Source organism: Rana temporaria, chromosome 9, assembly GCF_905171775.1.
Source record: "Rana temporaria chromosome 9, aRanTem1.1, whole genome shotgun sequence".
Classification (NCBI taxonomy): Eukaryota; Metazoa; Chordata; class Amphibia; order Anura; family Ranidae; genus Rana; species Rana temporaria.
Window position 1 is genome coordinate 14,944,316 of NC_053497.1, and position 127,544 is coordinate 15,071,859.

The 127,544-nt window shown below is 46.9% G+C and overlaps 1 protein-coding gene across 1 annotated transcript; it reads left to right on the plus strand.

Annotated features, from left to right (window-relative positions):
• The first annotated feature begins 11,320 nt into the window (after positions 1-11,320).
• LOC120913122 (moesin) lies at positions 11,321-102,268 on the plus strand. Its single transcript, XM_040322841.1, has 13 exons — positions 11,321-11,501; positions 69,192-69,275; positions 76,207-76,302; positions 78,456-78,730; positions 84,617-84,700; positions 87,596-87,742; positions 90,844-90,940; positions 92,079-92,242; positions 92,732-92,862; positions 94,819-94,979; positions 99,938-100,030; positions 100,277-100,510; positions 101,902-102,268. The coding sequence occupies exons 1-13, from the start codon at positions 11,490-11,492 to the stop codon at positions 102,064-102,066; spliced, it is 1,743 nt and encodes a 580-aa protein (XP_040178775.1). The 5' UTR covers positions 11,321-11,489; the 3' UTR covers positions 102,067-102,268.
• The last annotated feature ends 25,276 nt before the right edge of the window (positions 102,269-127,544 follow it).

The window sequence follows — 127,544 nt, forward strand, 5'->3', positions numbered from 1 at the left end:
AAAAAAAATGTTTTTTTATATCTTTTTGGGGGATATTTATTATAGCAAAAAGCAAAAAATATATATATATTTTTTTTCAAAAATTGTCGCTCTATTTTTGTTTATAGCGCAAAAAATAAAAACCGCAGAGGTGATCAAATACCACCAAAAGAAAGCTCTATTTGTGGGGGGAAAAAAAGGACGCCAATTTTGTTTGAGATGCCACGTCGCACGACCGCGCAATTGTCAGTTAAAAGCGACGCAGTGCCGAATCGCAAAAACTGGCCAGGTCCTTTACCTGCATAATGGTCCGGGGCTTAAGTGGTTAAAGTAGCGCAGTGCAAGTCATGAAAGGGGGAGGGGGGTGGGAAACCTTCCGGAGCTGAAGTGATTAAGAGTCAGCAGCTAAAAATGCGTCTCAAACCGTGCGGTTTTAACGCTCCCCAACCGCACGTGTAAACTTGTCACACAAGACTCTACTGCTGCTTTATATGTAATTGTTACATTGGACAAGATGTAACAATGTAACCTGCTAGCTGTGTGTTGGTTTCCCTCTGCTCGCTCCTCCCCCTCCTTGCGGTCACATCATCTCCTCTCAGCCCCCCTTACTGGCAGCAGGAAGTGAGAGCGAGTCGTGCGATCTTCTGCGGTTACTCATTCTGTGTGAACTGCTGACAACATCATAAAGCCTCCAGCTAGCATTGTGCTTCTGTCTGGGAAGTAGGAAGTAGCACTGGGCGGGCTCCACCAATGATCTGCAGCCGTACAGCATGAGCAGTCAGTGTATACTCAAAGATCTGATGACCAGCCGCGGCCAAGCGTTTGGAGAATCACACAAATATTCATTGGCACAAAGTCTTTCTGCCTCTGTGTTTTTAGATCTTTTTGTCAGATGTCACCATGGTGGGATACTGAAGTATGATCACGAGAATTCCAGAAGTGTCAAAGGCAGTGGCGGCTGGTGCTCAAAATTTTTGGGGGGGCGCAAACGGAAAAAAAAATTGCAGCCTCACTGTTCCCATCAAATGCAGCCACTGTGCCATTAATTGTCACCACTGTGCCATTAATTGTCACCACTGTGCCATGCCATCAAACACAGCCACTGTGCCATCAATTGTCACCACTGTGCCATGCCATCAAACGCAGCCACTGTGCCATCAATTGTCACCACTGTGCCATGCCATCAAACGCAGCCACTGTGCCATCAATTGTCACCACTGTGCCATGCCATCAAACGCAGCCACTGTGCCATCAATTGTCACCACTGTGCCATGCCTTTAAACGCAGCCACTGTGCCATCAATTGTCACCACTGTGCCATGCCATCAAACGCAGCCACTGTGCCATCAATTGTCACCACTGTGCCATGCCATCAAACGCAGCCACTGTGCCATCAATTGTCACCACTGTTCAATGCCATCAAACACAGCCACTGTGCCATGCCATCAAACACAGCCACTGTGCCATGCCATCAAACGCAGCCACTGTGCCATCAATTGTCACCACTGTGCCATGCCATCAAACGCAGCCACTGTGCCATCAATTGTCACCACTGTGCCATGCCATCAAACACAGCCACTGTGCCATCAATTGTCGCCACTGTGCCATGCCATCAAACGCAGCCACTGTGCCATCAATTCGCACCACTGTGCCATGCCATCAAACACAGCCACTGTGCCATCAATTGTCGCCACTGTGCCAATTGTCACCACTGTGCCCTTTAATTGTCCCCACTGAGCCTATTGTCGCCACTGTGCCCATTGATGTCACTGTGCCCTTTAATTGTCGCCACTGTGCCCATTCATGCCGCTGTGCCAATTGTCCCCACTGTGCCCATTGTCCCCACTGTGCCTATTGTCCCCACTGTGCCTATTGTCGCCACTGTGCCCTTTAATTGTCGCCACTGTGCCCCTTCATGCCTCTGTGCCAATTGTCCCCATTTTCCCCACTGTGCCTATTGTCGCCACTGTGCCCATTGATGTCACTGTGCCCTTCGTTGCCGATGTGCCCTGTAAAATGCCCCCCCCCCCCCCCCGCCCGGCACGTACCTTCTCCCGCCCTCGATGACGCTTCAGCCAATCAGGTTACCGGTAGCCAGAACCGGCCAACTTGATTGGCTGAGACGCCTGTCAATCTTATCCAAGGAACGCACCCCCCTGTGCGTTCTGAGGATAAGCTTCCGGGCACCCGAAGGCTGTACTCGGAAAGTCTCTCAGAGCCGCTGGCACTTCCGTACAGCCAACCAGCTGCCGTTATTCAGATGGTCGGCACTCAATGTCCGTCCATCTGAATAGAACAGCGGCAGCGGCGACAATAACATAGATTCGTGCAATGCATGAATGTATGTTATTAGACTCAGTGGCGGTGAGAGCCAGCGCCCTCTATGGACGAACCGCCACTGGTCAAAGGTTCTCATTGACAAGTACAAGAAGTTCATGCAAGGAGTCAATACTTTAATGTGACATGTCATCTTTGGCAGTCCCCCCCCCCCCCCCCCCATGACATGTAATTTTGCTTAGGGCCCCAGGGAGGTCAGGATCGGCACTGAGTGTAGCATATCAGTGCAGCCCATCAGTGCCCATCAGTGCAGCATATCACTGTCTCCTCATCAGTGTAGCCTCAACAGTGCCCATCAGTGCAGCCTTTAAGTGCCCATCAGTGCAGCACATCAGTGCCTCCTCATCAGTGTAGCCTCATCAGCAGGAAGGGTGATTGATGGGCAGGGTGCTGAAGTCGGAGTTGGGTTTTTAGGCTGTATTAAGTCTTGCTATTAGAAGAAGCTGTTTAAGAACTGAGGGCCAGGCAGCCGGTATTTTCACAAGAAGGTCAGCAGATGTTATATTGAGTATTGAAGCACTACACTCTTCTGCCTGGACTGACGGTATTCCGTATGACTTCACCGAGTTGCCTGCTACCTCCAGAGCCTCCACCCGCTACCGAAGACTTGATTTGATTAGCACCAGACCACGTTCCTGGAGCAGACCACATTTTTTCTAGAAAGCCCTTCGGAACGCACAGCCAGGCAGTAGCAGTGAGGGGGAGCGGGTCATTCCAGGCCAGGGCAGTCCCAGAACATATGTGCGGCGGGAAGCCATGACACGGGATCCAGCTTCTGTGCAAGTGGTGAGGGGGCCAGAATTTCATCCTGGAAAAAACGACAAGACGCCATAAAAATTAAACTATTGTTTCTACAATACGGCTATGGTGCACCACTAGTAATGGCTCCCTAAATCTTAATCTGATTATATTTTGAAGATGAAGCGCCCTTCCCTGACCCCACAGGGTGCAAGACTCCTGACGGGGGCAAGGCATGCTCAAGTCCACCTAGCCAAAGGACCTGGCGACCCGACTCCTCGTGGTCAGCCGAAGCCTACATGTACAAGACGAGGTGTTCTCCTAAAGACAGGTCCCCCAAGGCAGGGGAGGTATGACATGGTTTCACCAGTTTGGTGTGGAGGAATTTGAGTGTCCTGCAAAAAATCTTGACCTCAACCCTACTGAACACCTTTGGGATGGGGGTCTTCTGATCCAACATCAGTACCTGATCTCAACCCTACAGAACACCTCTGGGATGGGGGTCTTCTGATCCAACATTAGTACCTGATCTTAACCCTACAGAACACCTCTGGGATGGGGGTCTTCTGATCCAACATCAGTACCTGACCTCAACCCTACTGAACACCTTTGGGATGGGGGTCTTCTGATCCAACATTAGTACCTGATCTCAACCCTACAGAACACCTCTGGGATGGGGGTCTTCTGATCCAACATCAGTACCTGATCTCAACCCTACAGAACACCTCTGGGATGGGGGTCTTCTGATCCAACATTAGTACCTGATCTCAACCCTACAGAACACCTCTGGGATGGGGGTCTTCTGATCCAACATCAGTACCTGACCTCAACCCTACTGAACACCTTTGGGGTGGGGGTCTTCTGATCCAACATTAGTACCTGATCTCAACCCTACAGAACACCTCTGGGATGGGGGTCTTCTGATCCAACATTAGTACCTGATCTCAACCCTACAGAACACCTCTGGGATGGGGGTCTTCTGATCCAACATTAGTACCTGATCTCAACCCTACAGAACACCTCTGGGGTGGGGGTCTTCTGATCCAACATCAGTACCTGACCTCAACCCTACTGAACACCTTTGGGATGGGGATCTTCTGATCCAACATTAGTACCTGATCTCAACCCTACTGAACACCTCTGGGATGGGGGTCTTCTGATCCAACATCAGTACCTAACCTCAACCCTACTGAACACCTTTGGGATGGGGGTCTTCTGATCCAACATCAGTACCTGACCTCAACCCTACTGAACACCTTTGGGATGGGGGGTCTTCTGATCCAACATCAGTACCTGACCTCAACCCTACTGAACACCTTTGGGATGGGGATCTTCTGATCCAACATTAGTACCTGATCTCAACCCTACTGAACACCTCTGGGATGGGGGTCTTCTGATCCAACATTAGTACCCGATCTCAACCCTACTGAACACCTTTGGGATGGGGATCTTCTGATCCAACATCAGTACCTGATCTCAACCCTACAGAACACCTCTGGGATCAGGTCATCTCAGCCAGGCCGGTGCAAGGATTTTTGCCAACTCAGGCGAAGGTGCATTTTGACGCCCCCCAGGAAACGCACGCACGCGCGCACACACACACCAGAGATTGCCCTGATTACGGAAGCGGATCGGAGTGCGGGGAGAAGTGTGAGTACCGAGGCCGGCCTGGAGTGAACAGATTTTAAATGCTGGCGCGCCTGGCGGGATGTGCTAATCACATGACTCGCCTCACCAGTACAGCCTGTGAGATCCGCCCACCCCCACCGGACGAATACAGGATCTGCTGTAGAAAAATGTAAAAAAAAAAAACACATCGATTACAGCCTCACTGTGCCCATCAAACTCAGCCGCTGTGCCCATCAAATGCAGCCGCTGTGCCCATCAAATTCAGCCGCAGTGCCCATCAAACGCAGCCGCTGTGCCCATCAAACGCAGCCACTGTGCCAATCGAACGCGGCCGATGTACCTATCAAATGCAGCCACATTGCACTCAAAGCAGCCACTGTGCCCATCAAACGCAGCCACTGTGCCCGACTGAACACCTTTGATTTGAAATGAAACACCAATGGTGAGCCAGGTCTTCTTATCTAATATCAGTATCTGACCTCAACCCTACAGAACACCTTTGGGTAGAGATGGGCAAACTGTTTGGGCTGAGCATCGGCAGGCTCCCTGCCAACTGCCTGCTCAGCCATCTGCCAGTTCTTAAATAGGTTAGGGTCAGAGCCACCAGATGACATCACCTGGTGGCACCACCCCATGTGACATCACCGACCGGTGCTTGCTGGGTTGGTGACATACCATGCCTGGTATGCATAATGCTATGCAATGTTTTTTAATATTTTTTTTTTTTATTGCTGACATTTTTTTTTTACATTCAGCTGTCAGTGGGGTAACTAGCTGACAGCTGATCAGTCATCGGTTATTAACCGGTTAACGCCCGCCGCATGTATATATACGTCCACAGAATAACACGTACAGGCAGATGGGCGTACATGTACGTCCCCGCCTTTCTGCGGGTCTTTCCCCCCCCCCCCCGCTACATGCCGCGGTCGGAAACCCGCGGGACGAGGGCGCGGCTATTCGTTTCTAGCCGCCCCCTCGCGATCGCTCCCCAGAGCTGAAGAACGGGGAGAGCCGTATGTAAACACGGCTTCCCCGTGCTTCACTGTGGCGGCTGCATCGATCGTGTCATCCCTTTTATAGGGAGACTCAATCGGTGACGTCAGACCTACAGCCACACCCCCCTACAGTTGTAAACGCACACTAGGTGAACCCTAACTCCTACAGCGCCCCCTGTGGTTAACTCCCAAACTGCGACTGTCATTTTCACAATAAACAATGCAATTTAAATGCATTTTTTGCTGTGAAAATGACAATGGTCCCAAAAATGTGTCAAAATTGTCCGAAGTGTCCGCCATAATGTCGCAGTCACGAAAAAATTCGCTGATCGCCGCCATTAGTAGTAAAAAAAATAAAAAAAAAATAAAACTATCCCCTATTTTGTAAACGCTATAAATTTTGCGCAAACCAATCGATAAACGCTTATTGCGATTTTTTTTACCAAAAATAGGTAGAAGAATACGTATCGGCCTAAACTGATTTAAAAAAAAAAAATTATATATGTTTTTGGGGGATATTTATTATAGCAAAAAGTAAAAGATATTGCATTTTTTTCAAAATTGTAGCTCTTTTTTTGTTTATAGCGCAAAAAATAAAAACCGCAGAGGTGATCAAATACCACCAAAAGAAAGCTTTATTTGTGGGGAAAAAAGGACGTCAATTTTGTTTGGGAGCCACGTCGCACGACCGCGCAATTGTCTGTTAAAGTGACGCAGTGCCGAATCGCAAAACCTGGCATGGGCGTTTAGCTGCCTAAAGGTCCGGGGCTTAAGTGGTAACAACCAGAGGAATAAGAATTGGTGGATCAATTTTCCACCAATTCGAATTCCAATCATTCTGAAAATTTGGAATATGTTAGAAAATAATGTATATTTTTTTTATATATATGTCAGATTTACTGCAGCGGCTTCTATACACGGTACAGATGCGCCACTTTACAGGCAGACTAAGGGGACCCCCAAGCACTATATTTAAAGAAGATGTTTCGCTTTTATTGTTTCACTTTAAGCATCATTAAAATCACTGCTCCTTTAATCCCTTGGTGTCGGCTGCTGCCAGCCCTTTAAGGGGTTTGCTATGCCAGGAGGCGGGGCGGGGCTTATGGCCACGTGACCGCCGTGACAGCCAATCACATTATTGGAAACGTCTCAATCGCAAAAGGCGATCAATAACTTTCCGCAAGCCGCCGGTCACTGTGCTGGGAGAGCACACGGCAAGGCACGTGCTCTCGGCACAGCACTGTCGGCGCCAATATACGCAAATATGCGGCCGCTCTGTGGCAAGGCCCGGGCGCTGAGAGGTCGCATATTTGCGTGCGCTCAGCACCAAGAGATTAAAAACAACATTTATTTATTTTTTGCATTGATACTTGTCCCCCAGGGCAGTGCCTAGGCCCCCCATATACTTTTTATGGCCAATAACTTACATATAAGCCTTAAAAATTGGGACTTTTTCCAGTTCGGGTCCTCAAGACTTTAATAGGGTTCTGGGCTCAGGTCCAAACGCTTTCCATGTTTGGGAGTTCTGGTGTCAAACCCAACCCAGGGGTGTGTGGCCCATCACTACCTTTGGGATCAGGGCATCTCATCCAACATCAGTCCTAATTGGGGACATTCAACAAGCCTATACTGTATATGGACGGTGAAGATGTATTTTAATACGTTTGATAAAGGAGGAACTTGAGTGTCCTGCACACAGTCCTGACCTCAGAACTACTGAACATCACTTGAGATGAATCGGAAAGCACATGGCAAGACAAGTAATTCATCCAACATCAGTACCTGACTTCACAAATGTGTCCCCACCATCCCATGTCCCATCCTTGTCCCCACCATCCCATGTCCCATCCTTGTCCCAAGCATCCCATGCCCCATCCTGGTCCTCAGCGTCCCATCCTTGTCCCCAGCATCCCATCCTTGTCCCCACCATCCCATGTCCCATCCTTGTCCCCACCATCCCATCCTTGTCCCCAGCATCCCATCCTTGTCCCCACCATCCCATCCTTGTCCCCAGCATCCCATCCTTGTCCTCACAATCCCATGTCCCATCCTTGTCCCCACCATCCCATGTCCCATCCTTGTCCCCACCATCCCATGTCCCATCCTTGTCCCAAGCATCCCATGCCCCATCCTGGTCCTCAGCGTCCCATCCTTGTCCCCAGCATCCCATCCTTGTCCCCACCATCCCATGTCCCATCCTTGTCCCCACCATCCCATCCTTGTCCCCAGCATCCCATCCTTGTCCCCACCATCCCATCCTTGTCCCCAGCATCCCATCCTTGTCCCCACCATCCCATGTCCCATCCTTGTCCCCACCATCCCATGTCCCATCCTTGTCCCCACCATCCTATCCTTGTCCCAAGCATCCCATGCCCCATCATTGTCCTCACCATCCCATGTACCATCCTTGTCTCTAGTATCCCATGTCCCATCCTTGTCTCCACCATTCCATGTCCCATCCTTGTCCCCACCATCCCATGTCCCATCCTTGTCCCCACCATCCCATGTCCCATCCTTGTCCCCAGCATCCCATCCATGTCCCCACCATCCCATGTCCCATACTTATCCCCACCATCCCATGTCCCATCCTTGTCCCCACCATCCCATGTCCCATCCTTGTCCCCAGCATCCCATCCTTGTCCCCACCATCCCATGTCCCATCCTTGTCCCCACCATCCCATGTCCCATCCTTGTCCCCACCATCCCATCCTTGTCCCCACCATCCCATGTCCCATCCTTGTCCCCACCATCCCATGTCCCATCCTTGTCCCCAGCATCCCATCCTTGTCCCCACCATCCCATGTCTTATCCTTGTCCCCACCATCCCATCCTTGTCCCCACCATCCCATGTCCCATACTTATCCCCACCATCCCATGTTCCATACTTATCCCCACCATCCCATGTCCCATCCTTGTCCCCACCATCCCATGTCCCATCCTTGTCCCCACCATCCCATTCTTGTCCCCACCATCCCATGTCCCATACTTATCCCCACCATCCCATGTCCCATACTTATCCCCACCATCCCATGTCCCATCCTTGTCCCCACCATCCCATGTCCCATACTTATCCCCACCATCCTATGTCCCATCCTTGTCCCCACCATCCCATCCTTGTCCCCACCATCCCATGTCCCATCCTTGTCCCCACCATCCCATGTCCCATCCTTGACCCCACCATTCCATGTCCCATCCTTGTCCCCAGCATCCCATCCTTGTCCCCACCATCCCATGTCCCATCCTTGTCCCCAGCATCCCATCCTTGTCCCCACCATCCCATGTCCCATCCTTGTCCCCACCATCCCATCCTTGTCCCCACCATCCCATGTCCCATCCTTGTCCCCACCATCCCATGTCACATCCTTGTCCCCAGCATCCCATCCTTGTCCCCACCATCCCATCCTTGTCCCCACCATCCCATGTCCCATCCTTGTCCCCACCATCCCATCCTTGTCCCCACCATCCCATGTCCCATCCTTGTCCCCAGCATCCCATCCTTGTCCCCACCATCCCATGTCCCATCCTTGTCCCCAGCATCCCATCCTTGTCCCCACCATCCCATGTCTTATCCTTGTCCCCACCATCCCATCCTTGTCCCCACCATCCCATGTCCCATCCTTGTCCCCACCATCCCATCCTTGTCCCCAGCATCCCATCCTTGTCCCCACCATCCCATTCTTGTCCCCACCATCCCATTCTTGTCCCCACCATCCCATGTCCCATACTTATCCCCACCATCCCATGTTCCATACTTATCCCCACCATCCCATGTCCCATCCTTGTCCCCACCATCCCATGTCCCATCCTTGTCCCCAGCATCCCATCCTTGTCCCCACCATCCTATGTCCCATCCTTGTCCCCAGCATCCCATCCTTGTCCCCACCATCCCATCCTTGTCCCCACCATCCCATGTCCCATCCTTGTCCCCACCATCCCATGTCCCATACTTATCCCCACCATCCCATGTCCCATACTTATCCCCACAATCCCATGTCCCATCCTTGTCCCCACCATCCCATGTCCCATACTTATCCCCACCATCCCATGTCCCATACTTATACCCACCATCCCATGTCCCATCCTTGTCCCCACCATCCCATGTCCCATACTTATCCCTACCATCCCCTGCCCCATACTTATCCCCACCATCCTATGTCCCATCCTTGTCCCCACCATCCCATCCTTGTCCCCACCATCCCATGTCCCATCCTTGTCCCCACCATCCCATGTCCCATCCTTGACCCCACCATTCCATGTCCCATCCTTGTCCCCAGCATCCCATCCTTGTCCCCACCATCCCATGTCCCATCCTTGTCCCCAGCATCCCATCCTTGTCCCCACCATCCCATGTCCCATCCTTGTCCCCACCATCCCATCCTTGTCCCCACCATCCCATCCTTGTCCCCACCATCCCATCCTTGTCCCCACCATCCCATGTCACATCCTTGTCCCCAGCATCCCATCCTTGTCCCCACCATCCCATCCTTGTCCCCACCATCCCATGTCCCATCCTTGTCCCCACCATCCCATCCTTGTCCCCACCATCCCATGTCCCATCCTTGTCCCCAGCATCCCATCCTTGTCCCCACCATCCCATGTCCCATCCTTGTCCCCAGCATCCCATCCTTGTCCCCACCATCCCATGTCTTATCCTTGTCCCCACCATCCCATCCTTGTCCCCACCATCCCATGTCCCATCCTTGTCCCCACCATCCCATCCTTGTCCCCAGCATCCCATCCTTGTCCCCACCATCCCATTCTTGTCCCCACCATCCCATTCTTGTCCCCACCATCCCATGTCCCATACTTATCCCCACCATCCCATGTTCCATACTTATCCCCACCATCCCATGTCCCATCCTTGTCCCCACCATCCCATGTCCCATCCTTGTCCCCAGCATCCCATCCTTGTCCCCACCATCCTATGTCCCATCCTTGTCCCCAGCATCCCATCCTTGTCCCCACCATCCCATCCTTGTCCCCACCATCCCATGTCCCATCCTTGTCCCCACCATCCCATTCTTGTCCCCACCATCCCATGTCCCATACTTATCCCCACCATCCCATGTCCCATACTTATCCCCACAATCTCATGTCCCATCCTTGTCCCCACCATCCCATGTCCCATACTTATCCCCACCATCCCATGTCCCATACTTATACCCACCATCCCATGTCCCATCCTTGTCCCCACCATCGCATGTCCCATACTTATCCCCACCATCCCCTGTCCCATACTTATCCCCACTATCCCATACTTATCCCCACCATCCCATGTCCCATTCTTGTCCCCACCATCCCTTGTCCCATTCTTGTCCCCACCATCCCTTGTCCCATTCTTGGCCCCACCATCCCATCCTTGTCCCCAGCATCCCATGCCCCATCCTGGTCCTCAGCGTCCCATCCTTGTCCCCACCATCCCATGTCCCATCCGTGTCTCCAGCATCCCATCCTTGTCCCCACCATCCCATGTCTCATCCATAGCTGAGCCCCCTCCCTCCCTCCCCTCTGATTTCCTCAGGCCCCGCCCCCTCTTCCTCTTAGTGTTACTTTGTAACTCTTCCACTCTCAGCTCGCGCCGCGTCCCGCCCACCCTTCCTGGGGCTTGGGGGGCGGACCGGAGTGGGCGGAGCCGGGCGCCCATTCTTTGCCATGTCTTCATTTCCCTGGGTGTGGTCAGCGCTCAGAGTGTTCCGTTAGCGGAGGAATCCCACCAGTGATCGCCGATCCCGGCACCGAGTTTCCTCATCCCGCCTTCCTCTGTACGGAGAGGAGCCCATAGACTCTGCAAGGACTTACCGCACCCGACAACATGCCTAAAACGGTAAGTTACCGATCTTTATCTCCATCTCTGCTAAACTTTCCATCTGCGGGCCGGGAGGGAGGGGTGGGTGCCATGAGGCCCCATTCTCATCACATGGGGGGGGGGGGGGGGGTCCTGATCTCCCACCATAAAAAAGTAAAAATCATCATCACTTGAAAATAACGATCGTTATTCCTGTGTTAAAGTGACCCCATCACTCCTAAAAAGTACTAAAAAGTCACTTAAAGTGATCCAGGGTCAAAGGTCGACAGAGCCCAGCCAAAAATAGAAGACGCTTGGCGCTCTGGGGGCACGGGTGATAAATCGAGCCTGGACGTTGTAGGTGGTCAACGTTTTGGGTAGTTCGAAAACTTGCTCCCCCCCCCCCCTCTTCTGCACTGTATGGTTTTCCTTCCTGGCCCCCATGTCCTGTATTGACAGTCACGTTATATTATCTGCCGCCATTCTTGATTCTTTTTTTCGGACCTTCGTCCCCCAGTTAAATGATTTGGTATTCAACCCGAAGGGGAAGTTCGAAAACTTGACCCCCAACCGTGGTTCCTCTACCCCGTTCCTACTTTACCTTCTGTAGTGACAGAGTCACTTTACCTGTGTCACGATGTATTGGTTTCCTGGAAGAGCTAGATCTTTTCGAGGGTCTTCATTTTTTTGATTGCATTAGGTGCCGGTCCCCCGTTATCTGATGGGTATTCAACCTTTTGGGTAGTTCGAAAACTTGACCCCCCACTGTGGTTCTCCTTGCCAACTCCTACGTTCTGTATTGACAAAGTCACTTTAAGATCTGTGCCACCATTCTTGGTTTTCTGGAAGAGCTAGACCTTGTCGTAGGATCTTCATTTTTGATTGCATTAGGTGTCTGATGGGTATTCAACCTTTTGGGTAGTTCGAAAACTTGACCCCCAACTGTGGTTCCTCTGCCCGGTTCCTATCTTCTGTATTGACAAAGTCACTTTAAGATCTGTGCCACCATTCTTGGCTTTCTGGAAGAGCTAGACCTTGTTGAAGAACCTTCATTTATTAGTGCTTTAGGTGCCTGGAACCGTTTGGGTATTTCGTAGACGTGCCCCCCCACTGTGGTTCCGCTCCCGGTTCCTAGCTTCTGTATTGACAGTCACTTTAATATCTTTGCCACCATTCTAGGTTTCCTTAAAGTGCTAGACCTTGTCAATGGATTTTTGAGAGCTTTAGTTGCCTGGTCCCCTGTTATCTGATGGGTATTCAACCCTTTGGGTAGTTGGAAAACTTGCCCCCCACTGTGGTTCCCCTCACCAACTCCTACGTTCTGTATTGACAGAGTGACTAAATATCTGTGCCACCATTCTGGAAGAGCTAGATCTTGTCAGGAGGATCTTCATTTTTGATTGCATTAGGTGTCTGTCTCCCTGTTGTCTGATGGGTATTCAACCTTTTGGGTAGTTCGAAAACTCGACCCCCCCCCTACTGTGGTTCCTCTACCCGGTTCCTATCTTCTGTATTGACAAAGTCACTTTAATATCTGTGCCACGATTATTGGTTTCCTGGAAGAGCTAGACCTTGTCAAAAGATTTTTGAGAGCTTTAGTTGCCTGGTCCCCTGTTATCTGATGGGTATTCAACACTTTGGGTAGTTTGAAAACTTGCTCCCCACTGTGGTTCTCCCCGGCTCCTATGTTCTGTATTGATGGGGTCACTTTAATATCTGTGAGACCATTCTTGGCTTTCTTGATCCTTGTAGAAGGTTCTTAATTTAAGAGAGCTTTGAGTGCCTGGTCCCCCATTGAAGTGACACTGGCCATTCAACCTTTTGGGTAGTTCAAAAAACAGTTCCCCTCCCAAACGCCTATGTTCTGTATTGGCAGAGTCACTCAATATCTGTTCCAACATTCTTGGTTTCCTGGAAGAGCTAAACCTTGTTTGAGGATCTTCAATTATGGGAGCTTTGGATGCCTGGTCCCCCATTAACTGATAGATATTCAACACTTTGGGTAGTTCGAAAACTTGCTCCCCACCGTGGTGCCGCTCACCATCTTCTACCTTCTATATCGACACAGTCACTTTAATATCCGTTTCACTATTCTTGGGTTCCTGGAAGAGCTAGACCATGTCAATGGATCTTAATTTAGGGGAGCTGCAGGTGCCTGGTCCCCTGTTAACTGATGAGTATTCAACCCTTTGGGTAATTAGAAATCTTGCCCCCCCCCCTCCCCGTGGTTCCCCTCACCGACTCCTATGTTCTATATTGACAGTCACTTTAATATCTGTGCCACCATTCTTGGTTTCCTGGAAGAGCTAGACCTTGTTGAAGGATCTTCATGTATGGGAGTTACAGGTGCCTAGTGCCCCATTGAGCACCATGTGTTCAAATTACACCAACTGTTGTAGGTATTAAGCACTTTGGGTAGTTTGAAAACTTGCTTCCTCCTACTGCACTTTTGATTCCCCTCCCCAGGTCCTCTGTTCTGTGTCGATGGGGTCACTCAATATCTGTGCCACCATTCTTAAAGAGCTAGACTTTGTTGAGGGATCTTCATTCATGGAAACTTCAGGTGCCTAGTCTCATGTTGACCACTGTATATTGCAATTACACAAACTGCTGTAGGTATTCAGCACTTTGGGTAGTTCCAAAACTTGCTGCACCCTACCCCGTGGCTCCCCTCCCTCGCTCCTATGTTCTATATTGGCGGAGTCACTCAGTATCTATGGTGCCATCCTTGGATTTCTTGAAGTGCTAGACCTTGTTGAGGGATCTTCATTCATGGGAGCTTCAGGTGTCTGGTCTCCCTTTTTTGAGCACTGTGTGTTGGAGTGACATCAGCTGTCGTAAGTATTCAACACTTTGGGTAGTTTGAAAACTTACCCCCCCCCCCCCCCCCCCCCCGCACCTGGCTCTTGCATTCTGTATTGACTGAGTCACTTAGATATTTGTGCCGCCATTCTTGTCTCTCTTGATGGCTAGACCTTGTTGAAGGATCTCCACTTATGGGAGCTTTGGTTGGCAGGTCCTCCATTGAGTGATGTTTTGCAATGACACCAGTCATCGTAGGTATTCAACACTTTGGATAGTTCAAAAAAACGTGCGCCACTCAAACCCCCCCTTTCAACTTTGTGGTTCGCCTCACGACACCCTATGTTCACAGTGATAAAATGGGGGGGGGGGGGGGCAACAGAGTCCATATAAACCTGTGGGGATAAATAATATGGAATCTGGGAGGCAGTAGAGTTGACTCCATTGAAAACCACTAGAGAGAACCTCAAAAAGTTATTTAGCAGCTGTCATTTTGAGGGAGCATTGGTGAGCCGGCTCCTGGGATTTGTCCAGGCCTTCATGGATGTGATGATACAAAGTGTCCCCATGGATAGGAGGGGCCCCTCTGGGCTCTGTTGTTAGGCATGCTTGTAGTTTTTGTGACATTGTAGTCATCTGGAGAGGATGTCCTGTGGTCATAGTTCCCTTGTTCTCCGAAAATAATTGCCTGCCTTGTACTCCCAGTATAACCAGTCTGTATCATTGCTGGTATCACAAGGCCATAGGATGGGTATTTTGTTCTGTGGCAGTTCATAAAGACAGAAAGGGTGGCTGCCCGGGGGCCCATGAGAGCTATAAAAGTTCTGCACCTCAGCTTGTCAAGTCTTTAGCTATTCTTTAATCAATGGCTACCTGTGTAACGCTCTTAGAAAATGTTTACTTCAAACTAGATGTCAACCCTCAATCAGGCTTTCATACTCTAGATATACCTTTCCGGTGTCTGGGAACTCCTGCTAATAAAGACTAGAAGTACAAGTCATGGAACACTAATCTGATGGCCAGTGCGAAGAATGCCCCTTGCCTTGGCGGCCAGTGCGAAGAATGCCCCTTGCCTTGGCGGCCAGTGGGACGAATGCCCCTTGCCTTGGTGGCCAGTGGGACGAATGCCCCTTGCCGGCCAGTGCGAAGAATGCCCCTTGACTTGGCGGCCAGTGGGACGAATGCCCCTTGCCTTGGCGGCCAGTGACCAGTGTCTACATGCACTCCAGGAAGAGTTGCATAGCATTTCCAAGGATGGGTTTCCTGACGGTGACAACATTGGATCATGCCTGTGTAACAAACTAAAATGGCCAATGTGATGGGTGACAACTCGGAAACCCAATTGGCAGTGAGTGACAGAGCGTTGTCATCTTATAACATGAAGTGCCTATACAAGAATCTTCATGACAGGACCACCAGGGATTATTTTAATGAAAGCTGCAGATATAAAATGATTTGAAAATTACATTAATATGCCACTTTTAGTGAAACTGTCTAAAGCCACATAGCTCAATACTAGCCTTCAGTTCCGATCGTTGGACCTTCATTAGTCTACCCTACCCAACACTACACAGTATAGAACAGTCCTGGTCACGTTTTGACCTCTAATAAGCATGCCGCTCACTCCATTAATTCCTGTAGCTGGGGCTGCGATTTACTATATCCATGCAGGGGTGGCTTCATCATTGGTGCATATGGTGCAACTGCACAAGGGCCCCCTAGGATTCGGGGGGACATTTTAAACAGTATTTGGGTCAGGCTGGTGCTTGGGATCTTCCTGTAGACCCTGACACTGCTGACCCGAAGCTAAATTTACAATTGTTTACACAAGGATAACTTACCTTTTTTATAAGGACAGAAAGGGTGGCCTCCCATGGCCCTTAGGGGCTGTAAACGTTATGCACTTCAGCTTGGCAAGTCTTTAGTCCTCCTTTATATTGGTGGGAAGAATGCTCCCCAATCCTTGGTGGCCGGTGGGAAGAATGCTCCCCAATCCTTGGTGGCCGGTCACCGGTGGGAAGAATGCTCCCCAATCCTTGGTGGCCGGTGGGAAGAATGCTCCCCAATCCTTGGTGGCCGGTGGGAAGAATGCTCCCCAATCCTTGGTGGCCGGTGGGAATAATACCCCCCAATCCTTGGTGGCCGGTGGGAATAATACCCCCCAATCCTTGGAGGCCGGTGGGAAGAATGCTCCCCAACCTTGGTGGCCGGTGGGAAGAATGCTCCTCAATCCTTGGAGGCCAGTGGGTAGAATGCTCCCCAACCTTGGTGGCCGGTGGGAAGAATACCCCCCAACCTTGGTGGCCGGTGGGAAGAATGCTCCCCAATCCTTGGAGGCCGGTGGGAAGAATGCCCCCCAACCTTGGTGGCCGGTGGGAAGAATGCTCCCCTACCTTGGTGGCCGGTGGGAAGAGTTACTTTTATGGCCATTGAGAAGAAACTCCCTTTTACTCTCCGTGGTTATGTGGTGTGTGTGTGTGTGTGTGTGTGTGTGTGTGTATTTTTATTTTTTTTTGTATAATAAAAAAAAAAAAAAAAAAATGTAATATTTAAAAATATTTGTCACCTTTCTGAAAACCAAGCATCCTCACGTGTTCGCTTTGCGACCTTAAGCTTTATGCATGACCTGTATCTGCAAGCCCAGCTTCTCAGATACTTCAGCCCACCCCCTGAAAGTCAGGAAGTGACTTAGTCATTCGAACAATAAGGGGGCTGCCATTGCTCAACTTCTTTCGAAACTGTGCCTAAGTTTGATGCTTATGAGTCAGTCTTGAAACAAGTGTGCTGTAATTGAGCTTCACTATGGTGTCAAAATCCCCCCCCCCCCTCCCTCTTCTTTTTTTTTTTTTTGGTAGCCGTTCTTCTTTTCTAGTTATGGAGTCACTTTAAGGCTAGGGTCCCATACTGTATTTTTTTATTTTTTTTTTGCATGTGCTATGGGATCAAACATGTGCTTTCCTGACCCAGGGAAAATCTGGCGTTTGAACATTGTAGCGCTTTTGGAAATGCGCATCAGATCTCCCAGATGTAAATGGGGCCGTAAAGTGCAGCAGATACCTTGGCCATAAGTTGCTCGAATTTCACGGGAATCTTCTGACATTCAAGTCATCGGTGACCCCAATCGGCCACAGTCACTGTTTGGGTATTCTGACGGCCGCGGGCCCCTGGTGTCAAAATACAATGGACAGCAGCAGGAGATTCTCCAAGGACATCTCAGCCATAGTGGCCCCCTATACGTTTCTAATAATGGTGTCACTTTAAGGGCTCGTTCACACTAGTGGCGCTTTCTAAAGAGTGATCCACGTTTATCATTCATCAGAGTAATTGACAGGTGTTTGCAGAGTGGTCCCATTCGCTTGACTGGGTGGCAATCAGCGGGCAGTAGCACCCCCGACTGCTGGATTTGAAGAGGGAGCTGTTGGGGTGGTAAAAGCCCATGGCTCCACTGCAGGGTTTTCCTGTTTTACGCGTGGCGTCATATATGCACGCCCCCTTCAGCAAGACTCCCGGCACATCTCCCGCGCCCTGCTGCTTGCTACCACTCCCGCTCCCTGCCTGCCCTCCAAGTTTTTTGGGGTGTGAGATTTACAGGGGCAAGCTGATGGGCACATATTGTTAGGGGGGGCACTCTGCACATTATATTAGGGAAGGGGGGCACTCTGATGGGCTCATATGTTAAGGGACCACGCTGATGGGGGCACCTGATGTAAGGTGGCACTGTGATGGGGGCACCTGATGTAAGGTGGCACTGTGATGGGGGCACCTGATGTAAGCTGGCACTGTGATGGGGGTGCCTGATGTAAAGGGGCACACTAATGGGGGACCTGATGTAAAGGGGCACACTGATGGGGGACCTGATGTAAAAGGGCAGTCCGATGGGGGCACCTGATGTAAATGGGCGAACCTAATATAAGGGTGTTTTCTGACAGCAACTGATAAATGGGGGTAGTCTAATGGGGACACCCAATGTAATGAATTACTCTGGTAGGGGCACCTGATGTAAGGGGGCAACACCTGATGTCAGGATTATCAGATAGGGAGATGGGTTAATGCAGTTAGAGGGAGTGGAAGGGGCGTGAAGAAAGGGAAGGCCAGTCCTGTATTTGTGCATCAAAACAAATTTGCCAAGTTGGGTGATGATGTGGAGGTGGCAAACACAGAGGTGGCAGCCCTAGATGTTACTGCTACCCCTAACAGCCGGGAGAGCAACCCATCTAGTAGAGGTGGGGAGGGGAGTGCAGGTAGGCCTAGACAGTTGGTGGTAATAGGGGATTCTATAATCAGAAGGACTGATAGAATAATTTGTCGCCAGGATCGCTTCAACCGAATGGTTTGCTGTCTCCCTGGTGCCAGGGTTCGGCATGTGGTGGACCGGGTGGATAAATTACTGGGAGGGGCTGGGCATGACCCAGCTGTCTTGGTCCACGTTGGAACCAATGACAGTATACATGGAAGGTGGAGGCTCCTTAAGAATCAATTTAAAGAACTAGGCTGCAAGATGAAGGGAAGGACCTCCAAGGTGATATTCTCTGAAATATTGCCTGTGCCATGCGCAACACAGGAAAGGCAGGGGGAGATTAGAGAGCTGAATGCATGGCTAAAGACCTGGTGTAGGAAGGAGGGATTTGGGTTTCTAGAGCACTGGGCTGACTTTTCATTGGGGTGCAGCCTATATGCTAAAGACGGTTTGCACTTGAATGGAAGGGGGTCTGCTGTGCTGGGGGAGAGGTTTATGGGAATGCTGGAGGAGTATTTAAACTAGGATTGAGGGGGGAGGGTGAATTAGAATTACATCGAGCAGACAGGTCAGTTAGTGGTCAGACATTAATGGAGAGTGGAATGGGGATAGATGGGGGGAGGGTTATGGCAGGTGACAAGAAAGTTCCCATGTTGCAAACAGCCATTGGAAATAATAGTGCCATTTGTACTACTATAAATTATATGAAAAACACCAGAGAAAAATGTAACAATACATTTAAGTGTTTGTTCACCAATGCCAGAAGTCTGCCAAGCAAAACAGGTGAGCTGGAAGCTCTGATGCATGAGAAGAGCTATGATGTAATCGGTATTGCTGAAACTTGGCTTCAATCCTCACATGACTGGGCTATTAATATTCCTGGCTATGCTCTCTTTCGGAAAGACAGGGTAAAAAGGAAAGGTGGAGGGGTCTGTCTCTATGTGAGAAGTGACCTCAAAGCAAGCGTGAAAGAGAACCTGGTTGATGGAGCGTGTGATGAGGCTGAAGCATTATGGGTGGAACTGCATACAGATGTGCGTAGTTCAAAATTAATCATTGGAGTTTGTTATAAACCACCCAATGTTAATGAGGAGGTGGGGACTCAGCTCCTTGCACAGATGGAAAGGGCTGCAAGGTCTGGGACGGTGATAATAATGGGGGATTTTAACTACCCAGAAATTGACTGGATTAATGGCACTTCTGGGACAGTTAAAGGACAAAAATTTAAAAACCTATTGCAGGACAATTTTATGGTGCAGTTTATTGAGGCCCCAACTAGGAATGATGCTCTGTTGGACCTGATAATCTCAAACCATGCAGAGCTTATTACTAATGTTCAGATAAAGGAACACCTGGGTAGCAGTGATCATAACATGATTTCATTTAATGTTAACTATAAGCAAGAAATACATACAGGAAATATTAAAACACTAAATTTTAAGAGAGCAAATTTTCCAAGGATGAGGGCTGCTCTCCAGGACTTGGACTGGGAGGGACTATTGGCACATATGAACACAGAACAGAAATGGGAATTCTTCAAAAAGACTGTGTGGAACCTCACTGCAAAGTATGTTCCCATGGGCAATAAGTTTAAAAGGCTAAAAATAAAACCTATGTGGCTCACGGTCAAAGTTAAAAAAGCTATAAACAATAAGAAAGTAGCTTTTAAAAAATATAAAAATGAAGGAACACTAGTGTTTAAATGTTACAAAGAATATAACAGGATATGTAAAAAGGAAATCAAGGATGCAAAAATTCAAAACGAACGACAGATTGCAAAAGATAGTAGGACAAACCCCAAAAAATTCTTTAAATATATTAATAGTAAAAAGGTGAAGTCTGAGCATGTAGGCCCCTTACAAAATAATCTAGAGTGGGTGACTGGGGACAAAGAGAAGGCAAATTTATTAAATGCTTTCTTCAGCTCTGTGTATACAATGGAGCATGGGGGAGCTCATGTCCAAAATGGGGGTGGGAGTGACACAGCCCCAAATCCACAATGGCTCAAAAGTGATATGGTCCAGAAATATTTAGACAGAATAAAGGTGGATAAAGCACCTGGACCTGATGGCATCCATCCACGGATCCTAGGTGAGTTGAGCTCTGTCATTTCAAAGCCACTGTATCTAATATTTAGGGACTCATTAAAGACAGGAATAGTACCACTGGATTGGCGCAGGGCCAATGTGGTGCCCATATTTAAAAAGGGAACAAAGTCTTTACCAAGTAACTATAGACCTGTTAGTTTAACTTCTATAGTTGGGAAGATACTGGAACGTTTAATAAAAGACCACATGGATGAGTTCTTGCTGGAAAAAAACTATTTAAGCAGCAGTCAACATGGATTCATGAAAGACAGAAGTTGTCAGACAAACCTGATTTCCTTTTATGAAGAGGTAAGTAAAACCCTGGACAGAGGCGTGGCTGTGGACGTGATATATTTGGATTTTGCAAAAGCGTTCGATACAGTTCCGCACACACAGCTCATGTGTAAGGTAAGGTCTACAGGATTGGATATATCAGTTTGTAAATGGATAGAAAACTGGCTGAAAGCCAGAATTCAGAGAGTCGTGGTTAATGATTCTTACTCTGAATGGTCCAATGTTATCAGTGGTGTACCCCAAGGTTCAGTGCTGGAAACCTTACTTTTCAATATATTTATAAATGATATTGGGTCTGAGATCAAAAGTAACATTTCTGTCTTTGCAGATGACACCAAGCTATGCAGTGGAATAACGTCCTTACAGGATGTCTCCAATTTACAAGCCGACCTCAATGCTCTGTCTGATTGGGCGACTAAGTGGCAGATGAGGTTTAATGTAGATAAATGTAAAGTTATGCACTTGGGGGCTAAGAATATGCATGCATCATACATACTAGGGGGAGTACAACTGGGGGGGTCTGTAGTGGAGAAAGATCTGGGGGTTTTAGTTGATCATAAGCTCAATAATGGCATGCAATGCCAAGCTGCGGTTTCCAAAGCGAGCAAAGTCCTTTCTTGTATTAAGAGAGGTATGGACTCCAGAGACAGAGATATAATTTTGCCCTTGTACAAATCATTAGTAAGACCTCATCTGGAATATGCAGTTCAGTTTTGGGCACCAGTTCTCAAAAAGGATATAGGAGAACTGGAGAAAGTGCAGAGAAGAGCAACCAAATTGATAAGAGGCATGGAGGAGCTCAGCTATGAGGAAAGATTAGAGGAACTAGATTTATTCACTCTTGAGAAGAGGAGAATTAGGGGGGATATGATCAACATGTACAAATATATAAGAGGTCCATACAGTGAACTTGGTGTTGAGTTATTCACTTTACGGTCATCACTGAGGACAAGGGGGCACTCTTTACGTCTAGAGGAAAAGAGATTTCACCTCCAAATACGGAAAGGTTTTTTCACAGTAAGAGCTGTGAAAATGTGGAACAGACTCCCTCCAGAGGTGGTTCTGGCCAGATCAGTAGATTGCTTTAAGAAAGGTCTGGATTCTTTCCTAAATGTACAGAATATAACTGAGTACTAAGATTTGTAGGTAAAGTTGATCCAGGGTAAATCCGATTGCCTCTCGGGGGATCAGGAAGGAATTTTTTCCCCTGCTGTAGCAAATTGGATCATGCTCCGCTGGGGTTTTTTGCCTTCCTCTGGATCAACTGTGGGTATGAAGTTGGGTGTATAGGATTTTACTGTGTTTTTTTTATTTTGTTTTTTGTGGTTGAACTGGATGGACTTGTGTCTTTTTTCAACCTGACTAACTATGATTGGGGACATCTATATTTAGAGTATTACCAGCATGTATGGAGGAAACCATAACAAAAGTGCCATAAAGCGTGTCTTGCGCCCAAAAAAAGAAAGTAGATGCATTCAATCTTTCATGGCACAGACTTGAGATTCGGACCTCGGTCTATAGTAAATTTTAGTGACTGGACCCCTGATAAAATGTATAGATCTGATATACCGTATTTATCGGGGTATAACGCGCACCCCAAACTTAGGAAGGTAGTTTAAGGGGAAAAAAACTTAAATTTTTGTCCATCGGCGGCCTTGTGGGGGTCCGTCTGCGGCTTCCTTGCGGGGGGGGTCCATCCAGGTGTCCATCCGCACCTTGCCTGGGGTTGCAGCGGTGTTCGTTTTTGAATTAGGCGCCGAGAGGAGCCGGATTGCCTGTGTGTTCGGCTTCTCTCGCGTGGCTGTGGGCGGAGCCGAGCCTAGCCGAATGCGCAGTACACTCGGCTCTAGGCTGCGGCGCTTGGCTCCTCTCGCGTGGCTGCGGGCGGAGCCAAGCGTGGCCGAGACTAGCCTAGTGCGCAGTACACTTGGCTCGGTCTATTTCGGGGGCGCCCGGGAACAGCCGTATCGGCGTATTTTGCGCTCCCACGATTTTCCCCTGAATTTAAAGGGGGGAAAAAAGTGCGCGGTATACGCCGAAAAAATACGATAGTTAGCAATTTATTAGTATAAAGATTTTAGTAAAAATATAACTAAATAAATTGTGTGTGTATGTATATATGTATATGTGTGTGTGAGAGACAAGATGGGATAGAACTCCAAAAATTATATATATATATATATATATATATATATATATATATATATTATAATTTGGAGTTCTATCCCATCTTGTCTCCCTCTTGAATATTTGACATTCGGGGAACTCAGAGACTCTTTATGCTCTCATGTTCGCGTGCTTTTTGAGCAGGAACTTAGTTCCCGGAAGATCCGCCATTCATACATATGTAGCGTCTGCAAAAAACCCTAAAAGTGCAACAATTAAAGTGAAATGTAACTTTTTAGGATATGAGAAGTGCCGGTTTTGCGTTCCATCGTCTGATTTATGGGTCGGGTGTTTAATAATAATTCTGGGTAGGTGTCCAAAGTTTGGGATGTGAAATGTGACATTTCGTGGTGAGTCATTGAGGATTGGGGGCGTTACGGGGCAGGGTGTGGTGCTGGGGGGGGGGGCTGTGGGGGATGGGATGAGGGGAAGGGGGGGTGGGTGGGTTCGGAACTTTCCCGCATTTAGGGAAGACAGTTGAAGCCTTCTGTATGGAGTGTGACTCAGGGTGTCTCCCTTCTTGTCTTCTACTGGAAGGAAGTGACCAACATTAACCCAACGTTAACCCTGCACTGCAAAGATGGTGTAGCTGGAGGCTCTGTTTCGCCGCTATCTCCCCGAATGTGACAGCTGTGTACACCGTACTTCTTTCTTTCTTTCTTTTTTTTTTTTTTTTTTTTTTGTGATCGGTTATGTCGAGGCAAACCCTGGATGATGTTGTTTCCCAAAGCGTTGTGTAGAATAAACACTTTCCATGTTTATATAATAAGATCATTTGTGTTTTATGTTTTTTGTTTTTTTAGTTTGTTACGTCTCGGTGCTACTGATCTCCTGCCGCAGCCCAAAAAAAAAAAAAAGCTAAAGTCAAAGGGGCAGATCCACAGAGATCTGCACCCGCGCAGCGTATCAGATACGCTACGCCGCCGTACCTTACCTGGCTTTAGTTCGAATCCTGGAAAAATTTGCGCCGTAAGTTAGGGCGGCGTAGTCTATCTCTGGCGGCGGAATTCAAATTGGCGATTAGGGGGCGTGTTTCATTTAAATGAAGCGCGTCCCCGCGCCAAATGAACTGCACATGCGCCGTCCCTAAATTTCCCGCTGTGCATTGCGCTAAATGACGTCGCTAGGACGTCATTTTTTTTTAACCTAGATCTGAATTACGTCCATCCCGATTCACGGACGACTTGCGCAAAAAAAAAAAAATTCAAATTAAATGCGGGGACAGCGGCCATACTTAACATGGCAAGTCTAACTATACGCCGCAAAACACCAGGTTTAACTATACGCCGGAAAAAGCAGACTAGAGACGACGTAAAAGAATGCGACGGCTGCGCGTACGTTCGTGGATCGTCGGAAATAGTTAATTTGCATACCCGACACGGAAAACGTCGATAACTCCACCCAGCGGACGCCAAAGTATTGCATCTTGGATCCGAAGCCGTACGCCTGTCAGATCTAACCCAGATGCCGTTGTATCTTGGTTTGAGGATTCAAACTAAAGATACGACACGGGTAATTTGAAAGTACGCCGGCGTATCAGTAGATACTCCGGCGTACTCGCTCTGTGGATCTGCTCAAAGTCTCTGTCAAGGTTTATGTAGTTATTTTATCAGCCCTCCTCTTGTGGGGGGGGGGGGGGGGTCCACGTTCTTGACTATTTTTGTACCGAAGTTTGCGTTCACAAAAATACGTCTGATGCGCAACATTTGCAAAAGTACATTCACTTGTAGGGCCAGGTGTACGCGGCACCGGCTCGTGAAAGGGCCTGGAAATGTATGCTAGGCTCATCAGACGCCTACAGATCACCATGTGCCTGAACCCTTTACGCTGGCCATACATTATTACATTTTCTGGAACCTTCACCTACGGAGTGCAAGGGCCTGCCTGATTGCATACAAATTGAAATTTGATTAGGTCTGATCTCCTCCTATTAACTTGCTGACCACAATCTATAAATACGTTGTGGCTTTGAAGTTGGTTTACCTTTCAGACCTCATAAAAGTGGCCCAAGCGGCTAAATAGCCTCTGGATTGCTTTCAGAAGCGGCGGGAGGGGACTTCCCTCTGGATCGCTTTCAGAAGTCCCTTGACCCCCCCCCCCCCCCCACTCATTGTTCGCTGGGGTGTCTCGTCTATAGCAGCTCATCTAAGGGATCCGACGGGTTGTGCGGTTGGCCATAGATCTTTCCAGATAGTCTTTGATCGCCTCTATGGTCTTGGATGACTGGAGCACCGTCACGACGCTGGTTTAGGGAGTAGTGTGGTTTTTTTTTTTTTTTTTTTTTTAAACTGTAAAAAAAAGTGTGTGTTGTATAAAATAATATTTTTTTTATATAATTTTTTTTCCCTAGCTAATAATAATAATATTACTATTATTATTATTACTATTATAATAATAATAATAACAAAGAGATTTGGGGTCCTCTCCCTTGATGCTAGGTTCACACATATGCAATGCGGAAACGAGCGCGATTCCTGTGCGGGTTTCCGCATCGCAGTTTACATTGCCCTATGCGAACCTCTGCTGGTGTCAATACAGAGTTAATGACCCCCCCCCAAATCGGATCGCAGTGCGAACTGCCAAATGGATGGCATGGGTGTGAAAGCCCTTGCAATCCGATTCCAGTGCGGACCAAAAAAAGGGTCCTGCGCCATTTTGGTGCGACTTCAGTCATACAAACGTAATGGCTGGATTCACATTGTATGTGCACAGCAATGCGGTGTGAATCGCATGTGATGTCTGACATCGCAATAGTGCGAGCCCAGCCTACAGTAGAACGATAGACATTTTTCCAATTCTGGGTAGCGCAAGTCAAGATTTTTATTTATATATTATTTTTATTTTTTTCCAACCATCTGTGTTCCATTGTGGATATTTCCCTTCATTTCCTGTCCCATAGCCTAACAGGAAGTGAGGTTCACAGAATGAGTGTCCCTATTTTGAAGATTTCCCCTCTACTATTTTTTTTTTTTTTTCAATGATAATGGTAAACAGGAAAAATGGAGAATTGGAATCTCCTTAAGGGTCCTTTCACACGTGCGGACCGTTTTTTAGATCAGTTTTTTATCATCAGTTGATCCGTTTTACATCCGTTTTACATCCGTTTTTTTCATCTGTTTTTTATTTTTTTTTATTTAGAACTTTATTTTTATTACATATTTTGATGAAAAACGGATGTTAGCGGATCGAATGTTAAACGGATCGTCCACTAACATCCGTTTTTCGTCCGTTCAAAAAATAGGGTTTTCTTCCGTTCAAAAAAACGGAGCTTAACGGAGACGGATGTTAACGGACGTTAGCGGATGCTCATCCGCTAACGTACGCTATCCCATTGGAAAGCATTGCAGTCCGTAAACGGACGTATGAAAAAACGGACGAACGTGTGAAAGGACTTTAACAGGGGCACAGACTGTAATAAAAACTGACGGGGTTTTCTGCCTCTCCAAAACCTAAACTAAAAAGTTCTTTTTTTTTTTTTCTTTTTTTTTTTTAAGAGTACCTGTCATTCCTTGTTTCTATTACACAGGGCTCTCCTGCCCTTTTTAGTTGTTGACCCGGAAGTGACGTGTGACATCACTTCAGGGTCTCTGACAGTTTCCCCCATCATCAAGGGAAAGAATTTTTGTATTGTGATTGGTGGAGCACAGGGGGTCCCAAAAAAAAATAACATAGGGGACAAAAAAAATCCCCTATGTGATGGTTATATATATATATTGGTTGATGTTGCCCTCTGGTAAGCGTATCCAATCTTCTCTCCTGGGCGGTGGATGCACTTTTAGATTTTTATTTTTTTCCCCCATCACGATCACCATTGAAATTAACTTATTTTTATTTTTTTCGTATTCTCTATTTGGACTGTTTTTTTTAAAAGATGACGGTTCTTACTCTATACCAGAATGTGGATAAACAAGGACCTTCATGGCAGCTTCACCAGGGATTGTTCTAATGGGAGCTTCAGAAATGGTATTAACATTTTAACACTTTGGCTTAGATTGGCTTCAGTTTAGTTAGAAGAAGGTCTCAGCTTTGCCATATGGACTTGACATTCCTTCAAATTGTTGCCCTTCCCCCATTGAGAAAGATTGCTTTCATACACTCGGTAGAGTCGTGAATATTTGTTGAAGGGACGCATTCTCTGGGACATTCTTGTTTCTTTGCATACAAATCAACCGAAAAACCCCAAAAATTGCTGCGGCATGCCTCTGCTGAGAAGATAATTCTATTCTATGTGAAATGCGTGTATAGAAACCCTCTTGTACATAAACCAGCCTGACATTATGCTGAAAGGGGACATTTGCATTATTTGGAAGGCTAAAGGCTCACAAACGCAAAAAAAAAGCTCAAATAAAAATAAATTTAACTTTTATTTTTAATAATCAAAAATATTTGTGTGTGTGTGTGTTTATAATTTTTTTTTTTTTTTTTATTAATAAAAAAATAATAATAAAAAAAAACTTTATTTGTAAAAATGTGTGTGTGTGTGTGTGTGTGTGTGTGTGTGTGTGTATATATATATATGTATGTATATATATATATATATATATATATATATTCTCAGTAGATACGCCGTCGTAACTCGGAATCTAAGCCATTGTACATTTAAGTGTATTTTCACATTGAGTTACACTTAAATGTAGCGAAGATACGACTGCCTGCGCCGTCGTATCTTAGCTGTCTAGTTCCGCCGGTCGCTAGGGGCATGAATGCTGATTTACGCCTAGAATGCGTAAATCAGCGAGATACGCCAATTCACGAACGTACGCTTGCCCGTCGCAGTAAAGATACGCCGTTTACGTAAGGCGTTTTCCGGCGTAAAGTTAGTCGAACAAATAGCTGGCCTAGCCAATGTTAAGTATGGCCGTCGTTCCCGCGTCGAAATTTGAAAATTTTCCGTTGTTTGCGTAAGTCGTCCGTGAATGGGGCTGGACATAATTTACTTTCACGTCGAAACCAATACGTCCTTGCGGCGTACTTTGGAGCAATGCACACTGGGATATGTCCACGGACGGCGCATGCGCAGTTTGTAAAAACCGTCAATCACGTCGGGTCACGAGTCATTAACATAAAACACGCCCCCCTGTTCCTCATTTAAATTAGGCGCACTTACGCCGGGCCCACTTGCGCTACGCCGCCGTAACTTAGGAGGCAAGTGCTTTGTGAATACAGCACTTGCCTCTCTGACTTACAGCGGCGTAGCGTAAATACGATACGCCGCCTCAAAGATAAGCCAGTCTTTCTGAATCTGGCTAATCGACTTAAATGGTACTGTCTCTACCCATGGAACACAGCCACATAGACTTCTTTGAGAATCGCTCTGCTTTTGAGGGAAAGGCACATAGACTTCTCTGGCCTTGGGACACAGCCAGATATACTTCTATAAGACCGGCCACATAGACTTCCATGGGACTAGCTATGACCTTGGGACACAGCTGCATAGACTTCTATGGAACCGCCTCCACTCTTGGGGTACAGCCACATAGACATCTGTGGGACCATCTCTGCCCTTGGGTAATGGCCACATAGACTTTTATGGGACCATCTCCTCCCTTGGGACACAGCCACATAGACTTCTATGGGACGAACTATGACCTTGGGACACAGCCACATAGACTTCTATGGGACCATCTTCATCCTAGGTACACAGCCACATAGAGTTCTATGGTGCTGTCTCTGCCCTTGGGACACAGCCACATAGACTTCTATGGGAACATCTCTGCTCTTGGGCACAGGCATATAGCTTTCTATTGGATGGTCTCTGGCCTTGGGACACGGGCACAATTAGTCTTCTATGGAAGTGTCTCTTTTTATATACGGCTCCAGGTTACCAGAAGTCAGTGAGGCTACAATGTGCCAGCATGACCGGGTCAGTGGCAAACGGAATGAATTCACTTTGAGCACTTTTTTTTTTTTTTGTTAAAAGATGTATGGTTTTTGTAGTCTCTTTTTTGGTAGTGTATTTTTCTTTTTCTTAGCTGTACTGCAGTCGGGGGTGGAGGAGGGTGAGCGCATTGCTTGCACCACTGCACATTATGACACTTCCTTCCTGCCAGTAGCTCTATTTGGGTGGAACCTCTTTTTTTTTTTTTTCTAAAGCAGGAAGCCGCCGTTCATCCAGCTGTGCTATATTATTTATTTATTTTTATTATTTTTTTAACCATTTATTCTAAATATAAGGAAATTTATGTTCTAGATGATGACTTTTGTGTCATAAATAAAACTTTTTTTTTTTATACATTTTATAAAAAATAGACCGGCGTTGCCCGGTCTTCCTATCTTAACCTTTTGGGGAGGAAAATCATAGTAATATAAATATACCGTATTTTCCGGCGTATAAGATGACCCCCTAATTTTCCAGGAAAAAATTTGATTTTGGGATATACTCACTGTATAAGACTACCCCCTTCTTACTAGTCTTTCTGGAAGCTGAGGGGTAGCCAGAACCGCTGACAGAAACAGGCTTTTTCAAATCTCACTGTGCCATTACATTACATGCCCAGACTGTGCCACTGTGCCATTACATGCCCCCACATTGCCACTGTGCCATTACATGCCCCCACATTGCCACTGTGCCATTACATGCCCCCACATTGCCACCGTGCCATTACATGCCCCCACATTGCCCATCTTTTATATAAGGGTGTAGGTAAGGGTTAATTTAACTGTCATATATTTGTATTTGGCATATAAGTAATATGTGTACCAGGTATTATTGAAATATCTCCAGGCGTACAGAAGTTATGTGGGAACATACATTTCCCATTGATTTGCATGGGACTTTAAACAAAAACCCTGACCCTCACAAATGGGGGTAGTTAAGGCATAAATGAACTATCCTATAGTTTAAGTGGACATATAAGTAACATGTGACCAAGTGTTATGGAAATATGTACAGCCGTTTGGAAGTTATGAAGTAACATGTATTTCCCATAGAGTTGAATGGGACTTTAAAGGAAAACCCCGACCATGGCAAATGGGGGTGGGTAAGGGTTAAACCACCTATCCTATGTTTGTTGCTGACATATAAGTAACATGTGTGCCAAGTTTCATGTTAATATCTTTAGCCGTTTGGACGTGATGCTGGAACCTACATACACACGTTGAGTTTTATATATATATATATCTGAGGACACTGATGTGAAAGGGGGGGGGCTGAGGACACTGATGTGAAAAGGGTGGGGGGGGGGCTGAGGACACTAATGTGAAAAGGGTGGGGGGGGGGCTGAGGACACTAATGTGAAAAGGGTAGGGGGGGGCTGAGGACACTGATGTGAAAAGGGTGGGGGGGGCTGAGGACACTGATGTGAAAAGGGTGGGGGGGGGGCTGAGGACACTGATGTGAAAAGAGTGGGGGGGGGGGGGGGCTGAGGACACTGATGTGAAAAGGGTGGGGGGGGGGCTGAGGACACTGATGTGAAAAGGGTGGGGGGGGGGCTGAGGACACTGATGTGAAAAGGGTGGGGGGGGGCTGAGGACACTGATGTACAGGGGGACTGTGATATAAAAGTGGTCTGGCATGTGTTGTAGTGCAAACATGAGTTTTGGAACTCCTACCAGAAGAAAATATTACTAGGTTTACTAGGATTTTTTTGTATTTTTGTTTTTATAATTAAAAAAAAAATATATATATATATATATATATATATATATATATATATATATATATATATATATATATATATATATATATATATATATATATATATATATATATATATACATATACAGTATAATTTTACACACACATTGCAAACCAAAATCTTTTTTTAGTATACATTTTTTTGCATTTGGAACTTGCAACAAGTTTGTTACGTGTGCGACGCTGTGACTTGCCGCTCTGATTGGACGTTTTACGCGTGTAGAATTTTGGGAACGTGGATTTCAAGGCCTGTGTTGAGTCTTCTTTGTATTCCGCCGACATAGAAGTGGAAACCTCGCATCCTCCGGGGGAAGGGCTCTTGGCAGTTGGTGATAAAGACCGAACCTTGTTCCAGCTTGAATGGAGGCATTTTTGGCCGCGTTCTTGCGAGCTCCAAACCCGTCAAGTCTCTACTTGAATGGAAAAGCGCAAAGTCGTCTCGGGGTTAAAAAGAAGCTAATATTGCTAGCAAGTCTCTAACAGTTCAGTACTGTGTTTAAAAAAAAAATCTAAAAATGATGTATAGGTATTTTCTACATTTAAAAACAAATGTTTAGGGAAAGACAAAATATTTTATTTTTCTGTATAAAGGATGAGGCCTCGGAAGGGGGGGGGGGACATTTTTCCTATAATATTATTATTATTATTATTATTATTATTATTATTATTATTATTAAAATATATATATATATATATATATATATATATATATATATATATATATATATATATATTTTTAAGAATGAGTAAAGGGGGAAAAAAAAAAAGATGTAAAAATTTAAGGGAAAAAAAAATGAATAAATAAAATACCTGTGCATAGATAAATATAATACATTAAAGAAAAAATGGAAAGTCAAAGGAAATTAAAGCATTAACAAATGAAGCAATAAATATAATTAAGAATATAAAAATAAAGTGAAGACCTGAAAATAAACAATGCATTTAAGCATCTCCATGGTAAAGTCGTATTTAATATTTAATGAGTTTTACATTTAAGGCACTTTAATCTTACAAAGAATTCCATCACTGCAGATGTGAAGATCCAGAATTGAATATTCTTTTACTAGTCTATCCATCTCCTACAGGAAAGGAAATTTCTCAGAGCTAGGAATCGACCCCCCCCCCCCCTTCTTCTTCTTTTTTTTTTTTTTTTTTTCATTAACTGAAAACTTGCTGATGATTCCCCAACACTCCATAAAGAATCTGGAATTTGGAATATGCTGCAAAGTTTTAGGCCTGGAGTTTAACTCTGTATGCAGAATATATATTGTGTCTCTTTCCACTAAAAAAAAAAAAAGCTTCTTACGTTGGCCCGTGGGAAGAAAGCTTCTTGCGTTGGTGGCCGGTGGTAAGAAATCTTCTTACAATGGTGGCCTGTGGGAAGAAAGCTCTTTACGTTGGCGGCCTGTGGGAAGAAGGCTCCTTGCGTTGGTGGCCCGTGGGAAGAAGGCTCCTTGCGTTGGTGGCCCGTGGGAAGAAGGCTCCTTGCGTTGGTGGCCCGTGGGAAGAAGGCTCCTTGCGTTGGTGGCCCGTGGGAAGAAGGCTCCTTGCGTTGGTGGCCCGTGGGAAGAAGGCTTCTTGCGTTGGTGGCCCGTGGGAAGAAAGCTCCTTGCGTTGGCGGCCCGTGGGAAGAAAGCTCCTTGCGTTGGCGGCCCGTGGGAAGAAAGCTCCTTGCGTTGGCGGCCCGTGGGAAGAAAGCTCCTTGCGTTGGCGGCCCGTGGGAAGAAAGCTCCTTGCGTTGGCGGCCCGTGGGAAGAAAGCTCCTTGCGTTGGCGGCCCGTGGGAAGAAATATTTTTCTGTTGGGGGGGGGGGGGGGGAGCTTCTTGCGTTGGTGGCCAGGGGGAAGAAAGCCCCTTCCAGTAGCAAGAGCGACACTTGCGTTGGTGGCAAGAGCAACGCTTCTGTTGGCGGCAACCGGGAGGAGGACCGCCTTTACATTGGTGGCCAGTGGGAAGAAAGCTCCTTATGTTGGTGCCGGTGGGGAGAAAGCTTCTTGTGTTGGGGGGAGAAAGCTCCTTCCAGTAGCAAGAGCGCCCCTTGCGTTGGCAGCTTGTGACAGGAGCAACTCTTCCGTTGGCGGCCAACGGGAGGAAGCTTCTTACGTTGGTGGCCTGTGGGAAGAAATCTCCTTACATTGGTGGCTGTTGGGATGAAAGCTCCTTCCAGTAGCAAGAGTGCCCCTTGTGTTGGTGGCTAGGACCAACTTTACATTGGTGGCTGGTGGGAAGAATGCGCCCCTCCTGTTGGCAGCTAGTGGCAAGAGCACCTCTTCCGTTGGCGACCAACCAGAGGAGGACCGCCTTTACGTTGGTAATCATTGAGAGACCTGATTGCGTCGGTGGTCAGTAGAAGGACTGCTCCCCCTACAGATGTGGTCAGGTACTTATCTGGCTTATCATGGAACCCCTAGAAACCTCTGGAGGAGCCGTGACTGAGAAGGGAACTCCTGAATTGTACTTTGGTGCAAATCCTGAGTAAAGAAAAGTAGAAGCTTTAACTTTTCGAAGGACTTTTTGGTGACTGATAGGGTTGACCTTCCTCCTCCTCTCCATATATAAAATACCGTACTTGCCAAATGTGTTACCAAAAAAACATTTTTTTACTTCTCTTTTTGGTTTAATTTGAGGAGCTCCAGTCCCGAGTTCTAGAAACGACTTTTTCAGCCTGGCCTCGGGCGTAGGATAATGTCCTATACATAGAAGGAATGACTCAGTACATCAGACTTGTCCCAGACGTTGCTTGGGGGCCCTTTTTTATTTGATTGTTCTTTCTCTCTGGTTTTCTTCAGCTCCCTTTCTTTGTGATGTGGGGGATTTCGGTAGTCGGTGGATGTGTAATACTTGCGCCACGCCTTGTAGCTGGCTGTCTGCATCCGGCAGGATGTGAGCCGCGGAGTTGCTGTTCTAGGTGTAGCCCCACTTCACAGTTCACAGCGGAATTTTGAAGAATCAGATGAACATATTTTTAGTGTTGAGTAACGCCGGCTTCCATAAATGTCCCGCAGTCATTTTTTTTTTTTACTGTACACGAGCAACACCCCTCACTTTGCATGGAAAGTACATGTGATGGTTTGAGGATGTTCCTCCTTTTTTAGATGTATTTTATATGATCGGTGCAGCATGCTAAAGAATGTCAGTGTAACGCTTCTCGATATTTTCTTCCTCTCACAGAGATCATAGTATTACCCCTGAAGAATCTTCTATATACTTTCATCTCCAGAAGGACGGCACCATCTTTGTTTAGGCCAGGGGTTGACAAATTTGCTTGGAATCTAGGAGTCAGCTAAAAAAGTTAGGAGCCAGAAAACGCACCCAGTCCCGATGAGCTTGCGCGCAGAAGCGAACACATACGTGAGCAGCGCCCGCATATGTAAACGGTGTTCAAACCACACATGTGAGGTATCGCCGCGATTGGTAGAGCGAGAGCAATAATTCTAGCCCTAGACCTCCTCTGTAACTCAAAACATGCAACCTGTAATTTTTTTTTTTTAAACGTCGCCTATGAAGATTTTAAAGGGTAAAAGTTTGTCGGCATTCCACGAGCGGACGCAATTTTGAAGCGTGACATGTTGGGTATGAATTTACTTGGCCTAACATTATCTTTCATAATATAAAAAAAAAATGGGGATAACTTTACTGTTGTCTTATTTTTTTATTAAAAAAAGTGAATTTTTTTCCCAAAAAAGTGCGCTTGTAAGACCGCTGCGCAAATACGGCGTGACGGAAAGTATTGCAACGATCGCCATTTTATTCTCTAGGGTGTTAGGATAAAAAATATATATAATGTTTGGGGGTTCTAATTAGAGGGAAGAAGATGGCAGTGAAAATAGTGAAAAATTACATTAGAATTGCTGGTTAACTTGTAATGCTTAACTTGTAATACCAGATGGCGCCAGCTCACACATCTGGTGGTAATAACTTGTAATACCAACGGCTCACCACCAGATGGCGCCAGCCAGCCCACCTTCCAAGCCAAGTCGCCAGGAGACTATTTCTAGTCGCCATGGCGACCGGGATTTGTCGAGCCCTGGTTTAGGCATCATTCAGGGTCACCAGCTATCTTCTGGACTGAGATGTCGGCTTAGAGATGACAGTTGTGGAAATCCTGTTGTCAGTGCAGTTCTGGTGACCTCGTCTCTGCCTTGGCAAGGTCCCTGGTGTGGTGACCTCGTCTCGGCCTAGGCAAGGTCCCTGGTGTGGTGACCTCGTCTCGGCCTAGGCAAGGTCCCTGGTGTGGTGACCTCGTCTCGGCCTAGGCAAGGTCCCTGGTGTGGTGGCCTAGGCAAGGTCCCTGGTGTGGTGGCCTAGGCAAGGTCCCTGGTCTGGTGACCTCGTCTCTGCCTGGCAAGGTCCCTGGTCTGGTGACCTCGTCTCTGCCTGGCAAGGTCCCTGGTCTGGTGACCTCGTCTCTGCCTGGCAAGGTCCCTGGTCTGGTGACCTCGTCTCTGCCTGGCAAGGCCCCTGGTCTGGTGACCTCGTCTCTGCCTTGGCAAGGTCACTGGTCTGGTGACCTTGTCTCGGCCTAAGCAAGGTCCCTGGTCTGGTGCTCTTGCCGAGGCGAGGCCACCAGACCAGGGACCAGGCCAAGGTCACCAGACCAGGTCTGGTGACCTTGTCTCTGCCTGGCAAGGTCGCTGGTGTGGTGACCTCGCCTCGGCAAGGTCCCTGGTCTGGTGACCTCGTCTCGGCAAGGTCCCTGGTCTGGTGACCTCGTCTCGGCCTAGGCAAGGTCCCTGGTGTGGTGACCTCGTCTCGGCCTAGGCAAGGTCCCTGGTGTGGTGACTTCTCTGGCCTAGGCAAGGTCCCTGGTCTGGAGACCTCGTCTCGGCCTAGGCAAGGTCCCTGGTGTGGTGACCTCGTCTCGGCCTAGGCAAGGTCCCTGCTGTGATGACCTCGTCTCGGCCTAGGCAAGGTCCCTGGTCTGGAGACCTCGTCTCGGCCTAGGCAAGGTCCCTGGTGTGGTGGCCTAGGCAAGGTCCCTGGTGTGGTGGCCTAGGCAAGGTCCCTGGTGTGGTGGCCTAGGCAAGGTCCCTGGTGTGGTGGCCTAGGCAAGGTCCCTGGTGTGGTGGCCTAGGCAAGGTCCCTGGTGTGGTGGCCTAGGCAAGGTCCCTGGTGTGGTGGCCTAGGCAAGGTCCCTGGTGTGGTGGCCTCGTCTCTGCCTGGCAAGGTCCCTGGTGTGGTGACCTCGTCTCTGCCTGGCAAGGTCCCTGGTGTGGTGACCTCGTCTCTGCCTGGCAAGGTCCCTGGTCTGGTGACCTCGTCTCTGCCTGGCAAGGTCCCTGGTCTGGTGACCTCGTCTCTGCCTGGCAAGGTCCCTGGTCTGGTGACCTGGCCTAGGCAAGAGCACTGGACTAGGGACTAAGGGGTCTTAAAGAAAGAAAGTGGAGCTTTTCCAAATAAATATGTTGCTATTTTGCCTTTAGGAGCAGAGAGATGATCTCATCAGTCTGCTGCTTCTCCTCCACTGTCCAATCACAAGCTAAGGGAGGGACAAGTCCCAGTAAGGCCTCTTGCATACACGAGGCGGTAAAATTTGGCAGTTGAGCCGCAGTATTTACTACTCGCCTAAAACATGCCAATAGGAGGCGAAAGCAGAATGAGCAGAGAGATGCCCTCCTTAGTCTGGTGACCTCGTCTCGGCCTAGGCAAGGCCCCTGGTCTGGTGATCTCGCCTAGGCAAGGCCCCTGGTCTGGTGACCTCGTCTCGGCCTAGGCAAGGCCCCTGGTCTGGTGACCTCGCCTCGGCCTAGGCCAGGTCCCTGGTCTGGTGACCTCGCCTCGGCCTAGGCCAGGTCCCTGGTCTGGTGACCTCGCCTAGGCCAGGTCCCTGGTCTGGTGACCTCGCCTCGGCCTAGGCCAGGTCCCTGGTCTGGTGACCTCGCCTCGGCCTAGGCAAGGTCCCTGGTCTGGTGACCTCGTCTCGGCCTAGGCCAGGTCCCTGGTCTGGTGACCTCGCCTCGGCAAGGTCCCTGGTCTGGTGACCTCGTCTCGGCCTAGGCAAGGCCCCTGGTCTGGTGACCTCGTCTCGGCCTAGGCAAGGCCCCTGGTCTGGTGACCTCGTCTCGGCCTTGGCCAGGTCCCTGGTCTGGTGACCTCGTCTCGGCCTTGGCCAGGTCCCTGGTCTGGTGACCTCGTCTCGGCCTTGGCCAGGTCCCTGGTCTGGTGACCAGGGAGTAAATCCTCACTATATGCTCTTGTGACAATCAGATATTATTCAAATTTAGTACAAATAATAGTGAAATAATAAAATTTGTGTCGGTTAGAAACTTTTAGGCCAGTTGGAATGCTTCACTCTATTGCTGAAGAATAGAAGAGGCACAAGGAGCCAATCGATTCATGTTTTGACAAAAAGCATGCTGATTGGAGGAGAAAGCAAAGTGACAGAGAGACGTTCATCACTGTGCTCCCTCCCCTTCACAGGCTAGGGGGCGGGTCTATGACAATCTGGGAGAAAGTGTGTTAAATGGGTGCTGGCTGTCAGACTGAGGACATCTTGTGGTGGATGATGGGTACTGCAGGAGACAGCTTTAGATTTAAGGGAATTGTTGCAGCTAAAAAAAAATTGTTGTGTTTTTTTTTTTTTTTTTTTTTTTTTTTTTTTTTTAGCATTTATTTTGTATTTGTGATGGGAATTCTGCTTTTTTGTTTCCATTTGTAACCACATTCCTCGGTTTTGATGTGCTGCCATTCTTTCTGCGAAGTATTTGCTGTTCTCCACCTTTTGTATTTGCCTATAGACTGATAACAGGATTAGTGTTTACTTTTGTTGTAGTTTCAATCAGCTTTGTATATGTACATAGCTCACGAGCCTTGATTAGAAGGATTTGATCAAAGCTTCTTCTGCCTAGACCTCAGGATGAAAAGGTTGGCTCGTTCCAAGCGGGCGAGAGTCTGCCTCGGGGCACATGTGCGATTTTTATTTATTTTTTTGCTAAAGGAATCGCCATACCACGTTTAGCTTCATAGAGCGATGGAGTGTAGTAATGATAAAGCCCCAATGATGGCATAAAGAGCCAAATACACTGGATTGTCAAAAGTATTGGTACGCCTGCCTTTACGCGCACATGCACTTTAATGGCATCCCAGTCTTATAGCTGGATTCAGAGAGACAGGCATAACTTTGAGGCGGCGTAGCGTAAGTCAGAGAGGCAAGTGCTGTATTCACAAAGCACTTGCCTCCTAAGTTACGGCGGCGTAGCGTAAATGGGCCGGCCTAAGCGCGCCTGATTCAAACATGGGGGCGTGTTTTATGTTAATGATCGATGACCCGACGTGATTGACGTTTTTAACGACCGGCGCATGCGCCGTCCGTGGACATATCCCAGTGTGCATTGCTCCAAAGTACGTCCGGCCCGATTCGCGTACGACTTACGCAAACGACGTAAAAAGATAGACCTGTTCCGACGTCCATACCTTGCATGGGCCACACCACCTAGGGAGCAGCTTTATCTTTACGCTGGCGTATCTCTAACGTAAACGGCGGAACTAATTGCGACAGGCGCACGTACGTTCGTGAATCGGCGTATCTAGTCATTTGCATATTCTACGCCGAACTCAACGGAAGTGCCACCTACCGGCCAGCGTAAATATGCACCCTAAGATACGACGGCGTAGGAGACTTACGCCGCTCGTATCTTAGCCTAATTTTGAGCGTATCTGGTTTCCAGAATACGCTTAAATTTACGACGGCGTAGAATCAGAGTTACGACGGCGTATCTACTGATACGCCAGCGTAACTGTATCTGAATCTAGCTATTAGTCCGTAGGGTTCAATATTGAGTTGGCCCCGCCCTTAGCAGCTATAACAGCTTCAACTCTTCTGGGAAGGCCGTCCACAAGGTTTAGGAGTGTGTCTGTGGGAATGTTTGACCATTCTTCCAGAAGAGCATTTGTGAGGTCAGGCACTGATGTTCTAAATGGGTTGAGTAAGGTGTTCTATCGGGCTGAGGACGGGACTCTGCCTGCACAGAGTGTCCATCTAGAACAGGCATGTCCAAAGTCTGGCCCGCGGGCCAGGTTTCGGACGGCCCGCCAGGTCATTTTGACGTGTGTGTCTTTTGTGGCCCCCAACAAATCCCAGAGCGTCGGAGGCCACAGAAGAAATACATGCTGGCTACCTTGGAGGAGGCGGGACAAGCGCCGTGCATACAGGAGTACTTCCTGTTTACACGGCGACCTGTGCAAAAGGAAGTCCCATCACCTGGGCTGTCATTGGACGACTGTTCTGTCCATCACAGGAGGCAGGACTTTCGATTAAAGAGGCCGCCGATAAAACAGGAAATTCTCCTGTATGTCTGTCGGCGATTGTCACGCCCCCTCCCTGTCTCCTTCAATGCTGCAATGGTGAGTCTGCATTCATGGCAAGGGGGGGTGCTGCATTCAGGGCAAGGGGGGGCGGGGTGCTGCATTCAGGGCAAGGGGGGGCGGGGTGCTGCATTCAGGGCAAAGGGGGGCGGGGGTGCTGCATTCAGGGCAAAGGGGGGCGGGGGTGCTGCATTCAGGGCAAAGGGGGGCGGGGGTGCTGCATTCAGGGCAAAGGGGGGGGGGGTGCTGCATTCAGGGCAAAGGGGGGGGTGCTGCATTCAGGGCAGGGGGGGTGTGCTGCATTCATGGCACTTGTGAGGCTGCATTGATGGGCAGTGACTCTTATTTTGATTCAGTTCTCTATTTAAAATGTGTGTTATACGCCGATAAATACGATATATCCAAATAACACGCCTGAGCTCATCTCTTCACCACACACAGCCACAAAGGCAAGGTAATTCTTGTTGGGCCGTGTATAAGTTGCTCGGGCAAACACACTTTGACCAAATTTTAATGGTTCACAGAATGTCAGCCAAAATGGTCGGCCCTCGCGCATGTTCACTTCATCAAATCTGGCCCTCTTTAAAACAAAGTTTGGACACCCCTGATCTAGAACATCAGTGTCTGACCTCACGAATGCGCTTCTGGAAGAATGGTCAAACATTCCCATAGACACACTCCTAAACCTCGGAGATCAGGCAACGATGGCAGAAGTTGCTCAAAGGGTGGCGGTAAAGAGCTGAAAAAAACATGTGGTTTGGTGAAAGTTTGCTGAAAATGTTCTGCTGTCTGTATGCAGAACAAGTTCACGGCCAACGCCCTTCGGACAAAAATCCACGGAAAAGTCTGATGGAAGTCCGATCGTGTGTACGAGGCAAAAGGCTGCTGTCTGTTCTAAATGTTGGAGGTGGTCTACTTCTTTTTAGGAGGAAAAGGCAAAGTAAGCACTTCTTGGCTGAAGCGGTGCAGCCTGGGAGTATAGAGAGCAAAGCTGACACCAGGGTTGCTTTCCCATGACCACGTCCAATGTCATGCAGGACTTGGTCCAGAACGGTTCTGTACAACATACCGTATTTATCGTGGTATACCGCGCACCGGCGTATAACGCGCACCCCAAGCTTAGAAAGGTAGTTTTAAGAAAAAAAGAAAACTTACATTTTTGCCCTGTGTCCGTCTGCGGCCTTGTCCGGCGTCCGTCTGCGGCCTCCATCCAGGCGTCCGTCTGCGGCCTCCATCCAGGCGTCCGTCTGCGGCCTCCATCCAGGCGTCCGTCTGCGGCCTCCATCCAGGCGTCAGTCTGCGGCCCCCATGCAGGCGTCAGTCTGCGGCCCCCATGCAGGCGTCAGTCTGCGGCCCCCATGCAGGCGTCCGTCTGCGGCCCCCATGCAGGCGTCCGTCTGCGGCCCCCATGCAGGCGTCCGTCTGCGGCCCCCATGCAGGCGTCCGTCTGCGGCCCCCATGCAGGCGTCCGTCTGCGGCCCCCATGCAGGCGTCCATCTGCGGCCAGCGTGTCCTTCTGTGAGTCCATCAGCACCTTGCCCGGGGTTGTAGCGGTGTTCGTTTTTGGATTTGGTGCGAGCCGAGAGGAGCCGGATTTCCTGTGTTCGGCTCCTCTCGGCTTGTCTCTGCTTCTCTCGGCTCCTCTTGCATGGCTGCAGGTGGAGCCGAGTGCGCAGTACACTCGGCTCTAGGCTGCAGCGGGCGGAGCCAAGCCTACCTGAGCGCGCAGTACACTCGGCTCAGCTCTAGGCCAGCGGCTCAGAGACAGCGGGGATCGGCGTATATCGCGCCCCCACGATTTCCCCCTGATTTTAAGGGGGAAAAAAGTGCGCGGTATACGCCGATTAAATACGGTAGTTCCTGTCCTCTTGCACCTACAGGATACTTTTGAGGCGGCAGGATTTATTGTGTGTATTGTGAAAGTACAATGGTACCAACATTTCATAGTTCTTTTTTCTTGTGCTGTGGATGCTGCTCCTGAACGTAGTCCGATTTTAGAAGAAAATATGTTGGCGTTCTTTTCCCGAACAAATGAAGTCTAGGTAATAGCTTTAGGCCTGGGCCCTCCGGGGGCCTGACCACCAACATTCCCCAGGGCCCGCCCACTGGCCGTTCCCATCAAATCCACCCACTGGCCATCCCACTGAGTCCTTCGGTGCACCCACTTTTTTTATTTTTTAACACCCTTACAAGTTAATAATGTATCTTCACCCACGCCCAGCATCATCCATCCCTCTCCACAATGTATGCCCATCCATGTCCAGAATCCTGGAGACGTGTGGATGATGCTTGGTGTGGGTGGGCATACTAGCTAGAGGAATGGGTGATGCTTGGTCTGGGTGGGCATACTAGAGGGATGGATGATGCTTGGTGTGGGTGGGCATACTAGAGGGATGGATGATGCTTGGTGTGGGTGGGCATACTAGAGGGATGGGTGATGCTTGGTGTGGGTGGGCATACTAGAGGGATGGGTGATGCTTGGTGTGGGTGGGCATACTAGAGGCATGGGTGATGCTTGGTGTGGGTGGGCATACTAGAGGGATGGATGATGCTTGGTGTGGATGGGAATACTAGAGGGATGGGTGATGCTTGGTGTGGATGGGAATAGTAGAGGGATGGGTGATGCTTGGTCTGGGTGGGCATACTAGAGGGGATGGGTGATGCTTGGTGTGGGTGGGCATACTAGAGGGATGGGTGATGCTTGGTGTGGGTGGGCATACTAGAGGGATGGGTGATGCTTGGTGTGGATGGGCATACTAGAGGGATGGGTGATGCTTGGTGTGGATGGGAATACTAGAGGGATGGGTGATGCTTGGTGTGGATGGGAATACTAGAGGGATGGGTGATGCTTGGTGTGGATGGGAATACTAGAGGGATGGGTGATGCTTGGTCTGGGTGGGCATACTAGAGGGGATGGGTGATGCTTGGTGTGGGTGGGCATACTAGAGGGATGGGTGATGCTTGGTGTGGATGGGAATACTAGAGGGATGGGTGATGCTTGGTGTGGGTGGGCATACTAGAGGGATGGGTGATGCTTGGTGTGGATGGGAATACTAGAGGGATGGGTGATGCTTGGTGTGGATGGGCATACTAGAGGGATGGGTGATGCTTGGTGTGGATGGGCATACTAGAGGGATGGGTGATGCTTGGTGTGGATGGGAATACTAGAGGGATGGGTGATGCTTGGTGTGGATGGGAATACTAGAGAGATGGGTGATGCTTGGTGTGGATGGGCATACTAGAGGGATGGATGATGCTTGGTGTGGATGGGCATACTAGAGGGATGGGTGATGCTTGGTGTGGGTGGGCATACTAGAGGGATGGGTGATGCTTGGTGTGGGTGGGCATACTAGAGGGATGGGTGATGCTTGGTGTGGGTGGGCATACTAGAGGGATGGGTGATGCTTGGTGTGGGTGGGCATACCAGCTAGGGGGAGGTGGGGAGCAGACCCGACCAGCTAGGCCCCTTGGGACATTGGGCCCCTTAATACAGTATTGCTTGGTGGCCCTGGCTCAATGTGGTCTAGGGCTGCAACTAACTAATTTTTTCATAATCGTTTAGTTGGCCGATTTATTGTTTCGATTAATCGGTTAATAACCTTAAAAAATAAAAATTCCTGCGATTTGCATTTATTTTAATTTTTTTGGCCAATTTGTTGTTGGGCAAATTAGAAAACACAAATTGCCACAAAAATGTTTTTCTGCAGCTTCTCCATTGAAGTATATTGAACCAAAATGGCACTTTTTATTTTTTTTTATTTTTTTAACGCAAGAGTCCTTGCCCTTTCCAAATACACAGCAGCTGAACAAATCATGGATGTGAAAACATGTAAATGAACTGTAGTGTGTTTCTGCAAAAAGCACAGAGGTGTGACCCCAGCCTGAGATGTTTAGTAACATAATGGGGGTTAAAAAAAAAACTAAAATTGGTACAAAAATTGCAAATAATCGCTACTGTAAAGTGTTCATTTTTTACTGTTGGACAGTGAAAGTAATATTTACAGTAGCGATTTGCTTTTTCGTACTATATAAAGGGCTATTTTTTTTTTTTACTTTTTTTAACCCCATTATGTTACTGGCCGATCGATTATGAAAATGGTAATCGATTAATTTCATAATCGATTAGTTGTTTCGGCCCTAGATTAGATAGATAGATAGATAGAGATATATATATATATATATATATCTATCTCAGGGGTTGACAAATTTGGTTGAAATCTAGGAGCCAGGTAAAAAAGTTAGGAGCCAGAAAACACGCCCCGTCCAGCCGAGCTTGCGTGCAGAAGCGAACACATACGTGAGCAGCGTCCGCATATGTAAACGGTGTTCAAACCACACATGTGAGGTATCGCCGCGATTGGTAGAGCGAGAGCAATAATTCTAGCCCTAGACCTCCTCTGTAACTCAAAACATGCAATCTGTAGAGTTTTTTAAACGTCGCCTATGGAGATTTTAAAGGGTAAAAGTTTGTCGGCATTCCACGAGCGGACGTAATTTTGAAGCGTGACATGTTGGGTATCAATTTACTCGGCCTAACATTATCTTTCATAATATAAAAAAAAATGGGGATAATTTTACTGTTGTCTTATTTTTTAATTAAAAAAAGTGTAATTTTTTCCCCAAAAAAGTGCGCTTGCAAGACCGCTGCGCAAATACGGCATGACAGAAAGTATTGCAACGATCGCCATTTTATTCTCTAGGGTGTTAGGATAAAAAATATATATAATGTTTGGGGGTTCTCATTAGAGGGAAGAAGATGGCAGTGAAAATAGTGAAAAATGACATTAGAATTGCTGTTTAACTTGTAATGCTTAACTTGTAATACCAACGGCCACCACCAGATGGCGCCAGCTCACAAAAAAAATAATTTTTTTTTTTTTGCCCCCCCTTCCAAGCCAAGTCGCCAGGACCCTATTTCTAGTCGCCCTGGCGACCGGGATTTGTCGACCCCTGCTGTAGTGTGTTTGTGCAAAAAACACAGAGGTGTGACCAAGGCCTGAGATGTTTAGTAACATAATGGGGGTTAAAAAAAAAACTAAAACTGGTACAAAAATAGCAAATAATCGCTACTGTAAGGGGTTCATTTTTTACTGTGGGACAGTGAAAGTAATATTTACAGTAGCGATTTGATTTTTTTGTACTATAAAGGGCTAATTTTTTTTTTTTTAACCCCATTATGTTACTGGCCGATCGATTATGAAAATGGTAATCGATAAATTTCATAATCGATTAGTTGTTTCGACCCTAGATTTTATATATATCGATGTATTGTGTTTTTTTTTTTTTTTTTATATATTTATTATTATATTTTTTTTTTTACTTTTTAGTCTTTATAATGTAAAACTTGATTTGCACAGAAGTGGATTCAGCGTCAAATGCCAGCGTTCAGTTTAAGGACATGGCAGCGGATCAAATCACCCGTCCGTTTTATTATTTTCTTAGGAAGATCTGTGCGTGTTCTGTTGGCCCCGCCTCCCGCCGCCAGTAAAACGATCGCTCGGCACCCTCCCTATTATTGAGGGGACCGCGCCAGTGTTCGCTCCTTCTGGAAAAAGATGACATTCTCTCTCTAGCATCATAACTGTCCGTTGGCTTTGTGATTCATAGGATTTTATGTGTAGGGCTTGTCCGTCGTTGTCTGGGGCTGCCGTGTTCTATTTTTAGTCCTTGAATCAGACGAGTAGAAAGCTATTTTTAGATTCTTGGGTCACCTATTTTTATTGATACGCCCTCCTCTCAGACAGTATTAAAAAAGGGGGGGAAAAAAAACGTTTTTTTTGCTACTGTGATTTTATTTTATTTATTTTTATCTCATTTGTTACATCATTGTGCTATCAGTCTCTGGATGCCTCCTTTGCAGCCACTTCCTGTCCTGCTCCAATGATGGCTCCATGGTGGATTCTCCAAGGTGTGTTTCCTGATGGTGACCACTAGGGTTGTCCCGATACCACTTTTTTAGGACCGAGTACAAGTACCGATACTTTTTTCATGTACTCGCCGATACCGAATACCGATACTTTTTTTTAAATGCAGACTTGTGTCCCTTAATTCAGCCATGTCCCTAAATTCAGCCATGTCCCTAATGCAGCCTTGTGTCCCCTAAGACAAAGCCAAGTCAATCCCCCCGCCGCTGCCAACATCTAGTTACTATGCGCTGGGGGAACACAACAGCTGTCATTTGCATTTGAATAGCTGGGTGTTCCCCTGCCGTGCCGTCATGTATAGCCCCTCCCCCTTGCCCGGGCACTTTGTCACCCGTCGTATCAAAGTGCCCGGGCAAGGGGGAGGGGCTATACATGACGGTGCGGCGGGGGAACACCCAGCTATTCAAATGCAAATGACAGCTGTTGTGTTCCCCCAGCGCATAGTAACTAGATGTCGGCAGCGGCGGAGGAGGGAGGGGAGGGGGATTGACTTGGCTTTGTCTAAGGCGGCAACGCAGCAGCTTTCCTCTCCCCCATACGAGGACTGCTCTGCTCCGCTCGCCGCCCCCTCTCCACCCACACTCCACCCCCTCTCCACCCGCACTCGGGGGAAAAAAAAAAGTATTCTACCAGGCATCGCGAGTATTTGCGCGAGTACAAGTACTAGCGCAAATACTCGGTATCGGTCCCGATACCGATACTAGTATCGGTATCGGGACAACCCTAGTGACCACAGTGGATCATGTCTGTGTAATGTGTGGCAAAATGGGCACTCTGTATGGAAGCCCCTGTGACAGCGTGACAACACGGGCACAATTGGGAGATGGAAACATGGCGTTGTCACCCTAGAACAGGATGTGCCTAAACAAGAACCTTCATCAGATAACAGTGGACAATGTCTGTATAATGTGTGGTAACATAGGCGCTCTATGGAAGTCCGAGTGACAACAAGGGCACAATTGAGACATGGCGTTGTCACCCTATAACAGGAATTGCCTAAACAAGGGCCTTCCATGGCAGGATCACCTGGTGTCAACAATGGACAATAACAGATATGGAAACTCAAAGAATTTAACAATGGACCATGTCTGTATAATGTGGCAAAATGGGCGCTCTCTCTATGGAAACTCATGTGACAGAATGACAACACTGGCACAATTGGGAGACGGGGATAGAGCGTTGTCACCCTAGAACAGGAATTGCCTAAACAAGTGCCTTTGTGGCAGGATCACCTGGTGACAACTGTGGGCCATGCCAATGTAATGTGTGTCAAAATAGGCGCTCTTGAATGAAGCCTGAGTGACAACAAGGGCACATTTGAGACAGACCGAGTGTTGTCATCCTATAGTAAGAAGGCCTAAACAAGGACCACCTCGGCAGGATCACCTGGTGACAACCGTGGGCCATGCCAATGTAAAGTGTGTCAAAATAGGCACTTTCAATTAAAGCCCATGTGACACTGTGACAACACAGGGGTACAGTTGGGAGACAGAAACAGAGCGTTGTCACCCTATAACAGGAAGTGCCTAAACAAGGACCTTCCGTGGCAGGATCACCTGGTGACAACAATGGACGATAACGGATATGGAAAGGGGAAACTCAATGCTAACAATGGACCATGTCTGTATAATGTGGCAAAATGGGCACTCTGTATAGAAACCCATGTGACAGAATGACAACACTGGCACAATTGGGGGACAGAGCGTTGTCACCTTATAACAGGAAGTGCCTAAACAAGGGCCTTCCATGGCAGGATCACCTGGTGACAACTGTGGGCCATGCCAATGTAATGTGTGTCAAAATAGGCGCTTTCATCAGAAGCCCATGTGACAGGGTGACAACACAGGGACACAGTTGGGAGACCGAGACTGAGCGTTGTCACCCTATAACAGGATTTGCCTAAACAAGTGCCTTCGTGGCAGGATCACCTTGTGACAACTGTAGGCCATGCCAATGTAATGTGTGTTTAAAATAGGTGCTCTCTATGGAAGCCCGAGTGACAACAAGGGCACACATGGGAGACAGACATGGCGTTGTCACCCTATAAACAGGAAGGCCCTAAACAAGGACCTTCATTGCGGGATCACCTGGTGACAACCATGGGCCTTGCCAGTGTAATGTGTGTCAAATTAGGAGCTCTCTATGGAAGCCCGTGAGACAGAGTGACAACACACGGGCACAATTGGGAGACAGGGACCAGGTGTTGCCACCCTGTAACAGGAAGTGCCTGAACAAGGACGCGCTGCATTGTTACTAATTCTTAACCACTTCAGCCCCGGATCATTTGACTGACCAAAGACCAGGCCACTTTTTTGCGATTCAGCACTGCGTCGCTCTAACTGACAATTGCGCGGTCGTGCGACGTGGCTCCCAAACAAAATTGACTTCCTTTTTCTTTTTTTCTATTTTTTTTTTCTTTTTCACATATAGAGCTTTCTTTTGGTGGTATTTGATAACCTTGGGGCGATTAAGTTCACATTTGCTGCGCTATACAAGTCACTCACTCACCTCTGCGGTTTTTATTTTCTGCGCTATAAACAAAAATAGAGCGACAATTTTGAAAAAAAAAATATATATTTTTTTGTACTTTTTTTGCTAGAACTAATAAATATCCCCAATTATTTAATTTTTTTTTGTCAGTTTGGGCTAATACGTATTTTATTATTATTATTATTATTATTATTATTATTATTTTTTATTGATTTTTTTGGTTTAGAATACTTTTTTTTTAATCTTAGTATCGGGGGTATTTGCGGGAGTAAGAGTATCGGTATCGGGACAACCCTAATATTATATATATATATATATATAAATCATAAAAACTATCCCCTATTTTGTAGACGCTATAACTTTTGCGCAAACCAATTAAAAAAAGTGCTTGAAAAGAAAAAAGGCCAACATTACCACTGGTAGTAAAAAAAAAAAAAAAAATTATATATATATATTATGCACTGATTACTGTAAAAATTGACACGGGCAGTGAAGGGGTTAAGTGTGTCCTAGAGAGTGATTCTAACTGTTGGGGTGAGGAGCTACCAGTGACACGTCACTAGGCAGAACAGGGGAATGCCTTGTTTACAAAGGCATCCCCCTGTTCTACCTATGCCGACCGCAATCGCGGGCCACACAGGCACAACGAGTTCCCGGGACCTGCGAGCGCGCTCACCAGGCACGCGACGGCGCGCCCTCTGGGCGTCATTTAAAGGGACGTACAGGTATGCCCAGTTGCCCGCCCGTGCCATTGTGTTGACGTAAAAGTGCGTGCGGCGGTCGCTATGTGGTTAATGGCACCCCAACGCACCGTCTAATATACATGCCAACACGTGGTGCCGCAGCGCCAAAACAATAATAGTATTATTATTATTTTATTGCATAATTCTTTATTTGCTGCTACTTTTCATTTTTGTTTATTGATATAGCGCTGTAATAACACGTTAATGGAGTGGGGTGCGCGCTTTGCAACCAAGCTGTGTGTATGAGAAGGCCGGAGGGAACGCAGTTGGTGTTGCTTTTGTCTGCTGAAAGCTTGTTGGAATGTCTCCAGAGCTTCAGAGGAAATGGATGACTAAAGTCTTCCTATGGGCTACGTAAGCGGCTGAGGCTTTTCCTGGCTCACTGTTCTGCTCCAATCCTTATTTGGCCGTCTGGCTGGTCCTTGTAGGTGATGCTCCAGTGTTCTCCCCTCTCACACGGCCTGTAGGCTTGGAGAAGATCCACGTGGCTCTACAAAAATCACAATTGGCTTCCCCTTCATCCTGTATATATTAAAGTGGACCTCAACCCAATTTTTTCTTTCATCAAAATTGCCCCCCTCCCTGCTTTTTTTTTTTCCCTTTGTATTTTGGGGTGCGCACTTTACCTAGGCAAGTGACGTTCTCCTCTGTCCAAAGCCTCCAGTGATTCTCACAGCAGGCATCTCAGGAGGCTTCGGGGCAATCGACATGAGGGTCCAAGTACAAGAACCAAGAAGAGACAGTTGGCTTTTGATGTGGTGGTGGACAATGCTAGAGCAGGACAGCACTGGACTCTTGCAATTTTTAGAGAGATCCAGGAAACCGGGTAAGAAAGTAAAGGAGGGGAAAAAAACACCGGAAGGGTGATTCCTCTTTTTAAGGGTATTCCCATCCCGGAAAAGCTGCTCCTCTCCTCCCAGTTGTGTGGACACTCCCTTACCGACTCCCTTATTTCCTACATTGCAGGGTCAGTCTCCACTTCTTCTTCTTTTTTTTTTTTAAAAGTTGCCCAGCTGTGTAAAGGCCCGTACACACGATCGGATGTTTTATCGGACAATCCAATCCAATCGTCTGTATGCTCCATCAGACCATTGTTGTCGGCATTTCCGTGGTTAAGGAAGTGCCAGTTTACTGTCCTAAAGGCTTTAGGAGGGCCAGCTTCAGTGGGAGGTATAGTGTCCCATCATTGGTATCGGTGCAAGGAATGGCATCCTATTGTTGGTATTGAAAGGAGGGATGGTGTTCCATTATTGGGGTCAGTGGAATGAATGGTTCCCCATCATTGTGACAGGAATGGTTCCCCATTATTGTGACAGCAATGGTTCCCCATCATTTGGTGTGGGAGGAAGGGCATCCCGTCATTGGTGTCGGTGAGAGGGAGGGATGGTGTTCCCCGTCATTGGTGTCAGTGGGAGGGATGGAGGGCGTCCCGTCATTGGTGCCGGTGGGAGGCCGTCCTGTCGTTTGTGCCGGTGGGAGGGAGGGCGTCCCGTCGCTGGTGCCGGTGGGAGGGAGGGCGTCCCGTCGCTGGTGCCGGTGGGAGGGAGGGCGTCCCGTCGCTGGTGCCGGTGGGAGGGAGGGCGTCCCGTCGCTGGTGCCGGTGGGAGGGAGGGCGTCCCGTCGCTGGTGCCGGTGGGAGGGAGGGCGTCCCGTCGCTGGTGCCGGCGGGAGGGAGGGCGTCCCGTCGCTGGTGCCGGCGGGAGGGAGGGCGTCCCGTCGCTGGTGCCGGCGGGAGGGAGGGCGTCCCGTCGCTGGTGCCGGCGGGAGGGAGGGCGTCCCGTCGCTGGTGCCGGCGGGAGGGAGGGCGTCCCGTCGCTGGTGCCGGCGGGAGGGCGGGCGTCCCGTCGCTGGTGCCGGCGGGAGGGCGGGCGTCCCGTCGCTGGTGCCGGTGGGAAGGAGGCTCTAAGGGCCGGATAAGTCGAGCAACGGACCAGGTGAAAATAAAGGATCAAACTATTTGAAAAAATACGAATGCAGCCGCCACATTTACAGACTGGTAAGCTGTAATATATGAAATTTTTGTTTTTGGATTTAGACATCCTTTAACACAGAAGATCCTTTATTTGATAAAAAAAAAAAAAAAAACTCTTTTTATCGGATTACAAAGATCGCCTTCCTTCTGGCCAAATATACAATTTAAAGATAAAAGGATTGTATATAAGCCATGTCTTAACATTTTCGGAAAGGCACAGCGACTTAACTATATGTTTCAGGAGGGCGGCTTATTATACTGCGTTCGCTGTTGCTGCCTCTTTTTTGAAGGGATTCATTGTATTTCTGCCAAAACTGGAATCTAGTAACCCCCCCCCCCCCCCCCACCCCACGCCTTTCTGTTAAAGCACACACATACTCTCTTTGCCTCGGCCTAATGGGACTTTTGTTTACTCGGCTGGAAGTGGCTTTCTGCTTTGGGTGCAGGTTTTTATCCCGACGTACAGCAAGAGGCCACACTGGGAGTTCTATAGTCATGGCCCGGCCAAAGGGTAAGGGTTGACTTGATGGTGAACTAGTTTATAAACTGGTTAATAGTGCCGCATTGACTGGCGAGTGTTTTGGGTGAGTGCGTTTTGTACACTCGGTGGGAAAACACTTGATTATTTACGTGCGCAGTCATCGCTTCGCCTTGACGATCAGTAATCCTGTTAGCTGTGCAGCCCCTAATTTATTAGATTCGGCTAATTGAAGGCTATTCATGAAATTCCATTTCTAGAAAGCGCAACAGCCCAGTTCGCGGCCTTTTGACATTTTTTGTGCATCTCTCGGGGGACCTTTTTTAGACACTAATCTGTGTTTTTTCCTATTGCTCTGCTATAGTGCTGATTTCTGCCATTCTCCTTTTTAATAGGTCTCCAGTCTGTCTCTTGAAGCATTTCACCAGCCACCAACACCTATAGCATGTCCCCAGCCTCCAGCAACTCCTATTTTGGTGTCACCGGCCTCCAGCAACTCCTATTTTGGTGTCCACAGCCACTCCTGTGGGGTGCCTCCTGCCTCTCCTGTGGGGTGCCTCCCGCCCCCTGCCTCTCCTGTGGGGTGCCTCCCTCCCCCTGCCTCTCCTGTGGGGTGCCTCCCGCCCCCTGCCTCTCCTGTGGGGTGCCTCCCGCCCCCTGCCTCTCCTGTGGGGTGCCTCCCGCCCCCTGCCTCTCCTGTGGGGTGCCTCCCGCCCCCTGCCTCTCCTGTGGGGTGCCTCCCGCCCCCTGCCTCTCCTGTGGGGTGCCTCCCGCCCCCTGCCTCTCCTGTGGGGTGCCTCCCGCCCCCTGCCTCTCCTGTGGGGTGCCTCCCGCCCCCTGCCTCTCCTGTGGGGTGCCTCCCGCCCCCTGCCTCTCCTGTGGGGTGCCTCCCGCCCCCTGCCTCTCCTGTGGGGTGCCTCCCTGCCTCTCCTGTGGGGGGGTGCCTCCCGCCCCCTGCCTCTCCTGTGGGGGGGTGCCTCCCGCCCCCTGCCTCTCCTGTGGGGGGGTGCCTCCCGCCCCCTGCCTCTCCTGTGGGGGGGGTGCCTCCCGCCCCCTGCCTCTCCTGTGGGGGGGTGCCCCCTGCCTCTCCTGTGGGGGGGTGCCTCCCGCTCCCTGCCTCTCCTGTGGGGGGGTGCCTCCCGCCCCCTGCCTCTCCTGTGGGGGTGCGCCCCCTGCCTCTCCTGTGGGGGTGCGCCCTCTGCCTCTCCTGTGGGGTGCCTCCTGCCACACCTCTGGCGTGCCTCCCGCCCCCTGCCACACCTCTGGCGTGCCCCCAGCCTGACTCTACACTGTTGTGTGTTTTCTGTCTCTGATAATATTTATATTCACTGAATCCTAGGTGCGTCTCTTTGATAAAAAAAGAAAAAGGTGACCTCCACTGCCGTAGATGTTACAATCTGATTGTATTCTCCTTGTATAACTAGAACGTAGATTTGCCGAAACTGTAATGTAATGACCTTGCTCAATATGTACCCAATCAAGTAGGCCCTTGCACTAGTTGTTAGTAGCTGATCTGTCTTCTTTAGTCCGCTACTGTGATGCTTGTCCGACGGCTACAGCTTGGACCTCAAATGTCGGGAAACCATCAAGACGTCCTCCCCTTTGCACGTGCCCCCTGCAGGGCGCGCGGCGCGCTCTGATCAGAGTCACTGAGACTCAGGTGATCACAGATCCGGTTCCTGCCCCTTACCATGTAATCCGCTGTCAGCCAATGACAGCTGATCACGTGATGTAAACAAAGCTTGGTAATCGTTTTTTTTTTTTTTTTCTTTCTCACGCTGACAGAAAAAAAAAGCAGATCACTGACTCTTGTGTAAGGGACATCGGTCCCCAGTGGAAGAGGCACATCAGCCTCTTTAGTGCCACCTGCCAGTCACCACCAGTGCATTAAATGCCACTTATCAATGCCCACGGTTACCACCTATCAATGCTCATCAGTGCTGCCTATCAGTCTCACCTACTAGTGCTGATCAGTGCCCAACAGTGTCACCTCTGTGTCACCTCTCGGTGCCCATAAGTGCCGCCTCATCAGCGTACATGAATGAAGGAGAAAAATTACCCGTTTGCAAAATTTTATAACAAAATATAAAACACTATATATATATATATATATATATATATATATATATATATATATATATATATATATATATATATATATATATATATATATATATATATATATATATATATATATATATATATATATATAAAAAAAATGTTTTTATTATTATTCTGTATTGGTTTTTATATTTTTTTAACAAGAAATTAAAACCACAGAGGTGATCAAATACCACCAAAAGAAAGCTCTATTTGTGGGAAAAAAATGATAAAAATTTCATTTGGGTACAACGTTGTATGACCGCAATTGTCATTCAAAGAGTGAGAGCGCTGAAAATCGGTCTGGCCAGGAGGGGGGGTTTAGGTGCCCAGTAAGCAAGTGGTTAATTTACCCACCAGAGTGGCCATGGTGCTTTGCCAAGAGCTAACAAGCTGTACATCTGGAGGCCATAAACCCTGGATCAGAGCCATGCGTTTTATGGTGGGCCGGGCACCAGCACCACAGCAACCGATGACGCTGTGTAGCAAGCTGCCCATACTATGGAAATGTTTACCAATGTGCAGTGCCATTGAATTCTCTTTGCCTCCCTCCCAAATGACCCGTAGTGTTCCCCAGGTTGGGAAACGCTGCCTAAGAAATCAGATATAAACATCTAATCTTCTATGTGCAGCTTATCCCTTCCCCCACTTCACCTCTTGAGGCTTCATATTGGTGGACTGTACTGTCAAGAGTTTAGACTTCCCTCCAGATAACGGAGTTTTGGTGTTTCCAGTGAAACGTACTGTTCCTACTACAGCATACAAAGACATTTTAGACAGTTGTGCTCTTCCAACCTTGTGGTAACAGTTTGAAGGCCCTGTTTTGTTTCAGCATGACTGTGCCCCTTTGTACAAAGATGGCTCCATACAGACATGGTTTGACCAGGTTGGCTTTGAGGAGCTCAAGTGCCTGCACAGAGCCCTGACCTCAAGCCTACTGAACAAATTTGGGATCAGGTCTTCTCATTCAGCTTCAGTACCTTAGCTCAACCCTACTGAACACCTTTTGGGATCAGGTCTTCTCATCCAACGTCAGTACCTGACATCAACTCTACTGAATACCTTTTGTAATCAGGTCTTCTCATCCAACGTCAGTACCTGATATCAACTCTACTGAATACCTTTTGTAATCAGGTCTTCTCATCCAACGTCAGTACCTGACATCAACTCTATTGAATACCTTTGGGAGGAATTGGCGCACTAATCCAGGTCTTCTCAACCAATGCCAGTACCTGACCTGATCATAAAGTCATTGTTTGGTGTGGAGGAACTCAAGTGGCCTGCACAGAGCCCCGATTTCACTCCTACTGAACAACTTTGCGAATGGAAATACCCAATGTCTTTGGAAATGGCAAGTGTGAGCCAGGTCTTCTCACCCAACATCAGTACCCGACCTTACAAATGAGCACAAATTCCCACAGACACACTCCAAAATCTTGGAAAACCTCTTCCCAGAAGAGTGGGTGCAATGGTAACCACAAAGAGGGAACTCCAAATAATTCCCATGGTTTTTTAACATGGTTGTGGTTGTCCAACGAGCTCAGCTAGGTGTCCACAAACATTTGGCCATCTAGTATAAGTAAGCCTTTCTATAAGAGTAAAGGACCACTAAGGAGTCTGTGTGGGAAGAGTGCGCAAAGCTTGACCTTTATCGGGAACGCTGGCCTCCTACATCCACCGCAACTATTGATTGTTTTTTTGTATACTGTTTTAACCATTACATCTTCTCTGACTACGAATCTTTGTCCCAGTTTTGCTTAACCACTTGCCGACTGGGTCACGAACATTTACGTCGGCAGAATGGCACGGACGAGCAAATCTCGACGTGTGTGTATATTTTTATAATATATATATATATATATATATAATCTTTAAATTTGCCACTGTGTGGGCGCGCGAGCACCATGATCGTGCCCCTGGGGGACTAGCGAACTCTATGTCCGCCGGTGTCCCACAATTGTGTGTCACGGAGCTACAGAATGGGGGATGCCTGTGTAAACAAGGCATTTCCTCGTTCTGTCTACTGACACTGATGCCAATCGTCTGCTCCCTCTCATCGGGATCAGTGATGTGTCACAGTAAGCCACGCCCCCTAATAGTTGGAATCACTCCCTAGGACACACTTAACCACTTCCTCGCCCCTTATCGGTTAACCCCTTTACTGCCAGTGTCATTTCCACAGTAATCGGTGCATTTTTATAGCACTGATCGCTGTATAAGTGTGAATGGGCCCAAAATAGCGCCAAAAGTGTCCGATGTGTCCGCCATAATGTCGCAGTCGTGATAAAAATCGATGATCGCCGCCGTTATTATTAATAATAAAAAAAAAATATTAATAAAAATGCCATAAAACTATCCCCTATTTTGTAGACGCCATAACTTTTGCGCAAACCAATCCATAAATGCTTATTGCAATTCATTTTATTTTTTTCAAAAAATATGTAGAATACGTATCGGCCTAAACGAAGGGAAAAAATCTTTTTTTTTTAATTTATTTTTTGGGGGGGATATTAATAGCAAAAAGTAAAAAATATTGCTTTTTGTTTTTAAATTGTCGCTCTATTTTTGTACGCAAAAGATAAAAACCATAGAGGTGATCAAAAGAAAGCGCTATTTGTGGGGAAAAAAATACGTACATTTTGTTTGGGAGTCACGTCGCACGAAAGAGTGACGCAGTATCGTATCGCAAAAAGTGCTCTGGTCTTTGGCCAGCCAAATGGTCCGGTGTTGAATGGTAATTTTTTGCAATTTCGTTATTTTTGAATTTTTATTTAAACTTTATTGCGTGCGCTGCTTTCATGTTTTGTGCTATGATTTGCCGTGCCAGCTCTGCTTTCCTACCTCACCTTTGACCAGTCATTTGGAAGAATATCGTTGTTATCTTTCGGGGACATACAGTGGGAAGTCAAGTGATATAAACATGGTCACACCTAGGTAGATCCCTGGCTATGCAGCCAAAAATAATTGGGAATGTTTCAGCTTTCTGAGTCTTTTCAGTTATTATTAAAGGAGGGGAAATCGTTTTCCGTGAGAGAGATTATTAACTTAAAGCGGGCCTTTCATCATTCATTGACGTCCTCTAATATTCACAAATTATTTACAGAATTTCACCTTTTTTTTTTTTTTTTTAATTATTTGAAAATTTGCTGTCCCCTTTACCTTTAACCCTCCACTTAGGGGAGGGTGACGTATCGATGGGTGGGGGGGAGGGGGTCAGTGTTTTTTTATTTCTTTCTTTCTTTCTTTCTTTCTTTCTTTCTTTCTTTCTTTCTTTCTTTCTTTCATATTTATATTATATTTATTTTTTATCAGCCCTGTTGGGGGGGCTATGGTAAGATATCAGGGGTCTTAACAGACCTCTGACATCTCCCCTTTGAGACAGCGAAAGGGACTAGGGACACAGATTTCCCCAGTCCCTTTCTCAGCAGCCTCAGCTGCACTGAAAATGAATGGAGAGAAGACAGCGCCTCCTCTTCATTCATTAACTGAGGCATTGTAATCACAGGAGGTTACGATGTTCCAGTTATGCGAATGGACAGAGTCAGTGATCACTGGACTCTGTCCATTCAGAAAACGAAGGAGCCGGGTTTACCAGCTCCTACCTCCGCTCTCCATCCGGAGATATTGAGGGGGACGGCAGCACGGAGGGAGAGAAGAGAGGGGGACAGAGGCACGGAGGGAGAGAAGAGAGGGGGACAGAGGCACGGAGGGAGAGAAGAGAGGGGGACAGATGCACGGAGGGAGAGAAGAGAGGGGGACAGATGCACGGAGGGAGAGAAGAGAGGGGAACAGATGCACGGAGGGAGAGAAGAGAGGGGGACAGATGCACGGAGGGAGAGAAGAGAGGGGGACAGATGCACGGAGGGAGAGAAGAGAGGGGGACAGATGCACGGAGGGAGAGAAGAGAGGGGGACAGATGCACGGAGGGAGAGAAGAGAGGGGGACAGATGCACGGAGGGAGAGAAGAGAGGGGGACAGATGCACGGAGGGAGAGAAGAGAGGGAGACAGATGCACGGAGGGAGAGAAGAGAGGGGGACAGAGGCACGGAGGGAGAGAAGAGAGGGGGACGGATGCACGGAGGGAGAGAAGAGAGGGGGACAGATGCACGGAGGGGGACACAGCAGAACAGATGGGGACTGGAGGAGGATAGGGGACAGTCAGAGGTGATTGTGTGTGGGAGAGAAGCACCAATCACAGCTGAAAGCCGCAGGGGGTGGGGGAGGCGGGATGGGGCTGAGAAAAGACCGGCTGTCAGACTTTGAAACCTATACAGGGTGATCAGTGCTTGTAACTCTCCCACTGCACTGATCACCCTGACTGCCCATCTTTCGGGTGAAGCATTTGCCCGAGTACACCTCCTTGGAGTGTGTATGTGGGAATGTGCGCCCATTTAAGCTAATTGAACTATTGTGACTCTCCATAGGATTTTCTGTTCGCCCCAAATGGTGCTCAGTAGGGTTGAGGTCAGGGCTCTGTGCAGGTCACTCGAGTTCCTTCACACAAAATTGTAATGGGACATCTCTTTCCAAAACCATTATGGATTTGCCCCATTCCAGCTGTACCAGCCTCCACTCTACTGGAAAGGGTTTCTGTTGATGCCTTTGGGAATCTCTGCCCATTTGTGAGGCTAGGTACTGACATTGAATGAGAAGAATTGGCTAAGAATAGGACTTTGTAGTCCACCCCAAACTGTGTCCAGTAGGGTTGAGGTCAGGGCTCTGTGCAGGCCACCTGAGTTCCTCCACACCCAGCTGGTGAAACCACGTCTGTATGGAGTTGGTTTTGTACACAGGGGCACAGTCATGCTGGAACAGAAAAGGGCCTTCACCAAATTGGCAGCGAAAGGTTGAAAGGGCACATTTTGTATGAAAGGTCTCTGTATGCTAGATCTTGGAGGAGGTAGTGAACTCTGAATGATGCGCCTCAAAAAATAAAAAAGTGAGAGGACAAAGGTTTAGTTGCCAGTATTGCTTGTACTCTGATGACTGGTTGGGTAATGAGGAAGAAGCCACAGGTGAGGGGGTGATAACGATCCATAGAATGAATGAAGCAGCCACAGGAGGGGGGGTGGAAACCCAGATCCATAGAATGAATGAAGCAGGGAGATCCTTGCACTACATGTCCTCAGGTACAGCTTCCCCTCCAGCAGGGAGAACAGTGAGCAGGATAGTAGTGACATCACCAAATCTTATGACACTAGCAGTCAGTGCCCTACCTTTTTTAGATGATCTCACACTGCAGATATACACCTATGAGTGTCAAGGCACAGAAAGTGCGGTACTATTTTTTTTTTTTTCAGGAAAAGTTAAAGACAAAAAGTGAATTCAGGCTACAGCTTGGCCACAATGAACATATCTAGATGGCCCCATTAACACGACAAACTTTCATTTTTGATCTTGGGTCTACTGTAACCCTTTACTGGGCGTTGTGATGGTCCGGTGTCCATGTACTTTGGCCATATGGTGTAGCTCACTCGTTGTTTCAGATATTTTCAGTATCTTACTGCTGCTATTACACATGGACACGTGCCTGTGGAGTCATTCGGTGGCTTCGGCTTATCTTACGTTTTGACAGATAACAGGCTCACAGTTTGGTTGTCATTAAATCAAGCATACCTCCCACCCCTTCCTCTTCGGATATGTACTGAGGTGACGAATGCTATTTTGGGAGGATGTTGCTCGTTTCCTGTGATAGACCTACCCTTGGGTTTGAGTGCACGTACCTAAATGAATGAATGCTTGGTGCAAGGAAACGCGCCTTTTCTGCCCTTGCCATTACAAAACGATTTTGTTTAGCCACATGAACTCCAACTACAAGTGTCCAGGATGTAAGAAAAATAAAAAAATATAATATATACACACTAGAGCTGCACAATTAATCGTTGAAATATCGTGATCTCGATTCAACCACCCCCCCCCCCCCGACGATCTCCAATGCAGAGTTTGTCGATTCTTTCATATAACAAGAGGGGCGCGACATCGCAGGTGCATAGGACAGGTAAGCGTGCTTATTTAAAGTCGGCAGTGTTTGTAGCTTTTGACTTTTTAACCACTTAAGCCCCGGACCATATTGCTGCCCAAAGACCAGAGCACTTTTTGCGATTCGGGACTGCGCCGCTTTAACTGACAATTGTGCGGTCGTGCGACGTGGCTCCCAAACAAAATTGGCGTCCTTTTTTTCCCACAAATAGAGCTTTCTTTTGGTGGTATTTGATCACCTCTGCGGTTTTTTATTTTTTGCGCTATAAACAAAAATAGAGCGACAATTTTGAAAAAAAATTATATTTTTTACTTTTTGCTGTAATAAATATCCCCCAAAAATATATAAAAAAAACATTTTTTTCCCTCAGTTTAGGCCGATACGTATTCTTCTACCTATTTTTCGTAAAAAAAAATTGCAATAAGCGTTTGATTGGTTTGCGCAAAAGTTATAGTGTTTACAAAATAGGGGGTATTTTTATGGCATTTTTATTTAATATATTTTTTTTACTAGTAATGGCGGCGATCAGCGATTTTTTTTTTTTTTTTTTTTTGGTACTGCGACATTATGGCGGACACTTTTGACACATTTTTGGGACCATTGGCATTTTTATAGCGATCAGTGCTATTAAAATGCATTGGATTACTATAAAAATGCCACTGGCAGGGAAGGGGTTAACACTAGGGGGCGGGGAAGGGGTTAAGTATGTCCCTGGGTGTGTTCTAACTGTGGGGGGGGGGGGTGGCCTCACTAGCGGAAACACTGGTCCTCTGTTCATACATTGTATGAACAGAAGATCAGTATGTCCCCCGCTGACAGGACCGAGAGCTGTGTGTTTACACACACAGCTCCCGGTCCCCGCTCTGTAACGAGCAATCGCGGGTGCCCGGCGGCGATCGAGCCCGCCGGGCACACGCACGGGAGTCGGGGGCGAGCGGGGGGCGCGCGCGCCCCTAGTGGCCGCTCAAAGAGCCGCCGTATAGCTACGGGCTCTCGCCCAGGAGAGCCGACCTGCCGCCGTATAATGACGGCGGCTGGTCGGCAAGTAGTTAAGGACCCCCTACCGACGATATATGTCGGCAGAATGGCACAGCTGGGCACAATTGCGTACCTGTACGTGTCTCTTTTACGGCTCCGCGGTGCGCTCTTGCGCCCCGGTCTGCAGCTCCGTGACTGGACCCGATCGCCGCTGGTGTCCCGCGATCGGTCACCGGAGCTGAAGAACGGGGAGAGGTGAGTGTAAACAAACCTTCCCCGTTCTTCGTTGTGGCAGTGTCACTGATCGTCTGTTCCCTGATAATGGGAAAGACAATCAATGACGTCACACGTCCAGCCTCGCCCCCCTACAGTTAGAAACACACATGAGGTCACACTTTACCCCTACAGCGCCCCCTTGTGGTTAACTCCTAAACTGCGATTGTCATTTTCACAGTAATCTGTGCTTTTTTTTTATATCACTTTTTGCTGTGAAAATTACAATGGTCCCAAAAATTGGTCAAAATTTTCCCTTGTGTCCGCCATAATGTCGCAGTCATGAAAAAAATCGCTGATCGCCGCCATTAGTAGTAAAAAAAAAAAAAAAATGATTAATAAAAATGCAATAAAACTATCCCCTATTTTGTAAACGCTATCAATTTTGCGCAAAGCAATCGATAAATGCTTATTGCGTTTTTTTTTTTTTTTTTTACCAAAAATTGGTAGAATAATACGTATCGGCCTAAACTGAGGGAAAAAAATACCGTATTTTCCGGCGTATAAGACGAACTTTCTAACCCCTTAAAATCTTCTTAAAAGTAGGGGGTCGTCTTATACGCCGGTAACCTAACATCCTTACCTTATCCTATGACATGTGGAATCGCGGCCGTACGTTTTTTCAAAAGCTGCGTCTTCTGTTCCGTGATAGGCGGAACACTCAGCTTCCCAGGAGACACTGTGTTTAGTGTCCGCCTATCACGGAGGCCCTCTCGTCCTGTGTTTAGTGTCCGCCTATCACGGAGGCCCTCTCGTCCTGTGTTTAGTGTCCACCTATCACGGAGGCCCTTTCGTCCTGTGTTTAGTGTCCGCCTATCACAGATACCTCGGACGAGAGGGCCTCTGTGATAGGCGGACACTGAACACGGTGCCTCCTGGGAAGCTGAGTGTTCCGCCTATCACGGAACAGAAGACGTAGGAGGCGCGGCTTTTGAAAAAACGTACAGTACGTCCGCGATTCTGCATGTCATAGGATAAGGTAAGGGCACAGCGAGTCTGGCATACAACTGGCATGTAATGGGGCACAGTCTGGCATGTAATGGGGCACAGTCTGGCATGTAATGGGGCACAGTCTGGCATGTAATGGGGCACAGTCTGGCATGTAATGGGGCACAGTCTGGCATGTAATGGGACACAGTCTGGCATGTAATGGGACACAGTCTGGCATGTAATGGGACACAGTCTGGCATGTAATGGGACACAGTCTGGCATGTAATGGGACACAGTCTGGCATGTAATGGTGGCACCGTGAGGCGAGGCATGACTAGTAGGAAGGGGGTAGTCTTATACAGCGAGTATATCCCAAAACCAACATTTTGGCTGGAAAATTAGGGGGTCGTCTTATACGGTATTTATTTTTATATATTTTTGGGGGATATTTATTATAGCAAAAAGTAAAAAATATTGCATTTTTTTCAAAATTGTCGCTCTATTTTTGTTTATAGCACAAAAAATAAAAACCGCAGAGGTGATCAAATACCACCAAATGAAAGCCCTATTTGTGGGGAAAAAAAGGACAATTTTCTTTGGGAGCCACGTCGCACGACCGCGCAATTGTCTGTTAAAGCGACGCAGTGCCGAATCGCAAAAACTGGCCAGGTCCTTTAGCTGCCTAAAGGTCTGGGTCTTAAGTGGTTAAAAAAATCTATTAATTAGTTCTAACACACATGTGATTCGGTCAGGGTTCATGTCAGCTTCTATGTAACAGTTTAGTTGCCTCCTTGTGTGGGGTATAGAAGGGAACTCGGCCTGCGAGGAAGGCTTGGGTTTAATCCTTTGAGAAATGGCAAGCCGTTTCATGTGATCCAACACTTGCCTGTGACCGGGAGAGAGAAAGCACAGCGAGCGTGTGCGTCCTGCGACCGTCCCCGATGTCTGTAAGTCGAATATTCTTTAAATTAGCTTGGTTACTTTCTAACTAAACTTGCAATTTGTTCCTGATTAGCGCTAGAAGTAGAATGTGGTTCCCATTATCTCCGGCCTTTGGGAATTCATTCTTTAATGGGAATTTGCTTTGCATTAAGTGTTGGCAGAAGCCGCGGCGTCCTTCGTCTATATTGGACTTTGCGTCTTTTAGAAATATCTTTTGTTCTATTTAATTGAAGAGAAACGTCCTGGTAACACGGCCTTCCAATTTATTTTGCTTTTCTTTAAGTATTCTTATAATTGCAAACCAGAAAACACAGATGAGGGTTGTGTTGGGTAAATCGAGCGTTCTGCTTTGCGTTGGGTAAATCGAGCGTTCTGCTTTGCGTTGGGTAAATCGAGCGTTCTGCTTTGCGTTGGGTAAATCGAGCGTTCTGCTTTGCGTTGGGTAAATCGAGCGTTCTGCTTTGCGTTGGGTAAATCGAGCGTTCTGCTTTGCGTTGGGTAAATCGAGCGTTCTGCTTTGCGTTGGGTAAATCAAGCGTTCTGCTTTGTGTTGACTTAACGATGTTGAGGTCTACCGGCATCGAATTCTCCTCGGGATGTTTTTATTAAATCGGCCTTTTCACTAAAAGAAATGTTTGTGTGTTTTTACTAATTTATCATCTTTATATACCCAAAAAATCTCATCGTTTCACCAAGAAAACCAAGCGTTTGTATGGATGGCGTGACATTTTATTGTATTTGGAACCTCTTTGCGTCTGAAAAATGTCTGCCTTTTACAGCTGAGCTACTGTTGGTTGTGGGTCAACGTCTTAAAATCCTACATGGCCCATGCATTTTACTTTGTATGTCTGACATCTGAGAAGCAAATATTTCTCCTTGCCCGAGGAGCCTTTTGCAACCTCTGGAGAAACCATAGAGTTTCATGGAACCCAGGTTGAGAAACCCAAAGAAGATCATCAAAACACTTTATATCAATACAACAGCCCTCTTACATTTAATGGTCAATGCATCCTGATACATTGATGGTCACTGTAGTGCCCCCCCTCCTACATTGATGGTCACTGTAGTGCTCCCCCCTCCTACATTGATGGTCACTGTAGTGCCCCCCCCCTTCCTACATTGATGGTCACTGTAGTGCGCCCCCCTCCTACATTGATGGTCACTGTAGTGCCCCCCCTCCTACATTGATGGTCACTGTAGTGCCCCCCCTCCTACATTGATGGTCACTGTAGTGCCCCCCCCCCCTCCTACATTGATGGTCACTGTAGTGCCCCCCCTCCTACATTGATGGTCACTGTATTTCCCCCCCTCCTACATTGATGGTCACTGTAGTGCCCCCCTCCTACATTGATGGTCACTGTAGTGCCCCCCCCCCTCCTACATTGATGGTCACTGTAGTGCGCCCCCCCCCCCCCTACATTGATGGTCACTGTATTCCCCCCCCCCCCTCCTACATTGATGGTCACTGTATTCCCCCCCCCCCCCCCCCCTCCTACATTGATGGTCACTGTAGTGCCCCTCCTACATTGATGGTCACTGTAGTGCCCCTCCTACATTGATGGTCAGCTTTGAAGAATTTAACCTCTTGCCGATCGCTAAAAAGATTCTTGGTGTCTGTGGTTACTTGCCTGAAAAGCAAAATAGGGACTTTTGTGGGCACTGGTATGGGCACCGACAGGCTTTATAGAGGGGCACAGGCTGGCATCTGATGGGCATGTATTTAAACTGATTTGCACAATGTGCTGATTATCAGCACAGCCCCCCCCCCCCCTCTGACAAGGAGAGCCGCCGATCGGCTCTCCCTGTCGGCGTGAACAGAGGAGAGACGTTTAACGGCACTTCCTGGTTCACATGATGATGATTGGTCACAGCTGATCACGTGATCTGCCAGAAGCTTCATACCACGATCGGAGTTGCTGTGTGTCAGACTGACATGCCGCACCTCCGATCGCCATGCTGCGTGCACCGGCTGTGTTTTCATGATCACGTCATATGACGTCCGGTCAGGATATCACAACCACTTTGCCGCGGTCATTCTGCTATATGGCTGGCGGCAAGTGGGTTAAAAACCACCTGTATATGTAGACCTACCTTGGCTCCAGCTTCCAAGACATCCGGGAGGCGCGAGCAACCACATCATGCCTTCAGGCAGAGCTGGGAGCTCAAAATCCCAAGATAACATACTCCATCTTATTGTATGTGTGCGTTCTCGTGGGATTTTAAACTCCCTTCTCTGCCAGAAGGCATGGTGACGTCCATGAAAGTGTTGAAGGCCGAAGATGATGTTTTCTTTTCTTGGTCTGCAATGCTTGTGGAGGCATGAGTGACGTCGCCGTTCCCCACTGCTGCCGCCTAGGATAGCTGGGTGCTGGATATTTCCAGCTTTGCAGAAACGCATGGTGACGTTGGCCGTGCCTACCAAATACGTTGCAGGCCAGGGCCAAGGTAAGTACAAGGAAACCTCAACTTCGGCAAGGTCTACTTTACCGGGGAAGCTTTTTCGTTCATTTTTAGCCCACCTCACCATAAATTTTGGTTGTATGGTCTTGATGTGTACCATAAAGCAAAAACAGGAAGGCAGAAGGTTAAAAATAAAACATAATACCCATTTCATCTTCACAGATCCCATCTTCATAGGGTCCCTTGGGTCTTTGCCTCTTTCTGCTTTTCACTCATTGGTTATCGGACTACAAAGGTTCCTTGGTGCATTGACCAATACCTATGGGTTATTTCAAGTAGAACTAGAGGCACAACTTTTTTTTTTTTTTTTTGTTTCCCCACATTTTGGATAGAGTAAGGGAGGGTTGCCCTGTCAGATTTTTATTTTTATTTATTTTCCTGCCATCTGTGTCCCATTGCAGAGATTTCTCTTCCCTGAACATTAATCACTTCAGCCCCGGATGATTTGGCTGGCCAAAAGACCAGGCCACTTTTTGCGATTGGGCACTGCGTCGCTTTAACTGACAATTGCGCGGTCCTGCGACGTGGATCCCAAACAAAATTGACGTCCCTTTTTCCCCACAAATAGAGCTTTCTTTTGGTGGTATTTCATCACCTCTGCGGTTTTTATTTTTTGCGCTATAAACAAAAATAGAGCGACAATTTTGAGAAAAAAGCAATATTACTTTTTGCTATAATAAATATCCCAAAAAACGATTTTTTTTCCTCAGTTTAGGCCGATACGTATTCTTCTACATATTTTTGGAAAAAAAAATTGCAATAAGAGTTTATTAATTGGTTTGCGCAAAAGTTATATCGTCTACAAAATAGGAGATGGTTTTATGGCATTTTTATTAATATTTATTTTGTATTAGTAATGGCGGCGACCAGCTATCGTGACTGCGACATTATGGCGGACACATCGGACACTTTTGGTGCCGTTTTGGGACCATTCATATTTATACAGCGATCAGTGCTATAAATATGCGCTGATTACTGTGTAAATGTCACTGACAATGAAGGGGTTAAGTGTGTCCTAGGGAGTGATTCTAACTGTTAGGGGGCGTGGCTTCCTGTGTCACCTCACTGATCCCTGCTCACGATTTGAGGGAGCAGACGATCAGTGACATGTCACTAGGCAGAACAGGGGGATGCTTGTTTTATATAGGCATTTACCCCGTTCTGCAGCTCTGTGACACACGCGGACATAGAACCTGCGGTCACGATCACAGAGCTGGCAGCAGGGGCGTGCTCACGCCCACAGGGTGGCAAATTTAAAGTGACGTATATTTACGTAGATTTGCCTGTTCGTGCCATTCTGCCGACGTGTGTGTGTGTATATAGTCGTGACCCAGTCCTCAAGTGGTTAAAGCGGAGGTCCACACAAAAATGGAACCTTCGCTGTCTGGGTTCCCCCCACCCCCCCTTCCGATGTCACATTTTGGCTCCTTTTCAGGGGGGAGCAGATACATGTCTAAGACAGGCATTTGCACCCACTTCTTGGCATAGATAGCCACATTATCTGCGGGTATCTATGCCACGCCCCCCCCCCACACTGTCTTTTGGGAAACACACAGGTCCCAGAAGACAGCAGGGACCATTCAGGTCGTGCAGCGTGACTTGCGCATGCGCAGTAGGGAACCAGGAAGTGAACTTCACTTCCTGATTCCCAGCACCGAAGATGGCGGCGGAAGCATCCGAGAGCAGAGCGGTAGATCGGCTTCGGGTGCCGACATCACGGGTGCGCTGGGCAAAGAAGTGTCCTCATTTTTAATGTTAGCCGCTGCAATATTTTTGTAGCTGCTGACTGTTAAAAAAAAAAAAAAAAAAAAATTGTGATTTACTTTCACTTTCAAGGACAATCAGGACATCTCTTGATGGGATATTATGGGCCACACAGCCTGTGTTCACTAGGTTTGGGATACAATTCTTTTGTAGCTTCCAGCTGAGAGATAAATTCAAATTCTTGGGAGGGATGACTTTTGTTTGCTCGCCACTTCTTTGCTGTACAAGAGAAATATGAGCGACTGTTGGAGGTCTCAGGAATGTACTGATAGCTGTACCAGGCTCAGCACCGACCCTGCAGGTGGGGGGAGGGCGGCCTTTCCATAAGCCAACGTTTTCTAATGTATATGTGAGGCCGAGAGCATGTGCTAATCGTATCAATGCTAAAGCGCTTTCTAGTTCCTTGTTAAAAAAAAAAAAAAATCCAGGTAGTCATTGTTGCTTTTTATCGATGCATACATTGTGAAGGCAAGACAAAATATATATATATAATATATATGTGTATGTGTGTGTGTGTGTATTTATTAGGGCTGCAACTAACGATTATTTTCATAATCGATTAGTTGGCCGATTATTGTTTCGATTAATCGCATAATAGCCGTAAAGAAAAAAAAAATGGGCAAAAACACATTACACGCGTTTCTGCAGCTTCTCCATTGAAGTATATTAAACAAAAAAAATAACAAAATAGCACCGTTTTGCGTTTAAAAAGTCCTTGCCCTTTCCAAATACGCAGCAGCTGAAAAAAAAATCATGGCTGTGAACGTGTCCCGTAGGAAAACATGTAAATGAATTGTAGTGTGTTTCTGCAAAACGCACCAAAAAACAGAGGTGTGACCCGGCCTGAGATGTTTAGTAACATAATGGGGGTTAAAAAAACAAAAAAAAGAGCAAATAATCGCTACTGTATGGGGATCATTTTTTTACTGTGGGACAGTGAAAGTAATATTTACAGTAGCCATTTGTTTTTTTGTACTATAAAGGGCTAATTTTAGTTTTTTTAACACCATTATGTTACTGGCCGATTAATTGATTATGAAAATTGTAATCGATTAATTGTTTCGGCCCTAGTATGTGTGTGTGTGTGTGTGTGTGTGTGTGTGTGTGTGTGTGTGTGTGTGTGTGTGTGTGTGTGTGTGTGTGTGTGTATATATATGTATTTTTTTTTTGTGTGTGTTTATTTGAAAAATAAAAATAAAAATTATACAAACACACACTCGTACATATATATATATATATATATATATATATATATATATATATATATATATATAATATATATATATATATATATATATATATTCTCATTCAAAGAGTTTTCTTTATTTTCATGACTATGAAAATTGTAGATTCACACTGAAGGCATCAAAACTATGAATGAACACATGTGGAATTATACATAACAAAAAAGTGTGAAACAACTGAAAATATATTTCATATTCTAGGTTCTTCAAAGTAGCCACCTTTTGCTTTGATTACTGCTTGGCACACTCTTGGAATTCTCTTGATGAGCTTCAAGAGGTAGTCACCTGGCGCAGCGCCCCGTCACTCTCCTTCTTGGTCAAATAGCCCTTCCCCCGCCTGGAGGTGTGTTTGGGGTCATTGTCCTGATGGATGGAATAGCATGCCGCTGCAAGATGCTGTGGTAGCCATGCTGGTTCAGTATGCCTTCAATTATGAATAAATCCCCAACAGTGTCACCAGCAAAGCACCATCACACCTCCTCCGCCATGCTTCACAGTGGGAACCAGGCATGTAGAGTCCATCCGTTCACCTTTTCTGCGTCGCACAAAGACACGGGGGTTGGAACCAAAGATCTCAAGTTTGGACTCATCAGACCAAAGCACAGATTTCCACTGGTCTAATATCCATTCCTTGTGTTCTTTACCCCAGACAAGTCTCTTCTGCTTGTTGCCTTTCTTTAGCAGTGGTTTCCTAGCAGATATTCTACCATGAAGGCCGGATTCACACAGTCTCCTCTTACCAGTTCTAGAGATGTGTCTGCTGCAAAAGGTGGAAGAACCTAGAATATGAAATATATTTTCAGTTGTTTCACACTTATTTGTTATGTAGAATTCCACATGTGTTACTTCATAGTTTTGATGCCTTCAGTGTGAATCTACAATTTTCATAGTCATGGAAATAAAGAAAACTCTTTGAATGAGAAGGTGTGTCCAAACTTTTGGCCTGTACTGTACACACACACACACACACACACACACACACACACACACACACAAATACATACATAATATTTATGTTTGTTTCTTTTTTTAAATGAGAGATATAGATAACATTTTTTATATATATATATATATATATATATATATAATGTATGTATATGTGTGTGTGTATATATATATATATATATATATATATATATATATATAAATGTACCATACTTCCGTATTCCCGGACGTCTTACGCAAGAAGGAAAAATTTTCAAATTTCGACGCGGGAACGACGGCCATACTTTATACAGCACATACATGTGCTGTGTAAAGTTAAGGCACCAAAAACGACGACTAACTTTGCGACGGGAAACTAAACTAGCAGCGACGTAGCGAACGCGAAAAACCGTTGTGGATCGCCGTAACTACTAATTTGCATACCCGACGCTGGTTTACGACGCAAACTCCCCCCAGCGGCGGCCGCGGTATTGCATCCTAAGATCCGACAGTGTAAAACAATTACATCTGTCGGATCTTAGGGATATCTATGCGTAACTGATTCTATGAATCAGGCGCATTGATACTCTGAGAGATACGACGGCGTATCTGAGATACTCCATCGTATCTCTGCTGTGAATCTGGCCCAACGTTTGTACATTTATTCTGTAACGTTTGGTCAGAAACAAATGCTCTTTGGGCTATTTTCTTTTCTGAACAAATGTGTTTTTATTTACTTTTTTTTAAATTATTATTATGGCCATAAATAAAATACCACCCTATGGCCACTAGATGCGCTGAGGAGCATAGAAAATATATGTCTGTAACGAGAGATGGAATTGGCAAATGTTTAATCATTGGTTACATTTATTTGCGATTTCCCTCTAGGGTTCTCTAGAGTTGTTACATTGTAGCAGTACTCGGTTGCAGATTTTAAAGACACTGGACTGTCTCTGCGTTTCCTCCATGTATTAAATGTTTTCTTCGCTCTTCTCTTTCAGATCAGTGTACGTGTGACCACAATGGATGCCGAGCTGGAGTTTGCCATCCAGCCCAACACCACTGGCAAACAGCTCTTTGACCAGGTGAGCAGATATTCTGAAAACCTATTTCTTCTGGTTAAATAGCTTTTGGGCTGAACTCCCCCCCCCCCCCCCTCTTTTTAATAATAAAAAAAAAAAAACTGCAGGTAGGTAAAAGATTAAATCTGCCGGTAATATAAAGATATATTCCGGCATCATTAATCTTAAGGCAAGATTGCTCTCGAAGACCCTCACTGGTAACCGCACAGCCTCCTAATGAACAGGCATGCATGCACAGTAGCATCCTCAATAACCTGAATGGAAAGTCCGTACTTATTTCCATTGTTGATCAGTATTTCCATAGAAATTTAATAGGATTCCAATTTGCCCAGCCAGGTGTCTTTTTGTGAGTAGGCAGTGCCGCTTCCAATGACCCCGACAGTGAAGGTCTACGAGGAGTGGAGTAGGATGTTTGTAGAATTTGGGTGGGGATGGTAGAATGCCCCAAATAGGGGGCCCAGAGAAGGAGGCGGTCAACGGTGGTGGACCAGAGGGGGGGGGCTGCTAGCGGTGGTGAACCAGAGGGGGGGGGCTGCTAGCGGTGGTGGACCAGAGAGGGGGGGGGCTGCTAGCGGTGGTGGACCAGAGGGGGGAGGGGCGGCCGCCAGAGGGGGGGCGGCCGCCAGCGGTGGACCAGAGGGGGGGGGGCGGCCGCCAGCGGTGGTGGACCAGAGGGGGGGGGGCGGTGGTGGACCAGAGGGGGGGGGGGTCGGCCGCCAGCGGTGGTGGACCAGAGGGGGGGGTCGGCCGCCAGCGGTGGTGGACCAGAGGGGGGGGTGGCCGCCAGCGGTGGTGGACCAGAGGGGGGGGGTGGCCGCCAGCGGTGGTGGACCAGAGGGGGTGGCCGCCAGCGGTGGTGGACCAGAGGGGGGGGGCGGCCGCCAGCGGTGGTGGACCAGAGGGGGGGGGCGGCCGCCCGCCAGCGGTGGTGGACCAGAGGGGGGGGGCGGCCGGGCCGCCAGCGGTGGTGGACCAGAGGGGGGGCGGCCGGGCCGCCAGCGGTGGTGGACCAGAGGGGGGGCGGCCGGGCCGCCAGCGGTGGTGGACCAGAGGGGGCGGCCGCCAGCGGTGGTGGACCAGAGAGGGCGGCCGCCAGCGGTGGGATCCCAGTCGGAATCTACCTAAATCCAGGAGAAAACCTCATAGTCTACAAAAAAGCCTGTGCCTTGGGATTGGTGAAGTATCTGGAACAGTTGAATACTAGTCTCTTTAATCTCACTTGTAGCTGGCCATGCATTATACAATTTTCTTATTCAATTTCCTTTTGGTTTAACCTTCAACCATGTAGTGCAAGGCCTGCTTGGTTGGATACAAATTGAAAGTGGTTAGGTTTGACCCCATTTTATATGGTTTTGTTAAATCAAAAGGAAACATTTTATAACGTTTGGCCATCCTAACGCCTTCAGTGTGGTCATAAGTTTTTGGTGACCTCCCTCTCTAGTCTCCCCCTTTGGGAGTGTCCTGCTCTAGTCCCTGATGTTGGTGGGCTTCCTGTGTACCCCCCAGCCCATTGTGGCCTTACACTTTAGTCTCCCTCCCCTTGGTGTCCTTCCCCTGTAGTTCCCCCCTGTTGGTGGCCTTCCTCTGTAGTCTCCCTCACCCATTGGTGGCCTTCCTCTGTAGTCTTCCTCCCTCACCCATTGGTGGCCTTCCTCTGTAGTCTTCCTCCCCCATTGGTGGCCTTCCTCTGTAGTCTCCCCCCCCCCATTGGTGGCCTTCCTCTGTAGTCTCCCCCCCCCCATTGGTGGCCTTCCTCTGTAGTCTCCCCCCCCCCCATTGGTGGCCTTCCTCTGTAGTCTCCCCCCCCCCCATTGGTGGCCTTCCTCTGTAGTCCCCCCCCCCCCATTGGTGGCCTTCCTCTGTAGTCTTCCCCCCCCCCCCCATTGGTGGCCTTCCTCTGTAGTCTTCCACCTCCCCAAAGGTCCCCAGACCTTTTGTCTGTAGTCTCCCCCCCCCAATTGGTGGCCTTTGTCTGTAGCCCCCCCCCCCCCATTGGTGGCATTCCTCTGTATTCTTCCCCCCCCCCATTGTTGGCCTTCCTCTGTAGTCTTCATCCCCCCCAATTGGTGGCCTTCCTCTGTAGTGTGCCCCCCAATTGGTGGCCTTCCTCTGTAGTGTGCCCCCCCCAATTGGTGGCCTTCCTCTGTAGTGTGCCCCCCCCCCAAATTGGTGGCCTTGCTCTGTAGTCTCCCCCCCCCCATTGGTGGCCTTCCTCTGTAGTCTTCCTCCTCCCGACTGGTGGCTTCCTCTGTAGTCATCCCACCCATTTGTGGCCTTCCTCTGTAGTCTCCCCCCCCCCCCATTGGTGGCCTTTGTCTGTAGTCCCCCCCCCATTGGTGTCATTCCTCTGTATTCTTCTCCCCCCCCCCCAATTGGTGGCCTTCCTCTGTAGTGTGCCCCCCCCCCCCAAATTGGTGGCCTTGCTCTGTAGTCTCCCCCCCCCCATTGGTGGCCTTCCTCTGTAGTCTTCCTCCTCCCGACTGGTGGCTTCCTCTGTAGTCATCCCACCCATTTGTGGCCTTCCTCTGTGGCCCCCCCCCCCCCCATTGGTGGCCTTTGTCTGTAGTCCCCCCCCCATTGGTGTCATTCCTCTGTATTCTTCTCCCCCCCCCCCCCCCCAATTGGTGGCCTTCCTCTGTAGTGTGCCCCCCCCCAAATTGGTGGCCTTGCTCTGTAGTGTCCCCCCTTTTTTTTTTTTTTGTCCTATTGGTGAGATTTCCCTCAATCTTCTGCCCAAGAGACACATCACAAAGTTGGAGATCATCTCTTAAAAGTAAACAAATTTTCCCTCCTGGTCAGAACAGGTTTAATTATTGGAAGATTTCCACTTGCAGTGCCTTAAAGTATTGGCACCCCTTGACAGTTTCCTCATTTTGTCATGTTACATCCAAAAACATAAATGTATTTTATTGGGATTTTATGTGATGGACCAACACAAAGTGACACATAATTATGAAGTGGAAGGAAAATTAATAAATGGCTTTCATTTGTATGGCGCCCCCCGGAGTCAATACTTTGTAGAACCAACTTTCATTGAAATTACAGCTGCAAGTCTTTTTGGGGATGTCTCTACCAGCGTTGTACATCTAGAGAGGGACATTTCTCCCTATTCTTCTTTGTAAAATATCTCAAGTTCTGTCAGATTGAATGGAGAGCGTCTGTGATCAGCAATTTTCAAGTCTTGTCACAGATTCTCAATGTGATTTAGGTCTGGACTGTGACTGGGCCATTCTAACACATGAATATGCTTTGATCTAAACCATTCCATTGTAACTCTGGCTGTATGTTTAGGGTCGTTGTCCTGCTGGAAGGTGAACCTCCTCCCAGTCAAGTCTTTTGCAGACTCTGAAGCCCTGTACACACGGCCGGGAATGCTGTCAGAAAAAAAAACATCGGTTTTCCTGACAGGATTCCTGGCAAGCATGCCGTGCATACAGACGGCCATTCAAAAGAACTGGCGTTCTTTTGAATGGCAAGAACTCGGTGACGTCATCGACTACGACGAGCCGGCGCTCGTTAAATTCGATGCCGTCGCCGCCATCTTGCTACACACTATCCTTGTATGCTACCGCGCAATGCGTCGAAGTCTCATCGAGCATGCGCATGTTTACCTGGGGACAGGTAAGCATACTGACTAACGCTTTTCTTGGCACACTCTGCCGAGAATCCTGATGAGAAAATAGAGAGCAGGTTCTCTTTTTTTTTTTTTTTTTTTTCTCGGGATTCCCAGCAGTTTTCTCGACGAGAAAGCATACACACGCACAGTTTTCACGGCAAAAAGCTCTCCCAGCAGTTTTCTTGCCAAGAAAACCGGTTGTCTGTACGAGACTTAACAGGTTTTCTTCTAAGATTGTCCTGTATTCGGCTCCATCCATCTTCCCATCAACTCTAATCCGCTTCCCTGTCCCTGCTGAAGAAAAGCATCCCCACAACATGATGCTGCCACCACCATGTTTCACAGTGGGGATGGTGTGTTCAGAGTGATGTGCAGTGTTAGTTTTCCGCCACACATATGGTTTTGCTTTTAGGCCAAAAAGTACAATTTTGGTCTCATCTGACCAGAGTACCTTCTTCCACATGTTTGCTGTGTCCCTCACATGACTTCTCAAAAAAAGGACTTATGTCTTTCTTTCAACAATGTCTTTCTTCTTGTCACTCTTCCATAAAGGGCAGATTTGTGGAGAACACGACTAATAGTTGTCCTGTGGACAGATTCTCCCCCCTGAGCTGTGGATCTCTGCAGCTCCTCCAGAGTTACCATGGGCCTCTTGGCTGCTTCTCTGATGAATGTTCTCCTTGCCCGGCCCGGTCAGTTTAGGTGGACAGCCATGTCTTGGTAGGTTTGCAGTTGTGCCATACTCTTTCCATTTTCGGATGATGGATTGAACAGAGCTCTGTGAGATGTTCAAAGCTTGGGAGATTTTTTTTATACCCTATCCCTGCTTTACCCCTGACCTGTCTGGTGTGTTCCTTGGCCTTCATGATGATGATTTTTCACTAAGGTTCTCTAACAAACCTCTGAGGGCTTCACAGAACAGCTGTATTTATACTGAGATTAAAGTACACACAGGTGGACTCTATTTACTAATTAGGTGACTTCTGAAGGCAGTTGGTTCCACTAGATTTTAGTTGGGGGGTATCAAAGTAAAGGGGGGCTGAATAAAAATGTACCCCCACACTTCTCACATATTTGTCAAGAATTCTGAAAATCATTGGATCATTTTCCTTCTACTTCACAGTTATTTGCCACTTTGTGTTGGTCTATCACATATAAAATCCCAATAAAATACATATACGTTTTTGGTTGACAAAATGTGGAAAGTTTCAAGGGGTGTGAATACTTTTTCAAGGCACTGGATTTCCTGTCCCGGTAAAAATGTTAATCTCCCATTAAATCCTTCCCCGGTGCCGATGTTCACCAAGACAAATAGAGAGGTGAAATCTCCCTAGTGGGTGACAAAGGCAGCAATTAAAAATTAACTGAGGCTCTAGTCCTGCCCTGCCCCAACCAAAACTAAAAAATAATGCGCTTTTTTTTTTTTTTTTTTTTTTTTTTTTTTCTTCTTCTTCCTTCTTCCTTCTTCTTCCTTCTTTCCTTCCTTCCTTCCTTCCTTCCTTCCTTCCTTCCTTCCTTCCTTTCTTTCTTTCTTTCTTTCTTTTCTTTTCTTCCTTTCTTTCTTTCTTTTCTATGCAAGGGGCACTTTTTAAAAGTTTTTATTCTAACAACAAGATTTTTTTTGTATAAGGCAAGCCTAGTGAGGAATGAGTAATGCAGCCCTCAAATGCCGTATATAACTTTATTTTTTATTTTATTTTTGTCTGTACCCTGTTCCTTTTTTTTTTTTTTTTTTTCTAAATTTAACACTCAAATCTGTTTTCTGGGAACCTAAACTATTAGAACTTCCAAAAAAAGAAGCGGCAGCTCATGTATGTGTTCCCAGCCCTCCTCGGGTCTATGCCCACCCCTCGGAGCCCTGGTATTGGCAGGAACCGCGCTGGGTGTTGCCTGTTGGCAGCCGGCATGAAGAATGGGATTTGTGAACGGTACTCGGAGCGTGCCAAGTTCCCCTCACGCCGGCTGCTCTGGGTGGGGCGTGGACGGGTTCTAAATGTGCTCTGTGGTCGGCCTTTGTCACAGTTTCTGACCACATGTGTACATTTTTGTTTAGCTGGGTTAACCTACACTCGTTTTATAATTGGCCGTTTTAACTAGATTTCTGCAAATCATGATGACTTTCTTTTTTTGGAAGTCAAATGGTTAAGGTGAAACTCCGAAAAACAAAACTCATATATTCCCTTTTACGAATTTGCCCCCCCCCCCCCCCCAATCCTTTATTACCTGCTGAGCTTGCCTGTAGATTTCCTATTACTGGGCCAATTCTGACACTTCACTCGTATATGTAAGTCTTTTTGTTTTTTTACTTTATAAAAAACTACTTAAAAATCCCCCCCCCCCCCCCCCAGTAAATGGAAGCAGTTGAGGGGTGGTGCGGTCCATAAAAGTAGTTGAGGGGTGTGGGTGGCTCCATGGAAGCAGTTGAGGGGTGTGCGGGCTCCATGGAAGCAGTTGAGGGGTGGGGGGGGGCGGCTCCATGGAAGCAGTTGAGGGGTGTGCGGGCTCCATGGAAGCAGTTGAGGGGTGTGGGGGGGCTCCATGGAAGCAGTTGAGGGGTGTGGGGGCTTCATGGAAGCAGTTGAGGGGTGTGGGGGGGGGGCTCCATGGAAGCAGTTGAGGGGTGTGGGGACTCCATGTATGGAGTTGAGGGGTGTGGGGGGCTCCATGGATGCAGTTGAGGGGTGTGGGGGCTTCATGGATGCAGTTGAGGGGTGTGGGGACTCCATGGATGCAGTTGAGGGGTGTGGGGGCTCCATGGATGCAGTTGAGGGGTGTGGGGGCTCCATGGATGCAGTTGAGGGGTGTGGGGACTCCATGGATGCAGTTGAGGGGTGTGGGGACTCCATGGATGCAGTTGAGGGGTGTGGGGACTCCATGGATGCAGTTGAGGGGTGTGGGGACTCCATGGATGCAGTTGAGGGGTGGGCGGGCTCTTGGGAGGAGTAATGCAAATATCAAAATGCTTTGGTGGGTGTCCGTGTGGGGGGGGGGGCGCATTCCTAGACGGGCTGCATTTACATTTCTGCCACTTGAAGCCCTCAGACTCATTGCCAGCATCATTCAACCCACTTCCTATAAGTCCATGTGATCCCGGACAAGCCCCCAGCCTGTGACTGGACAGTGAATGTAGAAGCAGCACAGTGATGAGCTCATTTCTCTGTCACTCTGCTCTCTCCTCCTATCAGCACATGAATTGTGGCTCCTTGTGCTGATTGTTTCTCGTGTTACAAAAGACATGAATGAATGGAGCTTCTTTATCGGCCCGGAGTTCAGGTTTACCATCGTGACTAATGGATGTCTCCTCCTTTCCTCCTCTAGGTGGTGAAAACGATCGGCCTTCGGGAAGTCTGGTTTTTTGGGTTGCAGTATCAAGACACCAAAGGCTTCTCCACGTGGCTGAAGCTCAACAAAAAGGTAATGATTGTACATCGATCGATCAAACATTCGCTTCCAATTCCACTCCATTCCATTTGGCCAAACGCTTGAGTCCATTCCATTCCGTGTAACTCCATTCCATCCAATTCCACTCCATTCCATTTGGCCAAACGCTTGAGTCCATTCCATTCCGTGTAACTCCATTCCATCCAATTCCATTCCGTGTAACTCCACTCCATTCCATCCAATTCCATTCCATTCCATCCAATTCCATTCCGTGTAACTCCATTCCATCCAACTCCATTCCATCCAACTCCATTCCGTGTAACTCCATTCCGTGTAACTCCATTCCGTGTAACTCCATTCCCTTGTAACTCCATTCCCTTGTAACTCCATTCCCTTGTAACTCCATTCCCTTGTAACTCCATTCCCTTGTAACTCCATTCCCTTGTAACTCCATTCCCTTGTAACTCCATTCCCTTGTAACTCCATTCCATGCAACTCCATTCCATGCAACTCCATTCCATGCAACTCCATTCCATGCAACTCCATTCCATGCAACTCCATTCCATGGAATCAAACATCAAACAATACGTGTGTGTGTGTGTGTGTGTGTGTGTGTGTGTGTATATATATATATATATATATATATATATATATGTATGTATGTATGTGTGATATATATATATATATATATATATATATATATATATATATATATATATATATATATATATATATATATATATATATATATTATATAATATAATTATAATTATATATTCTGGCAAAATCAAATGGTTTTTAGACAGTTTTCTCTCTTCAGGTCGACTGTTCATTCATTCAGTAAAGATATTGTCTAGGCAAAATTATGACATTATGGCCACTAGATGGCGCTGATTATCCTAGGAGTAAGCATTTATTTATTACAGTCATCGGCTCCATCTAGTGACAGAATTGTGGTGTTTTATTGATTCACCCTAATTTTAGGTTTTTCTCTTCAGGTTGACTTCATTGACCAAGCACGTGAGGCCAGTCCCGTTTTTTGGTCCAAGCGGCTTGAGGCCACCCCGTTTTTTTGGTCCAAGCGGCTTGAGGCCACCCCGTTTTTGCCAAGTTTTTTTAATAGATAATTTCCAATAGATCGTATCTTCAAGCAGCTCAGTATGAAATGTATTATATAGAAAATTCGGAGACATTTGTCCCGCAAAACTACAGGTGCGAGGGTCGGCAAACTGGACTATTTTTCTCTCCAGATCGGATGTTCTTCATTCATACGAATAATGTGACTCAGTAAAATACAGCATTATGGCCACTAGATGGAGCTGGTAATGTCGGTAAATAAGCCTTTTCATTTTATATGACCATCAGCTCCATCCAGTGGCCATGGACTGGACAGAAATCTATTTTTCTCTCCAGATCAGATGTTCTTCATTCGTAAGAATAGCATAAATCAGGGAAAATACAGAATTATGGCCACTAGATGGCACTAATGATCGCCAAAAAAAAAAATACGTATTTACTGTTATGGCCAGCTCCATCCAGTGGCCATAATGCTGTATTTTTCCTGATTCACGCTAGTCTTACAAATGAAGAATATCTGATAGGGGGGGGGGGGGGGGGAATAGCAGATTTTTGTCCAGTCCATGGCCACTAGATGGGGCTGATGGTCAGAGCAGTAAATAAGCATTTATTTTATATTACCGGCTCCATCTAGTGGCCATAATGCTGTATTTTGCTGACTCATGTTGTTCTTATGAATGAACATCTGATCTAAAGAGAAAATATACAATTTTGATGGCAATGGTACAGAACAAATGTACATGTCGTCCATGGCCACTAGATGGAGCTGAGGATCATAGGAAATACTTATTAACTGCTATTGGCAGCTCCATCTAGTGTCAATAATGAAGTATTTTCCTGATTCTTGAGCTTCTTACGAATGAATAACAGTAGCCGATTTTGCTGGCAATGGCACAGAACGAATGTAAATGCAGTATATTGCCACTAGATGGCGCTGATCCTCATAAACACTTATTCACTGTTCTCGATAGCTCCATCTAGTGGCCATAATACAACATTTTCCTAGTTCATAAAAAAATTGGAGACTGAGGAAATGCCCCTGATAACATCCCAGCCTAGGCACAGTCACTGACCAGATTTAATTTTTTTTTCTCCTGATCTTTTCTCAGGTGACGGCTCAGGATGTGAGGAAGGACAGCCCGCTGCTCTTCAAGTTTCGGGGGAAATTCTACCCGGAGGACGTCTCTGAGGAGCTGATCCAGGACATCACCCAGAGACTCTTCTTCCTGCAGGTGAAGGAAGGGATCCTGAACGACGACATCTACTGCCCCCCAGAGACAGCCGTGCTGCTGGCCTCCTACGCTGTACAGGCCAAGTATGGGGATTATAACAAGGATGTGCAGAAGTCCGGATACCTGTCCCAGGACAAGCTCCTCCCTCAGAGGTACAGCAACCTTCCTTCTACCCGACTAGGGGACGTTTCTACCGTACTAGGGTGCCAGAACCTTCCTTCTACCGGACATTTCTACCGTACTAGGGTGCCACAACCTTCCTTATACCCGACTAGGGGACGTTTCTACCGTACTAGGGTGCCAGAACCTTCCTTATACTGGACATTTCTACCGTACTAGGGGGCCACAACCTTCCTTATACTCTACCAGAACCCTCCTTCTACCATACTAGGGTACCAGGAGCCTTCCTTCTACCGTACTAGGGTGCCACAACCTTCCTTCTACCTGACTAGGGGACGTTTCTACCGTACTAGGGTGCCAGAACATTCCTTCTACCATACCGGGGTGCCAGAACCTTCCATCTACCATACCGGGGTGCCAGAACCTTCCATCTACCATACCGGGGTGCCAGAACCTTCCTTCTACCATACCGGGTGCCAGAACCTTCCTTCTACCATACCGGGGTGCCACAACCTTCCTTCTACCTGACTAGGGGACGTTTCTACCGTACTAGGGTGCCACAACCTTCCTTCTACCATACCGGGGGGCCAGAACCTTCCTTCTGCCATAGTAGGGTGCCAGAACCTTCCTTCTACCTGACAAGGGGACTTTTCTACCGTACTAGGGTGCCAGAACCTTCCTTCTACCATACCGGGGTGCCAGAACCTTCCTTCTACCATACCGGGGTGCCAGAACCTTCCTTCTACCATACCGGGGTGCCAGAACCTTCCTTATACCATACTAGGGTGCCAGGAGCCTTCCTTATACCATACTAGGGTGCCAGGAGCCTTCCTTCTACTCTACCATAACTTTCCTTATACTTTACTAGTTGACATTTTACCATACTAGGGTGCCAGAACCTTCCCTCTGCCATAGTAGGGTGCCAGAACCTTCCTTCTACCTGACAAGGGGACTTTTCTACCGTACTAGGGTGCCACAACCTTCCTTATACCATACTAGGGTGCCACAACCTTCCTTCTACCATACCGGGGTGCCAGAACCTTCCTTCTACCATACCGGGGTGCCAGAACCTTCCTTATACCATACTAGGGTGCCAGGAGCCTTCCTTCTACTCTACCACAACTTTCCTTATACTTTACTAGGTGACATTTTACCATACTAGGGTGCCAGAACCTTCCCTCTGCCATAGTAGGGTGCCAGAACCTTCCTTCTACCTGACAAGGGGACTTTTCTACCATACTAGGGTGCCACAACCTTCCTTCTACCATACCGGGGTGCCAGAACCTTCCTTCTACCATACCGGGTGCCAGAACCTTCCTTCTACCATACCGGGGTGCCACAACCTTCCTTCTACCTGACTAGGGGACGTTTCTACCGTACTAGGGTGCCAGAACCTTCCTTCTACCATACCGGGGTGCCAGAACCTTCCTTCTACCATACCGGGGTGCCAGAACCTTCCTTCTACCATACCGGGGTGCCAGAACCTTCCTTCTACCATACCGGGGTGCCAGAACCTTCCTTCTACCATACCGGGGTGCCAGAACCTTCCTTCTACCATACCGGGGTGCCAGAACCTTCCTTCTACCATACTAGGGTGCCAGGAGCCTTCCTTATACCATACTAGGGTGCCAGGAGCCTTCCTTCTACTCTACCACAACTTTCCTTATACTTTACTAGGTGACATTTTACCATACTAGGGTGCCAGAACCTTCCTTCTGCCATAGTAGGGTGCCAGAACCTTCCTTCTACCTGACAAGGGGACTTTTCTACCGTACTAGGGTGCCACAACCTTCCTTATACCATACTAGGGTGCCACAACCTTCCTTCTACCATACCGGGGTGCCAAAACCTTCGTTCTACCATACTAGGGTACCAGGAGCCTTCCTTCTACTGTATCACAACTTTCCTTCTACTTTACTAGGGTATTTTACCATACTAGGGTAGCAGAACCTTCCTTATACAATACTAGGTGACCTTTAACCATACTCGGGTGCCAGAACCTTCCTTATACCATACTAGGGTGCCAGGAGCCTTCCTTATACCGAACAAGGGGACATTTTACCATACTAGGGTACCAGAACCTTCCTTCTACTCTACCAGAACCCTCCTTATACCCTCCTTATACCCTCCTTATACCATGCTAGAGTACCAGAACCTTCCTTTTCCCATAGTAGGGGGGCAGAACCTTCTTTCTCCCATAGTAGGGGACATTTTACCATACAAGGGTGCCTTCCTTCTACTCTACCAGAACCTTCCTTTATACCATACATGGGTACCAGGAGCCTTCCTTCTACCGTACGAGTGTACCAGAACCTTCCTTGTACCATACTAGGGTACCAGAACCTTCCTTGTACCATACTAGGGTACCAGAACCTTCCTTGTACCATACTAGGGTACCAGAACCTTCCTTGTACCATACTAGGGTACCAGAACCTTCCTTGTACCATACTAGGGTACCAGAACCTTCCTTGTATCATACTAGGGTACCAGAACCTTCCTTGTACCATACTAGGGTACCAGAACCTTCCTTGTACCATACTAGGGTACCAGAACCTTCCTTGTACCATACTAGGGTACCAGAACCTTCCTTGTACCATACTAGGGTACCAGAACCTTCCTTGTACCATACTAGGGTACCAGAACCTTCCTTGTACCATACTAGGGTACCAGAACCTTCCTTGTACCATACTAGGGTACCAGAACCTTCCTTGTACCATACTAGGGTACCAGAGCCTTCCTTGTACCATACTAGGGTACCAGGAGCCTTCCTTGTACCATACTAGGGTACCAGGAGCCTTCCTTCTACCCTATGAGTGTGCCAGAACCTTCCTTTTCCCACAGTAGGGTGCCAGAACCTTCCTTTTCCCAGAGTAGGGTGCCAGAACCTTCCTTTTGCCATAGTAGGGTACCAGAACCTTCCTTTATACCATACTTTTGCCATAGTAGGGTACATTTTACCATACCAGGGTACCAGAACCTTCCTTCTCCCGTATCGGGATGCAGATTTGATAATGTAAAAAGCGGATCTCTGGGCAATAAGCTGAATGCACGGATTAAATACACACATCAAATGTTTTCTGTCAAAGGATTTGTATCTCTGTCCATTCAGTCCTGAGGTTTACACAGCTCTGCCGCACAGCACAGTCCTGACTTTCAGGCCAGGAGACAAATGGTCGCCTTTATTTTTGTCCTTTTTTATTTCAGGCCGGAGTTCCCCTTTAGGCCGCCTTGCACACGCTCTTCTCGGCGCTGTATCTCTATTATCAGCTCCTCTGCACCTCCTCCACCCTCTCTCTGTTTTCTTTCTTTATCTGCAGCAAAGTTTCTGTTCTTCCTCTGCGTGCCGCCTGACGTCGGCGGCCATGTGGGAGACGTCTGGCGCTATCTTCTTGTTATTTCGACATGCCCAGCGCTGCCACTTCCTGAGGGCGTGTCTGGCCCCTACGTCTTCTAAGTAGATGTGAACCTTAAATGGCATTTTAGTTTCCGAGAGAAACTTCTTCTATAACCTCTGCCCTTTTATTTTTATATACAATGATTTGCTTCATCCTTGTGTTGCATCTCGGTGCTGCTGATCTCCTGCTGCCTCTTTGCAACCACTTCCTGTCTACACAGCGACTGCACAGCATTTCTCTGAGCGGGTTTCCTGATGGTGACCATGGCGGTGTGATGGCCACTCCTGGCACAGAGACAATCCAGAGTCCAAAGGCTTACTGGGGAATTAACAAAAAATTCATCCAGGAGGAGCGGAGGGTTCTCCTTCTTTATTGCAATAAAAAGTCCAAACTTTTTAGCCTTTGTGACTTGCAAACTGCAATACATGGAGGAAAGTCTGAATGCCCTGGAAGGTGACAACACAGGAGAACATGTGGGAGACTGACACAGAGCGTTGTCACTGTAATACAGGAAGTGTCTGAATGAAGACCTTCATGGCGGGATCACCAGGGATGATTGTTTAATCAAAGCTGCTGTAGTGATTGTAAATGACATTAATGTGTTAAAGCTTCTCTCTGAGTTTAGTGATTGGCTGTACAGTGACTTTCAACTTTTTTTTTTTTTTTTTTTTTCTGTATGGTTAAACGTATATGTCAGGGGAAAAAAATACATTCTGTACATCTGCAAGTATCCTCATCGCTCAACTCCTCTTTCTACTCATCGCCTCTCTCCTACTTATCTCCACTTTCTCCGTTCTCCTCCTCCTCCTCCTTCCTCACCGCCACTTTCTTCTCTTCCTCCCTCACCACCACTTTCTCCTCCTTCCTCCCTCACCACCACTTTCTTCTCTTCCTCCCTCACCGCCACTTTCTCCTCCTTCCTCCCTCACCGCCACTTTCTCCTCCTTCCTCCCTCACCGCCACTTTCTCCTCCTTCCTCCCTCACCGCCACTTTCTCCTCCTTCCTCCCTCACCGCCACTTTCTCCTCCTTCCTCCCTCACCGCCACTTTCTTCTCTTCCTCCCTCACCGCCACTTTCTTCTCTTCCTCCCTCACCGCCACTTTCTTCTCTTCCTCCCTCACCGCCACTTTCTTCTCTTCCTCCCTCACCGCCACTTTCTTCTCTTCCTCCCTCACCGCCACTTTCTTCTCTTCCTCCCTCACCGCCACTTTCTTCTCTTCCTCCCTCACCGCCACTTTCTTCTCTTCCTCCCTCGCCGCCACTTTCTTCTCTTCCTCCCTCGCCGCCACCTTCTCCTCCTTCCTTCCTCCCTCGCCGCCACTTTCTCCTCCTTCCTTCCTCCCTCGCCGCCACTTTCTCCTCCTTCCTTCCTTCCTTCCTCCCTCGCCGCCTCTTTCTTTCCTTCCTTCCTTCCTTCCTTCCTTCCTTCCTTTTCCTTTCTTCTTCCTTCCTTTTCCTTTCTTCTTCCTTCCTTTCTTCTTCCTTTCTTCTTCCTTCCTTTCTTCTTCCTTTCTTCCTCTTCCTTTCCTCTTCCTTTCTTCTTCCTTCCTTCCTCTTCCTTTCTTCTTCCTTCCTTCCTCTTCATTTCTTCTTCCTTCCTCCTTCTTCCTTTCTTCTTCCTTCCTCCTTCTTCCTTTCTTCTTCCTTCCTCCTTCTTCCTTTCTTCTTCCTTCCTTCCTCTTCCTTTCTTCTTTCTTCCTTCCTTCTTCCTTTCTTCTTCCTTTCTTCTTCCTTCCTTCCTTCTTCCTTTCTTCTTCCTTCCTTCCTTCCTCTTCCTTTCTCCTTCCTTCCTTCCTCTTCCTTTCTCCTTCCTCTTCCTTTCTTCTTCCTTCCTTCCTTCCTTCCTCTTCCTTTCTTCTTCCTTCCTTCCTTCCTCTTCCTTTCTTCTTCCTTCCTTCCTCTTCCTTTCTCCTTCCTTCCTTCCTCTTCCTTTCTTCTTCCTTCCTCTTCCTTTCTTCTTCCTTCCTTCCTTCCTTCCTCCTTCTTCCTTTCTTCTTCCTTTCTTCTTCCTTCCTTCCTTCCTTCCTCTTCCTTTCTTCTTCCTTCCTCCTTCTTCCTTTCTTCTTCCTTCCTTCCTCTTCCTTTCTTCTTCCTTCCTCCTTCTTCTTCCTCCCTCGCCACCACTTGTCTCCTTTCTCATTCCTTTCTCGCCACCACTTGTCTCCTTTCTCATTCCTTCCTTCCTTCCTTCCTTCCTTCCTCCCTCGCTGCCACTTTCTCCTCCTTCCTCCCTTCCTCCCTCGCCGCCACTTTCTCCTCCTTCCTCCCTTCCTCCCTCGCCGCCACTTTCTCCTCCTTCCTCCCTCCCTCCCTTGCCGCCACTTTCTCCTCCTTCCTCCCTCCCTCGCCGCCACTTTCTCCTCCTTCCTCCCTCCCTCGCCGCCACTTTCTCCTCCTTCCCTCTTGTTACATCACCATCTTTGTCTTTGTCCTTTGAGAGGCCATTGAAGAATACATTATTATTCAGATTACAAGATATGGTTGATGCCCCTCAATAATGTCACCTCTGTGCTTGTTTCTAGAGTTCTGGAGCAGCATAAGCTCACCAAGGACCAATGGGAGGACAGAATCCACATTTGGCATGAAGAACACAGAGGCATGTTAAGGTAATAATAACATTGTACTTTTTCGGCAAGGCTTAGAAATGTTCTAAAGGCTTAAGTGAACTAAGCCTTGACGAAGGGGGGGGGGGGTGTTGGCCCCTAAAACACGTTGGGGAAAAAAAAAAGTCCAAGTTGCTTTGATTCCTTCTGAGATTTTCCTTCTAATGATTCCTTACATGGCCATACAAGTTTTGGGGATCAACAGTCTCTCTGGTTACCTGTTCCATTGAGTCCACTTGAGTTTTCATAACAATTCCAATACCCGATGAAGGCGAAGTGCGCTGACCCCCAAAGCACATTGATAAGTTATCCATAGTTTCTTTAATGATTGGTAATATGGTCACCAAGAACAAACAACAAGTTTCGGGGATCAACGATCTCTCTGGTTACAATAAGTTCCACATTAGAATTGCAATACCCAATGAAGCGGGAGTTTGGACTTCCCGGAACACATTGGTAGGAGTCCAAGTTGCTTTAATCATTTCAGAGGTTGTTGCACTCCACTTTATTTAGGGCTTAGAGTTGGCATGAAGGTTTAGGTGGACTCATGGTAGCCAGAGAGATGGTTGACTTCTGAAATGCATTAGCTATTCTATGTGATCATATTACGATTTAATACTGTGACCTGGACACCTACCAATGCGTTTTAGGGTGGAGGGGGTTCACCTTTCTACCCTTCGGAGCTTGGAAATGTTATGAAGGCTAAGGTGGACTCCATATAAAAAAGTATCCAGAGAGATGGTTGACTTCTGAAATGCGTTGGCTGTTCTGTGTGATCATATTACGAATCAATACCATGACCTGGACTCTTACCAATGTGTTTTTGGGGGGGGGGGGCTTAACGTTTTTCCACTTCGGAGCTTGGAATTGTTATGAAGGCTTAGGTGGACCCCCGAAAAAGCATTGGCGGTTCCATGTGATCAAATTACGGATTATTAAAGGGACTTGGGCTTTTACCTATTGCATTTTGGAGATCAACGCATTCCCCCTTCAGGGCTTGGAATTGTTAAGGGCTTAAGTGGACGCATTGTGATTGGTAACGAGAAATTGGCCCTGAAACATGTTGGCTGTTCTAGATGATCATTAAAGCAACCGGGACTCTTGCCAAAGCTTTTTGGGGGTCAACACAAAGGTTTAGGTGGACTCAATGCAACCGGTAACCGGAGAAATCCTTGATCCCTAAAATGTGATGGAAGTTCTTTGTAATGATATTATTAATTGCCTAAACTCTTACCAATGCATCTCTCTGGTTACATGGAGTCTATTTAAGCTCTCAACAATTTCTAGCCCAATTCCAGGGCTCGGGATTGTTGAGGGCTGAAGTGGTAATGGGTAACCAAAGAGATTGTTGACCCCCCAAACAGGTTGGATGTTCTAGATCAGCCCTCAAAATTTCCACTCGCCTACTTGCATTTTACAAGTGGAAAATGATTGCTGGCGAGTGTGGGGCTGCCTCGAAGGGGGGGGCGAGCACTGCTGGCCGGCGGGGTTGAATGGGAGCCCTTCTCCCAGCGATCGCCCAGGGAAAGAGAGCCGGCGAGGAAGAGCAGGAAACATCGCTGTAACTGCTTTCATTTGAATTGGCAAGTCTTTTTCCAAGCTCGCCGTCGCATACATCCCAGCTTCCTGGCCTGGGCACTTTGATAGACAGAACACTGGTCCAATGCAGGGGTGTGTGATGGATGTGTCAAAGTTCCTGGGCCAGGAGGCGGGGCTGTGTGTGACAGCGAGCGTGGGGCATACTCGGCAATTCAAATTAAAGTTGCAACAGCGATGTTCCCCGCTCTGTGATGATCCAGCCGGAAATCCTCTTCCTCTCCTAGGTGAAGCGGCAATATTGGGCGCCGGTGGGGCTGCGTTGATGGGACGCCGGTGGGGCTGCGTTGGTGGGACGCCGGTGGGGCCTGCGTTGGTGGGACGCCGGTGGGGCCTGCGCTGGTGGGACGCCGGTGGGGCCTGCGCTGGTGGGACGCCGGTGGGGCCTGCGCTGGTGGGACGCCGGTGGGGCCTGCGCTGGTGGGACGCCGGTGGGGCTGCCTTGATGGGCACAGATAAAGTTGTTGTAACTTCTGCATAAAACCTTTTAAGTGTCATTTCATGAGATAATTTGAGGGTGTGTTTAGGGGCGGGGCAGGTTAGGGGTTGAGTGGGGCAACTGGTGGTGAGTTACCCTTAAGGCCTGCCTAGTAGCCTAGGACTTGAAATTTTGAGCCTTATTCTATCTAGATGATGATATTAAAGATCGTTTAAAGCAAAGACTCTTACCAATGCATTTTGGGGCTTGTGTGGTTTCAAGGAAACAGGTAACCAAGGAAGTCTTTGACTCTCGAAATGTTCCATGTCATCATATTATGAATCGTCAGTGACTTGGCCTCCTACCGCTTGGCTTGGTGCTCCTTTTGTGAAGTTAGGATTTTATCCCCATTCCGGGTGCCCACCAAGATTATTCATGTTGTATGTCAACGGCCTTCCCCAGAGGGGAATCTTTGAAATGTTCTTCTTTGAATTGATCATTTCTGAAGTCCCAACTCCACTTGGACGTGTCTATTTTAAGCAATAAAAACCTGACTGGTTTTAATCCTCACCCACTCCATCAAAAACTAAAGAGGAAAGGTTTTAGACATACACTTTACACTAAAATCCTGTACCATGTTCCAGGAAGAAAAATGAACAATAATTTTAAGCCCTGATGAATGATGTTGATCCCCTGAAACCTGTTGGTAAAAGTTCTAAGGTGCTTTAATAATTCATAAGATAGGACAACTTATTTTGGTTTTATTTCCCTTTGATACGAACCCATCCAACGTGTTCCGGGTTTGTTTGTCTCTTGTACCCACTTTTTTGGCATGTTCTTCGGTTCAGTATGTGCTAACAATGGTGTACCGTTGTGTTGTGCAGGGAGGATGCAATCCTAGAATACCTGAAGATCGCTCAGGATCTGGAGATGTACGGAGTGAACTACTTTAGCATTAAGAATAAGAAGGGCTCAGAACTTTGGCTTGGAGTGGATGCCTTGGGGCTTAATATTTATGAACAGAATGACAGGTAATTATTACACAAGCACACCGATCCCTGCCAACAATTCCCGCAATCCAATGTTTATTAGTAACAAAGCAGAAAACAAAGGTTACTACTAGATTGTGTCCTGGGGGGAGGAAACGTTTAATTCCACACAAGGAACCCAGAACACCTTTTTTTTATTTATTTTTTGGCTCTTAAAACCTGGCCATATAAACGTATTATTATTTTTTCTTTTTTTGCTTTCCTTTTTTTTTTTTTAACTCCTCTTTCCTTTCTTCTCTTTTTCTTTCCTCTTTCTTTTCTTTTTTCTATTTCTTTCCCTTTTCATTCTTTTTCTTTTCCTTTCTTTTTCTTTTCTTTTTTTTTTTTCTTTCCTCTTTCCTTTTTTCTATTTCTTTCCTTTTACTTTCTTTTTCTTTTCCCTTTCTTTTTCTTTTCCCTTTCTTTTTCTTTTCCCTTTCTTTTTCTTTTCCCTTTCTTTTTCTTTTCCCTTTCTTTTTCTTTTTTTCTTTTCCCTTTCTTTTTCTTTTTTTCTTTTCCCTTTCTTTTTCTTTTTTTCTTTTCCCTTTCTTTTTCTTTTTTCTTTTCCCTTTCTTTTTCTTTTTTCTTTTCCCTTTCTTTTTCTTTTTTCTTTCTTTTTTTTTTTTTTTCTCCTTTCTCCTTTTCTTTCTTTTCTCTTCTTTCTTTTCTCTTCTTTCTTTCTTTTCTTTCTTTTCTTTCTTTTCTCCCTTTCTTTCTTTCCTCCTTTTCCTTCTTCCTTTCTTTTCTCCTCTTTTTTTTTTTTTTTTCTTTTTTTTTCTCCCTTTTCTTTCTTTTTTTTCTTTCTTTCTTCTTTTTTCTTTCTTTCTTTCTTCTTTTTTTTTTTTTTTTTTTCTTTCTTTCTTTCTTTTTTTTTTTTTTTTTTTTTTTTTTTTTTTTTCTTTTCTTTCTTTTTTTTTTTTTCTTTCTTTCTTTCTTTTTTTTTTTTTCTTCTTTCTTTCTTTTTTTTTTTCTTTTCTTTCTTTCTTTTTTTTTTTTTCTTTCTTTCTTTCTTTTTTTCTTTCTTTCTTTCTTTCTTTCTTTCTTTTTTTGTTTTTGTTTTCTTTTTTTCTTTTTTTGTTTTTGTTTTCTTTTTCTTTTCTTTCTTTCTTTCTTTCTTTCTTTACCTTTTTTACTTTTCTTTCTCCCTTTGTAGTCATGGGCAACTTTTTTTTTTTTTTTTTAACTCTTCTTTCCTTTCTTCTCTTTTTCTTTCCTCTTTATTTTCTTTTCTTCTTTTTTTTTCCTTTCCTCTTTTTCCTTTCTTTTTTTCCTTTTCCTTCCCTTTTTTCTTTTCTATTTCCTTTTTCTATTTATTTTCTTTTTTTCTTTTTCCTTTCTTTTCTTTCTCTTTTCTCCTTTTCTTTCTTTCTTTCTTCCTTTCTTTTCTCCTTTTTCTTTCTTCCTTTCTTTTCTCCTTTTCTTTTCTCTTCTTTCTTTTCTCTTCTTTCTTTCTTTTCTTTCTTTTCTTTCTTTTATTTTCTCCTTTTTTCTTTCTTTTTTCTTTCTTTCTTTTCTCCTTTTTCTTTTCTCCTTTTTCTTCCTTTCTTTTCTCCTTTCTTTCTTTGTTTTTCCTTTCTCCTTTTCTTTCTTCCTTTATTTTCTTTCTTCCTTTTTACTTTTCTTTCTCCCTTTGTAGTCATGGGCAACTTTTCTTTTGTTTTCGCATTTTCTAGCTTGTTAAAACAAGTATGTTGTTTTTTGTTTTGTTTTTTGTTTTTTAAATTAAAGATACTTAAGTATCTTAAGTAGCGGGGGTTCACCCAAAAAATTTTTTTTTAACATTACATTCAGCCGAGTTGTCAGAATGACAATCGGCTGTTTTTTTAATTTTTTATTTTATCCCCGTACATACCGTATTTTCACCGCCGCTTCCGGGTATGTCTTCTGCGGGAGTTCCTAATTGATTGACATGCTTCCGACCGTCGCATACAGCGCGTCACGAGTTACCGAAAGAAGCCGAACGTTGGTGCGCAGGCGCCGTATAGAGCCGACTTGCAGTCCGGCTTCTTTCGGCAACTCGTGACACGCTGTATGCGACGGTCGGAAGCCTGTCAATCAATTAGGAACGCCCAGTCCCACAGAAGACATACCCGGAAGCGGCAGTGAAAATACGGTATGTACGGGGATAACATAAAAAAAAACAGCCGATTGTCATTCTGACAACTCGGCTGAATGTAATGTTAAAAATTTTTTTTTGGGTGAACCCCCGCTTTAACCCTCCCAATAATTTGATATTTTCTAAAAGCAGAGGCTCTGGTGCCTTTTTCTGGTTGCCTTTCTCCCAGCATGCACCTGTGAGACATGGATATGTTGCTCAAAAAGCACGCCAAAAATGCAAATGAGTGGGTTTTTGATAAGTTTTTTTTTTTTTATATTTCAATGAGAGGTGGTGAGTTTTTTTTTTTTTGTGTGCGCTTTTTAAACAGCGCACCAAAGACGTAGCATGCTGGACTTTTTCAAAATACACCTACAGTGCTATGGTGTGAAGAGTTTCATAGGATGTAAAGAGAAATATTTGTATTGCATCTTTCTTGTGCTTTTATCAGGGTAAAGGCACAACAAAAACACATCAGTGTGAAAGGGCCCTAATGTAGAGTGGTTCACTAAATGAATGCATTATGACCACTAGATGGCGCTGAGGATTATAGTAAATAAGATATGTATTCCTATGTTCATCATTCGCTCCACCTAGTGGCCATATTGGGGTATTTTCCTGGCTTTTGGAGGAAGTTCTACAAATATCAAAATGCTTTCATGGGTCGGCGTCAATCAGGAGAAGTGGGCATTTCTAAGCAGGCTGAATTTGCAGGAAGACCCCCAAATTTGATTAAAAGATCCAGTAAATGAAAAGGGTGGGCCAGGGATGGCGTCAGAGGACCTCCAGCCTGGAAATTAGATGCATTTCATCTGATTGGCTGTAGCTTCTAATGCACATTGTGAGAAGCTCACAGCGTGCAGTGAAATCGGAGTAGGCTATTTCAGTGCAGGAGAGGAGCCGGTACAACTGTGCAAGACTGACGGGGCGGCCAGTATGTAGTTTGAAAATGTATAGTGGGGAAACCAAAGATTTGCCTTTAATTTTTTTTTAATCTTTTCTTTTTCAGATTGACACCCAAGATTGGTTTCCCGTGGAGTGAAATAAGAAATATTTCATTTAACGACAAGAAATTTGTTATCAAACCCATCGACAAGAAGGCGCCGGTAAGTGTGTAACAAAGCTTGTGTGTCTATGTATGTGTATGTATACAGTGCCTTGCGAAAGTATTCGGCCCCCATGAACTGATGAGGCGGCGGTACTGATGGGTGGCATTGATGGGTGGCACTGATATGCAGCACTGATGGACATTGATAGGCAGCACTGATGGGTGGCACTGATATGCAGCACTGACGGGCATTGATATCTGGCACTGGGCACTCATGGGTAGCACTGGTGGGCACTGATAGGTGGCACTGGGCACTGAAAGGCTGCAATGATGGCTACTTGTGGGTGGCACTGATGGACATTGATACATGGCACTGATATGCATCCCCCGGTGGCACTGGTAGGAATTTTGGGTGGGCACTGGTAGGAATTTTGGGTGGGCACTGGTTGGCAGCTGTCTTGCACAGATTGGCATTTCCCTGTTGGTCTAGGGGGGCATACCTAGTGGTCCAGTGTGTTGGCCATCCCTGGTGACACACTAGTTGTCCTGGGCGGGCATCCAAAGGGGGGGCTGCGCTGATAAACAATCAGCACAGACCCCCCCATCAGGAGAGCAGCCGATCATTGGCTCTCCTCTACTCACATCTGTCAAACATGAGTGAGGAAAAGCCGATCAATGGCTCTTCCTGTTTACATCGTGATCATCTGTGATTGGACACGGCTGATCACGTGGTGAAGGGCCTCCGTCGGCTCTTTACCGAGATCGGTGTGTCAGACTGATGCACCGGCGATCGCCGTGATGTGCGCCCCCCACGGGCGCACAGCAGCTGTTTTTCTGCTTCAGTCAGGATAAGTGAACCACCGCCTGGCCGTCATTATGCTATAGGCCGGGCGGGAAGTGGTTAGGATCGCGATACCCGTGAGGTCACCCTACGGTTTCAGGTCCATCTTCCACTTTCCTCATTGTAGTTATGTGGTGCTCCTCCTCCTTTCTACGTTCTTCCACCATTTTGGTGGAGTATCTTTCCCAGACTGACCAAATGGGTGTCTATTTCCATGTGATGGGCGGTTATGCCAGACAATGGACTGAGATAATTGGGTGGCAGAATACGAAATTTGAGGCTCGTCCCCAAATGTTCTCACCTCGGCGGTGTCCCGTTCATCTTTCAAACCCAAGCCCATGTTTTATTGTTTCAGGACTTTGTGTTCTACGCTCCCCGATTACGCATCAACAAGAGAATCTTGGCGCTCTGCATGGGCAACCACGAGCTGTATATGCGCCGCAGGAAGCCGGACACCATTGAAGTGCAGCAGATGAAAGCTCAAGCGAGGGAAGAGAAGCACCAGAAACAGATGGAGAGGTAACGGGAACTTCCTATTGGGCTGACAACACCATGCCTCTGCCATAGTGAAATCTCAAGTAGCGTTGTCGGCCCTGCCGGCTGGATTTCAAAACTTTCCCCCAACCCTGGCCCTCTTACCCTCCATGCATATATTAAATTATATCCCAGCAAAACAATACTGTTGCCACTCCCAAGATATAGGCACACCCCCAGAACTACATCTCCCAAGAGTCTGTTTCCATCACAGTGTGGGCAAAACCCATAGGTAACAGTAGTGGAAGCTGCCTCAGCCCAGGCCATTGCCCCAATGCGTTTCGTCATGACTACTACTGTTGCCTATGAGTCTTGTTGGACGTTGGTAAAGGGCTCTTGGGAGATGTAGTTCTGGGGGTGTGTCTATATCAACAGGAACATTAGCCCTTTGTGTCATTTTCTATTCTTCCATAGGTCCAGGGAAGTTTTCCTCTACTAAGGTTGTTTATCACTTTTTTCATCCTTTCTTCCCAGAGCCCTGCTGGAGAACGAGAAGAAAAAGAGAGAAATTGCAGAGAAAGAGAAGGAAAAGATTGAGCGTGAAAAGGAGGAACTGATGGAGAGGCTACGACAGATTGAGGATCAGACCAGAAAAGCCCAAGAAGGTATCTCCTCCGACCACTTGGTCTATTACCAGCGTAGAACCCACAGAAAAGGGGCACGGGGTGCCGCTCCAGGTTCCTGTCCGTCCAAGTCCAGGAACGGCCGCTGAGGAGTGCAGGCTAGGAAGGAGCTTGTCTCAACTCACTATGTGGAAAAGGGGAGAAGGCAGGGCCGTCTTGATAGCATCATGGGCCCCTGGGCAAAGTAATGCTCTGGGGCCCCTACAATGATGACAATGTAAGTAAACAGACATCAAGAAGGTAGGAGGCAGATTGTATCCATCACTCTCAGTACCATCATGGGGCCCCCAATTTCGGGGCAGGGTGGGCTCAAGGTCCAGCTGCTTTGGGGAAAGTACAAGGCCCCCTCATGCAGCTGGGGCCCCTGGGCAGTGCCCAGGTGTGCCCTCTCATTAAGACCGCCCTGGGAGAAGGGAACATTCCAGGTTCCGTACATTCCACAAAACCCATAGGTAACAGTAGTGGAAGCCGCCTCCAGCCCCGAATCCATCCAGGCCATGACCCCAATGCGTTTCGTCATGACTACTACTGTTGCCTATGAGTCTTGTTGGACGTGTGGCACCTGCAATGATCCCTTTCCCCTATTACCACTGTAGGCTGTATTGTTCTTAATGACAATATGTCAAATGTTGCTCTGGTTCAGTAGACCATAATTGAGGTTTATGTCCGTCCAGTTTTGGGATTTACACAGCTCTGCCCAACAGCACAGCCCCGTCTGGCTGTGGATGGAACCAGATTTTTCTCTGCTGCATTTAAAGTGGTTGTAAACCCTTTACAACCGCTTTTTACCTACAGGTAAGCCTAGATAAAGATTTACCTGTAGGTGCTCGAAATATCTCCTACACCTCCATGGTTTAGGAGCTATTTGCAAAAGAGACGGGCGCCGATGTGTACGGCGCATACGCTGTAGACAACTGCGCAGGCGTTTCTAAAGGAGGTTGTGCCGTGACTGTCACCGGCACTGTGATTGGCCAGAGCCGCGGAGCCACGATACCCGGAGGGAAGAGGGTGAAAGATGGACACTTTGTGGAGGGGAGGAAATCGGGGGACATCGCAGGCTTCGGTTTCAGGTAAGTGACACATAATGGGCTTCTATGTGATGCATACTAGCCCATTATGCTTTTATCTTTGCAGGGAAACAAAGAGGAAGTAAAATCCATCAGGGTTTACTTCCTCTCTGACCACTAGGGGTCCGCACTATCGCTGAATGACAGCCACAGCGCGGACCCCAATTGCCCGCTCGCTGTGATCACTGAGACTCGGGTGATCACAGATCCGAGTAAGGGGCCGGTTCTGACAGCCGATCACCGGCTCTTGTGTAAGGGACATCGGTCCCCAGTGAAAGAGGCACATCGGCCTCATTAGTAGCCACCAGTACCGCCTGCCAGTGCCCACAGTACAATACAGTGCCCATCACTGCCACCTATCAATGCCCACCAGTGGTGCCAGTAGGTGCCACCTAGCAGTGCTGCCTATCAGTCTCACCTACCTGTGCTGATCAGTGCCCATCACTGCCACCTAACATTTCCCATCACTGCCACCTAACATTTCCCATCACTGCCACCTATTGGTGCCAATTCTCGGTGCCCACCAGTGCAGCCTCATCAGCGTACATCAATGAAGGAGAAAAAAATTACCTGTTTTCAAAATTTTATAACAAAATATAAAACGGTTTGTATTTTTTTTTTTAATTGTATTTTTTTAACAAAAAATAAAAACCACAGATTTTAACCCCCCGCGCCCCCCCCCCCCCCCCCCCGGTCTGCCAGTCTACACGGGAAGGCCGTAGCCATGAGTAGAAGCATAATTAGGAGACTGGGATAGAGTATTGTCACCCTTTAATGGGAAATGCCTGAGCAAGGACCTTCATGGCAGGATCTCCAGGGATTGTCTTAATGAAAAGCTCCAGATTGAAAATGATTGTTTCCTGTTGCGCAGAGTTGGAGGAGCAGACCCGGAAAGCCCTGGAGCTGGAGGATGAAAGGAGAAGAGCACAGGAGGAGGCCGAAAGACTCGCAAGAGAACGGCAGGCCGCTGAGGATGCCAAGGAGGCCCTTCTGAAACAGTCCCAAGACCAGCAGAAGAATCAGGAGCAGCTGGTAAGTTGTGTCTCCACCTGAGGTTGAGGGCCAAGTCATACTTGCGGCAAGGCATGGTAAAACCCGCAGGGGCACCAACTCCTGCTCTGTGTGTTGCAATGCTATCCGTTTCAAATGCCGCTTTATTCATTCTTCATATTATGGTCACCTGCTGACTCGGCACAATCCACAGACAGCTTAACTCTCCAATAAGACATGGAAGTTGAATCCAGCCCAATTGTACTTCCTGAGCTCACTGCACATGGATCGAAATTTCGATCCATTTATGACGGTTCCAATTCGTGCCGCTTTATGCATTCCCATATTTTCATAGATCTTGATTTGAGTGAAGAAAGAAAGAAGGGGTACTTGAAAAGTAACCCTGGGTCGGATTTTATAGGCATAGAAAACAGTGGAGAAGTAGAAAAAAGTACATAATATACATTGAGCATTCAAAGAATTAAAAATCATATAAAATAATACAGAGTATACAGTGAGCCCTTGTGCTGCAACGCGTTTCACCGTTGGGCTTCACCAGGACACATTCAAGGTTCAAAGATGGCAAAAGAGAAAACAGATCTCACTGTCTGAAATTCTGTCAGTAAGGCACATATCTTAAAAACACTGATCTGTATACAAAAAGAAGGCACAAATGGATATAGCAAAACAAACAAAATACCTTGTAGTAGAGTCCGCCTCATACACAGATATCCAAAAATAATGATATAAAAAGATGTCTTCCAACAAAGAGACTAGTTCCAGTCAGTGGCGGCTGGTGCTCACAATTTTTTTGGGGGGCACAAACAAACAAAAAAATTGTCGCCACTGTTCCATGCCATCAAACGCAGCCACTGTGCCATCAATTGTCACCACTGTGCCATGTCAAACGCATCCACTGTGCCCATCAATTGTCGCCACTGTGCCATGACGAACGCAGCCAATGTGCCCATGCCATTGTCGCCACTGTGCCATGCCAAACGCAGCCACTGTGCCATGCCAAACGCAGCCACTGTGCCATGCCAAACGCAGCCACTGTGCCATGCCAAACGCAGCCACTGTGCCATGCCAAACGCAGCCACTGTGCCCATGCCAAACGCAGCCACTGTGCCCATGCCAAACGCAGCCACTGTGCCCATGCCATTGTCGCCACTGTGCCCATGCCATTGTCGCCACTGTGCCCATGCCATTGTCGCCACTGTGCCCATGCCATTGTCGCCACTGTGCCCATGCCATTGTCGCCACTGTGCCCATGCCAAACGCTGCCACTGTGCCCATCAATTGCCAGTTTGCCCCTAAAATGCTGCCACTCCCCCCCCCCCCCCCCCCCCCCCACACCTGGCACTTGCCTTTCTTGGTCAGCCGTCCTCGTATCCTCCTCCACGATCCCTCGATGTTGCTTCAGCCAATCAGGTTACCGGTAACCAGATCCGGTGAACCTGATTGGCTGAGATGCGGGTCAGTGTTAACCAAGGAACGCACACCCCGTGCGTACCTTGGTTAACTATTTTGATGCCCTCAGGCTGTAATCGGAAAGCTTATCAGACCTGCTGACTCTGATAGACACCACCACTGGTTCCAGTAGTCTGTATATAGGTAATTCAGAGATGACTAGCTCTGGCAATCAATACAAGATAATGATTGGATAGATATCCCCAATATATTTTATAAAGAGAATGGGAATAATATTACTGCCGATAAAAAAATTATTATGGTCAACTGCCGACTCGGCACTATCCACAGACAGCTTAACTCTGCTATATAAGACCATGGAAGTTGAATCCAACACAATTGTCCTTCCTTTGCTGGCCGTACATGGATCGAAATGTGGCCGGTTCAGGAGGAACCAGGCCAAATTTTGATCCAGGTATGGCGGTTCCCATTCATAAGAAGTCAATCTGTGGATCGACTTTTCATGAACGGGTTTGTTGGAGAATCTCTGCTTGATCAGCGCAATGGCGCCGGTGGACTGCAGCGCTTATCAGTGTATTGTCTCAGCGTCAGAATACAAGGACACAGCGAGGGAGAATTTCCCCCATCCACACATTCGATGTGGATTGGCTCAGTTTACTTTTGTTTAGTAATGCATGGCCAGCTTTGGCGTACATTACCAGCCTAAGTGTAAAAAGACAATGTTCCTCCAAGCCTAGTGCCTGTTATGAGGACTGGAAACACGGGGGACTAACTAGGACTGTACCACCTAGCACAAAACAGAAGGAACCTACCAATCCCCCCCCCCCCCCAAAAAAAGTTTCTATGGCACTAATCTAACACTAGATGTCAGCATAGATGAGACCAATAGCAGGAATGCAATACATAGCATGGGTAGAACACAACAGGAACTCTTTTATCACACTGAGTGCAATGCATGCAACAAGCACTAGGGTGCGCTGCTTTTCTTAGAATTCCTTTGCGAATCCTTATTAAAGGGGTTGTAAAGGTACAATTATTTTATTTTTTTTCTAAATATCTTCCTTTACCTTAGTGCAGTCCTCCTTTACTTACCTCATCCTTCCAGTAATGCAAGGCTTTCTCCCTGGTGTGAAGTGTCGCGCTCGCCCCCTCCCTTGTACTACAGGAGAGTCAGGACGCTCTATACATTGCAGATAGAGAAAGGAGCTGTGTGTTAGTGAGCATCCTGACTCTCCTGTAGCCCAAGGGAGGGGGCGAGCGCGACACTTCACACCAGGGAGAAAGCCTTGCATTACTGTGTGGAGTTACAGACAGAAGAACAGGAAGTGAGGATTTCTCAGAAGAAATAAGGACATTTAAAAGCAAAATGGAAGGATGAGGTAAGTGAAGGAGGACTGCACTAAGGGAAAGGAAGCTATTTAGGAAAACAAAATTGTACCTTTACAACCCCTTTTAAATGGGGCTACCTTAATGCAACACACGAAGGGATGCAAAAGTGTGACTAGGGCCTGAATCCCAACTCCAGCCTGAGCCCTATTGGGGAGGAGCATGTCAAAAAGTAGGGAGGTCCTAGTGTTGAACTAGCTGCTAGGGGAATTGCATCCTGGTTGTATCTGGGAAGAACAAATCCCAGTAGGTATGCACCAACGGCCGGTGGATGACCAGTAAGACCACCTGTGATGGTATTTACTATGCTTACTCCAGCCTAATGATGCTGTGTGTTTGATTCAACTCAATAGAGCAGCACCATCTAGTGGTGGAGAGTGCTTACTAGAGCAGCACCATCTAGTGGTGGAGAGGGCGCCTACTAGAGCAGCACTATCTAGTGGTGGAGAGGGCGCCTACTAGAGCAGCACCATCTAGTGGTGGAGAGGGCGCCTACTAGAGCAGCACCATCTAGTGGTGGAGAGCGGGCCTACTAGTGCAGCACCATCTAGTGGTGGAGAGAGCTTACTGGAGCAGCACCATCTAGTGGTGGAGAGAGCTTACTGGAGCAGCACCATCTAGTGGTGGAGAGCGTGTCTACTAGAGCAGCACCATCTAGTGGTGGAGAGCGCGCCTACTAGAGCAGCACCATCTAGTGGTGGAGAGCGCGCCTACTAGAGCAGCACCATCTAGTGGTGGAGAGTGTGCCTACTAGAGCAGCACCATCTAGTGGTGGAGAGTGTGCCTACTAGAGCGGCACCATCTAGTGGTGGAGAGTGTGCCTACTAGAGCGGCACCATCTAGTGGTGGAGAGTGTGCCTACTAGAGCGGCACCATCTAGTGGTGGAGAGTGTGCCTACTAGAGCGGCACCATCTAGTGGTGGAGAGTGTGCCTACTAGAGCGGCACCATCTAGTGGTGGAGAGTGTGCCTACTAGAGCAGCACCATCTAGTGGTGGAGAGCGCGCCTACTAGAGCAGCACCATCTAGTGGTGGAGAGCGCTTACTAGAGCAGCACCATCTAGTGGTGGAGCGCTTCTACTAGAGCAGCACCATCTAGTGGTGGCGAGCGGGCCTACTAGAGCAGCACCATCTAGTGGTGGAGAGCGGGCCTACTAGAGCAGCACCATCTAGTGGTGGAGAGAGCTTACTAGAGCAGCACCATCTAGTGGTGAAGAGCGCGCCTACAAGAGCAGCACCATCTAGTGGTGGAGAGCGGGCCTACAAGAGCAGCACCATCTAGTGGTGGAGAGTGTGCCTACTAGAGCGGCACCATCTAGTGGTGGAGAGTGTGCCTACTAGAGCGGCACCATCTAGTGGTGGAGAGTGTGCCTACTAGAGCGGCACCATCTAGTGGTGGAGAGTGTGCCTACTAGAGCGGCACCATCTAGTGGTGGAGAGTGTGCCTACTAGAGCAGCACCATCTAGTGGTGGAGAGCGCGCCTACTAGAGCAGCACCATCTAGTGGTGGAGAGCGCTTACTAGAGCAGCACCATCTAGTGGTGGAGCGCTTCTACTAGAGCAGCACCATCTAGTGGTGGCGAGCGGGCCTACTAGAGCAGCACCATCTAGTGGTGGAGAGCGGGCCTACTAGAGCAGCACCATCTAGTGGTGGAGAGAGCTTACTAGAGCAGCACCATCTAGTGGTGAAGAGCGCGCCTACAAGAGCAGCACCATCTAGTGGTGGAGAGCGGGCCTACAAGAGCAGCACCATCTAGTGGTGGAGAGGGTGCCTACTAGTGCGGCACCATCTAGTGGTGGAGAGCGGGCCTACTAGAGCGGCACCATCTAGTGGTGGAGAGCGGGCCTACTAGAGCGGCACCATCTAGTGGTGGAGAGCGGGCCTACTAGAGCGGCACCATCTAGTGGTGGAGAGCGGGCCTACTAGAGCGGCACCATCTAGTGGTGGAGAGCGGGCCTACTAGAGCGGCACCATCTAGTGGTGGAGAGCGGGCCTACTAGAGCGGCACCATCTAGTGGTGGAGAGCGGGCCTACTAACTGCAGGGACTGCGTCGGAGATGGTGGGTATTGCAACCAGAACTGTAAACGATTGGCAACAATACAAACAAAAGATCGGCCCTGATGGGAGGAGTTATGTATTTATGATATCTGTATATTAACACTGATTGTAATTTTCTTTCCAGTCTGCAGAGCTGGCTGAGCTGACAAGCACCATCAATCAGCTAGAACTGTCCAGGCAGAAGAAAGAAAATGAAGCCGAGCAATGGCAACAGAAGGTAAGGATCTACCTAAATCTGCCCTCCAGCCTTCAATCACACAGGCTCCTCTCTTGTACTCTGATTTCACTGCACAGTGTGAGCTTCTCACAGTGTGCATTAGAAGCTGCAGCAAGTCAGATCGAGCCCACCTCATTCCTGGCTGGAGGGCATCCAGCATCATCTAGCCCTGTACCCCCTCCTCCCAAGCTTGACTGTCTCTGTCCCCCACCCCTTTCATTCATTTGGATTTTTGCTCCCCTGCAGGCCCAGAATGTGCAGCTTGACTTGGAGAAGACCAAAGAAGAGCTGAAGCTGGTGATGAGCACTCCCCACGTCCAGGAGCCGGTCCACGCGGAGAACGAACAGGACGATGATCAGGATGAGAACGGAGCGGAGGCCAGCGCAGACCTGAAAGCAGAGGCCATGATCAAAGATAGGAGCGAGGAGGATCGCACCACGGAGGCCGAGAAGAATGAAAGGGTCCAGAAACACCTGAAGGTAATCCTCCTTGACTTTTATAGGATAGTTTACCTGTATTTATGTCTAAGCCCCGGGGCTGTATTGCCTGACGGCCATCACAGTGGTCACATACCGCGGATCATTCGCAAGGATTGAGAGCTCTTCTTGACAGTTCGGGTGCTTGGGAGCGCGCAGAAAGCTCTGCCGCCCATAGACTTGTATGTACAGTGTGTGGGCGCCAAAAGCCCGCCGCACATGTGCGCTATGTGGTTAAGGGTTGTACTTTATTAGGGTTGTCCCGATACCGATACTAGTATCGGGACAGATACCAAGCATTTGCCCGAGTACTTGCTGCAGTCTCTCTCCCTCCGTGTCCCCCTCGGCGTTTGCGTCTCCCTCCGTGTCCCCCTCGGCGTTTGAGTCTCCCCCTCAGTACTCCTCCTCCACCCCCTGGAACTGTCAGAATGGAGAGGGGAGGTAGGAGCCGGTAAATCCGGCTTCTTACTGTTCCGAATGTACAGAGTCAGTGATTACTGACTCTGTCCATTCACATAACTGAAACATAGTAAACTGTGATTACAATGTTTCAGTTTATGAATGAAGAGAAGCGGCTGTCTTCTCTCCATTCATTTTCAGCGCAGCTGAGGCTGCTGAGAAAGGGACTAGGGAATCTGTATCCCTAGTCCCTTTCCCTGTCTCAGAGGGGAGATGTCAGAGGTCTGTAAGGACCCCTGATATGTCACCAAGGCCCCCCCAACAGGGCTGATAAAAGAAAAAAAAAATTGCAATAAATAATTAAAAAAAATAAAATGTAAATAATATATATATATATATATATATATATATATATATATATATATATATATATATATATATATATATAAAAAAGCCACAGTTACATGACATTAAAAAAAAGAATCGGTATCGGCGAGTACTTGAAAAAAAGTATCGGTACTTGGTCTCAATAAAGTGGTATCGGGACAACCCTAAAATAAATATAGATCAGAGTCCATGGAAGAGGCCCACAGGACCTTCAAGACCGTTTGTGTGGGAGAATGGGCCGAAATCACACCTGAGCAACGCATGCGACTCGTTCCTCCATACAGGAGGCGTCTGGAAGCCGTCATTACCAACAAAGGATTTTGTACCAAGTATTAAATACATTTCAGTTAGCAGGTTCAATACTTTTTTCCCTGCGACATTCCATTTTATTACACAGAACTTTATTTCTGAACTTCTTTTGTTTTGGTGTCTTTGTATGAAGGGATTGCATGGTTTGGTACCAACATGTGAAAATTTCATGTCAGTAGCGCCTTTTTAGAAATATATTTACCTAGAAAAATGGTGTTCAATACTTATTTTACCCACTGTGTAGATAGAGATATAATGTAGCACCATCAAATTAATTTTTTTTTGCGGTTTCTGCCTAGCTCTTGAGCTCAGAACTAGCCGTCGCGAGAGACGAGACCAAGAAGACCGTCAACGACATACTGCACAACGAAAACGTGATCGCCGGTAGGGACAAGTACAAGACCCTCCGCCAGATCCGCCAAGGCAACACCAAGCAACGCATAGACGAATTTGAAGCCCTGTAACGCACGTATACCTTGTACATGTAATAAAAAAAAAAAATGTTGCCTCCTTCCTTTTCCATTGGCTCAGCTGGAACTTTCTGTACCACTATGAGTCAGAGTCCGAAGCCGTACAATCAGTAAGGTCTGTAGCCTGGCCGATGTCCCATCCAAGTCATGTTTTCTGGTCTGAGGACATTTAAACCGGCAGCTACAGAAAAAAAAATGCTCCAGCAGTTTTGAAGATTAAAATGCCTTATTCCCCCACCCCCCAGTTTTCTATAATAACAATGGAGATTTAAATGCCTTATATGTTCATATTGGCGCGATTTTAGGAAATGATTTTTGTCTATTGCTTGCACTGGATTAATGGAACTGCATCGTCTCTGGTGAGATGAGCCGACGTTTGCCGTACATTCCATTGGTTTTCTTCCATCCTTTGTATATGGGAATACTTGGAACGGGTTTTGTTACACGTGTAGAAGATAGAGGAGCGATATTATATAATCAGTTATGTACGTTTTCTACCATTTTTTTAACGTTCTATTGAGAAAATGACTAGAAGCAGCTATTTAAAGGTTTATACCCCTTACCTATCTGATGACCAGTTGTGCCTAAGATGACTTATTGTGTGCCTTACGTTGCCATACGGCAGGGATAAAATGCTCCTTTGCCTTCTTGATTAGGGGCCGTTCACACCAGAATGCAGTTTGCGTCAAGTCGCGCATGTTTACTAGTTGTGCCATATTCCATTTCACCTTCTTCCCATTGGATGGCAACACAAAAATCAGGTCCTTGCACTTGTAAAGGGTTATAATGCTCTCCTTTTTCTTTTTTTTTTCTTCCTTGGGGCTCATTCATGCGATAACAGTTAGCGTCAAGGCACCCACTTTTGCTAGTTAAGGCGCATTCCTTTTAACAAACTGGAAATTGACAGTCAGCACACTCCAAATGGATCCTTATGCCTAGTACACACAATAGGATTTATCCGCGGATACGGTCCTCCGGACCGTTTTCGCGGATAAATCCTCTGAGGATTTTGATCCGATGGAGTGTACACACCATCGGATCGAAATCCGCGCCGAATTCCCATCGCGATGACGTGTTGCGCCGTCGCCTCGATGATGACGCGGCGACGTGCGCGACGCTGTCATATAAGGAATTCCACGCATGCGTCAAATCATTACGACGCATGCGAGGGATGGGTTCGGACGGATCGAATCCGGTGAGTCTGTACAGACCACCGGATCGATCCGCTGGAGCCGATTCCAGCGGATAGATTTCTTAGCATGCTAAGAAATTTTTATCCGCTGGAAATCGGTCAGCCCGAAATATATCCGCGGATAAATATCCGCTGGATCGTACACACCAGCGGATCTATCCGCTGAAACCGATCCACGGATCAATTTCAGCGGATCGATCCTCTCGTGTGTACGGGGCCTTAGACTTGCTAGAAAAGGGTGGTAATGCTCTTCTTCCATCGTTTTTGATGCAAACTGTGCTTGGCACAATTCGCATCAAGGCGCCCACCTTTTGCTAGTTGAGGCACATTCCCTTTTTAACAATTTGAAAATTGCTGGTCAGCACACACAGAGCAACAGGTCCTTCGATTTTCTTGAAAAGGGTGGCTTCTTTCCTCTGGGCTCATTTACGCTGCAATGCAGTTGGCACCAAGGAACCCACTTTTGCTAGTTGAGGCACATTCATTTTCACCTTTCGATGGTTGGATGTCGATTTAAAAAAAATTAGGTCCTTGCACTTGTAACACTCTTCTTTTTATTTTTCATCTTGGAACACATTTCCAATTTACACGATAACACAATTCACATCAAGGCACCCACCTTTGCTAGTTAAGGCACATTCTTTTTAACAATCAGAAAATTGGCATCACACACAGAATTTGGTCCTTAGACTTGCTAGGATGGTAATGATCTCCTTCCATCATTTTATTTTCTGTCCTTCGAGCTCATTCGCACTGTAACGCAGTGGGCATCAAGGTACCCACCTTTGCTAGTTAAGGCACATTCTCTTTAACAATCAGAAAATTGGCATCACACACAGAATTTGGTGCTTAGACTTGCTAGAAAAGGATGGTAATGATCTCCTTCCATCATTTTATTTTCTGTCCTTGGAGCTCATTCACCCTGTAACACAGTGGGCATCAAGGTACCCACCTTTGCTAGTTGAGGCACATTCTCTTTGACAATCCGAAAATTGGCGCTCATCACATATAGAATAGGTCCTTCGATTTGCTTGAAAAGGGTGGAAATGATCTCCTTCCAGCCTTCTTCCTTTTTTTTTTCTTTCCTTGGGGCTCATTCACACCCTAACGCCATTCGCATCAAAGCACGCACTTGCTAGTTTAGTCGCAATCCGTTTTAGGTCCCCAAAATTGGCGGTCAACACACCCAGGAATAGGTCCTCATTTGCTTGTAAAGGGTTGTAACTCTTTCCTTCCTTTTTTTGTTGCTTTCCTTGGGGCCCATTCATACTGAAACGCAGGTGGCATCAAAGATGGCACATTCCGTTTTCACCTTTTGAAAAATATTGGTCAACACAAAAAATTAGGTCCTTGCACTTCATTGTAAGGAGTGGCCCTTCGAAACGTAATTTTCTTTAATGGGGCCCATTCACACCCTTGAGTGCACGTTCTCACACTAATAAAGTGATGAAGAAGCACCGTCACTCGATTTAAAGATCATAATTCCTTATTTGAGAATTTTGGAAATTGGATCCACCCTTGTTGAGGGCCCCCACCCTGCACCGGAAGGGTTAACTGCTTGTTTAGTCTAGAGGTGCAGTGATGTGGTGTAGTACTTGCCTTTATCCCTGGCTCTGGCAGGCTCCAGCATTGCCCTCAAGCTTAAACTGTAGGTGGTTCCTTGGCTTCATTACTTGTAGTGCAGGTCTATTTAACTTGCATTGTAATTGAGGATGTGAGCGGGGAGAGCGGCTTAGAGGGACAACAATGCTGGACCCATCACATGGATTGAGGCAGCCTGCCAGAGCCAAAAGTAAGGCAAGTACTCCAAACCGCAAGGGTAGAGTTTGTCCGATTCATGGAGTTCAGCTCCAAGTATAGTAAATCTGACATTTCAGGGCCACACAGGTTGAACACTATGTTGCCTTGAATAAGTGGCCCTGTTTGGCCCCAACTGTGTGTGTATGGCATGCATTGTGGTGTGAATGTGTCCTTAAAAAGACCCTGTCTTGACCATCCAAGGTCTCCCCAACCCACCGCTACTCATCTCTGCAGCGATCCTTCTTCCATGTCTGCCACTGAAAAATATACAATGATTCCGGATATGGGGGAGCATTGACCACCTCCCATTATGCGATGGTCAGTCTTTAGGTTTGAGCACCTTAATGGGCAAAGTGTCGTTATCACTTTATGGGACAGGTTCACTTTAACAGAACATCTCCCTAGCCCCTTAAGCTAGTCTAAGCTATACCACCGCCCACCCAAACGTATTTTCTCTTGTCGTCCATGGACGGACACAGCCTCTTCATTCATGACAAGTGGGTTATGTTCCCTGTTTACAGGAGAGGCTGTAAACAAGGAACATAACCCACTTGTCAAGACTTAAGGAGCTATGGACGTCAGAGAAAAGGATTTTACGGTGAGTACAAAAAATCCTATTTTCTCTTATCGTCCATGGACGGACACAGCTCCTTAAGTCTTGACATGTGGGTTATGTTCCCTGTTTACAGCCTCTCCTGTAAACAGGGAACATAACCCACTTGTCATGAATGAAGAGGCTGTGTCCGTCCATGGACGACAAAGAAAAGGATTTTACGGTGAGTACAAAAAATCCTATTATTTTCCGATGGCCGGTGGTCTACCGTGATATTACAGCCTCAGTGCAAACATCTTTTGTGGTTGCTGGGCAGTAACTTCTCACACTTGAATGTCCCAGACACATATCGTTAATCCCATTAAAATCTCTTGGGAAGTTACTGCGTGGGAAGCGTCGGGCCATCAAAGGGAGGTAAGAAGAGTGGGAGAATCTTAGAATAGAAAAGGGGGTCAAAGAGGGGAGCGGGGCTGGGGAGTCTTTATTCTAAATTGAACCTGTCTGTTAGGTGGAACTCCAGGGAAGAAAAAAATAAATAAATATTTGTTGGGTCCAATTTGGCTACTTCTAAGTCTTGGTATACTATGTCTGGAGGGCCGTTGGGGCTGCTAGAAACCTTATTTGTATTATACCGGATGCCACTGTTGGCTTTGATTTTTGGCTCAGCTTCCGTGCGTTCCACTGCTCATACAGTGGTGATTGGGTGTCTTGTTTTCTTTTCAGACAATACAAGGCATTCTGGGAATGGATGACAAGAGGGAAGGGGAAAATAAACACCACAATCTTCTCGCATCTAATCTTCTCTAAAAGGGTACAAGCACATTTTTGAATAGATGAGGTTGAGCCACCCCCTATTACTGAATTCTCACCAGCTGAGCCAGAAGATCAAAGCTCAAGTAAAGGTGGATCTAAAGTGCTGCACTCAGATCTTGTCTGTCTGTCAGTCACGGAGCATTGATTGAACCTAATGACCCCGGCAGCTGTACCACAGATTGAGCCCCAGCTTTCCCAAAACGGGCAATGGCCTTTACTGAAAAGATCCAAGGGAAATCGGACAGCGCCAGCTGGTAATCTCAATAATACATTCTGGTTTATTGTTGATAAAATGGAGACAATAGGAAGATTAAAGGTAGCCGGCTGGTTTTGGGGGGGGGGGGGGGGTCAATTGTTTGGCCACAGAAATACTTTGGACACCTTTTTTCTTGCCGTTGTCCCAATTTTATCCACAATTAATTTAATGGTTGAGCTTGACGACCAAGCTTCGGCAGCTTCAATGGCCTCTACTGAGAGGATCCCAGGGAAATTAACAAAAAAGCCCATAAGAATTGTGTTTGGCCTTCATAAAGCATTGGCTACTTTTTTTTCCTTTTGCCTCAGTTTTGTCAACGCTGAATGATGGTGGCATCCTCAACGGCCCTCCAGATGTAGTATAATAAGAACTAGAGGTAAATAAGCTAGACCCAGCAAACATTAAAGGGGTTGTAAAGGTTTGTTTTTTTAATTTTCTAAATAGGTTCCTTTAAGCTAGTGCATTGTTGGTTCACTTACCTTTTTTTCTACGATTTGCCTTCTAAATGTTTTTTTTTTTCTTTGTTACTTCCCATTTCTCCTCATTAAGCTTGCCCCTGTATTGTCACAGTTTGCTGCCTATACTAGAATGCTCCGGAAGTCACGTGGCGGCCAACTACGCATGCGCGATGCGTTCCAAACACAAATGCGGTGCGTTCCAATGCATTCACGACAGTGCACACCAGTGAAACCTCGGTCGGCATCCAGGCTCTTTCCTTAACATACCCGTGGATTGGAGGATGTTAAAAAAAGAGCCAGGAGGCCGAGCGAGCCGTCTGAGCGAAGCGAGGACATGAGGCCAACTGGCCACTTTCCTCTAAATCCACGTCGCCCTGAATGCCGGGTTCGCTGGTGTGTACTGTCGAAAATCCATTGGCACGCATCGCGCATGCGCAGTTGGCCGCCACGTGACTTCCGCAGCATTCTAGGATAGGCAGCAAACTGTGACACTACACCCCCATCATCTGAGCCATTGTGGCTTGGGGGTTAGTCAGCGTGCTCGCCCCCCACCCTTGGGACTACATGAATGTTCACAGCGTCTCCACGCAGGGATGTAGTTCCAAAGGAGGGGGCGATCACGCTGACTAACCCCCAGCCAGAACGGCTCGGATGATGGGGGCAAGCTTACTGAAGAGGAACAGGAAGTGAGAAATTCAGACAAAGAAAAAAAAAACATTTAGAAGGAAAATGGAAGGAAAAGATAAGTGAACCAACAATGCACTAGCCTAAAGGAACCCATTCAGAAAATAAACAAACCTTTACAACCCCTTTAATCCTACTTTTGCTGCTGATGGTCATCGGGGGAACCAACCTAAATAAAATCTCCATTGCTGCTGGATAGCGCATTTCAACCCTTGGTGGTTAGAGTCCCATGCTGGCATCCCCTGTCCTCTCCCTCCACCAGTATTATATATATATATTTTCTTTGACATTTGATGCTATAAGTATTTGTTTTTTTTTTCTAGCTATGCACAGTTTAGTAATTATTAGAGAGGAAAAAAGGTGTACTGCCTTCAGGAAGAAAAAAAAAAACGTATACTGTATTATAAGAAAAAAAAAGTTATTTTGAAATAAAAGTAACGCTCAACGAGCTTATCAGTATTAGTCCTATTTCTAGTGTTTTTTATTTGACTGGTATTTACTCATTAATGCCATCATTTATGGCTTTAAGATTATTATTATTTTTTTTCCCCAAGTTTAAAAGTGTTAATATTTTATTTCTAAACTATAGTCTATTGCTGTAAATTATATTGACGAGAATTATAACAGCTCATAGGGGAAACTTCTTCTTCCTTCTTCCTTTTTTTTTTTTTTTTTTTTTAATCAGCTCCTTTCTAACTAAACTAAAGTGCGGATTGCCTGTTTAAAATGTTTTGTGATGTTTTAGTTTTTTTTTTTTTTTTTTTTTTTCATTGTGATCTGACCTTGTTCTATTCTTCCAGTGCCAATAAAGATCATTTGAATCTGATGTGCCTTTGGAGACAATTTTGTTTTTCTTCTTCATACATACAATATCCATGCATGGGGGTTTCGAATAATATATTTTGATTTAATCACAATCTGTGTTTGAATAGCTGCATTGGTGGACAGGGGAGACATTGTAGGTCTGATAGACCCCTATTGTATCCATAAAGAGTACCTGTCCATGCTATCACATAGTGGGCTTAATAGCACCCTTGTGATGGCAATAAAGTGTAAAAAAAAAATGTACCGTATTTATCGGCGTATATCGCGCACTTTTTTCCCCTTAAAATAAGGGGAAAATCGTGGGTGCGCGATATACGCTTCCTGCGCTCAGTTTGAATTCCTGCGCCGACATATACCGAGTGCAGTACATTCGGCCAGGTTCGGCTTCGCTCGTGCTCACGCATAAACGCCACAGAGCGTGAGCAGGAGCGAAGCCAAACCTTGCCGAGTGTACTGCACTCGGTATATGTCGGCGGAGGCTTTCGAACTGAGCGCGGGAAGCGGGGACTCGACTTGAGGCGCGCGCTGGAGAAGCCGGGAGGACACCACCGAGGCCGCAGACGGACGCCGGACCGGACGATGGACGCTGGGCAAGACACCAAAACTAAGTAATAAAATCATATAACTAAGGAATTTCGGGGCAACTTTAGGGGTGCGCGCTATACGCGGGCGCGCGCTATACCCCAATAAATACGGTATATGCACAATGAGTCAAAATAATTACTGTATTTGCTGGCGTATAAGACTACCTTTTACACTTAAAAAAAACTGGCCAAAAAGCCGGGGTCGTCTTATACGCCGGGTCAGCTGCTCGTATGCCTGCTGGATGTGCGGTAATAATGTATGTAGCTTCGGCTACATACCGCTTATCCAATCCGGGTGAGCGATGTATTCAAATGAATACAGAGCCTGCTCGGATTGGAGTAACACCCTCTGCCAATCCGAGGCTACATACAGCCTGCTCGGATTGGCTTTGAGAGCAGAGGCGTCACAAGGGGGGTGCGGTCCGCTAGGGGTGTTTTTTTTTTTTAACTGACATTCCCAGCCTGCCCTGTACCACCCCAGCCTGCTCTGTGCCTGCCCTGTACCACCCCAGCCTGCCCTGTACCACCCCAAACTTTCCCATGCCACCCCAAACTTTCCCCTGTGCCACCCCAAACTTTCCCCTGTGCCACCCCAATCTGCCCTATACCACCCCAACCTGCCCAATGCCACCCTAACTTGCCCTGTACCACCCCAACCTACCCTATGCAACCCTAACTTTCCCTATACCACCCCAAACTACCCTATATCACCCCAACATGCCCTATACCACCTTAACCTGTCCTATACCACCCCACTACACCAACCTGCCACTATACTGCCCTATACTATCATTTACAGGGGCTGGTTTGGGGTGTGCCCCGTGCCTGTGCGCTGCCTGCTTGGTGCTGGGCAGCCTAGACAGAGGGGGGGTGACACCATGTTTTACCACACCGGGTGACACCAACCCTAGTGATGCCACTGTTTGAGAGTCAGAGAGGCGTGGGCTAATGATGTTACAGCCTCTGCCAATCCAAGCAGGCTCTGTATTCATAGAATTTATCGCTCGCTGTGATTGGCTCCAGCACGAAGGAAGAAGAATATCGCTCCAGAAGGAAGAATAATTAAGCGTCGGAAGCCTCGGAAGGTGGGGTCGTCTTATACGATGAGTACAGGCAAAAAATCTTAAACTGTAAAATTAGGGGGTCGTCTTATATGCCCGGTCGCCGGCAAATATGGTAGCTGTTGGAATAGCTACATTGGAGGACATTGTAGGTCTAATAGAGGTCTAAAGAGACATGCCAGTCAAGTTCCTTCACCCCAAACTCGCTCATCCATGTCTTTATGGACCTTGCTTTGTGCACTGGTGTGCAGTCATGTTGGAACAGGAAGGGGCCGTCCCCAAACTCCTCCCACAAAGTTGGGAGCATGAAATTGTCCAAAATGTCTTGGTATGCTGACGTGTTAGGAGTTCCCTTCACTGGAACTAAGGGGCCAAGCCCAACCCCTGAAAAACAACCCCACACCATAATCCCCCCTCCACCAAGTGATTTGGACCAGTGCACAAAGCAAAGTCCATAAAGACATGGATGAGCGAGGTTTGAGTCCTGACCTCAACCCGATGGAACACCTTTGGGATGAATTGGGGCTGAAACTGTGAGCCAGACCTTCTTGTCCACATCAGTTCCTGACCTCACAAATGCGCTTCTGGAAGAAGACACACTCCTAAACCTTGTGGATAACCTTCCCAGAACAGTTGAAACTATTATAGCTGCAAAGGGTGGGCCAACTCAATATTGAGCCCTACGGACTAAGACTGGGATGCCATTAAAATCCATGTGTGTGTAAAGGCAGGCGTCCCAATACTTTTGGTAATATAGTGTATGTTCCCTACATCTCTGCCAAACATTTTACATTTTCCTGTGTTTTATCACTTTAGAAAGTTATGTTCGTATTTGTTGATCTGTGCAAAATGACTGCATTGAACTGATCATATAAGCCCCATTTTACTGAAATGTAGACCTCCACCTCTCTGTTCCTCCATGCATACATAGTTATATATTTGGTAAGGTTGAATAAAGACACCATTCCATACATGGATTTCTTTCCCAGCAATGCCTTCACCCCAAAGAGCCTGTCCACCCACCATGGGGTCTGTGTCAAAAAGATCATTGGGCAGGTGTGACAAACGAGGAAGAAAATTGCCGTATTACCTCTAGTATGTGTGGTTCCTTTATTAGCACCATCTAGTGGCCACAAAACATTTTTTTCCTTATTGAAGTATTTCGGGGGGGGGGGGGGGGATATGTAATGGCTGCTAGGTGGTGCTGACAAAATAATAATTTGTACATATTGGAGAAAAGACGCTACTTTTTGTCTACTTCAAATGTCTGATGTAGTTGCACAGAGAACATTTCATACATCCTATGTGTAGTTTTACAGATCTGGGGCCAGATTCTCATAGAATCGGCGTTTGCGTAGTGTAAGCCATTTACACTATGCCGCCGCAAATTACTGGAGCGAGTGCCGTATTCTCCAAGCACTTGCTCCGTAATTTGCGGCGGCGTAGTGTAAATGGCCCGGCGTAAGGCCGCGTAATTCAAAGGGGGCGGCTTGTATTTAAATTAAGCGCGCCCCCGCGACGATCGAACTGCGCATGCGCCGGGCATAAAAATAGCCCAGTGCGCATGCTACAGCTCACAATGGAAAACGTCAATGACGCCGACGTGAGCGTCATTGACGTAAAGTCGTATTCGCGAACGACTTACTAAAACGACGGAAAAAGATGACGCTGACCCGACGCCATACTTAACATGGCATACGACGGACCTTCGTAAACTTGCCCCTCATATAGCAGGGGCAAGTTTACGCTTACGGAAACGTCGTAAATTCACTGCGTCCTCCGCGCGTACGTTCGGGAATCAGCGTAAATAGCTCATTTGCATAGACGACGGGGAAAACGACAAGGCGACACCTAGCGGCGGGAAAAAAAAATTGCATTTAAGATCTGACAGCGTAAGAGCCTAAGGGATATCTATGCATAACTTTTTCTAAGAATCAGTCGCATAGATACGCCGGGCCAGATTAGGACTTACGACGGCGCAAATGGCTTTGCGCCGTCATAAACCTTTTAAGAATCTGTCCCCTGGTGCTTCTGTCACAGGGAGTAATAAAAGCTATATTTCACTACAGGAAGGAGATAAAATTAAAAAAAATCATGCTGAAGGATAAGACCTGGCTGACAAATGACATTCCGATTCCTCCCGAAGGCCTTCAGTAGGGTTGAGGTCAGGGTTCTGTGCCGGACTCTCCACAGCAAACTGGTCAAACCGTTCCTGTAGTGACTCATTTTCACTCGTGCTCCATTTTTGAAGGAAACGGGACTTTTTTTATATTTTTTTAACCAATTTTTATGGGAGAAGTTGGGTTTAAAGTGGTGGTATACTAAAATAGTATAGACTGTGTGATCAAACGTTTTTGGACCATCACATCTATAGTGCCTATTCAGGCAACAAAAAAAATTATGAGCTCAGCTACTGATGTTGGATGAGAAGCACTGGCATGCAGTTGGTATCCCAATTAATCCCAAAGGTGTTCAGTAGGGTTAAGTTCAAGCACAGATTTTGGACAAGAAGGCCTGGGTTGCAATCAACATTCCACCTCATCCCAAAGGTGTTCAGTAGAGTTGAGGTCAGGTACTGGTTTTGGCTGAGAAGACCTGATCCCAATGGTGCTCAGTAGGGTTAATGCCAGGTACCGTTGTTGGATAAGACCTGATCCCCAAAGATGTTCAGTTGGGTTGAGGTCAAGTACTGATGTTGCGTGAGAAGAGCCTGATCACAAAGATGTTTCGTAGGGTGGAGGGGCACTGATATTGGATGAGAAGACCTGATTTCAAAAGTCATTCGGTAGGGTTGAGGTCAGGTACTGGTGTTGGCTGAGAAGACCTGATCCGAATGGTGCTCAGTAGGGTTAAGTCCAGGTACCGTTGTTGGATAAGACCTGATCCCGAAGATGTTCAGTAGGGTTATGGCCAGGTACTGATGTCGATGGAGAAGACCTGATCCCAAAGATGATTAGTAGGGTTGAGGGGCACTGATATTGGATGAGAAGACCTGATCACAAAAGGTATTCAGTAGGATTGAAGTCAGGTACTGTTGTTCGATGAGAAGACCTTGATTGCAATCAAAGTTCCAACTCATTCCAAAGGTGTTCAGCAGGGTTGAGGTAAGGTATGAATGTTGAATGAGAAGACCTGGCTCACAATCGGCATACCAGTTCACCCCAAAGGTGTTCAGTAGGGTTGAGTTCAAGTACAGATTTTAGATGCGAAGACCTGGGTCGCAATTAACGTTCCACCTTATCCCAAAGGTGTTCAGTAGAGTTGAGGTCAAGTACTGGTGTTGAATAAGAAGACCTGATCCCAATGGTGCTTAGTGGGGTTAAGGCCAGGTACCGTTGTTGGATAAGACCTGATCCCAAAGATGTTCAGTTGGGTTGAGGTCAAGTACTGATGTTGCGTGAGATGAGAAGACCTGATCCCAATGGTGCTCAGTAGGGTTAATGCCAGGTACCGTTGTTGGATAAGACCTGATCCCAAAGATGTTCAGTTGGTTTGAGGTCAAGTACTGATGTTGCGTGAGAAGACCTGATCCCAAAGGTGTTCAGTAGAGTTGAGGTCAGGTACTGGTGTTGGATGAGAAGACCTGATCCCAATGGTGCTCAGTAGGGTTAATGCCAGATACTGTTGTTGGATAAGACCTGATCCCCCAAAGATGTTTAGTTGGGTTGAGGTCCAGTACTGATGTTGAGTGAAAAGACCTGATCCCAAAGGTGTTCAGAAGGGTTATGGCCAGGTACTGATGTCGAAGGAGAAGACCTGATCCCAAAGATGTTTAGTAGGGTTGAGGGGCACTGATATTGGATGAGAAGACCCAATCCCAAAAGGTATTCAGTGGGGTTGAGGTCGGGTACTGTTGTTCGATGAGAAGACCTTGATTGCAATCAAAGTTCCAACTCATCCCAAAGGTGTTCAGCTGGGTTGAGGTAAGGTATGGATGTTGAATGAGAAGACCTGGCTCACAATCGGCATACCAGTTCACCCCAAAGGTGTTCAGTAGGGTGAGGTCAGGGCTCTGTGCAGGACACTTGAGTTCTTCCTCTCCAAATTCATTAAACAATGTCTTTTATGGAGCTTGCTATGTACACCGGGGCACAATCCTGGTGGAACAGAAAAGGGCCTTCAACGAACTGTTACCACAAGGTTGGAAGAGCGCAATTGTCTAAAATGTCTTTGTATGCTATAGGGTTAACCCCCGAACTCCCATTGTTTAGGGAGAGGTTCTCCTACCTTTTTCCATATTGTGTAGCTCAGTGAATTCATTACGAGAACAGTCAGATGTAATTTCTGTCTCTGGCTATGTATGGTCATGTTTTGTGTTTGTCTGTAAGCTTTTCAGGCCAGACAAACTGCTACTACATTCAATATTGTATATCTGGAAATTCTTCTACAGCTCAGAGGTTGAAGATGCATATCCGTTTACACATTAACTTTTTCTTTGTGGACTTGCACACCATGCCGTACATACAGACTAATAGCTGGATTCAGATAGCGATACGCCGTCGTAAATCTGAATCTATGCCGTCCTAAATTTAAGCGTATTCTGGAAACCAGATCCGCTTAAATTAGGCTAAGATACGAGCGGCGTAAGTCTCCTACGCCGTCGTATCTTAGGGTGCAATATTTACGCTGGCCGCTAGGTGGTGCTTCCGTTGAGTTCGGCGTAGAATATGCATATGACTAGATACGCCGATTCAGAAACGTACGTGCGCCCGGCGCATTTTTTTTACGTTGTTTACGTATGGCTTTTTCCAGCGTAAAGTTAGTCGAACAAATAGCTGGCCTAACCAATGTTAAGTATGGCCGTTGTTCCCGCGTCGAAATTTGAAATTTTTACGTCGTTTGTGTAAGTCGTCCGTGAATGGGGCTGGATGTAATTTACGTTCACGTCCAAACCAATACGTCCTTGCGGCGTACTTTGGAGCAATGCACACTGGGATATGTCCACGGACGGCGCATGCGCCGTTCGTGAAAACCGTCAATCACGTCGGGTCATGGTTATTTTACATAACACACGCCCACCTCTTCTCAATTTGAATTAGGCGGGCTTACGCCTGCCTATTTACGATACGCCGCCGCAACGTTCTTTTGAGAATACGGCACTTGCCTGTAAAAGTTGCGGGTGCATAACATAAATAGGATACGTTACGCCCGCACAAAGTTACGCGGCTGTACGTGAATCCGGGCCAATGACTCCATTTTTTTTTTTTTTAGAATTTTCTTATTTTTATTTTTTAACCCTCTCTAATTTACTCCAAGTGTGCATGGGGCTGTTTCATACTGGGAAACTGCGTACGGTGGAACCTCAGATTGCGAGTAACACGGTTAACGAGCGTTTCGCAATACGAGCGCTGTATTTTGAAAAATCCTGTGTTGTCTTGCAAAACAAGCAGGATTCAGGCCAAAGCGGTATGCAGTACCGCGTTTCGGCCTGAGGTGGGGGGGGGGGGGGGCGGCGGAAACACTCCGTTTCCGAGCCTTTCCAAGGTTTGCCAAGGTCAGCTGAGCTGTCCTGGGCCTTTCCGGCTGTTTCCAAGGCTCTCCGGCGCCCCCCCATCGCCTCTGGCCGCATGCGGTATTGCATAACATTGAAGTCAATGCAGAAAAAATTATTTTCGTTTCCATTGACTTCAATGGGGAAACTCGCTTTGATATGCGAGTGCTTTGGATTACAAGCATTCTCCTGGAACGGATTATGCGCGTAATCCGAGGTTCCACTGTGTGTTTATTGAATAATGAAATAAAAAACTACTCACAAACATAAGATCATAGGTTCGTTCATACAAGCCACTTGTCTGTAGCTATACAGTCCTGGAATTAACAGTCTCTAGATCGTAGGGGAGACCATGCAAGGGGTGCCTGCTGGCTTATGTGTTTTGAAGGACTCTCCTTTCTCGAAGCCTCTGAGAAGCCTCCAAGAAGCCATGGACAAGTGGCTTGTATGAGCCAATCTTACATTTGTAAGTAGTTTTTTTATAATTTCCTTCCATTTTTTACTGACGTTGGATGAGAAGAGCTGATCCCGAAGGTGTTCAGTAGGAATGAGGTCTGGTCCTGATGGATGAGAAGACCTGATCCCAAAGGTGTTTGTGTTGGCCCCACCCTTTGCAGCTGTAACAGTTTTGACTCCTCTTGGGGGGCCGTCCACAAGGTTTTAGGAGTGTGTCTATGGGAGTGTTTGACTCGGTCTCCGCTCGAATTCATTCCAAAGGTGTTCTATCGGGTTGAGGTCAGGACTCTGTGCAGGCCAGTCAAGTTCCTCCACCCCAAACTCCCTCATCCATGTCTTTACGGACCTTGCTTTGTGGACTGGTCCAAATATTTTGGTGGAGGAGGGATTATGGTGTGGAGTTTTTTCAGGGGTTGGCCCCTTAGTTGCAGTGAAGGGAACTCTTAAACCGTCGGCATACCAAAACATTTTGGACAATTTCATGCTCCCAACTTTGGTGTTCTATCAGGTTGAGGTCAGGACTCTGTGTAGGCCATTCAAGTAACTCCACCCCAAACTCGCTCATCCATATCTTTATGGACCATGCTCCCAACTTTGTGGGAACAGTTTGGGGTCGGCCTCTTCCTGTTCCAACATGACTGCCCACCAGTGCACAAAGCAAGGTCCATAAAGACATGGATGAGCGAGTTTGGGACGGAGGAACTTGACTGGCCTACACAGAGTCCTGACCTCAACACCGTTGGGAGGAATTGGAGTGGAGACTCCCAACAAAAGAGCCAGCTTACTGCCCTTAAAACTTCAAGGGGGCCAGACTGTGGCCAGTGGGAGTAGAAAATGCCCCATCATTGGTAGGAGTAAACATTGTCATATGCTTGGTGGTCTGTAGGAGTAATAAAAAAAAATTACATTGTTAGTATCAATGGGAGGAATAGTACTCCATTGTTGGTGTCAGTGGGGGGAATAGTGCCCCATCATTGGTGAAAATGGGAGAAATAGTGTCTCATTGTTGGTGTCAGTGGGAGGAATAGTGTCCCATCATTGGTGTCAGTGGGAGGAATAGTGCCCCATCATTAATGTCAGAGGGAGGACTAGTGCCCCATCATTGGTATCAGTGGGAGGAATAGTGTCCCATCATTGGGAGGAATAGTGACCCATCATTGGTGTCAGTGGGAGGAATAGTGTCCCATCATTGGTGTCAGTGGGAGGAATAGTGACCCATCATTGGTGTCAGTGGGAGGAATAGTGACCCATCATTGGTGTCAGTGGGAGGAATAGTGACCCATCATTGGTGTCAGTGGGAGGAATAGACCCTAAACCAATAACCTGTAAAGGCTTATGCAGAATTTGGATACCATCGTTCTCGTACGCATTTTTAAGGTTTGACTTATTTGGTATCTATTTACTCAGCACAACCCAATCTTTATTTATGTGGATATAATATCGTGTTTGTTTGCAGTAACAAATTTTTTTTTTTTTTTGTGCATTTTTTCCTGAAAATATGTGTTTAATAAATCGCTGAACAAATATTGTGCAACGGAAATTAAAGTGATGAGCGCAAATTAAAACACTGACAGTGTATGACAATAAATACTGATTAACTTAACATAAACAAAGTCTATTATATGTATAGAATGAAAAAATATTTTCATATCACCACAACTCAATAATGTGAAAAAATTTGAAAGTGAAAACATTAAAAAAGTAAACAAAATAAAGTCCAAAGTGAAATGAATGCAAGGACTGATTTCAAAGGCTCCTGCACATATAAAGGCAATTCGGATCTTAGATGCAATTCTTCGGCGTCCGCTGGGTGGCGTTCACGTCGTTTTCCGCGTCGAGTATGCAAACTAGCTATTTCCGACGATCCACGGCCGTCACATTCTTTTACGTCGTTTCCGTTCGGCTTTTTTCGGAGTATAGTTAAAGCTGCTATTTGGTGGCGTACGCAATGTTAAGTATGGCCGTCGTTCCCGCGTCGAATTTGAAAATATTTTATTTTGTTTGCGTAAGTCGTCCGTGAATGCGGCTGGACGTAATTTACGTCCACGTCAAAACAATGAGGTCCTTGCGACGTCATTTAGCGCAATGCACGGCGGGAAAATTTAGGGACGCCGCATGCGCAGTTCGTTCGGCGCGGGGACGCGCTTAATTTAAATGAAACACGCCCCCTACTCGCCGATTTGAATTACGCCGCCGTAACTTACGGCTCAAATTCTTTCTGGATTCAAAGCTTCAAAAAGTAAGCTACAGCGGCGTAGCGTATCTCACATACGCTGCGCCCATGCAATTGTATGTGAATCTGCCCCTCAGTGTTTTAATTTGCGCTCATCACTTTAATTTCCATACCTTTGTTTTGTCGTTGGTAGATATAGATTTGAGCTGCATTTTGATATTACACCAGTCATCTTTTTTTATTCACTGTTGGCTAGCGCTTTAGTTTCACCTTTCAAATATTGTGCAATGTAAAAGAAAAAATTGCAATTGCCACCATTTTATTCTTCTTGTTTTCTGCTTTCAGAAAATATTTACATTTTTTTGGAGGGGGGAGGAGTTACAGTAATTTCTAGATTTTCATACATTTTTTTTTTCTTTTTATACATTAATTATTGAAAGTTTTCACAATTACAGATTTTTTACATGTAAGAAAAAAAAAATTTGGTTCAATAGTCCCCGGAGGCAAATGGTTAAATAAAAGTTGAGTTTTCGTTTTAAAAATATCTTTCGTTTTGCTGCAATGTATTGGATTTGGTGCGTTTCGGCGCTGTGCTGGAGGTCACTGCGATAGGACACAGACCAAGGCTCGCAGAAAAGATAGTAATCAGAAAACACCAAGCCCTTGAAAATGCATTCAATGAATAATCTTTACTGTCAGGCTCAAGGTTCTTCCCCCGGATTGGATGACATGCGCAGCGGATTTCTCCCATGTAATTCTTATCATTTGTGTGCTCACCATTACAGCAAAGATTCCTCCTTTATATCCAAATACACAATTGCAGATTACTGTGGTCCCCAAGTTTGCACAAACGATTTAATATGACGCATGTCACATGAGAACATTGGGGGTCCATAGGGCAGGGGGTGCCTAAACTTTTTGACAAACATTTCCTACATGCAGTGACATACACCTCCTTAGACTCAATGTTCTGTGACAGCGTGGTCACTTGCTGATCTGGCATAATCCTCAGGCCGTTTAAAAACTACTTCCCGACCTGCCGCCGCAGTTCTACGACTCCCGTGCAGGTGCCCGGCGGGCGCGATCGCCGCCGGGCACCCGCGATTGCTCGTTACAGAGCAGGGACCAGGAGCTGTGTGTGTAAACACACAGGGCCAGATTCTCGTAGATCGGAGTTAAACTATGCGGCCGTAACGTATCTCGTTTACGTTACGCGGCCGCAAGTTTCACGGGCAAGTGCTTGATTCACAAAGCACTTGCCTGTAAAGTTGCGGCGGCGTAGCGTAAATTCTCCGCCTAATTCAAATGATCCAGGTAGGGGGCGTGGATCATTTAAATTAGGCGCGTTCCCGCGCCGATCGTACTGCGCATGCGCCGTCCCTAAAATTTCCCGACGTGCATTGCGCTAAATGACGTCGCAAGGACGCCATTGGTTTCGACGTTAACATAAATGGCGTCCAGCACCATTCACGGACGACTTACGCAAACGACGTACTTTTTTTAATTTCGACGAGGGAACGACGGCCATACTTAACATTGGTTGCCCCTCATATAGCAGGGGCAACTTTACGCGTCGCAAAAGCTACGGAAACGTCGTGAATTCACTGCGTCGACCGCGCGTACGTTCGGGAATCTCGCGTAAATAGCTAACTTGCATAGACGACGGGGAAAACGACGTCGGCGACACCTAGCGGCGGGGAAAAAAAATGCATCTAAGATCTGACAGATCTAATGGATATCTATGCGTCACTGATTCTAAGAATCAGTCGCATAGATACGCCGGGCCAGATTAGGACTTACGACGGCGCAAATGGCGTTGCGCCGTCGTAAGCCCTTTGAGAATCTGGCCCACAGCTCCCGGTCCTGTCAGGGGGAGAAATGCTGATCTTCTGTTCATACAATGTATGAACAGCGATCAGTCATTTCCCCTAGTGAGTCCCACCCCCCCCTACAGTAAGAACACACCCAGGGAACATACTTAACCCCTTCCCCGCCCCCTAGTGTTAACCCCTTCCCTGCCAGTGGCATTTTTATAGTAATCCAATGCATTTTTATAGCACTGATCGCTATAAAAATGCCAATGGTCCCAAAAGTGTCCGCCATAATGTCGCAGTACCGAAAAAAAATCGCTGATCGCCGCCATTACTAGTAAAAAAAAAAAATATTAATAAAACTATCCCCTATTTTGTAAACGCTATAACTTTTGCGCAAACCAATCCATAAACGTTTATTGCGATTTTTTTTTTTTTTTTTTACAAAACATATGTAGAACAATACGTATCGGCCTAAACTGAGGAAAAATCTTTTTTTTATATATTTTTGGGGGGGATTTTTATTATGGTAAAAAGTAAAAAATATTCATTTTTTTCTTCTAAATTGTCGCTCTATTTTTGTTTATAGCGCAAAAAAAAAAAACGCAGAGGCGATTAAATACCACCAAACGAAAGCTCTATTTGTGGGAAAAAAAGGACGCCAATTTTGTTTGGGAGCCACGTTGCACGACCGCGCAATTGTCAGTTAAAGCGACGCAGTGCCGAATCGCAAAAAGTGCTCTGGTCTTTGACCAGCAATATGGTCGGGGGGTTAAGTGGTTAACCACTTCAATACCGGGCACTTTCCCCCCTTCCAGCCCAGGACAATTTTCAGCTTTCAGCGCTCTCACACTTTGAATGACAATTGCGCCATCATGCTACACTGTAACCCAAACTACATTTTTATCATTTTCTTCCCACAAATAGAGATTTCTATTGGTGGTATTTGATCACCTCTGGGGTTTTTATTTTTTGCTAAACAAACTAAGAGACCAACATTTTTGAAAAAATAAATACGTTTTTCTTAGTTTCTGTCATAAAATTTAGTTTTCCCCTTCACTGATGGCCACTGATGAGTTGGGACTGATGGGTGGTACTGATTGGCACTGACAGGTGGCACTGATGATAAGGTAGTGATTAGTTACTGACAGGTGTTATTGCTGGGAACTGATTGGCACTGTGGTGGGCTCTGGCAGACTATTATTGCTGTATTATTGCTGGTCACTGATTGGCAGATCTGAGGGGGCTGTGCTGATAATCAATGCGCTATAAACAAAAAAAAGCGTCAATTTAGAAAAAAAAACTGGGCACTGGATAGGCAGCACTGATAGGTGGCACTGGATAGGCAGCACTGATGGGTGGCACTGGATAGGCAGCACTGATGAGCTACTGAAAGGCTTTTCTGATTGGCACTTTGGGGCACTGACAGGCATTACTGATGGGGTACTGATTGGCACTGATATGGGCACCGACAGGCTTTATAAAGGGGCACAGGCTGGCATGTGATGGGCATTTATTTAGTCTGATTTGCACATTTTAATGGGAGCTGTGCTGATTATCAGCACAGACCCCCCCCCCCCCACTGACAGGGAGAGCCACCGATTGGCGCTCCTTGTCAGCGCGAACCAAGGAATGCCGTTTACCAGCACTTCCCGGTTCACGTGATGATCCACTGTGATTGGTCACAGCTGATCACATGGTAAGAAGCTTCTGACTCGCGATCGGTGCGCGCCGGCGTGTTAACCTGCTGGACGTCATATGACGCCCAGTCAGGATAACAGAACCCCTTCCCAGCCATCAATCTGCTAGAGGCCGGGCAGGAAGTGGTTAATGAAAAACTCCACTTTTATTAAGAAAAAAATATCCCCCTCTGGGTGATCTGTGTACAATGCAGGGTTTTTACTACATGTGTTGCAGATTCCTACTTTTTTTTTCTAATGGAATAGCTGGTTGTTTCTCTGTGACCAAGTGAATATAATGGGAGTGACTTTATAATTGTCAATCACCTGCTGCACCTGCAGGGCTCTAATGAGGAAAGCAGCCGGGTCTGCATCCCTTTTAGATGTGATTTCCCTTTGGGAGGATCTCACCAAAAATAACATTTCTGTTGCAGGGGATGCCCAAAATCTGACTTGTATCTGGGAAAATCAGTGAGCCAATCACACAAGCAGAAAGTTACATATTTAGGGGGCGTTCTGTATACCATCTGTGTACAGAACACCTTCCTCTTTCAACGCAGATGGAAGAGGAAAGGAAGGAATGACATTTACATATGCGGGCATGACCTACGTATGCATGAGAGCACAAGGGGATGGGGGGCCCTTTAAAAAAAATGTATTTTATTTTTAGATTTTTACACTTTCCTTCATTTTTTTTATTTTTTTGATCACTTTTATTCCTATTACAGGGAATGTAAACATCCCTTGTAATCGGAAAAAGGGCATGACAGGTCCTCTTTACGGAGAGATCTGAGGTCCGTGTGAACTCCTCATATCACCTCTATGCTGGAAAGCCTGAGATTAAAAAAAAATCGATCTCAGGCTTCCCAGCAAAAAAACAAACACAGTGTTTACATCTGCCGGCACTGGAAGTGACATCATGACATCGCCTTTGGCCTCCGAGGGTCATAGAGCTGGCCAGGGACCCACCCAGGTGTTAAAACAGAAAATTAATATTCACTGTTGCAACACTGATCCTCCTCCTGGCCAATCGGGAAGCGGGTCTGATACCCGTCAACCAATTGGCTGAAAGGACAGGTGATCCTATTGGAAGCCAAGGAGGAGGGAAGGAGACGCAAGGCTGAAGCGAAGAGGAGGAGAGGACACATGAGCCGCTACCTGGTTCCCCCAAACCTCGCTGCTCCTTGATGTCTGCAAGCCAGGCCTTCTTGTCCACATCAGTGCCTGACCTCACAAATGCGCTTCTGGAAGAATGGTCAAACATTGCCATAGACACACTCCTAAACATTGTGGACGGCCTTCCCAGAAGAGTTTAAGTTGTTATAGTTGCAAAGGGGGGGCCAACTCAATATTGAACCTTACTGATGCCAACATGTGCGTGTAAAGGCAGGTGTCCCAATACTTTTGACAATATAGTGTATATTTTATTGGATAGTGCCCTTTGTTTACAATCTAACAACAATACCTGACCTCAACCCTACTGAACACCTTTGGGATCAGGTCTTTTCATCCAACGTCAGTACCTGACCTCAACCCTACTGAACACCTCTAGGATTATGTCTTCTCATCCAACATCAGTACCTGACCTCAACCCTACTGAACACCTCTGAGATCAGGTATTTCTAACCAACATCAGTACTGGACCTCAACCCCTTTGAACATTTCTGGGATCAGGTCTTCTCTTCCAACATCAGTACCTGATTTCAACCCGACTGAACACCTTTGGGATCAGATATTCTCATCCAACATCAGTACCTAACCTGACCTCAACCCTACTGAACATTTCTGGGATTAGGTCTCCTCATCCAACATCATTATCTGACCTTAACCTCACTGAATACCTCTGGGGTCAGGTCTTCTTATCTAACATCATTACCTAGGAGGCCACTTCACTGAGTAAAGCTGGAAAACCACATTCTTAACTACATATAAAGCCTCCCACTGTACCAAACATTAGGAACTCTACCAAAAAACTCAACATTTTAACCAAAACAATCTCCTAGGGCAGTGATGGCAAACCTTGCCACCCCAGATGTTTTCAAACTACCTTTCCCATGATGCTCAACTACACTGCAGAGTGCAGGAGCATCATGGGAAATGTAGTTCCAAAATGTCTGGGGTGCCAAGGTTCACCATCACTGTCCTAGGTGTTGGTGGCTATGTTGATAAACTGATTCCCTTTACCATATACTATAGAATTGCAGATCTCTCCACTCCTAACGGAATTCTGTATTCTCCCTATCCTCCACTATTTAGGTAACCTGATATTACCGGATCCTGCCCTTGCATTTCTGTATCTAGGTATCGAGCGTCTACCCCCTAATTCCAGATCTCCATCTACTTTTGGGAGTTAAACTCAATATTAATAGACTATTGAATTCCATTTTACACTTTAGCCGACACCCCTTAGAGACTTAAACCACCAATGGAAAAACTATTAGCATCGGAAAATGTAGAGAGCCCTCCGTTGGTACTGGGTTCCATCCTGTATTGCCAAATCAAACCCATCCTGCAGAGATAGATGGTTCAGGGGCTGTGGTCAGTGTGGAGACGAACTTCATATGTGGTGGTCCTGCCCCCACCTAGTGGGATTCTGGTCGAGGGTATTCAGTCTTCTGTCCACTCTCTTCCATACATCCCCCCTCAAGGATGCCAAATTGGCCTTACTCCACTGCCCGATCTCGGGCCTCTTTTCTTATCAACAAAAGCTGGCCACCTACTTGTTTATTGCTGCGAAGCATACAATAGCTAGGGCCTGGAAGAAACCGGCTGTCTTATTTGTGGAGGTGAAGAACACCTTAACGACTCTCATGATTAATGAGAATATGTCTAGTATTCTCCATGATTCCCATGTAAAGTTCCTTAAGGTGTGGGGCCCGTGGTGCTCCTACGCTCTTTCCACTTTGCACCCGAATAGCCTAGGCCTTGCTAATTGACCTCCTCTACCCTCCCAACCTGGGGGAACCTTAAACCCTTTTCCTACCCAGCCTTCCTGCTCTGTCCCTTTTTTCCTTTTCTCTCTCTTGCTATCTCTCTCTTCTTTTTTTTTCTTTCTATTTTTTTTTTTGTCTGTAAGACCCCAATTCTAGTCTTGTTTTCCAAACTTTTTTTTTTTTTTTTTTGAAAACTGCCAATTTTTATTGATTTTGCAAACAGGAAAAGACCAACAAAATACACAAAAAAATTAAATAAAAAGCACTCAGGTGAGCCAATCCAGATACAATGTGGAATGAAATAGGAGACAGGGCCGATGTATAGAAAACAAATATGCATTAAGCCGAGGAAGCTCAGAACCGGGCAATGAGATTAACATCAAGGCTCCAATATTACCACTATGTTTGACTGAGTAGTGGAACATAATAACGGTAAAAAAAAAAAAAAGGCGAAGAAAACCCAAGAAGATAAAAAACGATCGAATATACGCCTTTAGGTGGAAATCACGGAATGATCGAATAAAGCGGAGCACACCCGATGCTGTCCCGCAAGAGAAAAGATGAACAACGCCCTAAGAAGCTCACAGACTTCTTTGATATGCCAGCAACAGCGGGGAAGCCAAAACAAGATGGCGCCGGCGGAGCTGTTGTACAGACACCATCTTCCTACACAGATCTCCCAGATGATAATCCCAGGCCCTGGGACTCTGAATCTTCCTCAATTCAGGTACAGGACCTCCCCCCCCCCCCACATAGCCCATCTTCACACAGCCCGGCTAAAGCACGGATGAGGATTGACCTTACAACACAGGCCTCTGGCTCGGAAATGGCAGCGCTCTGTCAGGACCAGGAAGGCCTCAATGATGCCTCCTCAATTGCTAACTATCCTACTTTAGGTCAACCGGTCCTAGACACAACGATGAAGGATATGCTCCTTTCCTTACAATCATCTCTTATGATGAATTTTCAACTGAAATGAAAGGGCTGGGGGAAAGAGTTCATCACGTAGAATACAAAATGGATGAATACACCTCCACTGTAAACGACCTTGTGGATGCATATAAAGACCAAGCAGAGGATAATGCATGGGCAGGGCTGGACTGGGACAAAAATTTGGCCCTGGACTTCATCCAGACAGGCCCACTTTGACAGGTCTCTCCCATGGCGGCCGGACAACTCCCGCACCCCCCCCCCAGCCACCCAAACCCTGTCTTCTCCTTCACTAGCCACTAGCCCTTCTGCTTTATTAGAGTAGAACGGCTGGTACTCTTATAGGCAGTACCAGTGGGGAAGCGAGACATTATTTCACCCGGGACAAAGAATCAGTTTGGGTCCCCCATTATGGGACAAGATTAGGCAGAAACTCCCAGGCCATAGCTGTTGAGTCAGCAGTCTGTCCCCTCCCGCATGCTCCTCTGTCATCCCCCCTGCTCCTCTGGTCCTCCCCCTGCTTCTTTGTTTCCCCCAGGTGAGCACTGTGGGCAGGGAGAGGAGGTAAACGCTGCGGGAAGGAAGAGACAGAGGAGCGGAGGGGGGCGGCGGTCCGCTGTCACTGAAACCGGCCCACTGAGCCATCGGCCCACCGGGAAACTCCCTGTAGTCCCAATGGCCAGTCCATCCCTGTGCATGGGTAAAAGCAAAACTCGCAGACGTTGAGGACCGCTCAAGGAGAAACAACATTAAACTGAGAGGAGTCCCTGAGTCTGTCACCCCTGCTGAATTGCCAAAATTTGCGGATTATATGATAGTGAAACTACTACCAGAGGTTATCCCGATTGAACGAATAATAGATCGCATCCACCGTATTCCTAAACCCAAACAACTTGAAGCTTCTATTCCCAGGGATGTTCTCATGAAGATCCACTTTTTTTCTACCAAGGAGAAATTGCTGGCGAAAGCTAGATCCCAAATGGTGCTTCCTGCTCCATACCAGGAGATTCATCTGTACGCTGATCTTTCACAATATACTCTTAACGTGAGAAGGCAGCTGAAGTCCACTACCAAAGCTCTGAACAACCACAAAATCCCATATACAGTACAGACCAAAAGTTTGGACACACCTTCTCAATCAAAGAGTTTTCTTTATTTTCATGACTATGAAAATTGTAGATTCACACTGAAGGCATCAAAACTATGAATGAACACATGTGGAATTCTACATAACAAAAAAGTGTGAAACAACTGAAAATAGATTTCATATTCTAGGTTCTTCCACCTTTTGCAGCAGACACATCTCTAGAACTGGTAAGAGGAGCCTGTGTGAATCAGGCCTTCATGGTAGAATATCTGCTAGGAAACCACTGCTAAAGAAAGGCAACAAGCAGAAGAGACTTGTTTGGGCCAAAGAACACAAGGGATGGACATTAGACCAGTGGAAATCTGTGCTTTGGTCTGATGAGTCCAAACTTGAGATCTTTGGTTCCAACCCGCGTGTCTTTGTGCGACGCAGAAAAGGTGAACGGATGGACTCTACATGCCTGGTTCCCACCGTGAAGCATGGAGGAGGAGGTGTGATGGTGTGGGGGTGCTTTGCTGGTGACACTGTTGGGGATTTATTCAAAATTGAAGGCATACTGAACCAGCATGGCTACCACAGCATCTTGCAGCGGCATGCTATTCCATCCGGTTTGCGTTTAGTTGGACCATCATTTATTTTTCAACAGGACAATGACCCCAAACACACCTCCAGGCGGGGGAAGGGCT

Excerpts from the sequence above, each read along its gene's own strand:
- LOC120913122 (XM_040322841.1), top strand. Across the intron at positions 84,701-87,595 it reads GAACACAGAGGCATGTTAAG|GGAGGATGCAATCCTAGAAT; the intron begins GTAATAATAACA and ends TGTGTTGTGCAG. Across the intron at positions 92,243-92,731 it reads CACCAGAAACAGATGGAGAG|AGCCCTGCTGGAGAACGAGA; the intron begins GTAACGGGAACT and ends CTTTCTTCCCAG.